This window comes from Xyrauchen texanus, chromosome 15, assembly GCF_025860055.1.
Source record: "Xyrauchen texanus isolate HMW12.3.18 chromosome 15, RBS_HiC_50CHRs, whole genome shotgun sequence".
In the NCBI taxonomy this organism is placed as follows: Eukaryota; Metazoa; Chordata; class Actinopteri; order Cypriniformes; family Catostomidae; genus Xyrauchen; species Xyrauchen texanus.
Window position 1 is genome coordinate 18,537,632 of NC_068290.1, and position 144,179 is coordinate 18,681,810.

Below are 144,179 nucleotides of genomic sequence, written 5' to 3' on the forward strand. Positions count from 1 at the left end.
AAGATATTTACAAAAAACACTGCATCCGCAAAGCAACCAGCATTGTGGACGACCCCACACACAAGCTCTTCACCCTCCAGCCATCTGGCAAGAGGTAATGTAGCATTCGGGCCCTCACGGCCAGACTGTGTAACAGCTTCTTCCCTCAAGCCATCAGACTCCTCAATACTCAGAGACTGGTTTGATACACACACACATATCCTGAGTTGCACTTTAATTACTGTCACTTTATAACTGTCCGCTACCTCAATAATTGCTATGTGCATAGAACACTATCTCATAGTATGTTATGTTTACATTTTGCATTTTTAGAAACTGTCATCTTTTTGCACTACTGTGTACTGGTCGGAGCTGCACTGTCTCTTACTGTGCCTATTGTCCTGTTCATTGTTAGTAATTTATTGTACTGTCCCGTACTTTTTGCACATGTTTGCGCGTGCACTTTATATAGGTATATTATTTAGTCTGTGTAGTCTCATGTGGTTCTGGGTTTGTCCTATGTTGTTTTATGTAGCACCATGGTCCTGGAGGAAAGTTGTCTTGTTTCGTTGTGTACTGTACTAACTGTATATGGTTGAAACGACAATAAAAACCACTTGACTACACTTATAATAGAATACATAGACTACCAATTAATTGCCAACAAAACCCTTCATCAGCCAACTAACAAGGACAATTGAATTGAACTTCTGCAGTTAATCCAGGATGGACTTCAAAGAAATTAGTCATTAATTTTACAGTTCATACAAAATCTTTGTTTAAACACTGACACTTAATAATTTTAAACCATGACTTGCACTATACATAAGTCATATTTGCATTATATTCATGATGTTAGCCAGAGGGGAACTGGCCCCCACAGTGAGCCTGGTTTCTCACAAGGTTATTTTTCTCCATTAACCTGGAGTTTTGTGTTCCTTGCAACAGTCGCCTTCGGCATGCTCACTGAGGTTACAAATACAATTATTATATAATTACTTATTTTCAAAACCAATTAACAATCGTATTTTATCAGACTACATAATGATGACTCTAAGACATATATAGATATTACAGTTTTATCTTTTATATTTATCTCTGTTAATGCCTGATGTTCCGAAAAGCTGCTTTGAAACAATGTGTGTTGAGAAAGGCGCTGTACAATTAAAAATGACTTGACCAATCCAGACTCTGGCAAAGCATGCTGGCAGCTGGAAATTCCAATACATTGATGGAACAAATATTATTCACATAAGTCCTAAACCAATTGGATTAAGTGAACATTGATGGATTGTACACAATGAAATCAAAATGAGACCAGATGCTAAAGTATTGTGTTAGCTCAATTAAAATAAGTTAATTGAGCATGCTGTAAACATTACGTTGCGTGAACATCATCCCTTAGAAGTCTGAATCCATTTGAACATTTCATGGCAATGCGATAATCATTTTTTGATTACATTTGAATATTACTCCACAATATAATTATATTCTCATGTCAAACATAAATGTATTATGTTAATCTCAATTGTTGGTTCAGTATTTTGAATAGAGCTGCATTCCCTTTTGTCAGTGTGTAATGTGTATATCATGTTTGGAACCAATGTCAAACATCACTTAACCATGCACACCTACTTACACAAGTTTACTTGGCTAAATGGAGACACACCACAGACCTCTTGTAACAACACTCAGGCTGGTTGGGATCCATAAGCGGTTTTATTGAAGAATGCAGACTCAGATTAATACAGGCTAGGTTCAATGGCCAAGAAAACAGGGATATCACAGGTAGGCAGTATCGTGGTCAGACAGGCAGAAGATCAGGGCAGGCAGCAAACAGTAAAGAGACAGGCGTTAAAACAAGAAGGGAAGGCAGCAAACAGTAAAGAGACAGGCGTTAAAACAAGAAGGGAAGGCGGCAAACAGACGTAAACGAAGGTACCAGGCAAGGTCAATACACGGTAGGTCAGAAATCATAGAGGTAGGCCTACGCGCTCATTAATGTAGCCAGGGCAAACAAGACTTCACAATGAATGAACAAGCAGACGTGGTTTAAATAGAGTGATAGTGATCTGAAACAGCTGTGGTGTAATCGGGCCAGGTATGCGGGCTCATGGTAAATGTAGTCTAAAAGTCAATACTCGGGTAAGTCAGATCTCCGGTGGCCGATTGAGAAGGCGCCTTCACCGGCGTTGGTGACACCTCTATAATATTTATATAGAGCTGATTATAATAACTTAATATTAACCCTAATCCGCACCCTAACCCTAAAAGATCACTTTTTGCATTTTTAGAATTTCAGAAACATTAATAAAAGGTAGGCCTACAATTCATTTTTTTCTTATAAAAAGTCTTAGCCTACTGCTAAAGAAATTAATAGCAATTTTGAAACATATGTGTAAAACCATAACTGCTCATACAGTAAGATGAAGACAAGTCATATCAGTAACCCTAAGAGCTGTTTTACGGAAAGGGTCGCTTCATGGGGTCTGCCATGTTAGGATGACCAGCTGAATACTACTTGTGTACTCTCAGTAACTGCACTGTTATTGGACACTTTCCTTCATAAATTAAATGGGTAATGGCTAAATGTGAAGTGTGACATATATACTAGTATGTTTCTTAAATATCAAAATACTTATATGAGTTTCCTGGCCTTTGTGTGACCCAGGAGAGAGCATATGAGGTTACTAAAAGTGTTGATGCTGCAGAGGCCACAAAGAGCACCCAGCTGTAACAAAATAATGAGACTAAGGACCTTGAAGATAGACTAAAGCCAAGTTTCTACCAGTAAAAAGATATCAAAAGGCTCTGTGAGATAATGGTGGCAAATAGTATCCATTGGTTACAAAAATAACAAAGGGGCACAGAAATGAGGTAATGCCAGATAACAAACTGTATAGAAGAGGAGGTTTTGGACTAAGACAGTCAGAACGGACAGCTGGCCGGTCTCATGTTTGTTGGTGTTCAATAAACTACAACTTTGGCATCTGGAACTCAAGACTCCGAGAGTTTTCTTACAACTTAGAGAGATTCATCGCGATATTCCACGACATATCTTTGGCGCTCAACTCGTGGGGCTGGCATTGAGGTCAAGGGGCAGAGGTCGCTGGTGGGACGGCTTGCACGAATCGCACAGAAACACCGGCGCCAGAAACTGAGGTAAGCATCTTTGCTTAAGGTGTTTTTGTGTGATCTGTGGTAGCGAGTCCCGGTAAGTGGCTTCCCTAAGACTTTTGCCAGTCCGGACATAGAATAATTTGAACTAATTGGCTAAAATAGAGGCGAGTTCCAGATTTCAAAAATAGGGGGTGGGATTGTTTAAAGAGAGTTTAAGAAAGTTTATTTGAAGAAGGTAGAAAAAGCCTGGGGGTGAGTCGAGAAGCGTACGCGTGAAAATTCCCGGTTAGGTGCATTTATTCAAGGTTTTGCCAGAAGAGTGGCTGAAAATCCTGTACAGGTGAAAATCCTAACACGGGTGGAGAAGTGAAATTCGCGTAAAATTCCTCCAGGTGTTAGATTAAGTTATTTATTTAAGTGTTTGACGGAACCCGGACTGTGTAGAAAACGGGGAAATGTTGAACTATGTGCATGTTTGAGATAATGAATAATGTGCATGACTAACTATGTTGTTGGTGCATGTGAGCTTACGGTACTAAATGTGCTGTTTTTGTGTTTATTCAAATGCATGATTACAGTGTTGATGATGTATTGTGTGCAGAGGCAGAATAATACAGAGAATCAGGTGCACTAAGCAGGAAATGCTAAATGAGAGCAAAAGTGGAAAACTAATTGAAACAGTGAATTGAATAAAACAATTGTTGAAAAAAGTATAAAGACGCTAAAATGGCACCGGCTTCTCTGATATCTCCCTGCCTTGCTCTCACTCACTGGTCAGCTGAACGGACAGCTCTGTGAGTGAGGGAAGGGAGATTCAGAAGAGAAAAAATAGAATAATTGGGAAAAAGATAAAGAAAAGGCAAAAAGTTTTCCATTACAGTGAACAAGACTAGAGAAAAATGCAGAGACAAGCGAGTTTTGTAAAGTTGGAGATCAATGCAGATCTGAAGAGTGGGAGAGAGAATTGGAAAGAGCGCTGATAGAGTTAAAGGGAATCAGCGATCATTTTTGGAAAGAATCAGAGTACATAGATTACGCAGGGCAGAAGAGAAAATTAACTGCAAAAAAGAAGGAGTTAATGAGAACCTTAACTGAAGTGGTGAATTTAGGAGAAATAGAACAGGAGAGGCCATTTGTTAACTGGTTGGATGTTGCGGTTAGGAACATAGATCCTAAATTATTTGTGGATCACATAACTACACTCTGTAAAACAGGCCATAGAGATGAGATAGATATATACAAGGGACATTTGAAAGTGTCAGTCAAGGAGGCGAATATTCCTTACTTGAAATCTGAAGTGGCACATTATTGGGAAACGTTGTTTTAAGAGGGCAGACTTGGATAGGGAAACATAGATATGCATGACATAAAGCAGAATGCAAAACGTAAGTGTGTATTGCTAATATAGACATAGATAATGATGCATTACTTATGTGAAAGCAATGTATTGCTCATGTTGAAATAAATATGTAATCAAAAATGAAAGTAGCCTATAATGCATGATAAAGCAAATAATTAGAAAAATGAATGCATTAGTTTAAACACTTGTGACCATGCTGTATGTATAAGAAATAAGTAATGTATAATCATGTTATCCAGTTTAGACTTTGTACCCAAGATGTATGTATAAGTAGTATGTGAGGTATAACCATGTTTTCAGAAAAGTTTTGTAAATCACAAAATAAGATTATATTAACAAACATAAAGCATGAATAAACAAATAGTTGGTTTTGAGAAGAAATAAAGTGAAACCATATAAGCAATAAAAGAAGGAACATAAGCAAATAATAAAATAAAAGAATAAGAGAATATATAAGTTAAGAAAATAAAGAGGATAACAAAAAGAGTAAAAAGAAAGAAATAAAAGATAATAAATAAATATAAGGGGAAGAGATAAGAAATAAAAATAAGTATAATAAATATATAAATAAGTATTAGTAGTAATAAATATTTAGTTTATTTAGTTGGATGTTATCCAGAAGTATAGTTGATAAGACTCGGATAAATGAGCACAGTTGTTGATTTTTTCATTCTCTCTCTCTTACAGTATGCTGGAGACTGAGTGCTGGGAAAGAGAGAAGGGAGGGGCTGCTAGAGTGAGAATAGGGAGCTGTAAAGGGAGGGCTTTGAGCACGCACAGAGAAACAGAACAATACTTTTTTTTCCTTGTCTCAGTTTTCCTCCTGAAGCAGAAATAATAATGTGGAAATAAGATGTTACTGAATTTGAGAGGAGACTAACTGAGAGGAGAAAAGAAATCGAATTAAAAAGATTAATAATAGAAACACAGGGAATTAGTGATCATTTCTGGAGTTATGAACAAATTAAATACAGTCAAAAATGTTAAGGTGATTTTTAATAGGGAGAGTAAAGGAGAATTAGCACCAATGTAGAAATTGTCTTGAACAGAGACCCAAAATGGATGTGACCTCTGTGGGTGGAAGTACATGAGTTTTAATATAAAAAGAAGTAACAGATATAGCAATCAACCACTGTAAATAATGAGTGTTTTTTATGGAAATAAAGGAGAGGGATAAAAGAGGAGAGCAAAAGGAGGGGCAGAAGTAATAGGTTTGTTTTAGTATAATATTTTTTGAGAGCTCTGTGTTTATAAAGGCCTTGTGTTTGTAAAAAGTGTGAAAGGTTCTGTGTCTGTGAGAGAATCTGTGTTTTAAAGTATGGGAAGTATGACTGAAGTGTGATTGCGTAAGGAAGTGTATGTTATATGAGCCCTATAAATATCCATCCAGATAGAGAGGTTGATCCTTTGCTGCGTAACTAATGAGGAGTATGTATGCAATTTACATAAAAGAAAATCTATTTAGACTATTTTCATCAATATAAGAGGCAGAAGAGATCTGATGATTAAAAACAAAGAGGGCACTTAATAAATATTATGATTGTAGAATTAAAACCAATGATAAAAATTATATTTGTATGTCTGTGTAAATGTGTGTATGTATATGTATATGTATGTATGTATGTATAAGGATAAATATAATACAGTATAAACAAACAAATAGCTTTAAAACAAAAATGTGCATGAAATCAAAAAGTTAACTCTTAGCGGACTGGACAATGTTTATTATTGGGCTGTTCTTTTCATGCCATGAATGAAGCCTGATATAAGATTAACTAAACTGAGAGCTGTTGAATGGACATGTGTCAGATCATAACTCCTTTTATATCAAAGTGATGAGTAAGAATATTTAGATTATAAAAAAGTGATAACTTTAAAGTGATTGAATTGCATTTGGGAAATCACATTATCTGGACAAACAATAAAGCTTTGAGTCGAGTGTATTGCGCTAAACTAAAGTAAAATAAGTAATTGTATTTTAAACCAAGGTTGTATTTAAGATAAGTGTTGTTATATTAAAGCAAATGGCAAAAGAGGACCAAAGATATGATAAAATAAGAAAATTATATTTTGTATCTTATGCAGTTAAACCTTAAATGTGAAAACTTCACATTCATGTGTCCATTTTATGTTCTGTCTGGTCCAGTTTATGAGAGAATACTATTTTAACATTATTAAATTAAACACAAGAAAGTTGTTTTTGAATTTTCTATGATTTTAAAAATGTCTGGAGAACAATTTAAATGTGAGTGCAGCGTTATCGGTGTAAACTTGATCAACCAACAAAAGATAGGCAGAGATTTTTTATTTTTGTTAGGAACTGTCTGATGAAGGCATTGAGGATGACTTTGAGGGGAAACAGGCCTCTCTTGATGTCTTCAGACAGAAAGGGGCCCCGACTTTAGAAAAAGATAGAAAGCAGATAGATAGCTATTTTATTTTTATTTTATTTATTTTTTGTTTGGTATACACAGAATAGGTCTTGGTTGATCGTGGATACACTGAGAAGCTGCATTTGAGACTAAAATTAAAGGAAAATAAATTTAAGAATGATTTGGATCATTTCAAAATTAGTCTTTGGGGCAGGTGAAGCCCATGGAGAAAGGTTAAGATTAAACTGAACATCATAACTTCCTCATATATGAACGTTAATAAGTTCATATTCATGTGTCTATTCTGTGTTTCTTTTGTCATCATTATGTGTATGTTGTTTCACTAACTCATTCTGGAACTAGTTTCTCACCATTGCAGACGGCTGAGAAAGATGATTTTATAGAAGTTACTAATGCTGCAGGAGGAAATCCGGACACAAAGAAGACTGAAAATGATGTGATTGTTCTGATTGATCTTCCTGCGCTCATTACTGCTGGTAATCATTATTGATTTGCCATTTATAATGTGGATTAAAATTTCTCTGGAAAAGTTGATTTCAGTCTTATACGATCACTTTATGATTTTCCAGAATGCCATCAATGGGTTCAATGCCCGTGTCTAAATTGTTCTGAGGGTCTAAATTTAAATCCAGCAGCTAACCACTGATTTATTGATTTGAAGAGTAAATATTACAAACATATGGCAAAGTTATAGAGTTACCTATTGGATTGGTTACTCCCCCAAATTTTCCAGAGAGTACCCTCATAATAAAGAAGAAAAAAAAAAAAGGAGGTTAGTGTGTGCTATAAAGTGCTGATTGAGTGTCTATTTCTATTACTACTATTTTAGTTTGCCATAGTTAATACATGAAAGTGTAATTTTAGAGGTATAATAGTGATAACTGTTAAAAGATGATGAAACATTTGGATAAAAAAATAAATAAATAAATAAATAATGTAATGAGTCATGAGAAATTAAAAGTAAGTAGTGTATCTTACTGAGCAATTATTTCAAAACACAAGAAAAGAGATATGTTTTTAGATATGTTTGTCTTTAAGACTTTATTATGTTTAATCTTTTACTTTTCTGTTAGTTTAAAAACTTGATTTATATTATTTTATTAGATAGAATGGAAGTTCCTTCACCTGAGAAAGTGTAAGAAATGGAGAAAGTAGTAATAATAAATTATTACTTAATAATAAAAAAGGGATTATAATATATTAATAATAAGATAGGTGTTGTAAATGTAAAGCTCTGCATGAACAGAAGGCTAAACATAAGTTGTATTGATTATATAGAGAATGTCGAAAAAGACATTGTGTTCTGTTTTATTAAAGATTAGAAAGGTTATTTGTATGTTGTTTGAATGGACAGAAGAAAGTAAGATGAGAGTAGTTTTTGATGAGAGTAGTTTTTGTTTTTAAATGGTGTGAGATGAGAAAGTTTGAAAGCAGTTAATATAATCAGTTATTATAAATATCACTATTTTTACTGTTGAAGAATAAATTAAATGTATTATTGTGAAACAGTGTAATGCCCCACTCCTCACTCTCAGTCTAAAATTGATAAGTGTCTGCTTGAAACAGAAACACAAGAGCAGAATTTGAAGAAATATTCATAAGTGTTTTATTTCATTTTATTTTGGTTTGATTTTATTTTTATATGTAAAATGATGTGCCTTGACACTAATGTTAGATAGAGTGATATGAAGGAGTTCAAACAGCTCTCCTCATCAATGATTAAAGATTTTATATATTAAGAGGGCAATCTAAAGTTAAGGGTTTATACTAAAGAAAACAGATTAAGTTGAAAATTCATCTGAAAGAATAAATGTAGGTTCAAAAACTATCTAGAGACTATTATTGAATTGAGGTGATGTTTTTAATTAAGCTTCCTAGAAGCTTGAGAGGCTTTGTTCTGATGTTAGTCCCCACATAGTTTTGTGTAACATTTGCTAAAGTAGCAGAAATAAAACCTGAATGGAAATGAATGATCTTTAAATGAGTTCAATTTTAGCATATTTTACTTTTACTTTGGACAATTTTAATAGATTGATGAATTTTTAATAATGCTTTTTGAATTTAACCATGTTTTCAATTGTCTCCATATTTAAGCATTTGTAGATGTTCCATTGGCTGTGTCGGTTCTCTGGTGATACTCCCTGAAAAAGAAAATATCTGTTTACTGATACCAAATTATTACGGATTGAGGACTGAGCAGTATCAAGACCAGGGGCAAGAGGTGACGACCCAATGACGGTTAAGACTTGACAATGGCGTCACCGCCCAAGAAGGTTTGAAAGGGTTTTAAGGGGTGGATAAATGCTGCATTTTAATAACCGCTTTACTAAAATAACTTATCACAGTGTTAAATACCAAGCATTCTGTCACTGTGTTGTCAGGGGATCATACCCTGTGTAGAGGATTATTTATAGATTGGTTTTTGGGGTAAAGTTTTGAGAACCGTTGCAGACAAAGGAGTGCTTGACTTTATATAGAAGTATTAAACAAACATGGGAATGTTTGTATGATAATGAATTTAGACTGGAAGATGATTTATTACTTTTACTTATGCTTTAATTGAACTCATGTACATTGTAAAAGTAATGAAGAATGGAAAAGATACATGGTGGTGACTAAAGATTAAGATTGCTTGTCTTGTTTGTTTGTAACAATATAAATGGAATTAATTAAGAAATAGGGTGCAGGGTTGGCTACAATTGGTATAATAATTGAAACAACAATTCTTGAGAGGGGAATAATATTATATTGTGTGTTACCACTGATTAAATAATTATGTAAAAAAACAGATGAAGTACTGATCAGTGTAAATGGCCCAATGCAACAGAAAGACCAAACTGGGAGGAAATTGATTCCTCCAATAATATGTTATATATTTGATCATTCTTTTATTGATTTAATATTCTGAATTACTCTGATATAGTCTGAAACTATGAAAAACAGCTTAGCTTGCAGGGAAAATTAATTAATGTGATACAGACATTGAGAGTCCTTGGGAAACAGGAGGAAATGAAATGTATGTGATAAGTGAATGAGTAGGGAGTTTTAAGATAAGGAACACCTGTGGTAGTTTACCTCCTCTGTGGAAAATTATAGCCTTTTTGTGAATTACCCTTTCTGTGAATGACCATGAAAAATGTTGTGTATAGATACTAAAGGGATGATCTAATGTTTTTAATTGGAACAAAGTCAGGCTATGCCCGGCTCCTGCCTGGAGGAGGCAGAGGACCCATGTGTTATTTAGTGCTAGAAATGAGATGCAACAAATGTGTGTGTAGCAAATGACTCTAATAAGGGAAATCATTTAATGTATTAATCAAATGAATGCAGAAAGTAATGATTGTTAGTTAATATAAAACATGTAACCATATGAGGTGATTACAGTGTTCTTTATGCATATAAAATGAAATAGTCATGCTGTTGCCATCATTGAAGCAAGTTAGGACAGGATGACCAGCTGAAGGAGAGAAGGTGGAAAACAATTGCGGCCTACAATACCAATGAATAAGAAAGACATATTAATATGGATGTTATTACTGACATACTTGGGACAAGTGTTGCCCCCAATGATGGGGCCTACCAGAGAAACGTCCCAAGAAGGACCAGGATCACCAGATGAACAATTCTAAGAAAGCATACTGCAGAGTGGGTTCCCTACAATCAGCCTTGGGGATCTTGGATGGCCTTTCCAATGAAGCTGACCTAAAACAAAATACTCCAGAATGTGAATTAAGAAAGTACAGAGCACTTGACGGACTGTATTGAAGAAACTATGAATATGGACTTCCCAACGATGAATACTGAGGCAAGATTCAGACAAAGAAGAGCAGCAAGCACAAAACTAAGAACCCGAGGAAGAAGAAGATCAGCAGGAACCGGCTACAGAATCTGAGGAAAGAGAAGAGGAAGTAGAAGGACAAGCGAAAGTAGGGGAAGAGCACGCTGCGGCAGAAAAAGGGATTGAAGTGCCGCAGTAGAGCAGGAAAGCATAGAAAGTGAGACGGAAGTACATGTCACAGAAGAACAGGACCAAGAAGGTGAAGAAGGAGAAAGACAAGAAGAAAGTGATCGTCCTGCTGAAACAGATTCAGAAGCAACTGAAGGAAATGAAACAGGCCAATAAGCGCAGTTGTTCGAGGAAGAGTTGTGGCACATGGAGAAAGAATGGAAGCTCAAGGAGGTATTAGTGTTGATGATGCTGTTACTAACATATTTGGGACAGGTATTGCCTCCTATACAGGGCCTACCGGACAGGCGATCAATTAAGGCCCAGACTCTCCAGGTGAGGGACCATCACAACGACTATGGTATGATGAATTTCCTACAATTGACATCTCAGACCTTCAATATTATTCCCCCGAATGAGCAGAGTCTAGATAACATAGCACGAGAAATTAGAAAGAAGCGAACGCCTGGATCACTAAACAAAGGTGAACCCGAAAAGCAAAGAATCTGGATAAGCAATTTGGCTAAGCAGAACAAACCGAAGAATCGGCCTCAAAAGACACCTGTCAAAATAATCACCCAAAGACTGAAAAAGCAAATAAATTTAGAAAATGATATGGAACCCATAGAGTCAGCAGGAACAGAGGAACTATTACAATATGCAAATCAAAATGACTGGTATAAATGGGCCAGATATACAGCTAAGCAAGCAAAAATGACAAACTGTGTAATGTGCTCAGCCCACTCCATTGAAAAAATTTGTAGTAGTCCCAAATCAGTATGATTATAAGCATTGCGCTGAGTATTATGCCAAAAAATTGTGGTAAAACAGGGAGAACAGTGTACTGCCCAGCAGAATGTTTGGCATTCTTGGGTCATCCGAATATGATAAATATTATAAGATGATAGGGTGGGGAGATGAAGGCAGAAAATTAGACAAATACGTGTGGATAATGAGAAAAAGAAAGCACATTATCATATAAAATAAATTGTCAACTGGAGTATGAATGCTTTAACAAAACTAAAGGAAAAACGAATGTAGGACAATTTAAGGGCAATTGTGCAGTAATATGGCATTTAGATGATGAAATGTTTTTTAATAATAATGTGATTAGGTTTAGATTTAGATTGCTGTATATACATACATACCAAATAATACATCCCCAGAAGGAACTTTTACCCAGGCGATGAGGAAACTGCATGACCTGAGAAAGGAAGTTAAATCTAATGTAGGGAGAGATCAGCGGTTTGGGCAATGGTTTGATGATCTTTTTGGTTCATGGAAGTTGGGGCTAATGAAAATAGGTATAATAGTAGTTATGGGACTGACCCTATTTGCATTATTGTTATGTTGTATTATACCCATTCTGAGATCAATTATGACTAGAACGGAGGCTAAGCAAATGGTAGCCGTATCAATGATGACAATGCAAACATGTGTAGCAACCAGACAATATACCATTGGGCCAGGATTGGATGAACTTGATGAGATTTACTGAGAAGCAATCAAGAAAATAACAATGTAAGGGGAATTTTATTTTTGAACACTTTTCTCATGTTTTTGATAGTAAGGGAGACAGCAAGACTATTGTACTTTCATTTTACATAACAAAATAGATAGCATCTCAAGAAAGGAGTTAGAGGGTGTTTTGTTTGTTATTTTTGACATATTATCAATGTAACCAATTACTTATTACTTATTGGTGAAGTATATCTTTAGTACACTGTATCTAACCAAATAGAAGTAGCATTTTTGATAATTATGGTTCCATATAATGTATATGTGAAGTTATTGCCAAGAGAAGACATATAAGAGCTATATTTGAAGACAGGAGCGACGAGCACCTCAGTGTTTGGCTGCAAGAGCAAATAGACTCAACTGGTGGTTTAAAAACCCGCTGTCTGCTCCAACACACCACCAGATAGCGCTCAGGCTACCGGAATTGTCTGTGAGTTCCTCTGGCAACAAAGGATAAATATTACTATGTTACTTTTAATAGTGTTTTGTTAAAGCATATATATATATATATATATATATCTTCTACTCAATGGATAATCAATTGTACTCTACATCACGCAAGGCTTTACAGTTGCATGCACATGCTTATTACAAATGAGTTGATTTTTGTCACCCATCCCCAGGCACAGCGCTAGCTAGAGGACTGGGATCTTTTACTCCTTCCTAGTTAAGTGTGGATGGAGAGGTTTGGTCCCAAGTTCTGCAGAGTGCAGCCCCATAAAAATGGCATTGGATAGTGGACTGAGTGGCCTACTTTGGCTACATGATGAAATGGGACAGGCTAGCTTGTGTGACTGCACTCTGGTTTGAGGGAAATAGAGTGTGAGACTTTTTAAGTCTCAGAGGTGGGAATATATAGTATATTTTTCAATATTCTAGTATGTTTCTTATATATCAAAATACTTATATGAGTTTCCTGGCCTTTGTGTGACCCAGGAGAGAGCATATGAGGTTACTAAAAGTGTTGATGCTGCAGAGGCCACAAAGAGCACCCAGCTGTAACAAAATAATGAGACTAAGGACCTTGAAGATAGACTAAAGCCAAGTTTCTACCAGTAAAAAGATATCAAAAGGCTCTGTGAGATAATGGTGGCAAATAGTATCCATTGGTTACAAAAATAACAAAGGGGCACAGAAATGAGGTAATGCCAGATAACAAACTGTATAGAAGAGGAGGTTTTGGACTAAGACAGTCAGAACGGACAGCTGGCCGGTCTCATGTTTGTTGGTGTTCAATAAACTACAACTTTGGCATCTGGAACTCAAGACTCCGAGAGTTTTCTTACAACTTAGAGAGATTCATCGCGATATTCCACGACACTTTCTACAATGGCATTGGGTATCTGAAAACTATTGCGCTAAAATGATGCTGCATCTCTGCAGTTAGGTCATATTGACCAGCACAACAAAAAATGACCAATTGCACCTTTAAAATATATATATATTTTAAATGGACATCCCAAATGTCCGAAATTATAAACATTTTTTCTGATATAGCTAACTTCAAAGTCTAGTATGTACTGTAGGCTGAGAGTTCTAAGGCCAGTTATTATTATTATTTGTTTGGTTGTTTTGTTTTCGTTTTTGGATTACACAAAAAGTGTTAAAATCATTCCTATTCTTCTCACATATAGCCTATTCTGTAAAGGCTAGGGCAACACACAGAAAATGTGTATCTAGTGGGGTCTACATATGAATTGTATCACAGTAAAATTTGATGATGGATTTAGATTTTAAATGCATCAATGCGTTGCACATCCATGATTGAACTCCTATAATATAAAGAGAATCTGTAATTAAATATGTGATTGTCAAGCTGTGCGATTGCTGTGAGCGCATATCTGCTCTCCCCTTCCACTCTCTTTCAGAAGGTGTGACGTGAGGCAATTGCCCCATAGATTCTCATAGAGATCTGAGAGACAGGCGGAGCCCGCATATCACAGACGCACTTGTGCAAAACGAGACAATTTGAGAAGAGAGTTTTCTGAGTGTGGAGACGCTTCACTCGTCGTCACTCTATTAAACATTGCCATCACTCAGCAACATGTATTTATTCCTATTGGCGGCTGTTTTTTCAGTGAGTTTAGCCGAAAAATCACCACGACTGAAATTCAACGTAATGGGTAAGACTTTTTTTATGTTATATTTTGAACCAACATTCGGATTCTTTGTACTGTTCTGGAAATCTCTCCTTTCAGGCCTGCTTAAAACGACCCGTTTTCCAGATGCTGAATTTACCCTTAAAGAAACAGAAATAGCTCTTCTTGTTTTCTACATGAAATGCGTGTTAATGTTGCATTGTCTATATGCTGTTATATCAGGGGAAAATATCAAATCACATCGCAATGCAACTAAATATCAGAAAGCCTATTAATTCATTAATAGGACCTATTGTTGTTTTGAGAAACAATTGAGGATCATTTTAACGTCATGACTTTGCATCATGACGTGTATGTGATATTAATCATGAAAAAAATTACATTCGTTGTTGCCATGGTTACTAATTGATTAATCCCTAGATATCACCACAGCAAATATAAAGCGTTAATTGCTGACGTGTTCTGACTTAACAATCCGTATAAACAACATTGTTTAAGAGTGCTGCGTAGGCTTTAGTACTGGCATGTCCAACCAATACATATTTAATACCAACCAAAGTTTCAAAAAAGGATGCTGGGATGATTTTAGACCGTGTAGGCATAGTAACATCTCTTTTAACACATGTTAAGGGCCGTTCAGACCGAGAGCGTTCTTGCGCTAAAATAACTGATACGCAGCGCAACGATTAGCCTAGCAGAATGCAGATATAACGAGATGCGTTTTTAAAAGTTCCCGTCTGAACGCGACGGTCCTTCGTGAGACGCTAACAACAGCGCGACGCGACGCAACGGTCATAGACGTCCGTTTAGAGCATGCTTACATAGAAAATCATTTGAAAACAGCGCAGGCGGACAAAAAATGGTTTGGTGTTAACGGACCTTAGTGGTGTGAGGATGGGTAAAGTGTGATTAGTAGCTAGCCTACTTGAATTGCAATGTTGCAGCAAACAAGCCCCTGGATTTACAGCTCGCTTGTATTACAGCTGTAGGCTATACTGGATAACTATTCCTCTTTTTAAAATGTGCAAACTCGCACATTGAATGCAATTGATATAGGCCTATATATATATATATATATATAAAATAAGCATTTTCGTGTAGAATACGCGCAGCACGTGGTTTGTAGGCTACTAAGGAAAACAGATCGCAGTCTATAGAGCTGCAATGCAGGTGCACGAGATAACGCAAAAGTCACTGCAGGAACTGAAGCATTTCCAAAACACAAAGCAGAACATGGTTCCGGAAAACGCACACTCTTGCAAAGACATGGAAAATTCCACGAAACATTATTATTCATTACAAACGTGTCCACGGGTTTCACAGTCTTCTATTTGAAAACGTCAACATACTTAACGGTTACACCATTAGTGCTACGTGTTATAACAACCCCTTACCGCAACAGATATAAGAAAACTACGTTTGACTAAGTGAGAGCTTCATTTATTGTTTGGCTTAATTCTCCCTGACCCCAAAGAGCCTGCTCGTCATAACTGCCCACTTCAGCACCATGGATAACGACGTTTCCCGAATCGCTCATTCAGCTCACGTCTTTCCTGAAATCACGAATGATGCGACGGGTGAGACAAATAACATGATGAGCTAAAGACCGCTGTTTTATGAAAAACGAATACCTCGTGTTCTAATAGATCAGAAAAACTGGTCTGAACGCTTTTCCAGCTCGACATCGTCGAAGCCCTTCCTCCGAATTTACGAGTTACTGATGAAATCCCTACGAGAACAGATCGACATAAACACCTGTTGCACCTTTTCATTTTAAGGAATATATCCAAGCCTCAGTTTATAGTCTACAGTTTGGTGTAAATCATTTCTAATTTTACATACACCGTTACCTTTGACTTCAACATTTGTCAATTTTGGTCAGGAAATAAAGAATGAGCACAAAAGTGGCTTAGGGCAGAGACTATTTAGCCGGAGACAGAGCACTAGTTTTAAAATGAATGGGAGAAATTGGAACGCCCAAAATGGCGGATATTGAAAAGGAAGTCCGTCCTACCAGGTTAAAGAATCACGTTTTAGATACAGACATTGACTGTCAGTCAACTCAAGAGCTGAACCAGCCAGAAAAAGCATTATTTGAGATAAAGAAGCACAATTTATAATACAGTAGGCTACTATTGTTGTCAGATTTAACTGCTGATTAGAAATATGTTCTTTGACCATAATCTTGACCAACTGTTTTGGAGTCTTTCCCCATTAAAGAAAAGAGGAGCTCATGTATATCTTCAAAAAGTCTGTTTTAGATCTTTTCATCTGAAAAGCATCACAATCTTAATAACATCTGCTAAACATCAGATTTACAAACATTCTAAATCATAAACTTCTTTAAGACATCTGCTGAATGTCTTATTGATATCCAAGACATATTATTTACATACAAATTGCAGATGAGCAAACAACATTAAATGTATGTCTTTCAGATGTAAACACATACATAAAATAGATGTCTGGGTGATGTGTGTGCGCTATCATCGTTATATCCTTAGAAAATAGCTGCCTGGGAGCGTTCCAAAGATGGCCGCGGAGTGGACTTACTTGCCTTGAAAGCGACTTTGCTAAGGGGCCAGTCACACTGAATACATTTTTGCACTGTTGTTCAGTTGTTTTTATGTAAACATGCGTGAGATGGACATCTTTGAACATTGCACTGCATCTTATTGTTTTCTGTGTCTCGTGCAGGAGCCTCCCCTTTTTTAGACACCATGTCAAGGTGCTGTAAATTATTTTTCATGGAAAGGTATGCAAAAATGTTTCCTACTCCCTGAAAGATATTAATGAAATAAGTACCATGAGATATCCCACCAGTGTCTGTGACAGCACTAGACTCTTTAAACATGCAGCAAACAAAAATGTGTCCACGGGGCGCGGTTTCTGATGCTTTCTGCCTGTCAATCATTTTCTCATACTTTTGTATTTGCAGCAAATTATTGAGGCTTAATGCCATTTTCACGCTATGTTGTTCATCACAGTTGACTATTTCGCTGTTGTTGTTTTTAACAACCACTTCTGCTCTGTGTTCGTCTCAATAAAACTCATTTGGTATCATTGGAGTGCTGGGTTTTGGAAAGATGGGGCATGGCTAATCTGATGGCTCAGTTTATTGAAATTCCAGAATAGCTAAAATCACTTACAGCACCATTAAAAAGAACTTCAACTAAAAGTCTGTGGTGCTGTCTATCTTTTTTTAGCACAAGGACATGCTTGTTGTGAACGACGCCTTAGGGATTTTCACCATTTAGCAGAAGCACATTATCCAGTTTCACATAATGTGAACTTGTACATATGATGTATGTCAATAAACATTGTTTATACACTGCATTTCTATGGATTTTGCTTTTAGAATCGCCTCGGTTTCGCTTCATGAAACCAGAAAACTACATGTCAGTTTACCATCAACAGGGAACAGATGTCCTGTATGTGGGGGGCCAGGCGGTCATCTATAAGCTCACCTTCAGTGATAAAGGAGTACATGAAACTCAGGTAAGAGTGCTGACACCATAACCCAGAACCAAGCTAGTACACTACCACTGCTCTATATCCTGACCTAGATAGCTGGTATTCACCATGTAACACAAAACTGTACTATTATTTATAGAACAGAACAATAATTTAAAATGGGAACTCTGTGAAATGATTATTTATGGTTGCATACAAGCCCAATTTCATGCCAAGAAGAGATCATTTCAATATAGTCAATGTTAATTTTACTAGCCATGACATTTAATGTCCTGCTTTCTTTATGAAATTATATATTAGATAGAATTTAGCTCTAATAATAGGAGAACATTTCATACATCCACTGATGAACATTTACTAATAGAGGATTCTAATAATGGAGTATTACTGTGCAATGCTACATGACTAGTAATGATGATGTGCTCACAGATCCCTGTGGTGATGGATGAGATTGGAAAACAGACATGTGTCTCTAAATCAGCAGCACGAAAGGTAAGTGAGACAATCACTGTCAGTCCAGACCTCAAGACAACTGCTAACTTTAAAACGGGCCGGTTGCAAAAATTTTATTATCTTAAGACTACATCAGTCTGCACTAATAGTACATCAACCTAATACACATACATCACCCTGACGTCTATTTGATGTGTGTGTTTACATCTGGAAGACATATTTTTAACACTGTTTGCTCCTCTGCAATACGTCTGAGACGAATGCCAAATTTCTTGGATGTCAATAAGACATTCAGCAGATGTCTTAAAGGGGTCATATAATGGTACATGCACTTTTTCAAGTTGATTGTACTGAAATGTGTGTTGGCTGTGCCTGTACACAACCATCCTATTATGATAAAAATCCATCCAGTGTTTTTGTTTTAATCTCCTTATATATTTTCCCCTGCCTCAAATCGAGCCGTTCGACCATGTGACGTCACACGGTCGGATGCCCCTCCCAGGATAGTTGATTGACAGCAGTGTTTCAACACAGACCCGCCCTCGCTCGTGAGCGAGCTGTCAATCATAGTCCGTCATCATTGTTGATACACTGGAGCAGAATGGCGCCTAAGCGATTGTGGTGTTCTGTTCTTCGGTGTAATAACGAACACAGCAGTCATTTTGATGTTCCTAAATCTGAACCGCTGAAGACGCAGTGGCTGAGTTTTGTTTACAATGGGAATATTCCCCACGAGCAACGTCAATGCGTTCATGTTTGCGCGAATCATTTTTCACCAGACTGCTTTATAAACGAGGGTCAGTATCAAGCTGGTTTTGCTAAGAAGCTGCTGCTGAAAAAAGATTCGGTACCAACTATTTATATTCCCTCTGCACCTCCAGAAGAAGTAAGTGTAACGTTTTATTAACCTTTATATTAATCTTTGCAAATCGCTTGCACGCTTCACAATGAATGTGGCTAATGTTTACACTCAGGGTACATTACGGCATGTTTTCCATAACGTTACGACGTTCTCAATATAATTCATAATCCCACGTTTATAATGAACAACGCGTTATGGTTATTGTGTTATTAAAAACTGTGTACGGAGGGGCGGGGTGACCAAAGCTCATTATCATTTAAAGTCATATGCACTGAAACGGCGTGCTGAAAACAGAGCTGTTTCTGAGCAGGTAAAATTAGTGTTTTCTTAAAATACTAATGAGAATTTTTAATAAAAGTATATTACAAAGTTTTCATTTAGACCCTAAAGATTCATATTAACTTGTACAAAAATGGCATTATATGACCCCTTTAAAGATGTTTATGATTTAGAATGTTTGTAAATCTGAACTTTTTAAAAGGTTAACAGATGTTGATTAGATCATGATGCTTTCAAGATGAACGGATCTAAAACAGACATCTCAGAGATGTACGTGTGCTATCTGGTTGACTAACTAATGACACCAGAGAGAGCCTGTTGCATAAAACAAGCTCACAGCTCTGTTTGATAAGGCAGTCTAAATTCACATTGCATTTTGGGAAATGTATATGTCATTGAACAACTTTTAACAAAATCGCTGACAGTGGACACTCAACCTAATTTTCCTTCACTAAAAATATTTACATATTAGAAAAATACAATGCATCAAAATCAATCCTAATTAACAAATGTAGTGATTAACGCAAATAATAATAAAACACAAGGTTATCATCATAGAAGTTAAAGTCTCTATAAAGTGTCAACTTAAGCCCATTTTAGCCCTCCACTTAAGCCCTACTAGTTCACCCGACAGTTATTTTCCATGGCAACATAGAATCTAAACAAAAGTTGACCAAGGGGTATGCAGTCTTAGATTTTGGTCTTAAATTAGACAGATACAGGCACTGTTTAGCAGAGATGGGCCACTTCTATTAAAATGAATGGGAGAAATTGGAATGCCAAATGCTCAGTGTAGAAAGGAAGTCCTGCCTTACAGGTAAAAGAGACAATGCCCTTTTAGACACAGACATCGCCATTCAATCAACTCAAAAAGTTGCATGTGTATTATTAGCTATACACGCCAGGAAATGTATTTATTTATTTATTTTTGTGTAATCTGAGGTAAAGAAACACCATTTATGATTCCAGTGTTGTCAGATTTTTCTGATGATTTGAAATATGTTCTTTGATCATAATCTTGAACAACCTCTAGGATTAGGACATTTTGTCCTTTCAAGTAGATAGGAGCTGCTCTTGTATGTCACTATTTTACATGAAAAATAGCTACCCGAGAGCATTTCAAAGATGGCCGGCAGTGAACTGATTTGCTAGAAAGACTCTAGCCATGTAGTGTATGAACTCTCAAAGTGTTGTATCATCCCAAATGGAATCACGTTTTTCTACTACATTGACGCATTCGGCACTTAACAGCTGACAGAATTGACGTTTCAAGCACATGTGATATGTTGCCACTAGCTTTAGCACACTAGCCAATCTCAGTTCAACATTAGTATCTTCATCAATGTTCATATTCACACAGATTGGGGTGATGGTAAATTATTCACAACTGTTTTCTCAGATCAGCAGCGCAGCCAGGTAACTCTGCCCCTTCCGCTATGTACGGCAAGCCACGTGCTCTGAGTATCAAGAAATGTATTATTTAGACTTAAATTGTGTAACTCAATGTACTATCATATCTGACTGTGTAAATTATATTACAGTCAAAATGTGTCTGTGTTTGTAAACCCTCTGTATAAATTACTTTCATCAGGTTTAGTTGGATAATATTAAACATTGTCTGAAATTTGAATGTTTATGAACATTGCTTCAAGACTCTACTCATTAGGGAAGCTGGAGCCTATCTGGATTCACTGGCCTGGTTCAAATTCTACAGAAATAGTCATCCATGATGAGCGGGTCATCACTCAGACTTGACTGAATAAGGCTATTTTTAAGGGTAATGGCACAGACAGAAGCCAACTGATGAGTGATGGGTCCCTTTAAATGAGCAAATAAAAAAGGTGGCTTTTGCAAAGTGAAGTTGTTTATGTACACAAAAACCATTCGATATAGAAAAAGAAAGACCCTCTCTGTTCCCACAAAAGGATTATATGCTATGCCTCAAGTGATTGTATTTTCTATTATTTATTATACATCATTTATGTGTTAGATATGTTGTATATCAAGGTATACTTAAGCTTCCCATCAATTCTTATTGTGTTATTTCATCTTTCTATAGCATGAATGTGATAATTTCATCACTGTAATTGAGAGAGTTGGCGACTCCTTCGTGGTGTGTGGGACAAGAGCAGGTGCTCCTAAATGTTGGCTCCTGGTAAGATGCCTTATCGCCGATCTATATGCAAAAATTATAACTGTTTTCAAATAGGTTTTGCAAACACTACCCCCTTCTTATTTTGGTCGGACAAGCAGACAGTCCAGCCCCAAACTCATACCATGGGTTGATCGAGCTGGTCGGGATGCTCAAACAGAGAGAGCATGTACGAATGGCTAACTTAAGGTTGTCTCTGCATATAAAGCTAGGGTAGGAGAAAGTATTTCAACAAATTTAACAAATGACAAACATCAGCTTAAAAAAAAAACAGAATTGTGAGGTGTGGACACCCCACATTTGGTATACTGCTGCATAAAAGCAGACATTTCATGTTCCTTTAAAATCACAAAAAAGATTGTCAGTATCACACTTTGACAAGTTGTAATCTATTTTAGGCACTTAAGCTGAGAGGTAAGCTTTTCTTTTTCTATCGATTGTGAGAGAAAGGGAAAGACAATGAGAACTCAGAGCTCAGCATTGACCAGTTACTGCATTATTTTACAAATTTGTATAACCTTCTGTGATGTCATAACAACAACCCCCCCCCACCCCCCCCCTGCACAATTTCCTGCACCACTCTGCTGGGACTAGAACCAGACAGAACTGAAAGCAATAGAATAAAAGGAGCTTTTGACACAATTAACTAATTAATTATAATATGGAAATATTTATTTAATATTATATTTATACTGTTTATATTAAACAGTTTCAGCACCTTCTTCTCATTTCCGCTCCTTGCTAGAAAGTGATCTGATTTTCAAGGCGCTATGTCTGTTGTTTTCTTATAAAAAGCCTGAGTACTGACTAATCACAACATCTCTCTTATTTAGGTGAATGAGAGTGTACTAATGGACATGCAGCAGGAAACATCAGCATCTGAGATCTTGGCACCTTTCCCCTCTCAGCGCTCTATCAGTCTGTCAGCAGGTAGAGAGAGAGGAGAGGAATAGTGGAAGGACAACGTAGTGGGATAATGCAACAACAGAGGGATATGGGATTTTCTTTTCACATTTTTAATTATTTTATTTGATTTTTACATTGTAACTGGCATTTGCTTCTGAAGTGTAGTAGATGGAAATATAGCATAACTCACCTGGCTTAAGTGACCTCTCTCAGACAAGCGAGATATATGAGCTCTTTAAATATGTAAATACAATGTGTTAAATGTTAAGCATGACAGTGACTTACAAGGTCTAAATGAATGATGAGGTGTGTATCAGAGGAAATTGAAGTACATCAAAAAGAGAGATCTCACCCTCCTTTTTAGTCCACTAAATGTCAGATACAAAGTTAAGTATTTTGTATGCCATGTGTGCTTAGAAGAGCTAAAAGGTCAACACTGATCCTGAAAGAAACAATCTCTCCATATGTCAGTGAGAGTGAAGTGGAAGGAGCATTAGCATGAACAGAGTGTCAGTGCTGTCTGAAAAGAATGACAGGGTTTTAATGGTCTAATAACATGTCATTGCTTTGTGTGTGTACTGAACTCTTTTTAGAGTGTATCACAATGTCATGCGAACACTTTAATCAAAGTTTGAAATAAACTTCAAGGGATTATTAGATTAGACAGGAATTTAAAAGGACAAGTTACACAGGTTTGGCTTATGGATACTCTTTTCACTCTTTGCCCCCCTCTTTTAGGTGGAAATCTTTACTCTGCTCTGTCAGCAGTTACAGGGCAGACTGGCTCTATCCGTCGTACATATGGCTCCAAAAAGCTGCTAAAGTCCGAGAGTAAATGGTTGCAGAGTGAGTAGGCAGAGTTGTTCTCCATACTGCACTAGTATTTTAGGATCTCTTGCAGGATTTGCAGGAGCTAAAGTCCCGAAGCCTGTTCTGTCAGTTCACTCTATTTTAGTTCACTACCTAATATGTTTATTTTTGAAAATAATATGAAACTGGCTTGAAGTAAAAACGTTTATAAACGATTTGTCAAATAAATAAAATTTAAAGCTGCTGTTTGTAATTTCTGTGCCACTACAGTAGTTGCACCAAATGAAATAATGACTTTTTCCAAATACTGTCCATCTTTCATTGTTCAGGCAAACATGTAGTTCCTCCAGAAACTCATGCCGTTGGTTGAGTCAATGTTGCTGTATTGGGCCACTCACACAAAACAGGGGAATATGGAAAGTGGCACAGAGCCAAAGTGTTTACATTCTTCTGGGAAATCAATCTACAAATAGCTTACATACAGTTGTTCTGTGCACATAAAGCTGGGAAAGGAATATTTTAACATTGAAAAATGTACACACATAAGCTTTAAGGTTCAAAGAAAGATGCTTTTAAAATCCAGCACAAATCAAAGTTTTCGTCTATGAAATCCAAAAATATGCTCTCACCCTCTCTCTCTCACTCTTTCTCTCTCAGATCCCCAGTTTGCAGGAGCTGCTGTGATTCCACACCACGACAAACTCAAAGATGAGATCTATTTCTTCTTTAGTGAAGTCAACAATTCAGCAAGTTTTGATGAAGAGCCATATAGAGCTCGGATAGGACGAGTCTGCATGGTAACAAACTGCTGCTTTTAACCATTGCAGATTCATACAAACAGCCATGAGGACTCAATGTCTGTAATAACCTTGTGTGTGTCTGTGGCTCAGGTTGATGAGGGAGGGCTTCCGAATTTGTTACCAAACTCCTGGACTACATTTCTGAAGGCACGTGTAATGTGTGGGAAAGATGGAACTCCCGTTCAGTACAACAATATCAAGCAGACGTTTGTTCTGACTTCTGATCATCTCCGCACTGGAGTGATGTATGGCCTCTTCTCCAATGCCTGGTAAGTGGAATTGAAGTAAGAGACAGAGTCTGCAAGTATTACACATCAGACTGTTGGATAATATCTCTATTTGGAACTGGTAAACTAGACACATATGGGGCTTACTTGACACAACTCGACTCTGCTTGCTTTTTTGGGGTTTTTCACTGTGGATAGTACCTGGTACCTGATACTTTTTTTTTAGTACCACCTTGGTCGAGGTTCCAAGCGTGCGGAGCCAATACTAAATGTGAGGTCAAAATCCTGCAGATCACTAATTGGTCAGGGAGAATCGTCACTACCAGCGTCACTGGATTTACGGCACGCAACATCAACCCGCTAGTTTTAAAGTTAGCAACAGCGATAACAGTATAATTTGTTCACGCGACTTTCGAATTGTGAAAAATAAATGGCCGTGCGCAAAACCACAACATGGTCAATAAACGAGGTGCAGATGGTCCACTGGTTAGCGTTGAGTGAAACGATGTTGTCTCTCAGGAAGTGTATCAGCTATTGGCCGTACACGGCTACCACCAGACCTACCTACAGTGTAGGGAAAAGTAAACAAAACGTAAAAGTGACTACAGAACCATCAAGAAAAAGTGGAAGTGATTTGACCAAATGAACGCTATCTAAACCGGCGAGCAATGGGAGGGAGAGTGCCCTGGACTGAGCCACGATGGAGGATGGTATGTTTTGTTATGTTAACTTTATACTCTGCTTGAAAGCTTCACTTTATTTAGTTGACCAGCTACTGGAAGCTTGCTTCTAAAACAACCAGGCCAATTTAACTGTTACACTTGTTTAAAATCACCATGCAACAACTGTTTTATGCAGCACAATGAGCTAGTAGCTAACAGCTAGCGGTCGTGATACAGCTAGCGGTCATGTAACAGCTAGCGGTCGTGTTTTTGTCAGTTTATGTCATGTTTAAGATGATGTCACGGCAGTAGAGGCGGTGCAACTATGACGATCAGCCTATAATCCCACCCACGTTGAGGAGGCACTAAACTGCAATGGAAATGCAAGCTCAGAAATGTAAAGTGAGTAGAGTTGAGGCGAGTCGAACTGTAATGTGCAGTGGAAAAGTGCCTATAGTACACCAAAAAATCCATCCTTGCAGACTTCTACCTCAAACTTTGATGTCAGCATTGTCAGTTGTCCTCAACAAAAGGATAATTTCAAGCAAATTGTGCTGTGTGTAGTTTATGTGAATTTTTTTACCCCAATGTTTATGCTTTGTTTTTTTACAGGAATACCACTGTAGTGTGTGCATACTCTATTGAGGACATTGACAACTCATTTTCTACATCTAAACTGAGGGGCTACAACTCACCTTTGGCTTCGCCACGTCCTGGAATGGTAGAATACACAAACACTCTAAAACAGAGGTTTTCAAACTGGTCCAGGGACACCCACGGAGCCGCAAGGGGATGCTAAGTGGTCTGCAGAAAATTTCAGAGAAAAATAGTGCAAAGGAATTAAGTTGACATTTATCGAATTTGACATTTTTCATGTCTAATTTTGACACATTTCATTCTCCTTTTTAACAATATGTCATGTAACAACAAACATGTAGTTTGTTGTTGCCTTTAGCTTTATAAATGGGGGTTGTCAGGCAGTGAGTGGGTAAAAATATAGATTTTCGGATGTATCGCAATCTTAATTTGAACGATGAAAGATTGATCTTTTACTCTATGCACAGCCATCTACAACAGGGTAGATTCCGTGTAATGTTCCAATGAACATAGATTCCAATGTTTAAGCCAAATCAACGCCCTTGCTCTATAATGAGAGGAAATCACTCGCATTTGCAACCAAATTAAAAAAACTTAAATGTATATATTTGGCAACTGACTGGTAAACGTTTACATTTCATTCACCAGTGATTGTGTAGTATATTGGAGTATTCAGCAGAGAGATCCTTTCACTGTGTGTTGAGTGTAAAAGTTGTTCCGTTTAATGTTTGTCCAAAGACGAGATCTACGCGACCCATTTACCATTGAATTATGTCTCTTTTAATACCGCTTTCTGTTCTCTACAGTCAATTGTTGGTCAAAATAAATAAATAAACATTTCATTCTAATCATGCATAGTATGGATGAGATAAAGCCATTTTAGTCTCTCAAATTAACAGGCATTCATCTACAGACACTCTTTACAGAAATGCCAGTTTTGATAAAGTGGCAGTACCGGTTTTATCACATGTTCAACAAATCAATGTAAAAACTTGTAAATAGTACAAATTATGCAATTACATGTAACAAAAAATTATATATGAAATATAATATTTATTGATGGATTGAATACATGGATTTGTTCCCTTTAAAAAGCAAAAATGTGACCAAAATTATGAAAAGCAAATACAATATATTTGGTAAAATGTATATTTCCCCGTCTGTCGCTCACTTCGAAGTTGTGTCGAAGAAGCGACACTAGGGGTCTCTCTTGAGAGCCTTGTGCATCTCTGAACTTGAGAAAAGGCCAATGAGAAATTGGCAGACAGAATTTGCATGTCCCTCCCCTGGACATACGGGAATAAAGGGAGGAAATCATGCATCTGTACATTCAGATTTTTTCTCCGGAGCCGAGCGGTTATGTGATCAGCGAGCTGCATTCACTTACTGTTCCACAGAGCGTATGCTGTTGGATCTACGGTGCAAATCAGCGGCTTTCTCCTTCTCTGCACGGCAGTGCAGCTTTGCCCCTGGGTGCTTCGACAGCGCTTCTAAAAGAGAAATAATTTCTCTAAAAGAGTAATACACAGCAGCGTTGAACGTCCTTTTCAGGACGCGTCTTTATAAAGATGCCATTCCGCCCCTGTGTAGTTCCTGGATGCGGTCGATTTCTCTCCGCTCCTGACAGTCACAGACGCTGCCTCGTGTCTGGGCAGTGATCACAATGACGCAGCATTTGTGGATGGTTCGTGTTCTCACTGCGAGAACCTCACCAATGCAACGTTGCGGTTGCGGCTTTCTTTTGTAAAGAGGAACGCCACTTCAGCTGCCCCCCATGTCGCTCCTTCTTCCAACGTGATTGAGGACAACCCGGCTGACGATGGCAGCAGGCTCGCAAAGACACATTCTAACTTGCGTCCGGCATCAAGATTGGTTCGCAGCAGTAGACCTGAAGGACGTGTACTTCCACGTCTCTATCTTACCTCGACACCGACCCTTCCTACAGTTTGCGTTCGACGGCCAAGTGTATCAGTACTAATTCCTCCCCTTCTGCATGTCCCTGTCCGCTCACGTCTTCACGAAGGTCACAGAGGCAGCACTTGCCCCGCTAAGTATCTGCTGGGTATCTGCTTACTCAATTACCTCGACGACTAGCTTATCCCAGCCCACTCTCGAGAATTACTGTGCGCCCACAGGGACCAGGTGCTCAGGCACCTCAGCAGTCTAGGGCTTCAGGTCAACTGGGAAAAGAGCAAGCTCGCCCCGGTTCAGAGCATCTCTTTTCTCGTCATGGAGTTAGACTCAGTCTCAATGACAGCACGCCTCACCAATGAGCGCACACAGTCAGTGATGAAATGCCTCACCTTGTTCAAGCCAGGCACAGCGGTTCCTCTAAAACAATTGCAGAGGCTCCTGGGGCATATGGCATCCTCCTCGGTGGTCGTGCCACTGGAGTTGATGCATATGAAATCACTTCAGCATTGGCTCAGTCCAGAGATGGACATGGCACCACGGCATGCACCGTGACCTCTGTTTTCTGTGGACAGGACTGGTCACCACAGACAGGGTTGGTTGAGCCGCGTGCAATGGGAACGCAGCCACTGGCACCTGGAGAGGGCCCCCGTTGCTTTGGCACATCAACTGCCTAGAATTGCTGGCTGTATTCCTTACCCTGCGGAGGTTTCTCCTGCTTATTCGGGGCAAGCACATCTTGATCCGTTCAGACAGCACTGCGACGGTAGTATACATAAATCGGCATGGCGCTATGCGCTCTCGTCATATGTCACAACTCTGCGCACCAACAGTGCATGGCATGATTGAATAGGGACCCCTAGTTTTGCTTCTTCGACACAGCGTCTAAGTGACCAACAGAAGGGGAGCGTGTTGTAACATCCGTTCCCTGATGGAGCCAACGAGACGTTGTGTCCTCCCGGCCACGACGCTGAACCGAGCCACTGTTATAGCCTAACCTCATTCTCAGCTCCTCAGTGCAAAACCTGAATGGATAGACGCATGATTTCTTCCCTTTATATCCGTATGTCCAGGGGAGGGACATACAAATTCTGTCTTTTCTCAAGTTCAGAGATGTGCAAGGCTCTCAATAGAGACCCCTAGTGTAGCTTCTTCGACACAACGTCTTGTTCCCTCCATCAGGGAAAGGAGGTTACAACAGTAACCTAGATATTTCGTAATGTACCTTGGAAATGTATAATTAACAGCATTAGCTGAGAAATAATTAATTTTATATGTAAACAAAAGTGACATTATAACTGAAATATACCACTATTAATCAATATCTAATCAAGAGCTTGATAATCGGAATCAAATTGGCAAATCTGTATCATACACAGCCCTATCAGGCAGCATGTTCTGTAATACTTATTAAGAATTGAATATTTTCCAGATAATATTTTAATATCTTGTTTTGGCTTTAGTACTTTATGACATATATATATATATATATATATATATATATATATATATATATATATATATATATATATATATATATATATCAGTCATTATTTTGTAAACAACATGTTCTTAATAATAATATATGTATATACTTAAACACTTACTACTTTTCTCACACAGAATAAATGGGCCTTTATACATTAAAATATATAGTATAGCTGTATTTATATTTTAGGAAGAGGGTTCCTTGCAAGGGGATCTTCATAATTGAGGATCCTTGTCATCACAAAGTTTGAAAACCCCTGCTCTAAAATAATAAACAGCCCTAGGCAAAATCAGCTTCCAGTATAAAAATAAACCAACAACCATGCTGTTATTCACATTACGAATGTTAAACATTTGTTATGTTCATTTTTAAGTTATATTAATTTAACCTTGTTATATTCATTTTTTTAACATTTTAGTGCAGTCCTCAGCAAACACTGATACTGTGTATGAAATAGATAAATCTGTTCTATCCTTACTACAATTTCATAAAACTAAGCCTGATTCTTTGTTTGTGTGGTCCACTTTTACCCAGTGTGCTTTCAAAAATAACACAGCGGCTCATAACCAGAAGATTCTGACTGTGATCAGGGATCACCCTGAGATTGAGGATATGATCAGGCCGGTTGGAAAGGATCCTCTTGACTTGCCAGTCCAAGACCATTTCACCCACATTGTGGGTGACAAAGTCCTTGCTGTCAATGATGAGCACTACAGCATCATTTATCTGGGCACAGGTATAGAGAATTGCGGAAAAACAATCAAAAGGTTAAGAGTGTTGAATTATTTTACAATACAAATATAATTCTTTTGCAATGCTATTTTCCTGTGTCCCCTGTACAGAGAAGGGTAAAGTCCTGAAGGTGCTCCATACCATAGAAGGAGCCTTTATCATTGCACAGTATTCCTTATTCCATGACGATAGTCCTGTCATCAACATGGCTATTGACTCCAAAAAGGTAGAGGCACACTTTAAAGAAGTTAACTTACACAAAAACAGGCCATTCTCTCCTGCAGCAGTAGTTAGTTGGACACATTTTTTCCAGTCCCATTCATTACATTTATCTTTGAGTCAGTACTTTTATGCTACAGTGAGAGAAAAACTGATCACACAGATATATCAAATTATGTTTGATAGTAGCCATATGGCACCTTACATCCCCATATTCTGCTTTATGCTAGGGTCATCTCTATGTTGGCACAGAAATAGAAGTTCAGCGCCTCCCTCTGGCTGACTGTGGTCGCTATGGGGTCAGCTGCCAGGAATGCATCCTTTCTCGAGATCCATATTGTGTGTGGGATGTGACCAAGCAAAAGTGTACTGCTATCCCAGCGGACTACAAATTAAGCACTGGGTACATATGCACTCACAATTATCCCAATACAATAATACAGAACACTCTTTCAATGAGGGCATTGTCAATATAAGTAACCTGATTTTCATATTGTCCTTCTTTTCCTATTTGAAATCAGGACCCTTATTCAGAACCTTGACCACTCCAATGCCTCAGTCTGTGGAGATGTTATAGGTAGGTTGTACAAAAAGACTGATGCCTTTTTTGCATGGAAGCTTTTCTTATCTAATTAAGAGGTTTTCAAACTGATGTCCAGAGAGCCTACGAGGCCACCATGAAGTGCTAGAGGGTGTACAAAAAAATTAAATCAGATCCAAAAAATCTAAGTTAAGTAAACTTTTACCAAATTTGACATTTGAAATCATGAGATTCATCCCTGCCGTAGTTTTTAACAAAAACATTAAATAGTAAATTATACAGTTATTTGCATATAGTTTAATATATTATGAAAAAACTTAAGTGACACTGTGGCAGGGCGGAGGGCAGGGCCGGGTAGTGATCATACACACCCGGTCCCGTATTGGGGTAATCAAGCCGCTGAGGTTTAAAGGTCGACTGCATCGTGTGAGAGAGAGAGAGAGATCGTTAGCGGACATGTCCGTCATGTGTGTGTTTATGTTGTCTTTTAAGTTTCTCATTAAAATATTATTTATATTGAAAAGCCGGTTCTCGCCTCCTCTTTACCGGGTTTCGGCACCAGTGTAACACAGTTAAAGGATGGGCAAGGAGGAGGCGAGAACCGGCTTGACGATATAAATAATATTTTAATATTATTCTTTATACTTTTAGTGTATATATTACTGTAATATTTTAGAAAGGGGGTCCCTCATCATATTTGTGGGGTCCTTTGAATCAAAATGTTTGAAGACCCCCAATCTAATTAATGAAAGCACTGAAGAGGTTAAAAGATTTCCAAATAATTTTAAATTAATCTTCTTTCCTCACTGAAACTCGCATTCCTTCTAAATCTAACATTTGTTACATTTCTAAATATAGATTTTTTATTTCATTTATAAAATATATTTGTTTTATTCAATGACATAACATTATTTTCATCATTGTTCATGCTTTAGAAAATAGCTTCTTTTGTAGCTTGCTTTACAAGCTAAATCCTATAGCAACAGAATAGGAGAATAAGCCTATTTAAAGGGTCAAATTAGAAAAAAAAACATTCATTGTAACTTGAATTATCATGTCTACAACTTTTTAGTGATGTATTTTTGCTAAAAGTATTTGACACTAATATGTTTCTGACACCCTGGTGTACAGCTACAAAGGCACGTAGCACCATACCCAAAGAGGTGTTAGTGGATAAAGATGGACCAGTGCTGCTACCATGCCCTGTGCGTTCCTACCATGCCACATACCTCTGGGAGAAAGACAACTGCATCAAGCTATATCCTTGCACCATCTCGGGCTCTTCCTGCGTGCTTGCACCCACACCTGACCTGCCTCTGAAGGAGGGCGTATTTCGCTGCATGGCAGAGGAGAGTGGTCTGAAACAGGAGGTGGTGTCCTACAAGCTGGTGTTCAATGGTGGGCCCCTCTCCCCCTCGGTAGCCTCCACTCTGGGGTCAGCTCTGCTGCTGGCTGCTGCGGTGCTCTGGCTCCTGTAGATCATCAACTGAATGATGAGGGGTCAGAAGGAAACAAGATGAATGGAAGTTATGCTAAGGTCAGCAGAGCATGAATACTTAGGCCTGTCCAACTTAACTGCAGGGGATCAGCTTATTTCTGTATAATCTGTTTCTTGTTTCATATTTGGAGTAATTCCACATTAATTCTTTTCTTTTAGGGGCTGTGAAAATGCCTGAAATTGTCTCATTTTGCAAAATGCTATCATACCAATCATACCAACTGCAGTGTTATGTATACATGAACTTATGTAAGCTAAATATTTCATGCCATGCGCCTGAAAGCAAACATTAAGCCTTTATCTATATATTCAAATATCTAATACATGGGATCTGTACTGCATAATACATGCTTGCAGATTGTCAGGTACATCCTCCATACTGAGCAACCCTCAGACTTGAAATCTAGATCAGGTCTTTTCATAACTTGGTTAGTTTTCTTCAATATAATATAATTCTATCTACAATAGAATTGCTGAGTTACAGATTTGTTTAAAATTGCCGTATTGTTTAAAAATGAATTTGTATTTTATATCCTTGGATTTTCCATTGTGTGCTATTGAGACAGTTCAAACACCTTAAAACAGGGATGAGTCCCTTTAAGCCGTAAGGGCCCCATCCTAACCACAACTTGCAAACAGAGCATTACATGCAGAATCTGCTGTCCCCCCCATGCCAAATTGGGGAGAAAAGGGGAGAATAATAATAATACTAAAATAAATACATAAATTAGACATCACGGAAAGCATAAAATTGATAGAGAACCAGATACAACCACTTATGTTCAGTGGGTGAACAGGATAAACAAAGGAATTAGAAAGTTTATTTGGTATGCCACTGTGTTTTTAAAGAAAATGATATGGACACTCTTGCATCCTTAATGCCTGTAATTTTCATGCTCATGAACCTTTCGGATTTTCCAAACTTTTACATTGCATTCATATGAATTATTGGGCAAATAAACTTAAATAGATGTGATGTAGACTTGCATTTTGTAATTGTAGTGAAGAGGCTTGTGATCTGTCTTAATTATAATGCTCTGCATATGTTGTTCTTCACCATTGCTGCCTATTGGAGAGTATTCCAGATGGATTTTAATAGTCGCCTGCACTACAGTGTAAATTTGTCATGATATTTTATTTAATTTGATCATCACTTCAACATCAATCACCAATAAAACCTTATGTTGGCTAAAGGGACAAAAAAAGGAGACAATTTCTAACTAGCTCAGTTCTAATTAAAATCTACACCCATAACTCAGCCACACACCACCATTTCTGTTATTTTGTCTCTCAAAGCAACTGACCCCAAATGCCAATTCCACCTTTAACTTGTTTTTAACCATATTCTTCGATGCATGAGCAGGAGTGAGATGTTTTTTTTTTTTTTTTACAATGTAATGAAATGATCACTAATGAACCGAAAGTGCATTAGTTATCACACAATGATGGTTTCAGAAACTTTTATTATTTGGACTTGCTTATGTTTTTTGTACTTCTGTTTCTCTCTCTCTCTCTCGCTATTGCTCTTTATTTTAGACATAGACTGACTACACACAATCTTGAGCAGGAATATTAAAAAGAAACTGTCTGTGCTTATTCTACTGTTAATTTTTTTGTACCTTTTTTTAGATCTCTGGGTTCAAGTGTGTCATAAAAGAAAGCCATGTATATATTCCAGGAACTGACTGCATCATTGCTTTACACATCAATGCATTAGCTACTTATGCTAGCTTGTGCTAACCTTCTGTTTGCATGCTGAATGGCTCAGCTCTCAGTCCTTGTACTGGTCTCTTGGCCTAATGTACTGTGGCTACTGCACTAATTGCAGAAAAGTTGTAGTGCCAAACTGGTGTTGTCTCATTTTTGCCAAACGTTTACCTTTCAGACACACATATAGCAGAATCTTGATACACAGACACATGCAGACACTCAAAATCACTTTATTTGGTCTAAATGACAAAGGGTTCTTCGATATAACATTATGCTGTGTAGATCACACAAAATGCCAACTATCAAACAACTTTTTTTTTTAACTATTGTATTGCTGGGATAACTGTGTCACTGTTAATCGTCTGTCATTTGCTATGCAGTGTGTTTTTTGCCCAAGACTTGTGGCATGCAAAGATGCTTGTGACGGTTTACTGCTCAAAGGATCTTGCAGTTGTGTAGGCTTGCACTTTCATATAACTGGTTGCCAAAAGTCATAAACTTTTTTTAGAGGGACCAAAAACCTTTTAAAATACAGAAACAGAATTATACATTACTGTGCATTCAAATAAATATTAAAAATACTCTCCTGTATTTTGTTTATTTCCTCCAGTGTAAAATCAGTACTTTATTATGTATTAATATTTCTGAGAAGTGAAGCAGCTTACCATAACTTTTGTGATGATGAGTTATGCAGAGAATTCTGACTATCTCCACAACTCAAATATATTACATATGGGCTGTAGAACTGTCATTTTTATCACATTGGTAAGACTACAGAGCTCTGAGAAACAGAACCGTCAGGCACAAGAACAGTTTTTTCCCTCAGGCTATCCATCTCATGAACATCTCAAAACTACAATATAATTACCTGCAATACACAGCCTAGTCAATTATATTATTTAACATATAAATAATATATACAGGTGCTGGTCATATAATTAGAATATCATCAAAAAGTTGATTTATTTCAGTAATTCCATTCAAAAAGTGAAACTTGGATAATGTATACATTCATTCCACACAGACTGATATATTTCAAGTGTTCATTCCTTTTAATTGATGATTATAACTGACAACTAATGAAAAACCCCAAAATCAGTATCTCAGAAAATTAGAATATTGTGAAAAGGTTCAATATTGAAGACACCGGGTGCCACACTCTAATCAGCTAATTAACTCAAAACACCTACAAAGGCCTTTAAATGGTCTCTCAGTCTAGTTCTGTAGGCTACACAATCATGGGGAAGACTGCTGACTTGATAGCTGTCCAAAAGACGACCATTGACACCTTGCACAAGGAGGGCAAGACACAAAAGGTCATTGCTAAAGAGGCTGGCTGTTCACAGAGCTCTTTGTCCAAGCACATTAATAGAGAGGCTAAGGGAAGGAAAAGAAGTGGTAGAAAAAAAGTGTACAAGCAATAGGGATAACTGCACCCTGGAGAGGATTGTGAAACAAAACCCATTCAAAAATGTGGGTGTAGGAGATTTTATCAGGTATAATCAATGTAAACATTGTTGATTTGTACCACAGTTATATCTGACAGGCAAACATGCAGTTTACTGAGTGTGCATGAAGGCCTTAGGTCATATTGGAATGTGTGTTCCATATATGTGTGACATTTGAAGGTGTGTGCAGAATAAGCATTACGTAGGGGGCTCTCATGACTGCTGGGAGAATTTATCTCTTCCAAAGGTGGTTCTGTTACTTCCTAATATGGTCAGACCAGAGTCTGAGGATGATAGATAATGCATGTTTAAAAAAAGGATAAGCCCAACCTTGTTTGAGGAGACGTATTTAAGTGAACGGAACCCAGAGTTAGTTAGTTGCTCTGCAGACTGACTCGACTTTATTGGGTGTAATAATAAAGTCCAATTTTCTGGAATCAAAACCTAAGAATTTGAGAGTGATTCTTCACAGATTAAGGCAAAAACCTTCAACAGGGGGAGATTCACAAAGAGTGGACTGGAGCTGGAGTCAGTGCTGTAACGTTTCCACAGTCAGTGATGGTTTGGGTTGCCATGTCATCTGCTGGTGTTGGTCCACTGTGTTTTCTGAGGTCCAAGGTCAACGCAGCCGTCTACCAGGAAGTTTTAGAGCACTTCATGCTTCCTGCTGCTGACCAACTTTATGGAGATGCAGATTTCATTTTCCAACAGGACTTGGCACCTGCACACAGTGCCAAAGCTACCAGTACCTGGTTTAAGGACCATGGTATCCCTGTTCTTAATTGGCCAGCAAACTCGCCTGACCTTAACCCTATAGAAAATCTATGGGGTATTGTGAAGAGGAAGATGCGATACGCCAGACCCAACAATGCAGAAGAGCTGAAGGCCACTATCAGAGCAACCTCGGCTCTCATAACACCCGAGCAGTGCCACAGACTGATCGACTCCATGCCACACCGCATTGCTGCAGTAATTCAGGCAAAAGGAGCCCCAACTAAGTATTGAGTGCTGTACATGCTCATACTTTTCATGTTCATACTTTTCAGTTGGCCAACATTTCTAAAAATCCTTTTTTTGTATTGGTCTTAAGTAATATTCTAATTTTCGGAGATACTGAATTTGGGATTTTCATTAGTTGTCAGTTTTAATCATCACAATTAAATGAAATAAACATTTGAAATATATCAGTCTGTGTGTAATGAATGAATATAATATCCAAGTTTCACTTTTTGAATGGAATTACTGAAATAAATAAACTTTTTGATGATATTCTAATTATATGACCAGCACCTGTGTGTGTGTGTGTGTGTGTGTGTATATATATATATATATACACACACACACACACACATTTATATATAAAATAATTTTATTAATATATACGTATTATATACTTTTAATATTTGTAATATTTTAAAGATTCAACATTGCAAATTAATTGCAAAATTTTGCCAAATAAGCTGCAAAAATAAAGGGCATCTTGTGGAGCACTTGCTTCTTTTTCACACATGACAATAAATGACTGAGCACAAGCTGGTCCTGAATAAATTATTTAATCAGTTACAATAATGAACATTTTTAAGATGTAAATGTATCCAAGTGACTAAAAAAAGGCATGTCTACAAATCTATTCACGTCAGTAAAATGTTCTAAGAACACAGCAGATCTATTTTTTCCTATAGTTTGTTGACTGCACACCATAGAGGTAAACAAACAGGAGCTGATATTAAAAATAACTTCACATGTATAACACACTACAATTGCTCAAATTGGCAAAAAAAAAAAAACTATTACCTCATAAACATAATGTAAAAATCATAACTTAATTAAGACTGATATAGACTCAACTTACAATGTGTACTTAAAAGAAGGTTTGTCCTTTGTTTTTTTTCTGCAGTAAATTTCAAGTAATGCTGACAATCAAGAACAAAATGCCGATAAATAAATCTCGTTTGTGTGTTCATTATCTCTAGATTAGTAATTTAGATAAACATCATCATGATAAAAAACATGGATAAATGAGCATTGTTGAAAGAAAAGAAATTAATGGAGCCACGTTGTTCAGACTCTCTGACTAATGACCTATTACGTAAGGGTTGTTTTGGCTAATGAAACTCACCTGCGATTGGCTGGATGGTTACTTAATCAGCCTAAAGTATAAAAACGCAAAGAATACTTTATAAAATTCCACCATTTGGACTCGATATGCGTTTAGCTTGAAAAATTGCAGGAGACAAAATCACCTTTTTAAAGGGTGCGGGGGACGTGTCCCCTACTGTACATCCCCTGTGGCTGCTATGTCCTTTTGTCTATACCGTCTCAGTTACTGTCATAACCTCCGTTCCCTGATGGAGGGAACAAGATGTTGTGTTGATGTAGTGACACTAGGGGTCACTCTTGGGAGCCCCAATACACCTCAGATCTTTGAGAAAAGGTCATTGAAAATTAGCGCTTGGAATTTGCATGCCACTCTCCCTGACATACGGGTATGAAAGGAGAAGGAATGCACACTCTCATTCAGGTTTTGTGCTGAGGAGCCGAGACAAGGTCCATTTCAGTGGCTAGAACAGCGTTGTGGCAAGAGAGACACAATGTCTCGTTCCCTGCATCAGGGAACAGAGGTTACGACAGTAACCGAGACGTTCCCCTTCTGTCACTCACTCAACGTTGTGTTGATGTAGTGACACTAGGGGTCCCTACAGAAAAACGACATGTGTTACGTGAACTGCCAATGTAGGTGCAAGCAAGCTGCTATGTGCGTAATAGCAGGTTCATCAGCCTGCACGTAACCTCCCCCAAAAGAAGACGTAACTAAAAGATGCCCTAAACGCCCCAAAAGATGACATAACTAGCATGGGAGAAGGCATCCCCCAGCCGCTTCCTTTTCCAGGATCCCCAGTCTGAAGCCAGACTCGAGTCTGAAACCAGTGCTGAAGCGGTCTCATATATAGCGTGACGGCCGACGAGGATGCCATATGCCCCAGGACCCTCTGAAAGTGTTTCAGGGGAACTCCTGTCCTCCGCCTGAGTGAGTTCAGGCAGTTCAGCACTGACTGCGCGTGCTCACTTGTGAGGCACGTAATCATCGACAGCAAGTCTAACTCCATGCCGTGAGGTGCGTGAGCACCAGGTCTCTGTGTACGCACAACAACTCTCAAGAGTGTGCTAGAATCAGCCAGTCGTCAAGGTAGTTGTTTCTATGTCTGCATCTTCACCTTCAAGTCCTCAATGGTTTCGCCGAATGGGCTGATCTGGGAGATGGGCGAGTTGAGAAAGCGAACTCTGTCGGCGTCCCTCATCTCGACCAGATTCGGCCACAGGTGGCGCCCTGAACCCAGGAACCAATCATCTAGACGCGAGGGGTCAGGGGAGGACGGAGAGTTCCACTCCAACCCGATACTCACAGCAGCCTGGCAAGCATAGCGGTTAGCCCTTCGTCGGCCTCAGACTGTGCGGGCAGACCCGAAGGTGGCAGCCCAGTTGAGTCCTCGGCCTCTGACATCGCCGGTGCGCTCTCAGATGCAGCGATCGAGAACACATCCTGCTCGCAAGCCCCAAAAGAGACATTAAGCTGGCCATGAGGTGAGCTGGTCTAATCTCGGAACTCAACGGGGCAAACAAGCGTGCTGGGGAACGGGAGGTCCGGGGGGGGTTTACCCGGGAGACCACGCCCATTGAATTCCCCAAATTGCCTCCAGCACTAGCTGGGCTGACCTCATACCCGTAGGTAGAAGGCGTAGAACGGGGGGGGGCGGCTGGAGTGGATTTCCCCCGGAAGGAAAGATGCGACTGCGACTGCAACATTGCCATGGTCATATTCTCGCAATGATATGACGCCTGTGGCTGTCGGAGGCGGAGAGATAATGAATGCATCCAGGAAGCACACAAAGACAGAAAGGCATCTGTATAAAAACTCATCTTTAAAAAGACGTTCATGTCAATGTGTTTGCTCTTAATCTGCACTACACTCCTTCTCAGCCTCCATGCTTTCTGCACTTTAAGCCAGCTAAATCCAAGCATTGCTGTACAATAACAGCTGATGGGCATGCAGCAGACTGTAAAAGCATGTAGCTAGGCCAGGTGCCTGTAACAAAACTTCCTGCCTCTGTGGTAGAACTTGACCTCTCTTTCAATACCATACAGGTCATCCGCAGACATGATTATTTTAAATCTTACTCACCTCCGAGACCTCAAGCTTAATTTCAACAACATCTCTTTGGTAGTGGATGAGGCCTTTCAAAATATGAGACAGACAGGGGCCGATGATGCCACTGTCCTCATTAGACAAAACCCAACCTGACAAGGTGACAGAACCGTGACATCACCATAGATCACACGGCAGTAACTCACGTACGGCGGTTACTAACAACTGGACCCGTGCGCTCACACAAAGAACGTACCTGAAACACAAGACAGACAGGGGATGCTAATTCCACAGTCCCGCCAGACAAAAACACGATAACACAATCTGACAAGGTGGCAGGACTGTGACAAGTATGCGATCACACTAAAATAATTTTAACACACACATGTTGCAAACATCTTTTGGCTATACTTACTAAACAATACGTATTTTAACATTTACAGATTGGCCCCATTCACTTCCATTGTAGGCGTCTCAGTGTAACCCACATTTTTGCTTTTTTTAAAGAACAGGAGGGACGAGTCAAATTGTATTTTTGTGGTAATCAATATTATGCCACAAATGCTGTTGACTGGTCTGTTGACTGGTCTACAAGGGTTTTAGACACTTTTTAAGCAGGTTAGGTTTGGAGGCCAAGTTAAATCAGTGTTAGGCTATGCTATCCTGGTTTAACTGAAGACACTATCTTGTCCGATGTTCCAGCACATTATTTAAAGGTGCACTCATTAACTTTTGGCTGTGTGTTATCTTGAATTTACACTAAATTATGCTGGCTTGGTGCAGCATAATTTAAAATCAATAGATTTCAGTTTCAGATGCCACTGTAGAAATGTAGTAATCATAGTCAGCCATGAATACTTTCATCAATGAGTGAAAGTGTCAAATAACAGGACACTTACTGAGATTTATGGCTCCTACACACTACACGACTTTCAAATACGTCGGATCGTGGTACCGTTCATATTACACATCTGTCAGTCTTGTCACCGAATTCGTAGCGTTTTCAAATTACACGACGAATCCGCGACTGGGGTGAACACTTACAAGACATTTTGACGAATCCCCGACAGCTCTGCCTGGACTCCAAATTAAGTTTTACAACAGAGTACACGCGAGAAGTGATACGAGATACGAAAACAAATGCATGATCTTATGTTATGCATTTAAGAATATGATGTGCATGTTTTAAATCGCATCAAGGCATCATATATTTTATTGGTTAAAATATTAAAAAGTACCTCCTACTAAAAAATCTAATTATTTGCTTAAATGACTGTCCAAGAGAATTGGCAATTTCTCTCCAACTCTTCTCTTTCTCCATCTGGTTGTGGTACAGTTCAGATGAACCATCAAATCTGGTGTCCGGTTCAGGTTTTCAGTTGCAGGTACATCTGGACTCCTCCCACTTAAATTTCCTGTACCCCGTTTCTTGCTCTCTCATTGGCTGTAGGTCAACGCTGCAGTTGTTTTCAGTCAAAACATATTTCACATTGCACGATTTGGAATCGCAGAAAGGTTCAGATATTTAACATCCTAGATATCTCGCTGACATTGCAACACGTCGGTGTTTCACTCAAATCGCGTCTTTGATAGTTCATACGGAGCGAGCTCCGATTTGCTCCGATTTCAGGCTTTTGTCGGCGATCTCCACAAAACTGTCAAGCGAAAATCGGCCTTAAAATCCTGTAGTGTAAACTCGGCATAAGCGGGTAGTATTCAGCTGATTGTGATTCTAACGTGGCAGCCCCCATGTGTGGACCCTCTCCATGTACCTCCATCAAGGTTAGCCTACTGATATGACTAGAGTCTTCATTTTAATACGAGTGGTCATGATTTCCTACATATATCACAAAATTACAATGAATTTTCTTTGGAAGTTAAACTTTTATAATGAGTTAAAATGACGGATGGCACCTTTAACGTGAAGATTTTCGATAGCATGAATGTAGGCCTACATGGAGAGGCGGGATATGGGAGGCGGCTAACTAATTCTTCTGCACAGGTGAATTGATGCTATTTAATGAGATGCTTTTGGACACTTGTGACTGTTCAGGCGTTAGAGTGGGCTACTGCTTCCTTTTACTCGGTAAGTTGATAAACGTTACGGTTTGATTGTGTGTTTTTTAATTACTATTACAACAGCAGTCTGAAAATAGAAGATTAATAAATCACGTTATACATGTTTCATTGAATAAATATGCAAAAGAGTACGGTACTTTTAAGAAAAGCCTTGTGAACTTATGTCAGATATCCCAGCCTGTATGAATTTTGAATATCGGTTTGCATTAGGATGTTTGCCAACTAATGACTCCAGGTTACAAGCATAAGTTTATTATAATTTTTTTTTACTATGAAATACTGGGATATTATGGCAAATATGGCTAAACTTTATGACAAAGGTAGGTTGGTATAGGCTTACGTTTAGTGTTCCATTATGGCGTTGATATGAAGTTCAATTGAACTGCGGTTAGTTTATCTAGATGTTCTAAAGTTAATTTCTTACGTGTCTTTATTTTTGACCGTTTCTATGAGATTTAGCCTAAGCTTCAATAATGATTTTTCAAGTCCATTTAATGTAAGCAAATACAAAATATTGGCCAATATGCCTTAAATGCTGAATGGTCAGTCCCAGTGCTTTTGGTTCGCACAAAAGGCTGATTGAATAATTTATGTATATCTGTCTTCCCTCTTGCTGCTGATCATCATCAACCTGCCAGTGCCAAAAGGCCTTTTGCCTCAGAGATATTAGATCCCTCAGTGGCTGTGTAACCCCATTCTTTGGGGTCAGCAGGTGTCCATGCAAGAGGCAAAAAGAATATACATTCTTTCAAAAGCAACATTTAAATGCTGGAGATTGCTCTCTGCTTCCTAAAGAAATTGCATCAAGCCCACCAGAACCTCTGGTGTTGTGGCATATTTGTTTAAATTATTCTTCATGCCTTTTTTTATTTTTTTTTTTAAAGAAAATCACTCTAAATGCTTTTTTTAACTTCTGCTTTCTATGCAGGGTATCTTTTTATACATAAAGAAAAGCAACATGGTTTCACAACTGGAAAATGCAATGGAAGGCCTCATTAAAGTCTTCCATACATACTCTTCCAAAGAAGGAGACAAGTACAAACTAAGCAAAGCTGAGTTAAAGAGCTTACTTCAGGGAGAACTTGGTGACTTTTTAGCAGTAAGTTTTTTTTTTTTTTTTTTTTTTATTTAAAAAATGTTTCACCCTTTTCAATCATGCATATAATTTGAGGAACATTGTGAATCACTGTGTTCTGTTGTAGGCGAGTAAAGACCCCATGGTTGTGGAGAAGATAATGTCTGATTTGGATGAGAACCGGGATGGAGAGGTGGACTTCCAGGAGTTTGTTGTTCTGGTGGCTGCTCTCACAGTGGCATGTAATGAATTCTTTGTAGAGAGCATGAAGAATTAAATGAAGTGTCTGTCTTCCATGTCTCCCCTCAGTTGCATGTTAATTTGCAAGAGACCATTTTGTAAATGTTATTTATCAGAAATAATGGTTCTGGATGTGACATTAATATACTATAAGTGGAATGTACATAAAGGCAAACTGGCATAAACAAGATTCTATTGATTCCATTCAGTGTTTGGCTTGGAAAAGTAGACCTGATATCTTCTTAAGGCTGCCATCTAGAGGTGCAAATGGTGTATTTTATAATCCAATATATTTCTTATGCTTGCAGTCACAGATTCCATGTCTCAGTAAAACCTTCAGTTATAGAAGTGAAAGACAATAGCTAAAGGCAACCATGGTCCTGGCCTGCAGTGGGCCAGTGTAATCTAAACCTTTTATTAGGAGCCTTTAGTCTAAGCATGTATAAAAACAATTTCTCTGAAGCTAAAAAAAAAAATTAACAAATTCAGTTTGGTACCTCTGAAAAAGCAAAACTGTTGGACTGAAACTTTGCTGTGGGTTAATAAATTTAATATTATTCATAATAAAATCATCTATTTTAAGATATTGCAAACTGCCAAAAGAATGGAAGGTATACCTTCCCTGTCCACTGCAAGTCAGCCAAAAACGAATTTAAATAATGTAACACTTTGAAATAAAACATGACACAGGATGAAAGCATAACCCTCAGAAATTGATTTGGAAAATATGTCCCAATTCAAACTTCGGACCCTTAATTTCAACTCCCAAAAATGACATTTTGGTGTACCAATAAATTAAGGGCTATTAAAGAATTTTTAAAGCACTCTGTGCTGTTTTGGGCTTTACTGCCACCAGTACCAGGTTCCGTGGGGAAAAAGCAGCATCAAAGAGTGGAATGAGCTTGCTCTGAAAACCTGAAAATAAAAACACTGCAAATATGATTTATTTCTGCATATATTAATATAGTCTTAATATTAATACAAAACACCAGATATCATTAACAAACTAAATATGAATTACAATCCCGTATGACATTTTTAATTACTGTACATAACCAAACAAATGCATTACTCCATTTGAGTAATTGAGAAAAGCAGTTCAGTTTTCATCTCATTAAACCAGATGATTGACTGGCTCTACTTACCTCGCTCCTGCAGGAAAATCATTCTGTCCAGTAACACTAGAGTCTCCACCACAGGTGCAAGCAGCAGAACCAGGCTGAAATACACCACCACTCTGCCCTGTTGTGCTAGCATTGCATCCACACTGGCAGGATCAAAGGGGAGATCAACAGGAAGGCCAACCCGTGGCAAAGCCAATCGGACATATCTGTGAAAACAAGAAGAGGCTGATATAGTGGAGAAAGAGCCTCTACCTTAAAGGGATAGTTCACCCAAAAATGTAAATTCTCATAATTTACTCACATTCAAGCCATCCTCGATGTGTATGTCTTGCTTTCTTTCTTTTGCAGAACACAAGCAAAGATTTTTAGAGGAATAATTCAGCTCTATTGGTCATTACAAAAGGCAAGCAAATGGTGACCTGACCTTTGAAGCTCCAAAAAAAAAAAGAAAAAAAATAATCACATAAAGGCCACATACAAGTAATTCATAAGACTCCATTGTCTTCAGAAGCGATAGAAGTATAGGTGAGAAATAGTTCAATATATATATATTTTAACAATAGATCTCCGCTTTCACATTCTTTCACATTTTGAAAGTGAAGATTTCTGGCAAAAAAAAAAAAATCCTTAAATATTGATTTGTTTCTGACCCACACCAATCTTACCACTTCTGAAGACAATGGATTCTTATGAATTACTTGTATGTGGCCTTTATGTGACATGGATTTAACCACTGGAGTCTTGTCAAATTAATTTTATGCAGCCTTTATGTGATTTTTGGAACCTCTAGTATCTTGTCTCCATTCTCTTGCATTACAAGGACCAACAGAGCTGAAATACTCTTCTAAAATCTTTGTTTGTGTTCTGCAAAATAAATAAAGTCATACACATCTGGGATGGCATGAAGGTGAGTAAATTATGGGAGAATTTAAATTTTTGGGTGAAGTAACCCTTTAAAATGAGGGATTGACTAGCCCATAAGTTTAATATGAGACCATTTAATATGAATTAAGATGTATTGAAATACAATTCTCAGGCCAATATCTAGTCCTGGACTACAAATAAGTATCACTACAGACAATTTAGGCAAATATAAAGATTTTTCACTTGAAGAAATCATCTCTACATGCAACATCTCTGTTAGCTGCTATTTAGCATTTTATTTTTAGGTAAAGCAGCTTGCAATGAAACAAATGTAGAGACAATCCTTTTAAAATGAGCCAGTGTTAAGTGGTTAATAGAAGTGGTGACAGAGCAAGAATGGGATATCAGAAACGCTCCAATACTTGGAACTGAAGCTCAGTAGCGAGTAACATACTTTTCAATCCATAAAAACTTGTAATATTTTCAAATGTCACAATAAATGTATGATACTAACTCAGCAAATGACAGTTTGTGGGTTTTCTTGACAGTCTGAACTCCTGGTCTACGCAGATCAGGCCTCTCCACTCTGATTATGCTTTCTAAGACAGCTCTGTAGCAGTGTGTCTGCAGTAGCCCACTCTCCTCTCTCAGCCTGTTGAGATAGTCCTCAATTGCATGGCAAGCCCCCTCTCTTGCCTTGTAGGACAACTGGTGCCCTGGTAATCCATGTACCCAGTCACTCATTGGATAGCCATTTTCTGAACGGGACTCAGTTGTTATGTCTGAGAAAGGGGGTTGTATTACCCCTGGGGGGTTTGGGTTCTCCTGGGTTGAGATTTTCATGTAGCAGCAAGCGACGGAGGTGATGACCTGAACATGTGGGCAGTTGGCAAAATGGCGAAGAAGTGTAGAACTAAGGTCTCCACATGCATGAAGCCCTGTGAGGACAAAATCAGAAATACTGGGACCTTTGGTACAACGTCCAACATCAAGGATTGTGGATGAAGTCACTCCAGACTCAAAGCTTTTAGTGCTAATAGGTAATTTGTGTGCATTGGCGCCATTAGTTTCAGGTTCCAGTACTGAGGGAAGAGTCACAGTGTTTATATGGGCTATAGAGTCACAAACATTTATGTCAGTCCTCTGAGTCTGAAGTGTAGCTTGTGACTCCTCAGCATTAGTTTGGCAGGATTTCTGTTCCAGTTTCAGCTCTAGCTCTGATGGCACCGAGACCCGCCGTTTCTTTTCATTTGGCCCAGTGGTGGGGCCATTACTGTCACATTCACTTGCAGGCATGCCAAGCTGCTGAATGAAGAAATCCCATGAAGCCTTTGGGTTGACCCAGCCCACCACATGGAGAGGTGGCGGACCAGGTGCAGAATACAGACCCTGAGGTTTTCCTGACTACATCAGAAATGCAGATGAGAATTATCACTGCACACTCAAAAACAACTGTGGGTCACAAAAGTCAAATTAATACTTCATGAATTTTAGAATAATGCAAGCAGGGACTAAAAACCGTTCAAGGAAGAAAACGAAAAATGAAAACAAACCATTTTTTTTTTTTTTTGCAGAACGTAACTGAAAACATTAACAAAGACTCTGCATCAACAATTTGTCCGACTAATACTATTATTTAAAAATTATCCTACAGGATAATTAAAGAAACAACAGATAGCAAATTTTATGGGTTTAACATGTAGGGCATGTTATGAACACACTAGGGCGCTGTTAACATGTAAACAAGCGTGAATGACAAGGAAAGCATGCGCTGTGGGAACATTTTGTCCTTGAAGACGACGTGTTCCAATGCAAATTGTAAAATAAGAATTGAATGTGTAGTAGTAGCATGAGTACAATGTGGTACCATCTAAAAAAAATGTAAAAACATCTGCAAGCCTACATCTAAGAGCATATGTTTACACAGCCCCACATTTATGGGAGAGGACGATGCGTTGAGCAGTGGGAAGTCAGTGACATCGGAGAGGGTTCCTGGGCTTGCCGTCATCTGGCTGGGTACATTAATGACCCCTGCCCATGTAAATGTTTTGGTTTTTCTAAACAAAAATTATAAGGATTACCCAGAAGCACAATGTGTGGGTAGGCTTTGTTTTTATTCTTCCATTGTTTAACTGCCAAAAGTTACTGCCTCCTAAGTTAATTTGTTGCGCAAGCAATCAATTAAAAGATTTTGTTACAAATTATAAGAAGGCAATATACGGTTGTTCATTCAAAGGTTAATGCAATAATTACTGTTAAATATGCACATATGTCATGTTTTGTTTCAGACAGTACAGACATTTGTCATGCCTGTTTGGTCACTTGTTTGATTCATGGCTTATTGGTTAACAGATTAATGCTTGTGGTTACTCGGTTAAATTATAATAATGATCAATTATAATAAAACATTCATGATTAATCCAGATGCAAGGAAAAATATTGATGTAAAAAGTACATTTATCGGTTGTTTCCAAGCCTTTACTGATTTATTATTGTTTGGTATTGTGAATTATAACAGATTTGATGCTACCGGATTCTGGGTGAGACATGTCCCTTATTTTAAGCTTGTTTTTCCAGAGTGGGTCGCTTGTCTCTATTGTGAGATCTGGCAACACTGCAACAGGTATATTACCCACCCTTTAGCACAGAGTGCTGTCGTTTAAAAAAAGAAAGCTATCATCAATTGGAAAGGGGGCTGCATAATTCTGGAACGAATACAATACAGTTTCTACTCAGAACGAACTGAAAAACGAACACATTTTGTTTTTAGTCCCTGAAAGCAAATGTCCTCAAAGTTTACACTCGGTTATGCCAATTGACAAATATGATTCTATTTGTTGCAGGTTTTACAGGGAATACTGCAAAATATATCTTACAAAAGATGATAATAAGAATTGCAAATCAGGATCATACTCTTTGACTTTCTTTGTCCAGTGTCAACAGTAGCTGTCTATCAAATTTGGTAGCCATGGAAACCAGGTTACCGTCAGCCTCAATTCCAGTGACATTCAGACCAAGTCCAAAAGACAAAAAACGTGTCAAATGGCCCTGCAGCGGTCAAATTAAAATAGGTTAGAGCAATGAATAAGTAACAGCTAAATGTTTGGCATATTTATAATAAAGATAAAGCATATTAGCACAACATAACTATACCTGTCCAGACCCAACATCGACGACACAGTTACATTTAGCCTGATCACAAAGCTTTTTAACCAGCTAGGAGAAAGAATTTATAAGGGCCATGTGTGAGTTTAATGTTTTGTGTAGTAAATAAACATATTTGAATAATCTTAAGAATAATCATGGGAAACTGCAAAATTTACACACTGACAGAATGTATAATAAGTTATCCATACCGTGCCTAGTCTGCAGATTTCGTGCTGCTTCTTGGGTTTGACGTGTTTACGGAAAATGTGTCCTAACAAAGAGCTCTGACACTGGTTAGACTGAAACTCCTCTGGCATACCTGCACCTGCATTCTGAGTGTGTCCATCTGACACTTTACGTGGAAATGACAGTGCATGAGCTGCTGTTCGCAGTGCCAGTAAGGAGAGAGGCCACACAGATGGGTATCTAAAAGACAATAAAGGAACAGAAACTTTTAAACCCTTAAATGCATACCTCAGGTCTTTAGTTACCCTGAAACTTATTTCACCCCCTGTACCTCATCCATTTTTTTGAGTTTTGCCCACTTTAGTATTCCTCGATCGCTTTCATAAAAATAGTGTAAAAAACAGAATGGTACCAAAAGTATATAGTGTCATGAAAGACCCCACATATTTAAGAGTGTCTTTTTTTTTGCACTTCCAAAATGTATATTTGAAAGATTATTTCATATCTATATAAGTTTACTAGCACATGTTATCTATTATTTTTTTATTACAAGAGAGATTATATACATAAATACTATACACGTTGATAATCTGTGCAATAATGAATTGTAAAAAATTGTGAATTATAAGCATTTATATGCATGTACACATACTGTAAATATTATACTTGCCATCTGTTACTCAAGGTGGTGCTGCTATTTCAGTGATTGACTTGATTTACATTTGATAATGCTTTATGATGAAGAAACAACATGGAAGTAAACTATAGCAAGTACAACACATGAACAGTATATGAATATTGTAATTTGGGTGTCCTATTGGAATGATGGAAGTTGTAAACCTATTTAGACTCAATAAGTGCCTTCAAAAATACATATACAGCTTATGTGTAGCTTATGTGTTGTGTAGCTCAATATGTTTGACAGCCAGTTGCGTCATGAAATTTCAGCGTGAAAGTACTGAATCCTGTTTTAAGTTTTGTCATTTTGTAGATCCATTTGTGATAGATATGAAAGAGTGTTAGGTGAAAATCCCTTGCATTTAAGGGTTAATACTTTCACATTTTCATGCTTACTCTTTGTTTTTTCAGCTGCGCATCGTCATCTTCGTGTAAATGACTGATTTTAACATCTTCTTACCTCCTGTCCTTTGTTTCTCTATCAAGCAGCAAGTCAGCGATCTGTGGGGGTGTAAGATCACTGAGGGCTTCCTGCCAACTCACAGGAAGAGTATCCCACAAACTCTCACTAAAGAACTCCTGCGTGTAAGGAGAAACAGTGAAACACTTTAAAATGTACACGAGTGTTGCGAGATGTTCTCGCAACAACCATGATTCTCAGCTGACAAAATCTTTGGTTGTAAATTTAGCAGATTGTGCGTTTACTATTACACTTAGAGGCCGTTAAGACCAAGTGCATCCTTGTGCTAAATAATAATAATAATAATAATAATAATAATAATAATACAAATCTAGACGTAGCGCTATGAAAAGAACATAAAGCATAAAAAAGTTTTGAAACTGGAGTTATTTTTAACATGACACGGCGTCTAGCCGTGACGCTAATGCACGAGATGCTGGAGAAACAACGATACGTGATTCAACGGTCAAAGACGTCCGTCTATGGACAACTAAACGTTTCGGTGTGAACGTCCCCTTACACTTCCGACATAAACACTCTTACAAAGACAAATCACAAAAACGGAGATAGAACAAGAACTTAATTACAATTATGTAGGAGTCCGATATGTGCCTGTAGGTTGACAGGAGGGATGTCAGCTGCCTGGCCAGTTCTCTCTGCTCTTGCACCGAAAAATTCGCCTCAAACATTTTCTACTACACAAAAAGACTACAACGATATTATAAACTGGAGGCGCTGTGCCCATCGCACACTCAGAGGACGTTTATATTTACTGCTTCCCGTTCATTTCGCGTGTTCGCATGTGCGCCGCTTCCTGAGATACCTTCCGACCCGGAAGTACACTAAGCGCATTCACGCTTCTAGTGTGCGGACCCCTGTTTAGAAGAGAAACATATCAGATATCAGACAATAATGGTATGTATCCGACATTTTTCATTGTTTTTATGGCAATACTTTATGGAATAAATGCACCGTTTATTTGGCTATACAGCTCGATGTACTCTGTAATCGCTAGTTAACGTACCCTCGATGATAGTAGTGTTATCACATTGAATTTAACGTAAACGAATACACACATGGCAGAAACGAATCGTTACAGTCCATTAGTTAAGGTCCATAGTTTTTAATCACATTTTACAAGACTCGAGAACTGTAACTTGGTTTACTTAAAGGGATAGTTCACCCAAAATGAAAATTCTCTCATAATTTCATGCCATCCCAGATATGTCTATAGAAGTATATCTCAGCTCTGTAGGATCACAAAGCAAGCATGTTAAGGTAATATAAAAGTAATCTTTCAGGCTCCAGTGATTTAATCCATGTCCTTTGAAGCAAAACGATTAGTGTGGGTACAGATCAATATTTAAGTGTCTTGTTTTACTATAAATCTGCACTTTCACATTCTTTTTTTATTCGTTTTTGGTGTTTCACATTCTTTGTGCATATCGTAGAATTTATAGTGTAAAAAAAGGACATGCATTTTTACCCTTTTCTCACCCATACCTATCGGATTGCTTCAAAAGACATGGATTAAACCATTCGTGGGGATTACTTTTATGCTGCCTTTCTGTGCTTTTTGGACCTCCAAAGATCTGGCCACCATTCACTTGCATTTAAAGGACCTAGAGAGCTGAGATATTATTCTAAACTCTTCGTTTTTGTTCAGCAAGAGAGAAAGTCAAACACATGTGGGATGCATGAGCAAATGGTGAGAAAATTTTGAGTGAATTATAACTTTTAATACATTTCTGAATAGGAGAAAACAGCTTTTCAGTCAACCTGTCATTTTCAGTCTTTTATTGTGTATTGTTTACCCCACATGATGTGAAGGAGCTGTTTACTTGGATAGCTTTTATACATAAAGTTTAGGCCAATAATAAGTCTTCACAAGACAAACCATTTAGTCACCTTACAATTTTGATGTTCAGCTTTTAAGTTTAACATTTGTTGTTTTCCCTTTTTCCTTTTCAAGAGTGAAAGAACATCAAGGAGTCACCTGTTGTAAAGCCTCATCCTCAAGGTTTCAGATGCAATATAACTACAACCGATACTGAAACTAAGATTTATTTTTAAATCAAAATTTGTCGGTGTACAAATATGTCAGGGCTTATGTTAAACATAATTTGTGATCCCAGTCAAGGAGGCAAATCAGATAAATCTAAAGGAAAACACAAACGTTTCCTTGGAAAGAGACGTTTTCTGGAACGGAAAGGTTATTTAAAAGATAAACTAAACAACAAGCAAAATGAAAAGAACAATAAGAGAAAGAGAAAAAATCAGTGGCACGCACAGAGCAATGGAGAGTATCAATCAAAACCAGGTGCTATTTTTCCTCAGTTTACCACCACTCTGCCTGATAAGACAAATGAGCCTTCCTGTTCCTCACAAACTCTTTGTCAGAAACCCACATCTTCCGTTTCATCCACTGGCTGCACATCTCAGGGTAAACAAACTCACAGGGTGGTGCCTGGCACTGTTGGACCTTTAAAATACTTAGCAATTGACTGTGAGATGGTGGGAACAGGACCAAAGGGGAGCATCAGTGAGCTCGCCCGCTGTAGTATCGTCTCCTACAACGGTGACGTTATTTATGATAAATTCATCAAACCTATGAACTTTGTAACAGATTTCCGTACACGCTGGAGTGGTATCAGGAAGCAGGACCTACGCAATGCCACACCCTTCTATCAGGCACAGAAAGAGGTATGAGAGATGGCATCTGTATGCAAATTATTTTTATTAATAAGCCAGAAGGTTTTATCCAAGGTGTATTTACAGTGCATGCAAGGTAGACTATACATGCTTTCAGTATTAGTATTAAATTGACAAAAATGTAAATTCTGTCATAATTTACTAAGTGTTATGTTGTTCTAAACCTGCTCGACTTATGTGTAACACAAAATGTTAGCCTCAGTCACCATTGACTTGTATGGACAAAAAGTGAACGGTGGTAATCAAGTTGGCCACGTCCACACCCACTCTAATCCATTACTATATTACCAGTTTTTTCCAAACTGGAATGGCATTTTCCTTCACCGAAATCATATTTAAAAAATGCTTTCCATAACCGCATAATTCAGAAAACGTATGATAGGAATCTAAAAACAGAGTTATCATACTTCGATTAGTGTGGATGTGACCTGAGTTTGTCAGTCCCGAACATCTCTTTTTGTGTTCCACAGAAGAAAGAAAGAAAGAAAAGAAAGAAGTCATCATTACTCTTGAGTAAGGAATATTCCGGTGTAACATAGTTGCATGGAAAGTAGGCGGCGAGAACCGGCTTGACAATATAAATTAGATTTGAATTATAAACTTAAACAAAAGACAACAACACACACATGACAGACATGTCTGTAAATGATCTCTCTCTCCTGCACAATCCTCCGCAGTCGGCCTTAATTAGCCTGATAAGGGACCAGGTGTGTAGAATCACGACCCGGCTCCGCCCTGCCACATCCGGGATCAATACAAGTTAAGCTTAATCGGCAGCATTTGTGACATAATATTGATTACCAAAAAATGAATTGGCTTGCCCCTAATAAAAAACAATCTGTGTTACAGTGAGGCACTTACAATGGAAGTGAATTGTGGCCAGTTTTTGAAAGTTAAAATACATTTTCAAAAGTAGTGTCACAAAACAAACAGTGTGTCTGCAAACATGATTTTAGTGTGATATTCGCTTACTAACCTTTTGGTGTAAAGTTATAGCCAATTTTACAACATTGTTACCTTGACGATTTAATGCCAACAAACCCTAAAACATGTTACAGTCAGATAATGGAAGGGGGACCCAAAAAGGTGAGTAACCATATTAGTCTGTTTATTGACAAAGGGCAAGGTAGGAGCAAGAGATCAATAATGCTTAAACAGCAGGAAGGATGGCTGATTGGAACACCTGATGGAGGCTGCTGAGGGGTGAAGCGGTGATATCCAGGTGGAGAAACTGGAAGGATATTTGTAGGCCGCAGAGAGAACAGGCCCGGAATCCTGACAGTAAGACCTTAATTACGATGATTTAAATAATTTTACATTTAAAATAATACAGAAGTTTAACAGAAGAAAGAATGTAAGTGCTTTTATAAAATGTTAAGCTTTACATTTCTGCCTTAAAACCCTCCAAAAATTGGACCCATTCACTGCCATCCTAAGTGCCTCACTGTAACCTCGATTTGTTTTTGTTTTTTTGTTTTTATTAAAGATTGTGGTAATCAACATTATGCCACAAATGCTGTCGATTGAGCTTAACTTGTACTGAACTTGGAATATTCATTTAAGCCCACTCATGACTTTCTCACTTCAGCTGAACTAAAATCCTAGATTTAATAATCACATAATCTAATGAATAAACATAACTGTAAAAACCATAGTTAAGTTGATTTAGAGAAATGTAGTCTTACATTTTGTACAATGTACAGTATATTTTAGTACAATAATATACTGCATATCAGTGTCTTTCTGCATTCAGTTGTTAAACTGGTCACTCTGTCGCTCTTTTATCCAATGTGTACAAAGTAAATGGTTTTGTTTATGTTTTAGTACAAATCAGTAATGGCCTTGTGAATTTTGTTATTGTAACTACAAGGGATGGGCATTTTATTTGTTTTGTCTATTTGAATACTCGGTGATTACTTGAGTACTCAGAGGTTTGGAGGCACATTGACATGTACATATACAGTATGTACTTTCTATGTACATGTACAGTTGAAGTCAGAAGTTTACATACACTTAGGATGAAGTCAATGTTTTTTAACCACTCCACAGATTTCGTAGTAGCAAACTATAGATTTGGCAAGTCGTTTAGGACATCAACTTTGTGCATGACAAGATATTTCCAACAATTGTTTACAGACCAATTGTTTCACGTTTAATTGACTATTCCAGTGGGTCAGAAGTTTACATATAATAAGTTAACCATTCCTTTAAGCAGCTTGGAAAATTCCAGAAAATTATGTCAAGCCTTTAGGCAATTAGCTTCTGATAAGCTAATTGGAGGTGTACCTGTGAATGTATTTTAAGGCCTACCTTCAAACACAGTGCCTCTTTTCTTGACATTGTGGGGAAATCAAAAGAAATCAGCCAAGACCTCAGAAAAAAATTGTGGACCTCTACAAGTCTGGTTCATCCTTGGGAGCAATTTCCAAACTGCTGATCTATACAAACAATAGTACACAAGTACAAACCCATGGGACCATGTAGCTATCATACCACACAGGAAGGAGATGCATTCTGTCTCCTAGAGATGAATGTAGTTTTGTGCGAAAAGTGCAAATCAATACCAGAACAACAGCAAAGGACCTTGTGAAGATGCTGGAGGAAATAGGTAGACAAGTACATATCCACAGTAAAACAATCCTATATCGAAATAACCTGAATGGCTACTCTGCAAGGAAGAAGCCACTGCTCCAAAACCACCATTAAAAAGCCAGACTACAGTTTGTAAGTGCACATGGGGACAAAGATCTTACCTTTTGGAGAAATGTCCTCTGGTCTGATGAAACAAATATTTAAATGTTTGGGCATAATGACCATTGAGTGTGGATTTATTGAAGCAACATCTCAAGACATGAGCCAGGAAGTTAAAGCTCGGTCACAAATGGGTCTTCCAAATGGACAATTGGTCTTCCCAAGCATACAAGTTGTGGCAAAATGGCTTAAGGTCAACAAAGTCAAGGTATTGGAGTGGCCATCACAAAGCCCTGACCTCAATTCGATGTTGTGGGCAGAATTGAAAAAGCATGTGCGAGCAAGGAGGCCTATAAACCTGACTCGGTTACACCAGTTCTGTCTGGAGGAATGGGACACAATTCCAGCAAATTATTGTGAGAAGCTTGTGGAAGGCTACCCAAAACTTTGACCCAAGTTAACCAATATAAAGGCAATGCTACCAAAAACTCACAAAGTGCATGTAAACTTTTGGCCCACTGGGAATGTGATGAAAGAAATAAAAGCTGAAATAAATAAAGCTCTCTACTATTATTCTGACATTTCACATTCTTAAAATTAAGTAGTGTTCCTAACTGACCTAAGACAGGGAAAGATTTCTATGATTAAATGTCAGGAATTGTGAAAAACTGAGTTTAAATATATTTGGCCAAGGTGTATGTAAACTTCTGACTTCAACTGTATGTCAGACAGATGCCTTCGGCTGCTGCATTATGTCTCATTGTTGCTCCAGTTTCTTGGATATTCATTATTATAGGCTGTTATAACACATTCTGTTACAAAAAGTACAAAAAATGGCATAATCAAAATATAATGCATCAAATTTTGTCATTATGTGAAGACTCGCTGACCAACTTAAAGGGTCATGAAACTCCCAAACACATTTTTTGAGAAGTTTACAGATATGCACAGGTTGCACATCATTATAAACAATGATAGCGCTCATTATGTTCATTGTTAAGGTGAAAGTGATTACTTTTTTTCCTGTGTTTGACACCGCAAAGTACGCTAGTTTTGGAAGTTCTCCCATCCTCCCTCCTTCCCAGACCCATAACCGCCCACATTTTTACATTTGTTCTTGCCTATTTTGTGAGTCTTTCAGTCTGAGGTGTGAATGATTGGTGTTGAACTAGGGGGTTTCATGACACTTTAATGAAAGAATGTTCAAAAAATGCATCTCTCCAGGTTACCGTTGTCACTGAATTTCGGATTTAGTGAAAAGTCACGTCACGCATGATCATTTTTGATTATTGCTTTCATGATTGATCATTGCTGTCTCTTCCGAGTACACCAGCAGGTATGCTTCTATGCTTTGCACACAGATTGTGAAGATAATGACAGGGAAAGTGGTTGTGGGCCATGCCATCCATAATGACTTCAAGGCCTTAAAATATTTCCACCCTGCCTGCCAAACACGAGATACCTCACGGATTCCACTGCTAAATCAGAAAGCTGGACTGCCTCAGTATGAAACTGCATCTCTAAAGAGGCTCACCAAGGCTTTCTTCAACAAGGACATACAAGTGGGTTTTACGCAGATAGACATTCCATGTTTTGATATGGCTGAGTGGTTGTCACACATTTGCTGTGTTGGAGACATCAGAATATTTAGTGGAGTTCAGTTCTTAAACATTCAGTAGTCAGGGTAAATCAGGAGTTCGTTCAAAAACGCTGTGATTCTAGTATTGAGATTTTAAAGGAATAGTTTTCCAAAAATGTGAATTATTTATTTAATTACTCTACCATGCTGGCTCTTGTATCTTGAAGCTTGTTCATTGGACACCCAATAATCAGTGAAGTGCTGTGTACATGATTTCATTAATAATTTGATTGTAGAATGAAATTGAAATGAAATAATAAAATTTTAGTCTGTTAATCATACTAAATTATCTTATGCCTTCAGTAGACTTGGAATATGATGCACAAGTCACATTAACTACTTTTATCACACTTTTGGTTGCTTTTTCATGCATTGAAGTGAGTCACTATCTGCTGGTATTGTATGTAAATCAAAGCAAAATGTTTACAATATATCATTATGACATGAGTTTAAAAGGATGTGATTTACATTTTTGTGTGAAGTATTCCTTTAAGAAAGAGGGGACAACTTTCAGAGCCTATGATAAAGGCTATTTTTAAAACAGTAAAAATAACATCATGGCTTTAAAAAAATGTTCCACTAAAAACTCTCTTCTTATATTTTCAGACAGGGAAGGGAGGCCACTCATCCGTGGAAGATGCCAAAGCCACTATGGAACTCTACAAATTAGTGGAGGAAGAATGGGAACAAACACTGGTTTTTAATCCTGTATGCTAGAAATGAGCAATGGATGTTGCTCTGAATCAGAAAAAAACCCCTGTATGAAACAGGAATCTTTTCATATCCATGCCAATCCTGTTATTTTTCTATCTTTTAATATTTTAAAAACAAGACTTTTTACATTCAAACCTCTCAGCTGCAGTGGTTGGGTTTGAAATCCACTAGGGGGCTCTTCAGTTTCTGTACAACACAATATTTTAACTAATTTTAAACTTATTTTCCACTTTTAAACAATAGTTAACTATCTAAAAATTCCATACACTTAGGTTGAAGTCAATAAAACTCATTGGACAATGTTCTGGATCTTTTTTTGAGTCCCCGTTTAGAAACTCAAGTAAAACTGAGTTTAGAGTGTTTCCAGTAAGTGCCAAGGGGTGGGGGAAATACTCTCCTCTGTCTTTATTTCTCATGTCTGATGAAGAAGACGAGTCAGCATTTCTCTACTACAGTGAATTCAACACCACCACATGAATTACGGTTCCTCCTGTATTTAACTCCAAATGAACAGGGCCTTAACTGCTATCCCTGAGATTAGTCAAAACTCTTTTTAATCCAAACCCACTCAATCATCAGTCAGTCTGTGTTTAGGAACCTAGTTGCACAACTTTGGTGATGTTTGAGAAGCAGGCAAATCTTCCTTGCCCACCATTTTCCCTGGAGTTGCACAAGCTTGTTTTAGACTAAGCTTAATCAGTGTGTAGCCAGAAAGGTTCAATCTGAATGAAGTGGAACACCAACCTGTTCTTCCATTAAATTGAATAACCTAACCTCTGAGCATCTTTTTCCATATGAATGTAAGTCATAATGCATCAGAAGATGTGAATTCATAATGTTTGGTATCCACAGGGATCTGCAGACTTTGTCGTTTTTTATTTTTCTTACGATCACTATGCCATATCAATATTCCATCAAGGATCATGTGATTTCTTTAGATCAACAACTAGCCAATCTCTTACACTTCAGATTTACCCATTTCTAAAATAATAACAATAATAAAAAAAAAAAATACATAGCTCTTTTTTTATTCTTATTGCTGCTGTGCATGATTAACTGTGATAAATGTGTTCCTAGGGGTTGCTGCCCTAGTAGTGTCACTGCTGATGCAGCAGGACTATGCCAAAACAGAAAGGATTAGCCTTAAAGGAATAGTTTTCCCAAAAATGAAACTTCTCTCATCATTTACTCACCCTCATTCCATCGCGGATGTGTATGACTTTCTATCTACAGCAGAACACAAATAACATTTTTTAGTTCTTTTGGTCCATACAATGCAAGTGATTGGGTGCCAAAATTTTGAAGCTCCAAAAATCACATAGGTCAGCAATAAAGGAATTCATAAAACTTAAGTGGTTAAATCCATGTCTTCAGAAGCAGTTTGATAGGTGTGGGTAAGAAACAGATCACTATTTTAGTCATTTTTTACTATAAATTATTTCCCCTTCTCAGTCAACCTCCACTTTACCTTTCACATTCTTCTTGTGTTTTTGGTGATTCACATACTTCATGCTTCCCACTTCCCCTAGTGGGCAGGGAGAGGAAATTCTAGCAAACATTTAATTAAATATCTGTTACTCACACACACCTATCATTTCTGAAGATATATATTTATCCACTGGAGTCATATGGATTATTTTTATTGTGCCTTTATGTGCTTTTGAGTAACTTTTGTTGAAATGTTGACACCCATTCACTTGCAATGTATGGATCTACAGAGCTGAAATATTCTTCTAAAAATCGTAATTTTTAGAAGAAGAAAGAAAGTCATACACATATGAGGATTACATGAAGGTGAGTAAATAATGAGAGAATTTTCATTTTTGGGTGTACAATTATTTCAGCTTGTCTTTTAATGAAATCCAACACATTTTGTCTGGAAAAGTTTGGGATGAATTCAGGGTTAATGGAGAGTGCTTTAGAGAGACAACAGTCAGTGTGACTTCATACTTTCCCAGTTGTGGCTTGGATATGAATAGTAGAAATGTCTGTAAAAGGGATCAAGTTTTCAAATCCTTAATGGTTGGCAGGCAGAGGTAATATTGTGGTAAAGCAAGAGGTACCCTTTCTCATTACTAAAAGATTATCTTAATGAAAGTACCAGTAAATAATGTACTGTAATTGTATATAACTTTAGTTTGGTCTTTACACGTGTAATAAGATAGAGCTCTAGATGTTATCTGTGGAATTTAATTAAGGTGCACATGTTGATGACCAAATGTTTGTGAACACCCTAGATTTTGGCCTTTTTTTAGATGATATGATAAGTCCTTTTACTTACCAAGTAGTGAACTTCTGTGTGCTATTCAATACAGTTACAGGTCTACATATATGTTATTCATGCTAGTAAGGTGTCAGTTAAAGCAGATTGATAAATCCTAATCTTTAAACAATTTCAGGATTCTCTATAAAGGATTTTATTCTGTCAAAATGTGTTGGGTTGCATCAGAACCCTATCTAAATTAACTTGGACGAGGTCTGTTTCTGCTTAGACTCAAAGATTAAAGGCTGTCTTCACCTACAGCATAGTTATAGGATTTGTGAGGCATAGTCCCTTAAATTCTGTGTTGATTTGTTCAACTTTTCTAGTACCTGATAGTGTCAGAGTATGTGATTTACAAAGCCATATTCATCCTCCTCTCTCCATGTCACCTATATGAAACAGTAATACAACCATCCGTCTCCATGATGGATTGCTACTCTTTTACCAGGAGGCTAGATTCTGGTCTGTTATGCCAACCTGTGGTCAATTTCACAGACATGACTCACAAATGGTCCAGATTCAAATTTACATATGTGAATCAGCAATGACTCATATCAAAGCCATTGCGAACTTGTAATTTCTCTGAGCAGTTGTCTCATCATTACTGTGATATCTGGTTATAAGAGGTCATCAACATTTACACAAATTTTATCAGCATGGCTGTACTTCCAATTATGAAAAGGTATATAGGCCTAAAACCTGTAGAGGTAATAAGGTTCAACAATCCAAAAAGAAGAAAAAAAGAAAATACTTTTTGATGCTTATTCAATTTACTTAATTAAAATGAACTAACTTAAGCAACCTAATTCTGCACTGTAAACTATGAAGTTGTCATTACTGGAAAAATAAAGTTGTCTTAATTAAAATTACTTGAAGGTATTGGGATCATATTTCAGTTCATTGAACTTATTTATCTTATAAATTAAGATTTTATGTGTTTATAACTCAAACTTTTGAGTAAAAAAATCGAGGCTATGGGAAATACCTGTTATGCTTTATGCTTGAATTATTTAATTATGTTTCCATGATCAAGGGGGTGTCATGGGGACATTTATATAGTTGTAATTAAGAACTTATAGAGGTTTTAGCACCTTTGTAGTATTATTTATGTTGTTTTGTTGCAAATAGTCATTTTGTGTGATGTCACCATTAGGGTGATCTGTGTCCTCTTTGGTCAAGTTGGACATCTCTCTATGGATGTACAGTTACCATGCAGGTATATATACATTTCTTTGATTAATTACATTTATTTAATGAGTGACCAAGAATTAGTTATGAACTTTATTTGAGCTGTTCTATTGTTTCGTCTACAATTGAATCACTTCAATTAAGATTATTAACAACGGAAACAACAATATTTACATGGCAAATCTGAGTTAAGTCTACCTGCAACTGAACTTAAATAGTTAAGTTCATTAATGGCAACTTAAGTGAACTTAATTACATACGTTTTGGAGATGCTGTTTCTCAATTAAATTGAGGGAACACATTTTTAATGTCAACTTATTAGGGTTTTCAGTGTAGAAGATTTTGGCACAACTTGAATTTGTGAAACTGAACTTTACTTAATCTATTTGAGTTGGGACTACATGAATACTTTTGTGGTGTTAGTGTTGCATTGATAAAACTGGAAATTTGTTAAGTTTAATGTTTTTTGGGGTTACCATTGTGGTGAAGAGTGGTGCTTGTGATTAGGCTTTGAAGTGATTTTTATTTTAAGTTCATTATTATTCTCAATAAAACTGATTGTGCAGTAGTTTTACTGTCCCGGCATATGATCAGGGACTAAAAATGAAATGTTTTACATTTTGGATTGTTTTCAGTATAATTATTTTTGAGTTCTAGTTCAGAAGTTCTGTAGCTTCCTTTCCAAAAGGTTAAGAGTTTAAACTAAATAAAAGAACGGTTAATAACCTTCTTTCTAAATGACAGTACTCTGTGCTAATTCGTGGGTAAAATACCAATGGCAGTGTTGCCAGATCTCCCAAGAGAAACAAGCAACATGGTCTGCAAAAACAAACCCCAAATAAGCCTTGCCTCACAAAAATAAACGAAAAGACAGTAAGCAATTATTATTTTTCCTGTGTGGTGGATTTATTGGCATAGAAAATATAACAAGCAGTAAATTAACAGTTAAGTATAATTTTATTTACAGATCTGCTTCTGAGTCAAATCCCGGCAGCATCAAATCTGTATTAATGCATCATATCTAACAATAATTCTGTGAAGACTTGGAAACAACTGAGAAATGTACTTTTTACCTCTTAACAAAGTTTTCCTTGTATCTGGATTAGCCGTGCATGTATATGTAGAATGTGTACATAGTTATTAAAAAGGTCTTCCTTCAGAGAATATGACATCCACAACGAGCAATTAGAACATGTGTGATGCAGCAGTTTCCTTCAGGATCAAAGCACATGTTTCATTTTTTTCGGACAACAGTTGTGTAGTTCCAAAGATTTACTGGGATAAACCCACTGGCCTTTGGTTTCATGAAAAACTTATCGGAACAAAATTAACCGGTTACCAGCATTTAAAAATAAGGGGTTCACTCTGGAACAATTCATGAATTCAAAATCACTTTGTTCTGGTTTTCTGTTATAGGCCTATTCTGCTAAAAAGTTTGTCCGTTTTCAGTTTTGGTTCCTTGAACCATTTGTAGTCCCTGCTAAATGATTACTAAAATAAGTTAAGTTGGGCCAACAGAAGAACGTTAAAGTAAATTGAGGATCATAATGAAGTTACGACTACTAAAGTACATTGATTTGTCCTAATCCAATAGTTTAGTATGCTAAGGGTAAAGACATTTTTTGAATGAACAGACTCCGATTCATCAATGTGTAACGTCTATAGCCTTGAGAGTGTTAATTATATAACATAAGATGCTTTCAGAACTGAATGTTTACATAATAGACTAATTCTAATTTCTCATATAGTGTGTTAGCAAAGCATTTGAATGAACCGAAGCATTCATTGTTGCATTCACCTTCGGACTCTTGCGTAATACAAAGTTTAACCAGGAGATTTAGCGAGAAATAGCCTATATTTCCTCAAGATATTTTTGCAAACGATTCCCCAACATTTCACTGGAGGAGCTGAGTTTTACCTTTTCATATTTTAAGAACTTAAAGCATATAGGCTACTGTATTTATATTTTAGGTATTTTTTTTTTTTAGGCATAAAAAACAAAATTAGCATATCTTGCATTTTCTCTAGGCAAAAGCACAAAGGAACTCGAGTGATCGTAACACATGAATGCTCGGTCATTGGTCATTTTGAAAGGCTCTACAGCACGCGACGCCGCGGCCAAACAGGATTAGGGGCCGTTCACACAGAACGCATCCTTGCTCAAAAACCAAAAACAACGCCGTGGGTGTTTTTAAAGTCTAAAAAGCGCTCCACTCGCTGAAAACAAAAAGCGAGACGTGGTACAACTTCCGTCTAGCGCACGTTTAGAATACAAAAACTACACCCCTGAAATGACACCAGTGTTTTTTTTAAAATTTATTTATTGGAAAATACAATTTCAGGTGTGAATGCCATTTCCATCTGCGTGACTGCATCGCTCTGTATTCTAATTTTTCATCCGTTACGTCCCGTCCTAATTTGTTCATCGCGCTAAGGGTCAAATTGGAAAATGAACCCTGTTGGTTAAAGAGAGTGGGTTGATCAAAGATCCTTCTCGCTCGTTTATTTCTCCACCCTCTCTCTCTTTCTTCTCCTTCACTGAACGGAGCACACATCATCCATCATCCTCAAACTAAGACACGATCGCACTTTTAAACAGAAATCTCTCCTGAATATTCGGAATGGGGTATGTGGCTTTAAATTAAAACAACAATTCGCATATAATAATTTAATTTGTATTTATTTTTATTTTATTTTAAATTTGAATTTTTTTGCTTTAGAGATTTACTAAATGAGTTGTGACTTTGACTTTTGAAACATTCATGTCGGATTATAGATTTATTCTTGAACATTTTATGCCGTCTACGTTTTCGTTAAGTTTGAGTACGGTGCAGCACACGTTTATGCAATGAAGGACATTATTGTGCCGAATATTCATGTTGCATCTTCTCTGTCGATTGGCCTTTAGTCTGTTACAGCCGACGCCGAATGTTCAATGTCATGCTAATTTGTAGCCTACATTTGTATGCCAAGATTATACGGAACGTGATACATTAATAATTTTGTTATAATATGATTGAATAATTGTTCGTTGATGAAGGACGTCTTATCATAGCCTATAGGATATGTTTAGTTATTTTATAACTATAATTTTTGAATTCGTTTATGTGTTTGAAAGCTTGTCAGTGTTGGACAGCACTTAAGTAAACTAGTCTACATAGACTGAGCCTTCTGTCAAAGAGAAGTCACCTGTTCCTGACATTAAGTGTCTTGTATTATAAAGCTAGTTTTACTCACTGAAATACTGACTGCAATTCGGATAAATGGATTTGCGGCAGCTAGCAAACAGTAAACCTGCAATAATTTATTATTATCTCTATATTTTGTTTTTGCCATGATCTAAACGTGCAAAATGATTTTTGTGCATAGAAATGTTACTGTAGAAAAATGATCGATTTCACATGTAAGTTATTTCAATCTGCAGATAATCATTTACACATTGTGTTGGAAATGGCAGCTTTTTAATTTTTTTAATATCAAATTAATCAAGTGGGTTTAGTCCTTAAGGGTTCCCCCGTTAATGCTACACTATAACTAACATACTATTTAAATGGGCTCTGAGTAGTTGGCTTTGTGTTTTCCAGCTTAGGAATGAAACCAGTGTTTTAGTTGTCCAAAATGTTAATGAGAGAGTCTGCTGTTTAAAAGGCCATTTTGAAAGCATGCCGAGTTTAGCCCCAGAATACAGAGTGACTTTGTACATTTTCATACTGTACCCAAGACTAAAGGCTTTGTAGGCACAGAAAATAGAGATGTTATGCAAGTGGGGAGGGGGTGTCTGCAACACACCTGCTGGATGATTATGCTTTGTGGAACAAACTAAGCAGAAATCCAGGTGCCAAATCTAGCATAAGAGAAAGAGACATGATTCATGAGTACCTGTCTGGTCTACATCTGCAGTTATTCCAGTGCTTATACGAGTCTATTTTATTGAGACATTGAATGTTAGTGTATACACTGTGGTTTCAGCTAGAATTCCAACACTTTATTGGCTGTAAAATTCCACTGAGTACAATGGCCACTACAGAAATCATTCATCACGGTGGCACAGTTCGTTTCCGAGTCCATTGCTCAAATAGGTTTAACAGAGCTGAAGTACCTCTTTTAGCACTTTGAGATTTAGTTGAAATGTAAAGTGCATTATAAATAAAATGTATTATTATTATTATAAGTAAGTCTGTGTGTGTGAGTGTTTTTCACTCAGTTATATGATAAAGAAATGATGATCCTTCATACCATCTGACAGATTAAGTTAAACTATTTGCCTCCTGCTGTGAGGAATCCATGATTATCCTTATCTCCTGCTGTTATTCTTTAAAACCCAGACTAAGATGTTGTCAACAAATACACACGTTTATGCTTTTTTTCCCTCACTTGAATTCATCAATATGAAAATTTCATAAAATAAACTTTTTAATAAATTAACTAGGTGTCCTTGTGTGAAAAAAAACTTTAGTCTATACCTAAATCTCTTCCATAAAGCCCTTCAGGACAGATCTGACCTAATTGTACTGTGCAGCAGTCAATGCAAGTTCTAACCACTCTGATGTGAAGAGGAAATGGGCATATAAGGGACATGATGGTCTCTGCATGTCTCATGTTTTGTCTCCTACATTTATTAGATGTGATTAAGGTAATGTCTGTGTAGATTGTGCATATATGCAAACTGCAGAGTTGTCTCTATGTAAAGATTCAGCCACTGAACACCCCTCACTGATTGACCACTCTAAATTTTGAGGGGGATGTATCTGTGGTAGTTACGGCCCTGCATCTGACCAAATACAAAGTAAAGATCACACCTTTCACAGCTTGGAGAATAGTAATACAGTAAACTGAAAACAGGTCCATATTGTTAAAGGTGCACTCAATCATTGTTTCCTCATTAAAAAAGCTGTACTCCTTAAGAAATTGTAATTTTGAAACATTTAAGGGCATTGATTTGGCATAGATTTGCTTGTTTTGATTATTAATTACCTCCTCCCGATAGCCCCGGAATCTACGCCCCTTCATATGTATAAAATCATGACCACTCACATGAGATGAAGACTCCAGTCATATCAGTAACCTAATGAAAAACTTTTATTCTACATGGAGAGGGTCTGCCCATGGGGGCTGCCATGTTATAATCTGCATGACCAGCCGAATACTACTCTTTTAATCTCAGTAATGCCCTGTTATTGGACACTTTCACTCATAGATTAAATTAATAATGGCTAACTGTGAATTTTTACTACGGCATCTGTAAATGAAAACTATTGCGTTTGTATGATGCTGCATCCAGGCAACTAGGTGTCAGTGTAAGTCTAAGACGACGCAAACAAAAACGTACGGAGTGCACATTTAAATTTATTCTCATAATTGTTTAAAACAATGTATTTTATGTTTTTTATTTTATTTTATGCTGGTTCAATTCACTCAGTGAGGCTCAGTCCACTATTCAGATCTATTTCCTGCAGTTTCAAAGCTCAGAGAGAATGGCTGCATGTTTGGCAAGTCAGTCTATACCACAAATGAGCCAGATCTACCACAGCCTACTTGGCTAATAACACCTCAGACATCTGCAGCCTGGGAACAACTGAATTGCGCTCTCTCTCTCTCTCTCTCTCTCTCTCTCTCTCTCTCACATGAGTTCCGGTTGATCTTTGTTTCTGTGGGTAAAACTGGTTGCCCCTGGTAATGGACAAAGTCACACCGAGGCTGCATCAGAAATTTAAGGAAGCTGCCTTGATATCGCACTGACCAGTCAGTCAGTAACATAACTGGCAGGGACTGGCAGTGATCTAAAACAATTTCTAGTGATCTTTAGACACACCCCAGAAAATATTTAGAAACTACTGTACAATGCTTATTTCTTGCTAGATATTGAGTAATTATTTGAAGAAGAAAAAAAGGGAGATTTCTAAACGAATTGCTGTTGTCATGTACTCCATGTTTATTCTTTCAACCAACCAGCAAACCACATTCACAGGATTTTGGTATATCATAGGCAGCGAAGCCTGGATTTATGCTGCCTTCAAAAACAGATCAGATCAAGGAATCTCAGTAGACAGGATGTGACACAAATATTGGATTCAGACATACCTTCCAGTCTTTGTTCACAGCCTAATGAGGCAGCAATTTTCAACTTTCAGAGTCATACAAGGTTAGGAGGGGTGGAGTTTCAGTGTGGCAGTGGCATTGAGAGAACAATTCTAGTGTCTATGGCAAGGTGACATACTGTAACAATACACAAAAAAAGATGGCAAAGGGAAAATGCTACACAGAGCTATATTACACTGAGAGCGAGAAAGAGAGAGGGAAAAGTGAATCTGCTTTCTTGTCTGACAGTGCAGGAAAAATGTCTATCCTGACCCATATCTGTATGATTTTTATACATTGAACTGCTGCCACATGATAGGCTGATTAGATAATTGCATGAATAAGTATGTGTACAGGTGTTCCTAATAAAGTGGTCATTGAGTGTATAACAACTTGTGATAAGACATTAACAGGAAATCATTAACTTTCAATGAGAGTTAGCAATTTCCAACAACAAAAGCTTGACAAAAGCCATTGTCGATGCAACAGATTTGAGCAGAGTTGAGCTTTATTTGTAAAGGTGAAGTCATTCTCTATTCCAGACAGCAGGCGTCCTTAGAGATGCCTTCTAAGCACTCCTGAGGTTGCTGTGCCCTATATGCCATGTTTGCCCTCAATCTGGCTTCCTTTACACTTGGTTTATGGAAATGTGGTGGAGGGGTTTGGTAATACACTAAGGAGCAGCAGGATACAGCAGAGATACAGATCAAGGCTGTCTACGCACATGCTTGCAGTCGCTGTTAAACAGTGATGCAGCTAGAAGTGTATAGTACAGATTTGGATAAATAAATTAGAATGAAAATGACAGCTTAATTGATAGTTCAACTGTGCAACCATCCCAGTTCTTAGTGTTTCCTTTCTGGAAGACATTTGGAAAACTGCCACTAAAAATTACGAGCTTTTCTCCTAACCAAAACTGGAGATTAAAGTCTAAAAGCACTCTTAGAAGATGTATCTGAATGTGCGCACACACCTCTTCTACACTTCAGTAGTCTTTAACAGCCATTATTGTATCCAACTACAGTTCAACCAGTTCATGCCAGTTTCCATCCATCTATCCCTCCCTCTCTTTCCTTCCCTCCTAGCTGTGCACTGTTTCTATGTACCCATTTTCTGCATCTCTGAAAATGCACCACAGCGTCACAACTTCCTGACCTCATCTGTCTGAGGCTTTTGTGTCATGAATTCAGCTTTTTCTGAGCTTTGTAGTTCCTGTCTTGTACTTACATTCAACCACTTCTGTTAGATCTCTTTCTGGATCAGAGAGCTCAAAGGGCAATATCTTTGATTGACTTCTTTTTCTTTCTTTCTTTCTTTCTTTCTTTCTTTCTTTCTTTCTATATACTGCATATAGCTACTACGGAGCCCCCGAAGTGACCTGTGCAAAAAAAAAATCAAAGAGACTTTCGCGTGCGCATGATAAACCGTTCTCGACACTAATCAAGCGCCAAGCGAACGCAGATAGTCCTAGATAATACAATCTTTTTTTGTAATATATAATAGTGCTAGACTATACATATATATATATATATATATAATGGGATAGATGTAATAATTTCCAAAAAATTGTATCTAACGAAATATTCTGCCTCAATCTGTTTGTTGACGTTTAGACTTTCAAAACCATTTTCACTGTGGTGAAAATACTTGCTGGACACAAAGCGAGGCATGCACCTTTCGGGGCAGTCTAGCAGCTAATATATATGTATAGTCTAGGACTATTATATATTACAAAAACAGATCATATTATGTAGGACTATCTGCATTAGCTTGGTGCTCCATTTGATCCATATTATTCTATTTTATTCAAATTGAGGATTTTGTTCGAGGATTTTTAAATTATTTAGGGTGATGACGTCATAAAATATGATGACAGACATTAGAAGCTTCATTCTAAAACCTCAATAGAAGTTTCGAATATAAATATGACATGAAAAAAAATGACATTTGGTACAGTCTAGTATGAACGGTCAGAATGACCGCTATGGCCATTCTAGTAGTTATAGAATTCCGGTATGTGGCAGGGCAGAGGGCGGGGCCGGGTCGTGATCCTACACACCCTGTCCCGTATTAGGCTTAACGATCTCTCTCTCCCGCACGATCCCCTGCAGTCGACCTTTATCCCGGAGGCATAAGTAGCCTAATACGGGACTGGGTGTGTAGGATAACGACCCGGCCCCGCCCTCCGCCCTGCCACACGGTAGTTCTAGTGTTAAATGCAAGTACAAGTCTATTGCCTGATTAGTGTCCTTTGGAAGATCAAAGCGTGTCTCAGCCATGACAGTATTACAAATGTCATAGACAGTAATGTCTTTGTATTGAAGGCCAAGTTTAAAATATATCTCTATAAATTCATGCGCATCCATGCTCTCAGTATCTTTGAGTAAATGAATGATGGCAATGACGCAATCGGAAAAGAGCTATACACACACTGGAAACTGTAACGCGTGCGCACGCAAAACTTTCTCGTGCGCACGCGAAAGGCTCTGTGATTATATATATACAGGTGCATCTAAAAAAATTAACTTTAGAATAAAGACTTTATAATACAGAAATGTCGACATTCTGAAAAGTATGTAAATTTCTGCACTCAATACTTGGTCGGGGCTCCTGTTGCACGAATTACTACAAATAATAATTTGCTCAGTGGTCCAAAGTCCTCTTTTCATATGAAAGTAAATTTTGCATTTCATTTGGAAATCAAGGTCCCAGGGTCTTTAAGAAGAGTGGAGAGGCACAGAATCTAAGTTGCTTGAAGTCCAGTGTGAAGTTTCCAATCAGTGATGATTTGGGGTGTCATGTCATCTGCTGGTGTTGGTCCACTGTGTTTTCTCAAGTCGAGATGTCAATTCAGCCATCTACCAGGAGATTTTAGAGCACTTCATGCTTCCATCTACTGACAAGCTTTATGGAGATTCTAATTTCCTTTTCCAGCAGGACTTGGCACCTGCACACAGTGCCAAAGCTATTAGTAACTGGTTTGCTGACCATGGTATTACTGTGCTTGATTGGCCAGCCAACTCGCCTGACCTGAACCTTGTCAAGAGGAAAATGAGAGACACCAGACCCAACAATACAGACGAGATGAATGCCAATATCAAAGCAACCTGGGCTTCCATAACACCTCAGAAGTGCCACGGGCTGATTGCCTACATGCCATGCCGCATTGCCTGGGAGGAGGCCACAGGACAGGGACTGGGTCTGGGGGCCTGGGAGGAGGCCACAGGCCGGGAACAGGGTCAGGAGGCCTGGGAAGAGGCCACAGGACGGGAACAGGGTCAGGAGGCCTGGGAGGAGGCCACAGGACAGGGACTGGGTCAGGAGGCCTGGGAGGAGGCCACAGGACAGGGACTGGGTCAGGAGGCCTGGGAGGAGGCCACAGGACAGGGACTGGGTCAGGAGGCCTGGGAGGAGGCCACAGGACAGGGACTGGGTCAGGAGGCCTGGGAAGAGGCCACAGGACGGGAACAGGGTCAGGAGGCCTGGGAGGAGGCCACAGGACAGGGACTGGGTCAGGGAGCCTTGGAAGAGGCCACAGGACAGGGACTGGGTCAGGGGGCCTGGGAGGAGGCCACAGGACAGGCACTGGGTCAGGAGGCCTGGGAGGAGGCCACAGGACAGGGACCGGGTCAGGAGGCCTGGGGGAAGGCCACAGGACGGGAACAGGGTCAGGAGGCCTGGGAGGAGGCCACAAAGGCGTTGACCTGGAAGGCTCTGGCGGTGAAGCCGTAGGAGCCTCGGGAGGCGGAGCCGCAGGAGGCTTGGGAGGCGGAGCCGCAGGAGGCTCGGGAGGCGGAGCCGCAGGAGGCTCGGGAGGCGGAGCCGCAGGAGGCTCGGCTGAGGGAGGCTCTGGAGGCGGAGCTGAGGGAGGCTCAGAGGCCTCAGGGGCGGAGCCGTGGGAGGCTCAGGAGGCAGAGCCGAGGAAGGAGGAACCATGGAAAGCTTGGGAGGCTCAGGGGGCGGAGCCGCAGGAGGCTTGGGAGGCTCAGCTGAGGGAGGCTCTGGAGGCGGAGCTGAGGGAGGCTCTGGAGGCTCAGAGGCCTCAGGGGGCGGAGCCGTGGGAGGCTCAGGAGGCAGAGCCGAGGGAGGAGGAACCATGGAAAGCTCGGGAGGCTCAGGGGGCAGAGCAGAGGGAGGCTCGAGAGGCGGAGCCCTGGGAATCTCGGGAGGAGGAGCCCTGGCAGACTTGAGAGACTTGAGAGATGGAGCCCTGGGAGGCGGCGCCCTAGGAGGCTTGAGAGGTGGAGCCCTGGGAGGCTCAAGAGACTTGAGGGGTGGAGCCCTGGGAGGCTCAAGAGACTTGAGGGGTGGAGCCCTGGGAGGCTCGAGAGGCTTGAGAGGCGGAGCACTGGGAGGTTCGAGAGGAGCCCTGGGAGGCTCGGGAGACTTGAGAGGCGGAGCCCTGGTAGGCTCGGGAGACTTGAGAGGCAGAGCCCTGGGAGGCTCAAGAGGAGCCCTGGAAGACTCGAGAGGTGGAGCCCTGGGAGGCTCGAGAGAGGCTCGGAGAGGCTGAGAGCCCTGGGAGGCTCGAGAGGCGGAGCCCTGGGAGGCTCGAGAGGCGGAGCCCTGGGAGGCTCGAGAGGCGGAGCCCTGGAAAGATCGGGAGGCGGAGCTCTGGAAAGCTCAGAAACGGTCGAGGCTACAGGCGCTGGCTCAGGGACGGTCGAGGCTACAGCCGCTGGCTCAGGGACGGTCGAGGCGACAGGCACTGGCTCAGGGACCTCTGAGGTGACAGGCACTGGCTCAGGGACCTCTGAGGTGACAGGCACTGGCTCACTGACCTCTGAGGCGACAGGTACTGGCTCACTGACCTCTGAGGCGACAGGTACTGGCTCACTGACCTCTGAGGCGACAGGTACTGGCTCACTGACCTCTGAGGCGACAGGCACTGGCTGGGTGACTGTGGTATGCGCTGGCTTGGGTTCGCTGACCGTGGCTGACGAGGGCTCTGGCTCCCAGACCGGGGCAGGTTAGGGCTCTGGCTCGCTGACCGTAGCTGACGAGGGCTCTGGCTCGCAGATCGGGGCAGGCGTGGGCTCTGGCTCGCTGACCGTGGCAGGCGGAGACTGGGGAGCAGAAGCCTTTCCTCTTCTCCTCCTCCGCCGGCGGACGAAGCTGGCAACGCTGGCTCGTTGGCCGTGGTAGGCGTGAAGGGACGAACCACGGGCGAAGGGAGAGTTACCACTGTGGGAGGAGTGGCAGGGTTCTCCTCGATGACGCCCACAGTAAACGGTGAACCGCAGGCCAGCAGAGTCTCCTCCTGTGGCAACCGCTCCTTGAGCGCACTGTTCAGGCTCGCCCGGAAAAACCCCACCAGGTCGGAGTCAGGGAATTCGGTGGCACTCGCAATCGCGAGGAAATCGCGGATGTGGTCCTCCACCGGACGATTTCCCTGACTAAGGCTGAGCAGCTGACAGCTCGCTTTTCGAACCGCTGGATCCATGTTTGGTCGTTCGCTTTGTTACGAATGGAGGCAGCGAAGCAGACAAGGAGATGCGGATCCAATCGCAGTTCAACTTTATTAAGTAAGCAAACAGGCAAAACACAAAACATGGGAACAAAGGAAAAACCCTCAATGGGGACATAAAACTAGAAACCTAGAAACCTAGAAAACTAGAAAACTAGAAAACTAGAAAACTAGAAAACTAGAAAACTAGAAAACTAGAAAACTAGAAAACTAGAAAACACAGGCAGGGAACACATACCAGGCTAACAACAACATTCAACGAAGCGACAAGGAGTGAACAAAAAGCAGGGCTTAAATACACAGTGAGTGATGACTGAATAAGACACAGGTGAGAACAATGAACAAAATGGCATCGATGATGGCAGGTGGATTCTGGGAAGTGTAGTTCTTTAACAATGACAAGTGAACACGAAGGCTAACAAAGAGACTAAGGGGCTACACAAGGGACAAAAGTGAAAACTAAGGAATGCAAAGGTGACAAAAATGGCAGACAGAGGGCAACAGTGAAACAAGACAAGGAATTCCTAACAGTAATGAATAATGAAAAAAACATTTCCACGGTATTCACATTTTTTGAGATGCACCTTATATATATATATATATATAGGTGCATCTCAAAATATATATATATATTTATATATATATGCAGGGTTGGGATGGTTACTTTTAAAATGTATTCCTCTATAGATTACAGAATACATGCTATAAAATTTAATTTGTAACGTATTCCATTTGATTACTCAAGGTCAGCAACATAATCTAAATACTTTGGATTACTTCATCAGCACTGGTAAACTTTTTCACTTGTATTGACAATAAAAAAATCTGTCAGCACATAAGACAAAATGTACATGTAAAAAAAATACATTATCTGAAAAAAGCCTAAATATGTTATGAAGTGTTGTTTCTTAAACAAAATAAAGCAATTTATTTTATATTTTTACAGAAAAACAATACAATATTTTTGTCCTATTATCAAAGGTCTTACTACAGAAAAAAAATATGATCTAATATGGATTTTCAGGGAGTTGAGAGAAAGGCTTGATCTGGGTAAATTTAACCATGGTTTATGGTCTATTCATTAATATTGTAGAAACCATGTTTTTAGCTGGAAGTTATAGTTTTAATGTGGTTAGCCATGGTGTTACTACAGTATTATGATGTTAATATAGTAACTATTTTTAATTTTGTGGTTACTATGATTTTACTACAAAATACCATTGTGATATTATGGTTATTGTAGTAAAACCATGGTTCCCCTTCTGTCACTCACTCGAAGTTGTGTTGATGTAGTGACACTAGGGGTCGCTCTTGTGAGCCCCAAACACCTCTAATCTTTGAGAAAAGGCCTATGAGAACTGGCGAGTGGAATTTGCATGCCACTCCCGCGGATATACGGGTATAAAAGGAGCTGGAATGTGGCCACTCATTCAGATTTTGAAGCCCTCTGCTGTTCCATTCACCTCAGAAAGAAACGTATGTTGTTGGATATACGGCACATGGAGGTGATTTGGGGAGTTCAATGGGCACAGTCTCACTGGCTAATTGCCTGCGGACCTCCCGTTATTCAGCAGACAAAAATGCCGGTTCCATTGCATGTCTCTTGGTTGATTAAAACTCACACTGAATTAATACAATTCCATTCCATCAGCCTGAGCTCTATTAGATAACATTACATAAGGTCTTTCCCAAAAGTCTTTAATTTCACATCTGGATGGTTGTAAAAGATTTCATATTTAGCTGCTTAAATTTCCGCTTATTAGATAGACATCTTTGTAAACATCCTGTTGTTAAAATAATTTAAACTCATGACATGTTCATGTTCATGATTCAATGATCATGTTAAATTGATGTAATCAACTCAATACCTTCCACTTAATTTAAATGGTGACTGTAGTCCAATGTGGAAATTGTGTAACAAAATTACTGCTGAAACTTACTAAATTGTTGTTGGGTTTTCTATATGTCTCAGGGATATTTAACATTTGTCAAAGCTACAGCAAATGTCTACAGTGTTATGTCTAGTTTGCCTTTTCTAGCCCATTCTTGGAGGAATGACTGCAATTCATTCAGTCTATACAAACAGTTTTTGAGTGGATCTAGCAGGTGGTCCTTTATGTATTTATTTCAGCCTGTCTCACTTAGAAACTATCTACCCATTAAAAGCATTCCCTTTTTTCACCAAAGCGTTTTGCTTAATATAGCCTATATTGTGCTCTCTGTGTGGTTTAAGGCCTGCATAGAGACAAGTGCATAAAGATGACATTAGTGGAGATGGATTTACTGGTAAAGAGATGATCATGTCTGGGAAAAGGGAAAGCTAGTCTGTTTGGTGAATCGTCAGAATTCTGAGCACATACAAGAGCTCCCAAAGTCTCCAAATATCTGAATCATGCCAGCTGGACATAGCACAGGTTTGCCAAATCCTCTGTTCAGCAAGCCTTCAAATAACATCTGAAATAAAAAGCCTTTTGCAAATGTAAAGCCACATATAAACTTCAATGCTAAATAAAACAAATAAAACTGTTATTCAGCACAAATTATAAGTTTGCAGTGTTTGCTAGTATAAAGAATAATCACACCCTCTAAAAATCTGTGCTGTGGGTCTGCTGTGAAAATGTGTTGAATATGCTGTTTAACTGTTTTGTTAGATGGAATATTTTAAAAATGGCAGGCAAGCCTTTCTGTTTTGTATTGTTCAGTCTCATGCCTATAAACAAAGATTTAGCTTTTCCTTATTTGAACCGACTACAAAACACAAAAAATACATTTAGAATTCATAGTTTAATAGGATCTTATGTCAAATTTCCAATGAGTATAAGAATTCCAGCAGTCTGGCAACAGCCAAGGCACAAAGAACTTTCTCATTTTCTCACAAGGCAGAGTGTCATTTCCTCCATGAATATCCATGAACTCGCATTGGAACAGAATGCAGTTAAGTTATATAAATGACTGTACCGAGAACAAAAAATATGTTCGCTTCTTTCATTTCTGATCACATTAACAACATCTTTTCTAGTCTCATTGATGTCAAGTACTTTTTTATTCCTTTGTAAAATTACATTACACTTTTCACAGTTCCCATTTGACTTTAGTATGCCTCACTCCTGCCTTTCTCTGTTCTGGTCTCAGATCGGCGATGATCCTGCATCTACTGCTGTGTGCCATCTGTCTCTTTGTCCTGTCATCTTCTACCGTCCTCAGTCCTGCCGCAGGTGTGTTTCACCTCTACAATGCACAGAACATGATGAATGATAAATAACACTTAAGGTCACCTTAACTCTAGAGACCATTTTACGTGGCCTCGTAGGCTGCATTGGATGGCAGGTCAGAGCGAATAACAATCATTTTAGCCACTGAGTATCAGCCAAAATTTGCACTTTTATTGTTTTCCAGCAATACAAAGACAGTATTTTAAATGCACACTAGATTTTATTTGAAAACTCCCACTTATTAATGTCTTTTCTTCAGATGAGACCACACTACAAGTGACCATTCCTAATACCTCTCCTGTGTCTGCCATTCTGGGGGGCTCCCTGACCTTGCCCTGCCTGGTGTCTCTGTCCCAGCCTCCCTCTCTGGGACGGCATGTGGTACTTACCCAACCACGAGTCAAATGGAGCTTTTTTTCATTAAACAGAGAAACAGAGATCCTAGTGGCCCGTGGGGAGCGGGTAAAGGTGAGTGAGTTGTATAAAGGCAGAGCGTCACTTCTGAACTATGCTGCCTCCTCAGCTGATCTAACCCTCAGACTGGATGACCTGATACACAACGATACAGGCTTCTACCGCTGTGAGGTCCAGCACGGCTTGGAGGACGCTCATGACCAGGCCCAGGTCAAAGTAAAAGGTGATTTTATTTTACAGCCACATTCTGTGACAAAACTTTAGATCTTGCCATATGTAGTCAAGATAATAATAGACTGTAGTCAGGGGAGGTGCCATATAAAACATTCTATTGATTGAAAATGAGGCTGTGAGTGATAAAAATACATCATTATGTAGATTTGAGGTTGTTGTATAATCGAAATGTTCTAGATCATCCGAATATCTATACTTCCTTTCTATAAAGTATCCTAAAATCTGTATTGAGTAGTATGTCCAATAGAATAGTATGTCAGAATTCTCAGTATTCATAAAGCAGTAAGTGAGAACTACCCAGATAACTAACATTTCTGGAGAGATTCTGAAGTGCGGATAGACTGGACACTTTACTATCACATGATGCCTCCAGAGCTGAGGAGACTTTACATTCAAAGAATGTAAAAAACGTTGGAGAACCGTGAGTTGGAACAACAGTAAGAGCTATATATACCAAGAAAATTGTTTCTTGTGCTTAAATGGTGCTTGTTTAACAAAAACAGTGTAGATTATTTTAACGCTTTTTGTTTTTACATCATATAATTGGGTCACGGGACAATGCTCATGTTCCCAGATTAAGTATTCCCCCAATCTATTCATGCTTCCCCTATGCATAGCTAAAGAAAGTACTGTTTTACTGTCAAAGAAGTGCTTCTTTCAACAAAAGCATTCTCTCATAGTATGTGATTTGGATGCAGCTAATGTCTACAGTATCACTATAATCTAATTAGTTGACCTTACATACATTTTTCAAGGCAATCAGTTTGCATGATTTTTCTAAGTCAACTGAACTTCATTTTGTTAAGTAACACTTACTAGTTAGCTCATCAGTTATTAAAGTATCATTGTTTTGATTTAATTATTTAAAGAGACATCACATCTTATAGAGTATTAGGGAGATTATGACTGAAATCTTAGTTAGCCAAAAGGCACATTGGATTCTCCTCAGTACTTCTATGTGTACATAAATCGGCACTTTTGTAAAGTATAATTGAGTAAAGAAAAATGGCCTGAATCTAACAGGCTCCAATTTTACAAGAGGCAACACTAAACACCATCAAGATGACTTCACACAAATCACAATTATCAACTAGCTACAAAAAATACAAACAATAGTCATAAGAATTAAAACTATATAAATTTTTAAGTAACAATTACTATTTTTTTCCATAAGTTCCCTTGTTTTGACCAAACATACATCAATTATTCATGCGCAAGTACTTATGGGTATTCCAAACATCATCAATTTTGTACTTTAGAATTTTGAATTAGTAGTACTCGAAGCCAAAGTTTAAAGAACTTGAGTTATATATGTAAGTATAATGGTCACTTAATTAAAACTATAGTAAATAGTAAAAACTTAAGCATAAGTCGAGTAAACAATTTTCTTATAATTTTTGATAACTGTTAGTATGTATCCATGTTTTACAGAGTTTTTTTTTTGTTTTTTTTTGTCTCCTGTCATTTATTTGGCATGACGTATTTTTTTTTATTTCATTAGCTGAATGATTGACATCAAAGTATTAAACAATAAAATCAATTGAACCATATCCCTAACAGCCTTGGTTTCATTAGCAAAAAATGTAATATGGCTCCTGTCCTGACTAAGATATATTAACATGGTTTAGAAGCTATAGCTTAAGTTCCCAAAGTTTTTCATTAGCTGAACCCCTATGACATAAAATATTTACTTGAAATACCCCCTGAGATTTCAAGTATTGTCTATCAAAAAACTATAAAAACTCTATTTTTATGGTCACTTGTGAAAAAATTAATATAATATCTTAAACATGGTAAATGTTAAAATATGGTAAATTATGATGTACAGAATTCTCTCATCATTTACTCACCCTCATGTTATCCCATATGTGGATGACATTCTTCTGCATTCTTTTTTTATATATACTGATCATCAAAATACAAGTGAATGGGAACATCTAGGTTATGTATCCTCCTTTCCCTGATGGAGGAAACGAGACGTTGTGTCGAAGAAGTGACACTAGGGGTCTCTCTTGAGTGCCGAATATGTCTCTGATCTATGAAAAAAGGCCAATGAGAATTAGGCAGACAGTATTTGCATACCCCGCCCCCGGACATACGGGTATAAAAGCGGGGAAATACGTCGAGTTCATTCAAGATTTTTCTGAGGAGCCGGAAATGGTCCGGCCACCACAGTGGCTTGGCTCAGCAACGTGGCCGGGAGGACACAACGTCTCGTTCCCTCCATCAGGGAACGGAGGTTTCATACGTAACCTAGACGTTCCCCGTCTGTCGCTCACTTCGATGTTGTGTCGAAGAAGCGACACTATGGGTGTAAAAAGTGCTCCCCTTTGGCACATGGACTCTCCTTATTATCACCGAGGCACGGTTGTACCTCAGATCGTGCGCATGCGCTCATAGTTGTTTACATCTCGGTTCGACCGCACATGCATCAGTAGCCATGCTCGCGTGCACAGCTCGTGCACAGTGTTAGCGCAAACACATCCATCCCCACCTTTTCAAGTATATCATCATCATAGAGATTGTATTGTGTTATATTTCACTGCTATTCGTCAGTATTTTACCAAAGAAGCTGTATTGATGTTGTTTATGGTTTATATATGTTTATATCTGTATTTTGTATTAACAGAACCACACATCTATGCATCTTTAATAAACCAACGATTTGGAACATAACCTGAGTGAGACATCGTTGTTCTAACCGTACAAACTGCAGCCTTCAGCCAACCTGAACTAGCAATTAGAGTGAATAGTTGAAAGATTTTTCAATGGGTCCAATTTAAATCATGTACGTGAGCCATGTACGTGTACTGCTGAAACAAGAGCGAGCATAATGCCCCCATAAAAGTCGTCGGAATCCTTCTGGTTACCCTAAACAGGGGAACAAGGCGACGCATGCCAACCTGGGAACGGGCCGAGCCTAGCGGGGCCTCTTGTCTCTCTATGTTTCTCGCATAAAGCCAAACGGCTGGGCCCCTTACACGCATCGTGGGAAGGGGGTCTTACCCAGTTTCCTATTCGATGCGAAATACATCACATGGGCCACTAAGGTCACATGTGGAAAAATGGCGCGGTTTTATATCCAGCCTCAAGGAGGGGGGAGTTGCTACAGCACAGCGACCGGAGGGCAGCTGGAACTGCCTAAGGGAGACGCGGGTCCACTCGTAAGGGGACCATACCGTGGAAAATACACACAGGAGGAGTCCACGCAGGAGTCCTGACCTGTTGAGCACCTATTCCAGTACAGGGTACCCGCAGTGGATTGGGTCGGCGAATTCCTCCGCTGAATTGTCCAACTCCGCTGAATTGTGAACAGATCTACCTGGGCCTTGCCGAATCGTTCCCAAATAAGCTGGACCGCCTGTGAAGGTGAAGGTGAAGCCTCCACTCTCCACTGGGCCAGCGTTGTCATGACACTACCACATTGAGGTCGCCGGGGTTGTGAGTGGCGCACAGGGACTTGAGTCTCCTTTGGAGACTTGCTGGCTCCAAAGGAGGAGACGACGGGCGAGTCGCGACATGTGGCGGGAGCGTACGCCGCCATGGCGATTTATGTTCGCTACCGCGGTGGTGCTGTCTGACCTGACGAGGACATGTTTGTCTCAAACTAATGGGAGAAACTTCCGTAGGGCAAAGAAAACAGTCAACAACTCTAGGCAAATGATGTGCCAGAGTAGCGGGGCCCCTTTCCAACGGCCCGTGGCTGCGTGCCCGTTGCACACAGCGCCCCAACCCAATCTGGAGGCGTCGGTCATGACCAGGACGCGTCGGGACACCTGCTGCAAGGGTACTCCTGCCCGCAGAAAGCAGAGGTCTGTCCAGGGTTTGAATGTTTGGCGGCAGGCGTCACACAGTGCTGATCTCTGTGAGCGCATAGGAAGACGCGAGGGGACAGAGACATGCCGAAAGGGAGGACTTTGCACTGATATGCCTGGCCATCGAACGCAAACTGTAGGAAGGGTCGTGTTGAGGCAGAATTGAGACATGGAAGTACGCGTCCTTCAGGTCTACCACTGCGAACCAATCTAGATGCCGGACACAAGTTAAGATGTGTATTTGCGTGAGCGTTTTGAACGGGAGTTTGTGCAAAGCCCGGTTCATTTTTGGGTGAACAATTACTTTAAAAGCAAGATTCATTATTTCATGATTTATAATTTCATTATGTAGATTTAAGGTCATTTTAGTCACGTTTGAGTTGGATAGATATTCACCAGAAATGAAAACGGTAAATAACACTTACTAACAGTTTAAAAGCACTGATATGCTGTATGAGAGCACTGATACACTGTGTGTTCTTAGGTGTTGTTTTCCTCTACCGCTATACCTCCAGTCGCTATGCCTTCACTTTTGATGAAGCCAAAGATGCGTGTGAGGACATTGGAGCTCAGATTGCTTCTCCAGAGCAGCTGCTGGCTGCCTACCACAGTGGCTATGAGCAGTGTGATGCTGGCTGGCTTTCAGATCGCTCTGTGAGGTGAGTGTACTGACACATCAAATTACACAGCTAAGCCATTCTGCGAGAAGTAATACTTGCATATCATTTTGATCATAACAGATAAAGTCATAATGGAATCTGACAGATAAGCCCTGGTAGTTTTGACTAATGACAAAAAAAAAAAATCATATATCTTTATGATTATTTTCAGTAGTTTCTACATAATGCCTTCTCAGATACCCAATCCAGATGCCTCGTCAAGGCTGTTTTGGAGACATGGATGGATTACCAGGGGTTAGAAACTATGGCGTGATGGATACTGATGAGCTGTATGACGTGTATTGCTATGTGGAAAACATTCATGGTAAACTGCTTATTTAGTTAAAACATGACTGGTAATATCACAACACATTTGCAATCAGTCAAATGATATGCTTGTGCATTGTATGCCCCACATTTCTAACTTTTGATTTTGGCAAAGTATTTCAAATTCAATACATTTTGTTACAAATATGCATTTTTTGTTTTTCCTTCAATGATTCAGATTTCGTGACCTCAGTTTTATAAGGTTATACCTAGCATTTTGGTTTAAAAAAAGTTAAACACATACACAAGTCAGTGAAGGACATTTCATGGTCTTCTGCGGCCATTTTTGTCATTTTTCAAAATGATTTGTATATGAGTCTAAACTAAAGTCAAAACTTTAAATTTTTGTATATTAATGTTCTGCAGAGAGAACCATATATTGAGGTCAAAATGTCAGTATTTCAAAAGTACTCAATTAGTTGTCAATTCATTAAAGGTATAGTTCACCCAAAGATTCTCTCATCCTTTACTCACCCTCATGCCATCCCAGATGTGTATGACTTTTTTTCTTCTGCAGAACAGAAATTAAGATTTTTAGAAGAATATTTCAGCTCTGTAGGTCTATACAATGCATATGAATTGGTGGCAGCATAAAAGTGATCTATAAGACTCCAGTGATGTAATCCATATCTTCAGAAGTGATATGGCAGATTTGGGTGAGAAACATAAATATTTAAGTTAATTTTTGCTAGAAATTCTTCTCCCTGCCCAGTAGGGGCGTATGTATGAAGAATGTGAATCACCAAAAACACAAGAAGAATGTGAAAGCGAAAGCTAACTTCCATCCCAATCTAGACGCTATCCACCCTAAACAGTACCCGAGATGAGAATTAGTGTTTCCCAAATCATAGTATGTGTAAAAGAGTGTCTCAAAGTTTCCTGGATGGTCTACCATTTCTGCAAAATGTTTGAAGTGCGGATCCATGAACACACTTTCTTTAATATTGCCCACAATCTCTTGCTCACAACTGAAATATTTAAAAGATTGCTTCACTTTCATGTTTATTTAAATGAAAGACAATACAAACAACATCTCTTTTAAAGAGAATTTAATAAGAGTTTTACACTTATGCTCGTCATCAAAGGACTTGAGAGACTTCAGAAGACACAACAAAGTTTCCGGTAAGAGAACATAGTGAGCAACGATGCTCACTAGTTTTAATGGTGCATTGTGGGATTTTTTAGGGAGTGAAAGTTTCAGTGCACTGGAATGGTTTTGCGAATGAGAAAGCCCTAAAAATGGCCGACTCACTGATCAATGCCCTGACTACTGAACTAGGGAACTGATTGAGATGCACCCACAGCCTTAGAGCATTCGCTTCAGAACTAAAATCATCATAATTGAAAAACGACATACTAATTAAAACAATAAAAGGAACAATAAATAAAGTGACCCAGCACAGTGTCATTCAAGTTATCTGGTTTTCAAACTTGGTATAACATTCAAGTTAATAGATATTCCAAGATTTTTAAGAAGTTGATAATAAAAACATAAGATCACCTCATTAACTTTAAATATAACTGTTATCAGTGTTATATTTCAACTGCAACACATTGTAAACATCACACACAGAAAAGAGATAACAATAGGTAAGAGGCGAGTTTGATGTGCATTAATTACACTTTACGTGCATCATTATATCAGAACATCAGTGGCTCTCCACACGAAACACCTCACGACAGATCTTCAACGATGTGCTGTTTCTTCTCCAATAAAGTAGACGGTATTGCAAATGAAATGCAATTAAGAATAATGAATGAATGATAGTAAAAATTAAATGAGGAACCTGCATGTCAAGATAACTGTAACAGGACGATTGACAGGTCGTACCTGGTACAGTAGCAGGATATATTTAAATGCGACAGAATAGTCTTTTGTTTCAAGGCACGATTTAATGACATCATAGTATGTCCCAATATTTGCAAACGTTTCCATTGCAAAAACAGTGCACAATTTAAGGGCATAGTATAAGTAGGCGATTTGTGATGCACCATCAAAGTGGAGATTGACTGATCAGAGAGAAGAATTTATAGTAAATAATGACTAAAATATTGATCTGTTTCTCACCCACACCTATCAAATCAATTCTAAAGACACTGATTTAACCACTGGAGTCATATGGATTACATTTATGCAGACCTATGTGATTTTTGAAGCTTCTACATTTTGGCACCCATTCACTTGCCAAAAGACCAAATGAGATATTGTTCTAAAAATCTTAATTTGTACGGAGCCCCCGAAGTGACCTGTGCAAAAACAAAATCAAAGAGACTTTCGCGTGCGCACGCAAAAGTCTCTTTGATTTATTTTTTTGCACAGGTCACTTCGGGGCTCTGTAAATTTGTGTTCTGCTGAAGAAATTAAATTCATACACATCTGGGATGGCATAGAGCAGAGTAAATAATGAGAGAATTTTCTTTTCTGGGTGAACTATTCCTTTAACTATTTTAGGGGAGGTTTTCCATGGGTCGACCCCACAGCACTTCAGCCTGTCAGAAGCTAAAGAATATTGTGAGCAGCAGGGAGCTCAGCTAGCCACCACAGGCCAGCTATACGCTGCATGGAATGATGGTCTGAATCATTGCAGTCCAGGCTGGCTAGCTGATGGAAGTGTTCGCTACCCCATTGTGACCCCTCGTGAGCGTTGTGGAGGCTCTGAACCTGGTGTCAAGACAATCTATCGTTTCAGCAATCAGACAGGCTTCCCTGAGCCACACACTTTCCATGATGCATACTGCTTCAGAGGTATTTAGAGATGTGTTTTCAACATTAAATGAGTTTTTGATTGCCCGGACAACTTACTCTGTTTTCTCTGAAAACAATCATAGTTGAGCCAGACTCATTCGATGTAATATATATATATATATATATATATATATATATATATATATATATATATATATATATATATTAGATTGTATAAGAGTTCGGATTTCAGTTATAACTCAGTTTTGACTAAATATACTGTGTTTTGCCTTTGCATTGTAGTATAATTTTCTACTATTCTGTTGTAATGGAGTTCCAATACAACTAACCTGTGTGTGCAAACTTCATCAGTCACATGCAATAGTAACACTTGGATAAACATGTCTTCTCTGCAGCTAACAGCAATTTTCAAACAGTCACACCTATAGATTATATGGCAACAGAGCCAGAAGACATCGAGCAGCATATTGTAACTTTAGCCAAACCCCAGGAGGAGTACAGTGTGGATCAGGTCACTTGGCAGTCAGAAAATGAAGCTCAGGGTGCTGTTGAGACCTTTTCCATTTACAGCAAACAGACTACTTCAAAACCAGAAGAACACAATCAGACCTCAAACCCTCAAGATGATGTCTCTGTTAGTACCAATAGTGACCTCACCACCCCAGCCAGCACAAACAGAGAACTTGAATCTACTCAGGTGACCTGGCCAAAAAAGTTGAGCTATAACATCAGCACTGAGTTTGTTTCAGAGATTTACATGGAGCCAAATCACAACCATTCCATGTCAGAGGGAGAACCAGAAGTATTGCAAGCTTCAACAAGTAATAATGTGATGAGCAGCAATCATAGGCACTACCAACCCATGCCAGGCACCAACTTGGAGCCAGAAGAGCCTATTGACTACATCTCACCTACTGAGGCTCACCCTGAAGCAACAGCGGAACCATCTTCTGAATTAGAGGAGATAGATGGGTCCAAACATTTCCAGTCCATGCCTGGGACCAACATGGAGGATGAAGATGAAGATTATTTGTATAGTGAGATCTCCATGACCACTGAGGGTACTACATTAGAGTATGATCCAAGCAATGAGACTCAGGAAACTCCAGTCCAGCCAGGTCCCTCAACATACCTTCCTGAGGGTAATAGTATTGCAGGGAATATTACAGAATCTCCAGACCCAGATGATGACCGGGATCTATATCACACAACTCAGTCCACCTTGGTTAGCACATCCAGTGCTACATCGTTAGAGGGTTCAGGTGAAGATCTGACACTTTCGTTTACAATAGAGACGGAACGTCTGGTTACCATGGATAAATCAGAGACATATGGAACATCTACATCTGAGATTACCACAGAAACCTTCTCATTAACAGATCTGAACAAGACTACTCTGAGTAAGTAGCCTGGGTGTGGTTTCTAGTGAAAGTCAATATGCTGAACTGTCACGTTAGAAATTAATTTGTCATAATACATTTGTTAAAGGAATACTTCACCCCAAAATTTAAATACTGTCATAGTTTGTTCCAAACCGAGCCTGATCTCATGAAAAAAACATGACTGTCAATGTTTTTGCAAAATTATATTAAGCAGCTCCTTAGACATATCCTTGCTGTTCCTTGGTGAAATGTCCACTATGTGGCACTAAAAGTTAGTTAAATTATCTCCAAAACAGATTATGTTTTTAAGGTTAAAAAGGCAAGAAGTGTTTAAGAACTGATAATCTGTCATTTTACTCGTGATTTGTGTGAATGGAAATAAAATCATTGTTGTTTTAGCACCACTATTTAACCAGGAAAGTGCCACGATACTTACAACGAGCCAATATTATCGTTAACTAAAATAAAAAGGAAGACGAAGATTTAAACAAATTTAGTAAACTGAAAAACAAAACAAAAAACATAATTGGAAAAACTGAAACTAAACCAAAATACATTTTCATTGCTCTGAAACTCACTAAACTAAAATAAAAATAATCTTGAATAGTAGCATTTAGTTTTCATTTGTTGCAGTATGTATTTAAATCTTTAAACCCCTCCATTACCATAAGATGAAAATGCCCCTAGATGGCGATAATAGACGGCCTTGTGACCTCACAAAGAGGGAATCACTACTATCATGGTGAGAAGCAAAGCAGGTAAAAAGTAGTGTCTGGGACCAACCTACATGGACTTGGATGATTTTGATTCTGAGTACTCTGACAACAATGCTGACGAGGAGGAGGGTAAGGATAATATTATATAAACATTTTCTCTGATTAGTCTAAAATTGTTGAGAATAACTGTTGTAAAAATTATTTATTTAGACTGTATTAATGTATAATGTTTTAATTCTAAGTTATTTAAGTTACTAAGCAAAAAAGTATAGCTCAAAATATGCTAAGGCCATATACTGTATTGTGTATATTGCACTTTTATAGTATTGGGTGTATATTAGGGATTAAATACAATTTCAGCTCTGTGAACAGCATGTGTGATTGATATAATTCCTGTCCATTAAGTTTGATCTATGTAAACTTTAGTACTTAACTACTTTAGTTGCATGAGTGTCATACTCTCAGTGTCATGTAATGAAGAATTAAATGAAGATTTGTATTATTGTTATTATTTACAAATTGGACATTGGGGAGTCCAGCTATAAGACCCACATTACAGTACAGTACCTGTTTTAACCATTCTCCATTTATCCCTTAATTTAATTACTTAAACTAAAATAAAAACAAAATGTCCTGAAAAACTAATACTAAACGTAGACTAGAAAAAATGAAAACTAAACTAAATTGGAGTGACAAGTTAAAAATGAAATAGAAATAAAAACTAAATAAAAAAAATTAAACTTTTATAAACTTGCATCGAGCCACGTAAACATAAGTTTGCAAAAATGAAGGTATAGTAACGTGTTTCTATGAGACTACGTAATTCAAACTTGTATGACTTCCTTTCTTCTGCAAAATACAAAAGGAAATCCATTGGGATATTCATTAAATTTTCTCCTTTTTTGTTGTGCATAAGAGAGAAAGTTGTGTAGGTTTGGAACGACAGAATTTTCAATTTGGGGTAAATAATAATATGTTTTCCTCCTAATAATGGTGTAACTTTTGAATTATCCCTCTGTGAAAAATGTTTGATTTGTTGGCTGACAGGTTTTGAATCCAGATTTGAAGACTTTAGTGTTCAGAACACCTCTGAAGGCCATCATGATGCAGTACCGACCTCAGCTGAGACTGTTCCTGTATCTCTAGATGCAGTTGACCATGTCAGTGATCACATGAGGACAACGCTTGGCAGCATGAAGGAAACAGAATCATCTGAAGGCTCCGGTGATCATGATGTTGTCCTGCCCATAACACTGCTGACCACCCCTATCCCTCACCTGTTGGGCACACCATCCACACGTCAGCCTCTAAAGGTAGAAATGATTTCTCCACAACAGATAGAAAGATTCTTCCCTGAAAGTAGCACCCCAACTGGCCTTGACATTGTAGAGGAAGTCCTGGAGAAGGTGGAGCAGGAAAGGCTTGGAGAAGAGCCTAATCACCTTTACACCTCATCCACCAAGCTTAATAATTCCACTGTAAATATTGGCTTGGATGGCAGTCATAAGGATGGGTCCTCAGGAGAAGGAGAGCTGTCAAGAAACTGGTCTTCAGTTACTAAGCACCCATACGCAAATATGGCCACCATCACACCCTCCAGCTTGACAGATATGCAAGATAATGATCATGATAATTATCAAGCCAGTACAGTGGAGCCTCCTACAGGCCTGGAGGTTACATTGTTGCCTGATGTGACTAAGACACCTAGCTGGCAGACTATGGCTTCTCCTACAAAGCTGGTGGAGTTCCGGGCTGATGTGGAATTCAGTGGGGACACTCCACTTACTACAGATAACATCAAAACCTTTGGTGAATCTGATTCTACTAATATCCCCACCACTGAGCAGCCAGACCAAGCTCAAAATAAATCCACCACATCAGCCGACAATGAGAAGGATGAAGATTATGACCACCATATTATTAAAGAAGACAGAGACAATATGGAAGATCATTTTGAAGCAGAAACCCCATCTGAGCCTGTTACTATACATCCCAGATCAACACAGAGAGTGTTGGTTAGGACAGGCAACATTATAGGTAAACTAATCTTTGTATGTGAGTCAACTATATCATTGTTTATCTTAAATGAGTAACTCACTCAAAAATAAAAATTCTGTAATATTTTCTTAACCCCATGTTGTTCCAAACCCATATGACTTCCGTATGTAGAACACAAAAGATGTTGTAATCATTATCACAGCCCGTCTTTTCAATACAATGGTAGTGAATATCTCTCACTTTAAAGCTTAAAAATTTACCTAAAATTATCATAAAAGTAATCTATGTGATTTGTGCAATATATTCCAAGTCTTCTTAAGACATCCAATAAGTTTTGTCGAGAAACAACCTGAAATTTAAGGCACTTTAAGTAAAAATCTTGACGTCTGTTGCGCATTCTTGAGTGCATGAGAGAAGCTTGTTCACAGTGGCACATTTGTTCACACAAATGTGAAAGTCTCTACGAACAAGCTTCTCTTATGCATCCGCAATATTCATCCAAACATTTCCTTTTGTATTCCACAAAAGAAAGAAAACCGTATGGGATTGTAACGACATTAGTCATATATAATAGGACAGAACTTTCATTTTTGACTGAACTATTCCTTGAACTTTCAGAATGCAAGGCCCCAATTTTGTTTAATCTTATACTGGAGACCCAGAAGGCTTGCTTTATGCTCACTGCATACTGCATACTTGTTTTCTTGAACCATATTATTATTCTTGAATGCCATATATACTTTTAGATTATTATTTTTGGCAGTTTTGCTTCTTTTAAGCATAATCTCCATGTCTACCAGGCAAGAAGATAGCACCATCTATTGGGTATTTAATTTACTTACCATACCATACTTAACATACCTTATGTTCCCAGAGGGGGGCACTGTCTCATTCCACATGCCATACGACACATATCTTAATAATAATTGAAAACTTGATGACTGACATGTAGCGGTGGGCTGAAACGGGGGCCCCACAACAAATTAAACTACATTTTTTTTAACAGAAAAGGGGCCCAGAGCAATATGTAGCCAGGTGATTCAAAAGACCTTGCTATGGCCCTGCTGACATGCTCTAATCTGTAGCAACTGATTAGCACTTCTTTCAAAGACAGCGTTGCAGACAGATAGAGATAGAAAGAAATGTTATCAAAAGTGTGCAACCCCCATCTCAACAAATAGTTTCAGTCATGCATGCAGTAGGAGTTGGTTTAGTTGGGGCCATGATGACTAGAAACTGATAACAGAACAATCAGAGGACTGACATGTTACCTGTGTTGCTACAGCATGACCTTTTAGCCATAGGCATTCAAAGAACCAAACAGAGCCCTAGTTTTTAAAGCTAGCTTGTTTTTTGAACTGTGGTTAAAAGTTGTGGGGTCTTTAAATGGCTTTGTTTTGCATAGTAGCAGCGTCTTGTGTTTTGTATGATCATGCTCAATTTAGTATCCTTTACGTAACAGCACTGAATGAGACAAAATACACTATATTTCAAGTCATCCATAACATCCTGTGGTTGGCCTTTTAGATGCATGTATGCAGAACCCTTGTGGAAATGGAGGCACCTGTGTGGACAGTGGGACTGGTCCTAAGTGTCTCTGTCTACCTACCTATGGTGGAGACTTCTGCCAGACCGGTGAGTTGTCTGTCCAACTCACTTTACTTGTAGCGCAGAGGTGGGTAGTAACTTGTTACATTTACTCTGTTACATTTACTTGAGTAACATTTTGGGGAAAATTTTATTTTTAGTGTAGGTTTAGAAGTGGGTACTTTTTACTCTCTCTCTAGTAAATTTCTAATGATTTATTTTTATTTTTACTTCTTTACAATGTGTGGCATTACTGTCATTACATTACTGGGTTTAATTTTAATTAATGGGACTTTTACGAGAGCGGAAGTTCACAGCTGCGTGCAATGAGACGCTCCCGTGATGAGAATGTCACTCAATTCATCAGTTCAGCAGCATCAAACTCTCCAAAGTGAAACACTTTCTGCGCTCCACACAGTGAAAAAAGAATAGCTTCGTTTAACACCAAGACAAGCTAATATTTCAAGATTAAAGTCACAGCTCCAACTTAAGGCAGCACGCTGAGGTTTTGGCTCTAATTCTAACACAGGCTTTTCTGTGTTATGAGATGGTAATTTACAGAGTGATTCTGTAACTGGGCTCTTATGACATCAGTTTTTAAGTGAACATTTTTAAATCAGTGCAGCAATATATCAGTGTGCTTTGTCCCGCATGTCATAAGCAGTATTTATGCATACTGGAAACTATCGCAGCTACTTCAGGCAGATTAACTGTACAAATCCACGTAAACATCTAAGTTATTCACTGCCATTCGGGTGATTGACAACTGGAGCGTGAACAGACATTTCTGCGCGTGCACGCAAGGTGCACGGGGCGCGCGTGTGATGTGCACAAGGCAATCATCGCGACGAGAGTGGCTGTGTCCGCAATCGTTCACTACATCTCAGCAGTAAGTGAATGAAATGAGTGAATTCGGACGAGAGTTTTGGAGCTCTGGGGCTGGTGCAGAAATGTCACATGTGAAATTTTAAAATACTTGGGCCTTATTTGTTATTCTTATTAAATAATATATTAATACAATAAATCTTCATTTTGTTTGTCATTTTTAATATATACTGTGTGTTAATATAAAGAGTAAACACATTTGATTAAATAAAGAGTACATTTTAAAATGTATCTGTATGTTTTGCCTCTATATGTTATTATGTCATTTTAATCCAGTAATGATTTGTCAAAAAGTAATTTACTACATTCAGCTTGAAATAAAACATTGCAGGAGTGAAGGAAGCAGTAAACTCCTAGCTCGTACATCTTCACCATGGTGGATTGTGGGAAATGAACCACCATCGAGTGTATTTGAAATGTTCACTTGAAATTAGAGTGCATTTTAGGTAAGAATTAGTGAACAAAAGTAGGGAACGAGTGGCTCACTCAGAATTCAGACACTCCTACAAAATAGCGAAAACTCGAAATAATGCACTATATAGTGGATAGGGGGTGGTTTCAGACACAGTAAGTGTTCCACAACCAGAGTTGGTCCCCTACGTAGGCTGCATTCTCTGCATTTAGAGAGCTGCAGTACTGATGTACAGAACTAACGATCTAAATACTTCTGACACTGAAAACTGTAACTACACTGAAATAAGAATCCACACAGGACTTTAAAAGCTATGAAATAAGAAAAGAAGGCATTATATTTCAGCATTATATATAATGTCCTAGTGGGACATTTTCATGTTTTCACTGTAATAATTGCTAGAAATGTTTCCAAACCTCTCTTCTTATTGACAAATTCATCCAGATCTGACAAGAACCCTTAAAGGTATAGTTCACCAAAATATTATAATTCTCATTATTTACTCATCCTCATGCAACCCCAGATGTGTATGACTTTCTTTCTTCTGCTGAACTTAAGAATTTTAGAAGAATTTTTCAGCTCTGTAGGTCCAAACAATGCAAATGAATGGGTGGCAACCAGAGTATGTGACCGGAGTGGGAGCAGAGCGAGGAGTGTTGCGGCATGATTTTGCCTGGAGCGAGGAGCGGGTTTTTAAAAAATTGGAGCGTCATTGTTTTCTCTTGCTCCAAGAGTGCTCCACTAATGCTCCATCAAGGGCAAAACACCTGTTAACGGATGGCAATAATTCACCACGTGTTAAGAACTGTTAAACACTATTGGAATGAAGGAAAGATGGAATTTCTGATATAACCAGAAAGAATGTGATAAAAAAAAAATAAAAAAGAAAGACATTTTAAATCTAGCAGCACTTGGTAATATTCGACCTCCAGCGGAAAGGTTACTTTTCGCTTTCTGTTTTCACGCTCCCTGTTATTGAGTTAAGCTTGCGGTAAAGCTTGACTTAACTACATGCGTGTGTCTTGTCTCTTTATTCCTGCATCAACTGCCATTTATTTAAAATTAATGACTGGATGGCGAAGGAGAACACGAGTGGGAAGGTGACTGCCACGATCAAAGGTTTGATGTGAAATCCTAAAAGACATGTCCTGAAACATGATGATAATCCATTCACATGTGTAGAGAAAATCTAAATGTCATCAATACATATATCCCCTATAAAATATTTTGAATAATCATATCATCATTCTAATCTAATGCATCACAATCTTAACTGTAGGCTATTATGTCCCACATTAAAAAACAGAATTATAGGGCAAGGTTAATTAAAAGAAGTTCAATAATAGAAAATAATAGGCAATAATTAGGCAATAATACATAGACCTAATAATTTTTTTGGTAATTTGGTAAATTTTTTTTTTTTGTTTGGTAATTTATATATATATATATATTTTTTTTATTTAAAAAAATATTTTTTTTATATCTAGCAATTTATTTAATTGATCAAACCCAGAGAATGCTGCTGATATGTTTAAAAAGTAAGCTATACAAATTATTTAATTTAGACTTGGGCTAACGTAAGTGTTCTAATAAAGCACATTGTATCTTTTCTTCTAGTGTTGTGTATTTATTTTTCATTTAATACACCTTCTGCATGGAATGTTGTGATATTAAAAAGCATACTGAAATAACTTTACAGTGGAGAGGTAGTCAGGTGCTAATTTTACCATGGAGCGAACATGGAGCGGGGTTTCTCTAATCCAGGGTTGCAGAGTGAGCGAGGAGCGGGAAATGGACAACCCAGAGTGGAGCTGAAGCGGAGTGATTAAAGAATACTTTTAAGTACTGAGGGGAAATTGTTGCTGCTCCATTCCTCTCACATACTCTGGTGGCAACATTTTAAAGATAAACAAACAAACACAAATCAGCATAAAAATAATCCATAAAACTCTAGTGATTAAATCAGTATCTTAAGAAGTGATGTAATAGGTGTGGATGAGAAACAGATCACTTTCACATTCTTCTTGTGTTTTTGGTGATTCACATTCTTTTCTGCATATCGCAACTGCTGTCTAGCAAAAAATCAATTTTGAAGACATGGGGTCTTATGAATTACTTTTATACTGGCTTTATGTGCTTTTTGGAGCATCAAAATGTTGGCCTACTGAGCTAAAATATTCTTCTAAAATTCTTAATATGTGTTCTGTAGAAGAAAGAAATTCAAACACATCTGGTATGGCATGAGGGTGAGTAAATGATAAGAGAATTTTCATTTTTGGGTGAAATATCTCTTTAAAGTGATAGCTTAGCCATAATTTAATATTCTGTCATCATTTATCTACCCTCATATTGTTCCAAATCAGTGTGAGGCTTTATATTATGTGGAACACAAAATATGTTAGACAGAATGTTAGGGACCGACAGTCTCAGTCACCATTCACTTTTTAAAATATATATATATATATATAAAAAACATTCACTGAAAGTACATAGTGACTCAGGCAATGTCTAATGTCTCCTTATTGTGTTGTATGGAACAAAGAAAGTCATATGGGATTGGAAGAACATGATGGTGAATGATGACAGAATTTCCATTAATATTAATAATAATAAAAAACACAATTCAATGTGTATTATGTAATGGAATATAGGGGAGTAAACATCTATTATGTCATTTGTGAAAGTAACGAGTTACTCACTACTTGAGTACACTTTTAATTGGATACTTTATTACTCAAGTAATTATTTATGTTAGTACTTTTACTTCTACTTGAGTAATTATGTTTTTGAAGTAATTGTCCTTTTACTTGAGTACAATTTTTGACTACTCTACCCACCCCTGTTGTAGAGTAATTATCAAACTAACTAAATGGGTGTCTGTTTTCACGATTTAAAGACAAATTGTTTAGTTTAACATGTTGCTGTTTAAGTTTTCCTCTGTTCATGGTTCTTGTCTCTCCATACAAAGATCTGGAGCACTGTGAACCAGGCTGGCAAAAGTTCCAAGGCTTCTGTTACAAACATTTCACCAAACGGCAGAAATGGGAGGTGGCAGAGCAGCACTGTCGCATGTGTGGTGGGCATTTGATCTCTGTTATGTCACCCGAAGAACAGGAGTTCATCAATGGTACGTGTGAACAGCTGTACTCAGTGGTGGCCCTTTCCTGCTGACCGATCAGACTTGTTATCGTATGATGTTAAAGATTTCAACTTAGTTTTCACCAGGTGCCACTATCCAGTTGTTAAGTGATCAGTTGAACAATTGTAGGAATGTGCTATGAAAACAATGAATGAATACAGCATTGTATAAAAGTAGTGAAAAATATATCACTGTTAATTGGAAATTATGCTAGTTGTTCACAGCTTGGCTAATTGATTTATATGTCTTTAAAATTTCTTAGTCCAGTACACACAAAAAGAAGAGTCAAAAAGTGGTGTATCAAACTGCTGCAGCGTATTTAACTTACAATACATAAAGGAACTCGGTAAAGGGAGAGGTTTGTTGACATAACATTGAGGGGCCCTGCATTCTGTTCTGCATCTATGTAGAAACACCAGATTGTTGAAGTGCTTTGAACATGTCACCTCCATTATCCATGTGAGTGAATGAGGGTTCATTGTATAAGTTGCCTGTACATATCTGTTGTATAAGCTACATCCGGGTGTTACGCTGGAATTAGAATCTATGTTGTGTTTGCTGTCAGTGTATGCTGGTTATTTGGCATTTCTGTGTTTTTCTTTTTCCATAGATAAATACAGGGAATATCAATGGACTGGTCTCAATGACAAGACCATTGAGGGAGATTTCTGTTGGTCAGATGGGAGCCCACTGGTGAGTATACTTGTGTCATCTGGTTTTCTTTAAAATTTAAATTTTAAAAAATTTAAAATATTTTAAATTTTAATTTAAAAAATTGAATGTGAGATTAGAAATTGGGTGTCCCAAATCAAAGAATTTTAAACTGGTAATCTACAAATCTAACTTTTCTCTTTGTTTACGCATCATTCTCTCTCTCTCTCTCTCTTATCGGTTTGCTGTCTCCGTCTGTCTCTCTCTATCAGCTATATGAGAACTGGTATCGTGGACAACCAGACAGCTACTTCCTGTCAGGGGAGGATTGTGTTGTCATGGTGTGGTATGATGATGGCCATTGGAGTGATATCCCTTGTAACTACCAGCTCTCCTATACCTGCAAGAAGGGCATTGGTGAGTACATCACCTTCTACAGGAGAACTGTAGCCCATTGGGAAAAAAAGTTAATTGTTGATTGTTTTTCATTTAGCAGCATTCTGTGGCCAGCCCCCTCGTGTGCTCCACGCTAAGATGTTTGGACCGCGGCAACTGAAGTATAGGGAGAATTCTCAGGTGCGCTACTACTGTGAATCAGGGTTTATCCAGAGACAGAACCCTGTCATCACGTGTCAGAGCAACGGACAGTGGGAGGAGCCTCAGATCACCTGTACACCAGGTGAGAAAACAAATCACTGTAAAATTAATTGTGTCTTGGTGGATAGCTTTTCGAGCATCTCCCTGTACTATACTTTCGTCCCCACCTCACTTACTAGAAGCCAAACATGGTTGGGTACAGCACATTTTAATTAGTCAAGTCGGTAATATTGCAAAATAAATACAGTCTAATCTGCCTCTGATACATAGTTTAATGAGATCATTTAATGAATCACCTTGGATTTAAACTCGAGTCTCTGTGAGTTCATAGCAATGCACTTATCTTTTGACTGCCTAAACATTTAAATTGCAATGTGAAAAATTTCAGACAAATCTAAGTGCAGTGTACATCAATGTACACTATACTGTTTATATAGTACAACAGGCATTCATTTTTAATATATGCATTAGTGGTCGACCGATAGTGGATTTTGCCAATACCGATAACTAAGGTGGTGGATAGGGCCGATAACCAATTAATTGGCCAATAGTCTTTAAAAATAAATTTATAGAATGTAAAAATATTATTTTTATTTATATTTTATATTCTTAGTCTTTCCTTACTATGAAAGGCACAGACATAGAGGTAACAAGAGTCCAAAATTAATACAATCCTAGAGGCAGAAAACAAACCCCCAAAATAATTTAAATTGGGTGCATAACGCAGGACTTTTAAGCCTGACCGTATGTTCACACCAGAGGTGGCGAGAGCGTCAAATCGACTGGAAGTCATTCATTTTCAATGACAGCCAGCGTCTCTCGGCGGCGAGAAGCGGCGCGGCGTGTCTTCGGCGGCGTGGGCGTCAGATGGAATTTCAAGTGCAGTCAACATTATGGTAATGAGCTGTGACGCGGTTCGGTGGCAACCTATTGGAATATAGAAGTGCTCCGCTCTAGCGAAGTCGAGAACACAACCGTTTAAACTTTGGTTCCCACCAAACATTCGTTCCGAAGATAAAATGGAGAAACGAATTATTGCCGTGACGGGTTTCTCTGTAATATATGACCAAGACCACAGTTATTATTACAAATGTATTTTATTTTGATAACAAACAACTATAATTTTAATTACTTTCTGCCATCGATCGATTTCTTATTTTCACATTTTAAAGAGTTCATGAGGATATACACTACTTGTGTTCGGTCGGCAAAAAGTAAATGGTCGACATGTCTGGATGTTTAAATTGCGGCCCCTTTAAATATAGTTCACAAAACAAAGCATTCTGAACAAAAGTTGCCGCCTATTTCAATTACATCAGAGCGTCCACGAGCGTCCTTGAGCCTTGAAGGCAGGGCAGCCAGAGCGAATTTTGACGCTCTCGCCGCTTCTGGTGTGAACGTACAGTTAGACAAACCGGGGACTCTTATTTTGAAATGGCGAAGACCTGGTTTTGTCATTAAGTTTTTATAGCTATATATATTCCCACCACAGAGTAACATGGAGGAATAATAATTAAAACTATCGGCAACTATCAGCATAGATTTATTCTGATAACCAATATTTCCAAAAAGTAACTATCGGCACTGATATATCCCATATATTGGTCTACCTCTAATATGCATATATGATACATATAGTGGGGGATTATTTAAAATGTGTGTCTATTTGCACCCCAGTAAATAGCATCTGCCACACAAGCCAGCACCTCAATAGTCTGGTGGAACCACTGTAATATGTGACAAACTAATTAGTAGATGTCGCTGCAGTGGCGTAGGCTGTAGAGTGCTGTCCAAGCAACCGCGGATCGTGTCCAACGTTTGTCCCACTCTCCTTCCCATTCTAGTTCCTGTTTCCATTCTTAATATTTCCTTTAATACTACTTAAAATATTAGATAAAAATGTATAGGCGTAGTGGCTAAAGCACAGGGCTGTTAATCAGAAGGTCCTTGGTTCGAACCCCACGGCCACCACCATTGTGTCCTTGAGCAAGGCTCCGGGGGGATTGTCCCTGTAATAAGTGCACTGTAAGTCTCTTTGGATAAAAGCATCTGCCAAATGCATAAATGTAAATGTAAATCACAGTGATTTCGTCATGGTGACTGTTAAGGAGTGCATTGAAGGGTTTGATCCTTTGACATGGGGTTTGTCGTTTGCATCCGTTTCCGCGGCTCAGCATCGCTTGTGTTTACATTGCTGTATTACTAATATCGTAGTAACCATGTTCTTTGACATAAAACATAGTTTTAATACAATTAACAGTGGTGTTGTTTGTACATTATTATGGTGATAATATAAAAACCATGGTTAATTTTGTGGTTACTGTAAATTTACAAAAAATACCTTGGTGAAACCATGGTTACAGTAGTAAAACCAAGGTTATTGTTTTCTAAGGTAAGGTTAAGGTTAGGTTTAGGTGGTTAGAGGTTAACGTAGTGTTCTTTGAGACTAAATAAACACAATAGACACACAGCAGTGATGCCCATACTGTATGTTAATATTTAAATATGGGTGCAAATAGTATTTGACACTATTTTCACCTTTGTGCAAATAGTATCTACCATTATTTGCACCAGGATTGGGGTGCAAATAATATCTGGTACTCTTTGCACTTTAAATAGCATATGCCATTATTTGCACCAAGGTGCAAATAGCATCTGCCTTATTAATAATTGGTGGTTATTTTATTTATTATTTATTAGTTCCAGCCCATCCTAATGTAATGTAAAATAATTATTAGAAAATTCAGTACGGTACTTTATTATTATACTACACATGTGCCTAAACTCATTGAATCCAAATGGCTTATTTTTCCATCTTTGTTTCATGTATTTTGCTCACTGTGGGACCAGCGTACACAAATGGAGACCTGGTAACATGGCACACTGGTCAAAACAAGGAAATAGTCATAGAAGATACTACAACAGAAAAAACAACAGCTGAATATTTGGATATAAAATGGAACTTTTAAAACAAGTAGCACTTGGCATAGTAGTATTTCATTGTTATTGTTTTTTTTAATTTCCTCTTTATCATGTCATCCCTTCATTTATCCTCCTTAGAGACTTTAATTTGTCAGCCCCCCCCCCCCCAAACTTTGTTTGATATAACAACAAAGTTATATAAGGAAATCTGTACCACTTACCACACTCTTTTTTGTACTTATTTTCAGTCTGTGTACACCATGACACTGAATTACATGTTTTGTAATTCTAAGATAAAAGCACAATTAACTGTAACCTTCCATATAAAAACTGTCATTTTGCACACAATAAGCACACTTGATGAAAAAGCAACATCCAAACAAAGCTTGTAACTGTTGGACCAAGAACCCACAATGTTTCGTTTTATCCATTTTTCTTTCTCACTCAATTTGTTTTACAAATGTTTTTATTATTGTTATTATATAAACGTTTGAAATATGAAACAAATCCTCTCTAACCTCAGCTGGTCTGAACCATATTCATTGTTTTACATTATTGCCCTGTAGTGCCTAAATGTGTCAATCATCACCAGTCATTCACTATGTCTTGTGTTGTACTTATAATTGTTTGCCAATCAAGACTCAATAACTTTAGGAGTTCATAACGGTGACCCAAAATGTTTTTATTTAATATGTGGATGTTATTGTCCTTCATGAACAAAAATATATGTATACATGCTCTTGGTTTTAGAATATTGGAATGACATGTCAAAAATAATTAGTTTGATTTAAGAGGTGCATTTCCAAATTTTTCCTATTGCCACAAGCACAGGCGTTGTCAGGAATTTCATTTTGGGTGGGCCTCAACAAACATGGATGAGCCAAGTTTTTGCCCAAAATAATTTCTTAACTAATTTTCCTTAACAACAAAGAAGTGATGAATTCAAACAATTCTTTCACACTTTCAGAAATCAGAATTTATACATTTTCTAAACTATTTTATAAATATATATTTGAAGACAAAGAATATTGAATAATATTCTGGGTCTAATTTGGGTGGGGCCAGACCCACCCTTGCCCACCCTTGACTACACCACTGGCCACAAATACACAGCCATTGTAAACCCTAACAGTCAAGTCAGGTAAGACACAGCAACCCATCCCTTTTATTTCTTGATGTATGTCAAAATGTTGGGTCAGCTTTATGAAGGTGAGAAGATACTGTTTGCAATGCACAAATGTTTGTGAGATCTACACCCATGTTGAATCTAAATTGAATCTTTTTAAGAGAAGATGGTGCTCTGTTTTTCAGGTCTATGGGACGCTCTGGGGAAATGGCCATTTTAGACAGACTACTTCTATTGGTTTTAGAGATAGATATTATTTTTTAGAAACATATTTTTGTTTCTGATGGCCTGAAACAGGAATGTATTTCATTACTGTAGAAATATCAAATTCATTATATTCCAAGCAATCAGAGCAAACACAATAAGAAAGCTTAATGCTTAGGAATTGTCTTGCAGTCACATGTAATTTATCTAAATTTAGAAAACTGATTTGGCTGAATCAAAAATAAAATAAAAACATTTGAATATTTGTGTATTCTTGATTATAAAGAATTAGATTAACACATCTGCGGTTAACATTCTAACTAACATCACTAGTGATGTAATTTAGATTTGTGAAGCACTTTATTTTTAAAACAGTACTTTATGGGAATTGTTTATTTTACTTGATTGCTTTTTGTCGTACAGTAATTTAGAAACACTGCATGTGTATGTAATTTATAAATTATACAAAGTACTGTAAAACAGAAACTAAATGTATTTAAATCCACATTGGGTATTGTCATTGGTTTATTTAGGCTATTCTAATTTCTTTCAAATTTACAAAAAACATTTCACAATGCTAAAATAAACAAATAAAAAATACTAACAAAATACTAACAAAATTAATCCCTCTCTTAAAAAAAAAAAAAAAAAAACCCACACACAAGTCTTTTATTTGCTTATTGTGGAATCTACAAAGTGACTTAAAGTATCAACTGAAAATCTTGTTTATTATGTACACAATGCTGTAGGCTTTGTACAGAATGTGTGTGTAATTTCTTGCAATAGTCCAGAGATTTTAAACTAACAGAAATATAGCAGAAACTAGCAGAAATATCCTATGAATTTTGTTATAAATACAATGACTGAATAATTGTTAGACTTGGTGTATACTGTTATTGCTGCTAGTATCTTATATGCTGTAAAACGTAATCTCAGACAATATAGACACATTTTACTAGAACACCACAGCCACTTAAGTGCGATAAACACTGCCACTAAATAGTTAGCACTAGTGGCTTTTGTTCTTGTGAATAAAACTGCAATAATGCATATGTCAATAATACATTGAAGATGAGTTAGCATTTTGAAGTGAAAATAGAACTAGCAGTTATTTTAGCAGGAGTTTAAGTGGAGTTTCTGTCATTTCTGTCAACTTGAAAATAAAATTTTCCAAGAAGAATATATTTTCTTGAATACTTCAGTGTTGATCTTAAATTAGCTGTTGTTATACAGTATTACCCAGACAATGATTAATGCTAACTGTATTCTAAAATGCTAACTGTACACCTCTTAAGTTCCCTTACCTGCAGTAAAGAGAGGCTGTAGTGGTGGCTATACTGTTTTGCACACATGAATGGTACCTGTAAGAGTATGCCCTACAGAACCACCTCTTAAAGTACAGTAGTTCACCTGTAAGAGGTAAAGTGCTACCCTTTAATATGGTCATATAAGAGCAGATTAACAGTTACCTGAAGCAATAAGCCCTATATATATACACAAACTTTTGATGGGGTAGCCAAAGGCATGAAACCCTGGTTCTGTAGCCCCTCCACAACGTTCCCCCAGGTTGATGATGGGAAATCGAACACTGCCATTCTGTAGCCAGCCTCTCTCACAGTGGTCCAGCCCCAGAAACTTCCAGGAGGAGTAGACCTGACCGACTCTCACTACATCAGCAATCTCATGTCTGCAGGCAGGTTCTGCCTCAGCAAAATGGAATGTAGAAAATGGAGCCAGCCTGGGAATGCAAAAAAGAGAGGGGGCTGCTTACAATGGAGGTATTTTTTAAACATTTATACATTTTCAAAATTAGCAAAGAAATAAATAACTATGTTTAATATGTATAATTATTACCCTTAATTATAGTCCATGGAAGAACTGTGATCTGCACAACAAATGGAACTTCTGTAGTCTCTTTCATTGACATTCAACTCTCCAGTGCAATATATACAACAGCCTGTCTCATAGGCGGGAGCCAGGGCATAGTGGGAGCTCAAATATCACTCCACAGAGTAACAAACTCTTCTGTTTTTTGTTAACATAAAAACAACAAAGCTGTTTTGGTGTGTCTCTCCTAAGCTATTTTGGAAACAAACATCAACTCTGTGTTTTTAATGGCCCTTTGTTTTAAACAGCAACAGGAAAGATCTCACCTATAAAATTCAGAGTCTCCTTGCACTAGAGTTTCAATTTACCTGTCAAACAACAGTTGTTCTTGTAAAGGACTGCCATGGATCTAGTCTTCTTCCAAGTACATACATCTATAGATTTATAGAATCTATAAAATGCAATTATCACACGATTTTGGTGTTTGTCTAAAAAAAGAGCATGTAATTCAGCTAGAAACCTTCTTGTGGACAACAATTACAATCACTGACTAACCCCTGTAAATGCTAGAATTACCTCACTTCCCCATGTGAAACAATTACCTTCCGGAAATGCTTGTATTTCAGATGCCATCATTCATTTTATTTACTAGTTGGTGCTAGCTATAGGCAGAGAAGTCATAGGGCCTTTGCATTAGGTGTGGCCCCCAGATATTTGTCATCCCACCAGCAACCAATTTATTCATTCCAGTGGTGCAAGTCTTTTGAATCCGCTCACCTCACCATAGTCATTCAGATTTGTTCACTAATTCACTCAGTGACCATTTCTGCACATTAGGCCATGTCCACACTTGAAAAAGCATCTTATTCTCAATGTTTTAGCCTTCTGTCCACACTCAGACAGCGTTTTTGACAGCAAAAACTGGGCTTTTCAAAACGCTCTTCCTTGAGGATGATTTTTTTTAAAACGCTGTCTTTTGTGGATAGGGGAAATGGAGATATCTGAAAATGATTACGTTTTTGTTGATACATGATGCATCCATGAGATCAACATGGCGGCCCATATCGTAGCACCATTGTTGTACCTGCTTTTTACTTTGATAGCTTTGTTAAAGATAACCTTCTCATTCCATTCCTTCAAACGCGATGGGAAGTTTACTCTGAATTGCTGTCTGGCGACAGAACACGAGGACAATTGCATTTCATAATGTACATGGAAAAATTATTTTTCACATGCGCAATAAGTATAATTTAAGAGTTTTCAAACGTTTAAGTGTGGACGACCAACTTTTGGAAATTGCTTAAACACAGCAGTGCGGACGGAGAGCATTCAGAAAATGAAAACACAGTTTTCAGATGTATCCGGATTAATGTGGACATAGCTTTAAACCCAAAGTATGCTTTGGTAAGATGTGAACGCTGAGCAGCCAATTACAGGACGTGTGTCGCAACTTTCGTGAACAGTAGAGTGCACAAGTACTGAACGCACGCAGACCGGTTTTTCAAACCTCGCGTCTTTGAATGCACAGAATGCACATGCGCCTGGAATTGTTGGCACTAATAAGTGTGTACACAAGTTTGCAACACTCACATTTGAGCCGCTGGAGTGAAAAAGAAGCATTAGAAGAAGATTTTCGCTGCTAAACAACAGGAGATGAATGTGGAGACAACAACCATGGATGTGAACGTCAAGAATGATGTGTGAGAAGGTTAGGAGATGCATTTTGCATTTTAGAAAATAAATACATCATTATGTATCTGTAAAGGGATCAATGGAAAGGAGGAGCCGAGAACCGGCTTGATGGTGTAAATAACATTTTAATAGTAAACTTAAACAGACACATAAACACACACATGACGGACATGTCCGTAAACGATCCCGCAAGATCCTCCCGCACGATCCTCTGCAGTCGACCTTTATCCCTCTCTGGAGACTTGATTAGCCTAATACAGGACCGGGTGTGTAGGATCACGACCCGGCCCCGCCCTCCGCCCTGCCACATTCCTCCCTCGTTCTCTCAGGCTGGGGAGCCCCCAGCATGACGTACCCCCCCCCCCCCCTTTCCCTGGGGGAGGGACGTGCCCTAAGCCCAGTCTGCCGGCAGGTCATCCCCGTCTACCTGGACGAGGGAGGGGACAAGGTGAGGGAAACAGAAATAATTCAACTGGGGGGGTACTTCCTGTAACAGTGTAGTACCCCCCCAAAAAAACACTGTATAATTTAAAAGGGAGGGAAAAGGCCAACGCAGAGCAGCATTGAGAGAGAGAGAGGGGAGAGAGATGAAAAAAAAAAACTCTTACTCGGCAGTTCTCCGATACGCCGCAGCTTGTTCCTCGGCCACTAACGCACGACAGCCGCACCTCTCCGGGCGGATCAGAGGCAGACCTCCAGCCCCTGGCGGACGGAACGCCCCGCCGCGTTCTCGGGGAACAGAAGGGGTTTCCCCGCCCCTGGCAGCGGTTCTCCCGCTCCAGGCGGTCGGCAGCGAGCCCCTCCCCGCTCGCGGTTAGTGGTCTCAATCTCCGCTGCGTTTCAGCGGCCGGTAGGTGACTCCTGCGTCCCTGGCAGCGGCCCTGACCGCTCCAGGGGGTCGGTTAGGATCCCCTTCTCCCCTCGCGGTCGGCGGCCATCGTCCTCTTCCAGGAGGCTGGGCTCCTCATCCCCCGGCAGATGGCCGCGGTTGCTCCGTTGGGGTGGACGGTAGTGGCGAGAACTCTACTATGGCGTATCCCTCCTCCTTCCCGGATTTCAGCACCAGTGTAAAGGGATCAATGGAAAGGAGGAGGTGAGAACCGGCTTGACGGTATAAATAATATTTTAATAGTAAACTTAAACAGACACACAAACCCACACATCTCTCTCTCCCGCGCAATCCTCTGCAGTCGACTTTTATCCCTCTCGGGAGGCTTGATTAGCCTAATACGGGATCACGGTTATGTAGGATCGCGACCCGGCCTGCCACAGTATCCAAACTTCATAAGAGAAATAGTCTAGTATCTCATGGCAGTACTAGCGTGCAACCCCCTGTGTATGCGCACAGTAAAATTAGGTATACTTTGACAGGCTTGCGTTTGACTGAGTGTTTGTGTCAAAATCGATTCATTAGCAAACAAAACACCAAGAGTGTTTTAGACTAAAGTGATTGAAGAAGAATGGACAAACGACAGTATGATGAATAGTACATACAATCCAAACACCCAACATTTAAAAATAAAATAATGACTTTTTCCACATGTCCTGAAATGTTGAAAACCCCTAGATTACAAGTGGCAGAGGGCGTTTAACTTTATCCACTCCTTGACTGAGGTATTCAGTCTTAGTCCACTTTATTCTGTAGTGTGGTGGTTTGAACCTCTTCACACAGGACAAAATAACTGTATGTCCATGACGAGCAGTGACCTCAGCATACACCATTGGTCCATATACATGTAGGTATTTAAGCTCTTTGTCCTTCTCTGCAATATATGTTATGAAAACATTGTGTAGTTAAACATTACTCTTTAGAAAGTGTTCAGAAACATTGTGGAAAAGTAGCTTAATGGCCTTCAAATAATGTTTATTTTTGATTACCAACTGTACTTTGGAGAAGATATTACCTTGATTATGGTGGTGGTACTTTGCAGAGGTCCAAGAAACACAACAGACTGTAACCACCAGAAGAGCTTTACAGTTCATTGTGGAATTCACTATTTCCCAAAAACAATATCATGATGATGGTAAGCGTTTCATTATTGCTGTCACAATTTGCTGATGCACTGCAAGTAAACAAAAAGCTGTGAAGAAAACGTAATCACACTTTAGTTTTCAGACCCTTTTCCTCAATCTAAAAATGGTAATACTCGTAAAAAGATGAGTTGCATTTAAACCATATCGATTCTTCCAAAGTTGTACCCACAACTGCTCAGGCTGCAGTTGACAGGCTCACCGATCAGAGTCATCTGACCAGAATTGGATGTGTTAGCAGGCTTTTCTCTCCTCTGCTCCAGATGTTAATTAGAATCACATAGACTCCCATTGTTCCTTGCAGCGACTGTCCTCTGAACAAGACGAATCAGGAACACCTGAAATCAGGAAAAATGCACTCACATGATGGAGACAACTTCATTTTCTGTGGTGGTCTTATTAACAAAAGTCATTTACTAGCCTTTGCATGGTGTTTTTCGTTAAGAATGCAGATTATTTAAAAGATACATGATTAAGTGTAATGTCTGACAGTAACCAGTCAATAGGTGTAAGGTCAACCCAGAGCTGGTGACTTGATCTGCACTGCGGCTTTAAAAGTCACACTGGAAAATCTCAAATAGATTGGAGTCATAATCATATTCATGACTGGCTTCAAACGCGACTTGACCAAAAGAGGTATTGGGGTTAGTGTGACAGGACTTTCCATCATCACTAAAAAGGCACATACAGTATATAACTAGCACTGTCCTTCAGGCAAACTTTTATTCAACCATTTTAGTTGATCAAATAGATCAAAATGTAATGGGTTTCTGAGCCCCCAAATTTTTTTTCTTACTTTACAATTCATGGACATTTTAAAGGAATATTCCACATTCAGTACATGTTAAGAAAATTTTACTGAAATTGTAGCATAATTTTTCTGACCACAAAATTAATTTAGACTTGTCTCTCCTTTTCTTTTGAGGTTACAGTGAGGCTCTTACCAGTATGTCCTCTCTCTTTTTTCTCTCTCTGTCTCTCTCACAATGACAGTTTTTGTAACTCCCCCAGCACTGACCCAAGGACAGCAGTGAGCATGCAAACACGAAAAAGAAACAAGCCATTGGTGGAGAAACTATATAATGGGATTCAAGCATTTCTCAGTGTACTTTGCATTGTACTGCTCCATCAATGGGCCTTTTTGTAATCTTCAACTGTTTTTGTTAGCAAAGTAATGTCTAGGTGACCTTTGTCTCACTTTCCCTTTCCATTTTCCCTTTCTCTCTTACACAATCCCTGTCTCTATACCAGTCCTAAATTTTAAACCCTCTTATATAGTATTGATTTGTATTCACCATACAAGTCACAATATACAGGTCACAGAAAATGGCATGGGCAGTGATGTAATAAATGCCAATGTACTGTACATCAGTTGATCAATGACCGTCATTACGAACCCCAACACATGCTTAGACATGTACCCGGTCTCACTCATTAACCTCATGTTAACCCAGCCCCATGAGAAAGTGGGGTTTGAGTCAAGGCTGTTTAGTTCTGATGATGCATGTGCTCTCAGATAAAAGAGACAGTGGATGACAAATGATAGGCTTGCCCCAGAGGATAACGGTCTTGTCTAAATCTGATGTCAAGTCTAAGCTTGCTGTTCCCTTGTGGCCCTACTACCACCCCCTTATATCGTTTTGCTATGGGTCCCATATCTTTTCAACAATCAAACAAGTTCTATCAGTATTGCATTACTTCATGGAAATGTGTTTTTTTTTTACTGTAAGTTAAAAGGACCCAGGCCTACTATGATCAAATCAGAACAAATAAAATTTAATGTTTTAGATAAATAAGTGTAACTAGAATTTGTACCTTGTGCTCAGAGGGCTGGGCTCTCTCTGTTTAGCGGTTTAACACCCTTATCAACACCCATCACTGATCAGATCGCTCTCTCTGTATGAACAGTAGCAGGTTAGTCAGGCTGTACCCAACATGTGACCATATGTACATGTGACACAGTGAATAGCAGGTTCCTTCTATTTGGCGTCAGTCTAAAGTTTAACACTACTGATTTAAGCAGGTGATAAAAAAAAGCTTTTCAAGTGAAGAGTTATTTTTGGACTTTCATCAATAGTGACAGTTAGAGAGAAGCCTGTAAACAATAAGGAGAAATGGGTAGCAGGATTAGAAAATGTCACAGGACAAGGTCAAACTTAAGTCACATCTGTGTAACATTGCACATAACCCACCAGGCCACATCTACTATGCTGTCTGTAAATTGTACAGTGTAATTAGGATTAACAATTTAAAGTGTAGTGTTACTGTAGCTCAACTGGTAGATAATGACACTACCAATTGCCAAGGTCATGGTTTCGATTGCCAGAGAATTTACAGATTAAACAATGTATACACTCAAAAAAGAAAATAGCTCTTTGGCTGAATTTGATTCAATCGTGGACAATGGTTTCACATGTTTAAAATTAGTTTTCTTTAACTAATGTAATTGCAACACAAACACTTTATGTAAAAATAACCTAGTTGAATTGATTAAACCCAACAGAATTAGACATGCCAATGTAACTCAAATAAATCTCTCTTATTTCTTTGTGTATTAACTAGTGAAAGTGAATGTTACCTTGCTAAAATACATGACAGTTGGAAGCACTACAGAGTGTATACCTGTATATGTGTAACCTATATAATGGTTAGCGATGCAATTGTTCAACAAAGTAGTAATGGGTCGTTCATGAACGATTCGTTCATTCTGAATTAATCTTTTATATGACTCAAAAGAATGAATAGTCTAAGAGGGTGATTTGTTCATAGACTCTGTACAAGAAACAGAAATATTAGTTCATTCTCCAAACCTTTCTTAAAAACCAGCAGTTTGTTTGATTGTATTCTGGTCTCAAATTTTAGCTTCTTTATTACTTGAAATGTATAACTTTGCGAATGTTTCTGTCATGATGGTTCTTTTACATAACATTGAATCTAGTAATAAAGTGTTAATTGAAGCTTTAAACTTTCTGAATGATGGGGAAAATAACATTTATAAAGTAAGATGCCATAAATTCAAGCACAATCCCAAACTTTACAACTTTTATATTTTCTTCATATAATATCATAGACCATAAAAGCTAATAGAAATCCCCATATTATTGACTTGACTACTGAATTGAGTTTAGCTCATGATCCACTCTTCACCATAATTGTAACTCCCAACAATCCAACATAACACAAACTCTTCTAAATCTCAACATAATACATTAAACACTAACAAGTATCCTAATTTATATTCATCTAGCACAAAAACACATAAAATAACATTTAATTACGTCTTACTTCGGAAGGAGCACTGAAGGGAGGGGTGTCACAAACTCCACCTTTAACACCACAAATATTATTGTAACCCAAACACACACACATATGACGAGACAGTCACAATGTAAGTCAAGATACTGTTTTAATAAGTAAAAAGCAGGCGAAGGTACAGTGGGGAAAATCCAGAGGGGAGAAAGGTCGAGGAATGCGAAGTCGAGAGCCGGGGAATCAGGATAAGACAAAAGGGCAAAACTTTAGAGTGGTCACGGAAAGCAAGGGGTCTAAGCCGGGGGATACGATATCGAAAGCAGTGAATATCTACGAATAGAATAAACAAGGGGGAGCTAGGGGAACACTAGTGCTGGCAAAGTGAAGGGGTAACTAGACAATAACCAACGGGTGTGAAACGAATGTGCTGTGATATAAATAGGGGAACAAACGAGCGGTGCAGGTGAAACGAATGAAGGGGTGATTGAGGCGAGTGCAGGTGTATTCAATACTCTGGCGATTGGGAGCGGATATATGAGCCCGGGGGGAGAGATTGCGTGCGAGCCGGAGATCTCGAGGCATGAGAACGAGCGTGAAAGCTCGCGGGCTCCGAACAAGCATGCACGTTAGCGGGCTCGGGGTGAACCGAAGGGGCAGGGTTCGATACAGTACTCCCCCCTCTGCTACGGACGGCTCCTGACGGCCGCGCTTGGTTGCGAGGAGCGCGACCTCTAGGAAGTGGTGCGGGGCGATCGGGATGCTGGCGGTGGTAGTCCAGTTTAAGAGCTGGGTCCAAGACATCTCTCGATCGCACCCACGACTGCTCCTCAGGTCCATAGCCCTCCCAGTCGACCAGGTACTGCAGCTCGCCTCCCGACGCCGGAGTCAAGTAGAGCCCGGACTGTATAGGGCGGGCTGACCACCGACATCGAGTGGTGGAGGGGGTGTTTGGGCTGCCGTGGGTGGGAACATGGGGCTGTAGTGCACTGGTTTGAGAAGGGACACATGAAACACAGGACAAATTTTGTAGCGGGGTGGTAAAAGTAACTTGTATGTGACAGGGTTAATACGTGACATAATTTTGAAGGGACCGATGTATTTGGGACTTAACTTCTTGCACGGGAGCCAGAGGCGGATGTCGCGGGTGGAGAGCCAAACCCTTTGGCCCGGATGGAACAGGGGGGCAGGACGGCGTCGTCGGTCTGCCTTGGCCTTCTGGGTTTGGACAGAGCGTTGTATCCGGTCATGGGTGGCTCTCCAGACCCGGGCACTTCTCTGGGCCCAGGCATCCACCACCGGAACGTCACTGGGGTTAGCTTCCCACGGGAATAGAGGTGGCTGGTAGCCCAGGACGCACTGGAAGGGGGTGAGGTGTGTGGATGAGCTGATCAGACTGTTCTGGGCGTACTCGGCCCAGGGGAGGTAGGTGTGCCAGCTGCCCTGGTTTTGGGCACAGTAGGCCCTCAGGTACCTGCCTACCTCTTGGTTGAGGCGCTCTGTTTGGCCATTGGTCTGAGGGTGGTATCCCGAGGAGAAGTTGAGTTGGATACCCAGCCTGTCGCTGAAAGCTCACCAGAAGCGTGATGTGAACTGGGTACCCCGATCAGAGGTGATCTCCTCGGGAATGCCGAAGTTACGGAAAATGTGGGTGATCACCAGGTCGGCCAGCTGTGTAGCGTTGGGCAACCCGGGCAGGGGGATGAGACGGCACATCTTGGAGAACCGGTCAATGACCACAAGGATCTCCGTCCGGCCGTCGGAAGGGGGCAAGTCCGTGATGAAGTCCATGGCTATGTGGGACCATGGACGGTCAGGCACTGGCAATGGCTGGAGGAGGCCTGCTGGAAGGTGACAGGGCGTTTTGGACTGGGCACAAACCGGACAAGAGAGGACAAAGTCAGAAATGTCGTCTTTAAGTGAGGGCCACCAATATCTCCTAGCGAGTAGCTGGGTGGACCGGGTAATCCCCGGGTGGCCAGAACAAAGTGAGGTGTGTACCCACTGCATGAGCTGGGGGCGAATGGCGGTAGGGACATATACTCTGTTGGGGGAGTCTGAGGAGGCGGGCTCCTCGCCTTGAGCTTGTAGGATGGCTTCCGTCAGCTCCCACTGGACGGGTGCTACGACGCATCGATGTGGGGAGGATGGTTTCTGACTCGGGGTCTGAGAGCCCCGGTCGAACAGGCGAGACAGGGCATCTGCCTTGAGGTTCTGGGAGCCTGGACGAAAGGTTACGGTGAAATTGAACCGTGTAAAGAACATTGCCCACCTGGCCTGTCGAGGGTTTAATCTCTTGGCTGCTCGGAGGTACTCGAGGTTCTTGTGATCAGTGAAGACGACAAAGGGGAACCTCGAGCCCTCCAGCCAATGGCGCCACTCCTCCAGGGCCAGCTTGATGGCCAGCAGCTCTCTATTCCCAACGTCGTAGTTCACTTCGGGGGGGACAGCTTGTGGGAATAGAACGCACATGGGTTAAACTTGGCAGGAGTCCCGTGGGGTTGGGAGAGTACAGCTCCCACCCCTACCTCGGAGGCATCTACCTCCACCATGAACGGGAGAGTGGGGTCGGGCTGTTGAAGGACCGGTGCGGTCGTGAAGGCCTCCTTGAGGGCCTGGAAGGCTTGCTGGGCGGGTGCGTTCCAGGTGAGAAACTTAGGGTTGCCCCGTGTGAGGGATGTGAGGGGTGCGGCGATTTTGCCGAAGTCCTTAATAAAACGCCGGTAGTAATTGGCGAAGCCCAAGAACCGCTGGAGTTACTTGAGTGTGGTCGGTTCGGGCCAGGACAAAACCGCAGCCACCTTGTCGGTCTCCATCTCCATGGTTCCTGCTGACAGAACATAGCCCAAGAATGAGACGGAGGGGCGGTGAAAGGCACACTTTTCAGCTTTTACAAACAGATCGTGCTCTCGTAGTCTCTGCAGCACCCTAGAGACATGGACGGTGTGCTCAGAGGGCGTGGCGGAGTAGATCAGCAGGTCGTCGATGTAGACAATGAGAAAGAGGTCTAGCATGTCTCGGAAGACGTCGTTCATGAACGACTGGAACACTGAAGGGGCGTTGGCGAGGCCGTACGGCATCACCATATACTCATAGTGTCCCCTAGTGGTGATGAACACCGTCTTCCACTCGTCCCCTTTGTGGATGCGCACGAGGTTGTACGCACTCCTGAGGTCAAGCTTCGTGAAGACCTTCGCCTTACTGACCTGCTCGAGGGACGGTTGGATGAGAGGTAGGGGGTAGGCGAACTTCAGGGTGGCCTTGTTTAGGGCCCGGTAATCGATGCAGGGGCGAAGTCCGCCATCCTTTTTTCCGACGAAGAAAAGACCGGACGCCACCGGGGAGGTGGACGGCCGGATGATGCCCAGCTTGAGTGCTTCGTCGATATAATCCTCCATGGCCTTGGTTTCTGGTAATGTTAGGGGGTAGGCGTGGCTTTTGGGGAGTGGGGCCCCTGGAAGGACCTCAATGGAGCAGTCCACACTACGGTGGGGGGGGGAAGACTAACCTGAGTCTTTGCAAACACGTCCGCAAACACAGAGTATTCAGGCGGGATGGTAACAGAGGATTCCACTTCGGGGCTCTCTACCGAGGTGGAGGACACAGGGAGGGAAATACAGTGGGATAAGCAGTGGTTAGTCCAGCGCAACAACTCCCCCGTGCGCCAGGAAATGTGGGGGTCATGGAGCGCTAACCAGGGGTGGCCCAAAACCACAGGGTCTCTAGGGGAGTGCACAATAAAAAACTGGATTACCTCCGTGTGGAAAAGGCCCACTTGGAGGGACAATGGCATGGTCCGGAGGGTGATGAGACCCGATCCGAGGGGTGCCCCATCCAGAAAGTTGACTCTGAGGGGTGGCACGACTGGACAGAGGGGGATGGACAGCTCCTGGACCAAGCCATCATCTAAAAAGTTTCCCGCTGCCCCGGAATCAACTAGGGCTGGGGTAGAAAAAGAGACATTGTTAAAACTCAATGTTACTGGGAGGCAGACTTGCTTCTGGGTAATGTTGAGGAAGACAGACGTTCTCACCTGGCTTCTAGAGAGAGCACGCCGTGGGCAGAGCTGGCAGGAATCAATGTGGTGCCCTGGGTTGCCGCAGTACAAGCAGAGGTTCAGCGTCATCCGTCTGGTTCGCTCCGCCTGGGTCAGAGGGGCGCGGCCAAGCTGCATGGGTTCGGCTGGGGAAGAGCGCTCTGGAGTTACGGGTCTAGGTGGGTTGCGAGCCGTTGACGGCTCGTGAACAACAGGGGGGCTCCGAAGAGCACGGTCCCGAAGCAGGTTGTCAATAGTAATGGAGAGCTGAATATAGTCCTCGAGTGACAGTGACTCTCCACGGCACGCTAATTCCATCTGGAGTCGGTCATTCAACCCCAGGCGGTATACAGTCAACAGAGCAGGGTCGCTCCACCCACTACCCGCGGCAAGGGTGCGAAAGTCAAGTGCGTAGGCGGCGGCTGTGCGCGACGCCTGCTTTAAAAACATGAGGCAGCTGCCGACATCTCGGCCAGTTGCCGGGTGATTAAAGACCACGGCAATTTGGTGACAAAATTGGCTGTACGATGATAAAAGAGGGCTTTCCGCGGCCCATAATGCGGTAGCCCATTGCCGTGCTTTGCCCGAGAGCAAGGAGATCATAAAGTGCACTTTCTCACAGTCAGTTTGTAACAGGGGGTGATATGTCATGTATACAGAGCATTGCATCAAAAACCCCTGACAAGCGTCCGATGAACTGTCAAACCGCTCGGGGGTTTGAAAGCTAGCGGCGCTGGGAAACACAGAGGGGACTTCAACGGACACAGGGACAGGTACAGGTGGAACAGGCAAAACTTGATCAGAAATCGCACGTACCATCTGCAGGATCTCCTGTATCTGCTGTCCTTGAGCCGTGAGTGCTTGGTCGTGGTGGCCGACCGTAGCTCCCTGGGCGGAAAGTGCCGTGTACATCCGCTCTAATGAGCTGTTGAAATCCTCTGCGTTTTCCATTGTGACTGCCTGCGGTGAGGTTGGTTATTCTGTAACCCAAACACACACACATATGACGAGACAGTCACAATGTAAGTCAAGATACTGTTTTAATAAGTAAAAAGCAGGCGAAGGTACAGTGGGGAAAATCCAGAGGGGAGAAAGGTCGAGGAACGCGAAGTCGAGAGCCGGGGAATCAGGATAAGACAAAAGGGCAAAACTTTAGAGTGGTCACGGAAAGCAAGGGGTCTAAGCCGGGGGATACGATATCGAAAGCAGTGAATATCTACGAATAGAATAAACAAGGGGGAGCTAGGGGAACACTAGTGCTGGCAAAGTGAAGGGGTAACTAGACAATAACCAACGGGTGTGAAACGAATGTGCTGTGATATAAATAGGGGAACAAATGGGCGGTGCAGGTGAAACGAATGAAGGGGTGATTGAGGCGAGTGCAGGTGTATTCAATACTCTGGCGATTGGGAGCGGATATATGAGCCCGGGGGGAGAGATTGCGTGCGAGCCGGAGATCTTGAGGCATGAGAACGAGCGTGAAAGCTCGCGGGCTCCGAACGAGCATGCACGTTAGCGGGCTCGGGGTGAACCGAAGGGGCAGGATTCGTTACAATTATTCATGTAGTACCAACTGAAATGGATTAAGTAAACTTACATTTTACTTTACACTGTTAGTCGCTTTTGTTAAATGCAGAAATGTAAGTGGATTTATAATATTAAGGTTTCTCTTTTCATGCCCACCCAAAGATCTCATTACAGTAAAACATTTTTAGTAACAGACAGAAATCAATGTGCAGTTTCAGCAAAATATGCTATATGTCTCCACAATAACTGTGGTGATTTCAGTTTTCAGTGTTATGTAATGCTGCCAACCTTTTTATTACTTACTAGTTGAAAGCTTTTATGTATGTATGTCTTAAGAGCAGGGGCGGATTTAGTGATTTGGGGGCCCTAGGCACAGGATTTGGGCCCTCTTTAATGACACATTTACTGCGATTTTCCTCTTAAATGTGCTGTAAACCTTTTTACTATTATTTTTTTTTTTTAATTTATGGAATGATATGGAGAAAATATTCCTACATCCTGAAAAAGATATCACTGAAATACAGTAAGTGTCCTGAGATACCTATTCAAAATGTGTCTGCAGTTGCATCTTTCCCTGTATCAAAATTATTAGACTAAAACTTGACATTGCATGTGTCCAGAAGGGTTTGATCAACTATTAAATTTCAAAACATAAAAAAGTTTGCAAGATTTAAATGGGTAAATAAGGCAAAAACATGTCTGGGTTTCCATCAAAATGTTTCACATTTTTTATGCGCATTTCTAAAAATTCGACTAAAGAAAATACGAATCATTGCACGTTTCCATCCACTACTATGGCATGCGCATTATCTTCAGGGAGCCTTGTCATAATGGAGCAGCTGAACGTAATGGGCATTTGTACAGTAATTAAATGCTGCCAGGATAGGCCGCAGAAAAAGTGTAATATCTGATATAATGAAGGCTGAAATGGTTGCGATGCCAATTCGCCGCCAGCCTCCACATACCTGAGCGCCCACGTTTAAAACTGTTCTAGCAAATAGTGAGGATCCACTTTAAAGCTAGGGATTAGATATAGGGGAATGTTTATGAGTGAAAGAGCTCTATTTACAGCATGTTTTGTTCCCTTTTATAGTGCATTTCTCTATTTGTTTTGTGTGCGTGTGGTTGTGTACACCACTTTGGTTGAAACTTGCTTGTGGAGCACTGGGGCAGATTGTTTGAATTACAGCACAAGACAACTGAAAATGTGCCATCCCTGCTGATGGGCTGACTGATAAAACAGGCTATCTCCACACATTCCTCTTTGAATAGCTATTCCTTTCTGTGTTTGGTCATATGTTCATTGCCTGCCAGTAGTGTGAGATTCTGTGAGTAGATTGTTGGAGACTACTGATCTGATAAAGTTCTGCAGAGTGAATGTGTCATTCACTATCATGCAAAGTCTGTTGTGTAAGGACACACCTGTTCAGGTTTTACCAGAACTAAACTGCATCCCTACAGGCCCCTGATTAATATTGCCCTTAACACACTTGATCATTCCTGGTTGTCATGCTGCAACTGATTTCACTAAAAGCTTGCAATATTTCTTTATTCCTTCTTATACCACCCTGGAGCATATAGTGTCCTCAGACAACTGTTTTCAGGGATTTGTTTATTATTGATTTGCCTAACAAATCACTTGCAATTCTTCTTAGTGCTGTGTGAATGGTTCCTTGCGTTATTTGCACTTCTGAATTCTGAATCTAAAATTGAATTATCTGTCTTGAAATGGGAATTGTCTAATTGTATTATTTTAATTAGTTTTTTCTTCTCCTGTTCCTCTCTGCCCACTGAGGACATTTTTTCAACCACTTTCAATAATATGGTGTTTTCAGGGAATATGTTATTATTTTTGTTGCCTTACAAATAAGTTCAAATTGTTCCTTGCATCACATACACTGATTCACTGTTCACTGAATTATAAGTTTTTTCATACATTATCTGCCTTGAAATGGGATTGTATTGTCTTATTTATTATTTATTTTTTATTTATTTTTTTATCTTTTCAGTTGCCTATTTATACTGTTTATAAACACTTTAAAAAGAAAAGTGTTTAACTGCAGGCGGCACAGTTGTGACCATGTTGGATTTGGAGGTTTCTCCACAGCAATAAAACACCTGCAGCGATTTGCCTCACGTGTATGTCTAATTATTCTGCCAAACAAATGAAAACAAGCCATAGTGTAATCTCATCATTTTTAATAATTGTGTAATTATCATGGTTATAATGGTTTAATTTGTCTTTTATCCTCTCTGTTCCACATGTGAATCCTCTGTCTGTAAAATTGCTGATGGCTGACATTTTTTTGACAAATTTTTTGTGGCGCGTGTGTTTCCATGTGACAGTCATGCAGTTAGATAGACATCTCTCTTTCTTTCGCTCACACACAAATTGAATCTCACAAACATTGCAATGCTCATCTATCTTTCTCCCTGAAGCAATGTCCATTCATCAGACCCACAGAATGCACATGACCAAGGCAGAATTGAGTAACTGTGAAAAAGAGAACAGAGGAAAATGTGATTTTTTTTAGTACAAGCAATCTTAAATATTGATGCTATAGAATTGGTACTGACTTGTCAGTCACAAGAACACACTCATGTTTATTTGTAATCTCGATATAAAGCCTTGTCACTATGACTTCCTGTTGTTATCTTATCTTTACAATATCAGGTGCAGTTAATGGTTTTGACAATGTATACTCTACTACTGTATGTATACTGTATATTCTCTGTCATTTTAAGTATTATGTACAGTACTTTCTCTGTTTCTGCTATATATCCTACACTGTAAAAATTTTTACAGAATTAAAACTTTAATTGATTAACGAGTATTAACTGTAAAATGTACAGTCACATTTTTTATATATATATTTTAAAAGACAATACAGTAGTTTTTTTTTTTTTTACAATAAAATGCTAATGTAAAAAGTATGATTTTCCTATATAATTAATGGCAAAAATTTACATTATGTTTAACAAGAGAGTATGTGTACTTTTTACAGTAAATTATTGTTAAAATTACAGTAAAAAACAGTAATCTGACATTTCCAGAATTTCCTGCGTGACCCATTACATTTCATTATATTTTATGAGAATAGTTATGTTCCTTCTTATTTTTAATATCAGTTACGCATATTGGGCTTTTCTGACTTATTTTAATTTCACGTGTTACCCTGATGGTGTTTAGTGTTTGTGTGAGTGACACTGAGCACCGTCTCTACATGATTTTTGCTCATTACTGCTGGAAGAGCCTCTATTGATGAACTTCATGTCATCATGTGCCCTTCTGTAGTTATTACATTGATTCGCATATACCTTATCAGTAAAAAAGCTGATTTTCACAGTTTCAGAAGGCAAATATAAATAACATGATTTTTTTTTTTAATTAACAGATTATTATTTATTTTTGTACAGTGCCATCGTGGTCATGCAAAATCAACAGGTTTAAATTGCAAAATGTACATGTTGTTCTGTAAAGTTTATTTTTTACATTATTATTCTGGCATCCACATCTGGCAGTTTTTTTTTTTTTTGTGTGTGTGTTATTTTTTGTAAAAACAACAGGATTTGTTTTACAGTGTACTCTCTGTTGGCTTGATTCCTGCTTTAAAGCTATGTATGTATTTGTCATTTAACTGCCAGGTCTTGGCATGTTCTTATTTTCTGTGATCTTTGCGGGCGTCTCCTATTGCTACTTCTGTTACCTGTGTTCCTAAGTTTACTCCCCCATGTCCCAGCTAATCATGTGATTGTGTTATCTCAGAAAGATGTTATGGAAATATTGAGTGAAACACACACACTTCACAGCAATCTTTTACATGCATGGCATGTTTGAGGGCAGGAATTTGTTCAGGAGATGGATGGGGGATGGGGAGGGGAGTAGTAGGACTTATTCAATGTTAGAATCTTCATTATATTACACATTCAGAAATCATATTTACTGTATTTATCTCCCATTCAGTTAACGTGTAGAAAACTTTACAGATATCTGAACTAATTTACTGAAATAAAGTCCAAAAGAGGATGTACTATAAAAAAATTTTGCACTTGAGTTTGGCTGTCATTTTGATTAGATCACTTGAGCGAGGTAAAGAGAGAGGAAACACTAGTGTTTAAAAGCGACATGGTCACCGGAATTGAATGTTTGCTAAAGATTCATAGAACTCATTATCATCGTGGATGTTTTATTTTCATTTTTTTAATGCTTTTCTGTGGTCTGGAATGACGGGGATGTTCAGTATCTTACTTGGACACACACTAAACTCCATTCAGATTAAATCAGGCTTGACGGTTAGAGTGAGGTTACACTCTCGCTTTTACACACCTTAGGCCTACAGCTTGTAAAACCAGAGACTATTTAGCCCAAAACGGATCACTTGAATTAAAATTATGGCAGAAATTGATTTTATCAATCATTTTGTCGGTTAAAGCAAATGGCATGTTTTTGTCCGGGTGTAAAAAAGGACGTTTTTTCAGATTTTACTGCTGATTTGAAATATGTTATTCGAACGTAATCTTGACCAACTCTTTTTTAAATTTAGGCCTTTCCCCATTCAAGTAGAAATTATTATATATTTTTTCATTTACAAATGGGAAACTCAGAATTCTATATTATATTTGAGTTGCCGAGTTGGGCGTGTCGACATGAAAGATAATGGAGTATTATTTCAATAATATTAATATGTTATATATGACAGTCAACTAACAACTCATCCTTTTTAAGAAAAAATAAATGTATAATTTGTTAGATACCATGCATTAATAAATCACAGTAGGTTGTCTAAAAGTGATGCAGGTGTGTTCAGTTTTGTTTATTCTCTGGTACAACTGAAAAAAGAGCTTTTGCCATGATTCATTGTGTATTTGTTTAAGTCTGGCGTCTTCCGTATTTTGTTTCCCATTTGAATGCATGGCATGTCATAAACTAAGCTCCCACTTAAAGGCAGCATTTTATGTCGCCTGTATAGAAAATAGCTGCCCTGGAGAGTTCTGAAGATGGCCCTCAAATGGATCGACTTACCTTGAAAGGGACAAAACTCAAAAAGCTTTAAACACACACAGCAAATATTGCTGTTAAGAATTTGTTAATATATCTTTTTGATGAGAACAAGTTAAATGGAACCAGACAAAATCTTAATGGTTAAAGGTTGGCAGTTTAACATATATTCACAAATACAACATATTGTTATAAGGATATTTAGATATTATACTCTAAAACATGACAAAGATACTTGGATTTTCTGTAGTGCACTCATTAAAAAAGGTTTAACTCCTAAAGACGTGAATTGTAATTTTGCAATATATGTAGGAAATCATGAGCACTCTTTGAACATATTAAAATGAAGACTCAAGTCACATCAGAACCCTTACAAAAGCTGTTTTATTCTACATGGAGAGGGTCCACTCATGGGGCTGCCATGTTAGAATCACATGATCAGCCGAATACATCCTGTTATTTGACGCATTGATTAAAGTAATAGTGGCTGACTGTGACTACTAGATTTGTACAATGGGATTTAAAACGGAAACTATTTATTTAAAATTATGATGCATCCAAGCCGCTAGGTGTCAATGTATGTCCAAGTTGACACAAAGACAGAAGTTACTGAGTGCACTTTTAACTGCTGTTCGAAAATTAGTAATTTTTGCTTAATTTGATGTCAAATAGTATTGTATGATCGTTTCTTACAATAATAAAATAAATAAATAAATAAATAAAAAACACCTCATAGTGGCATTCTTCCTTAATTCACAACAGTTTCCATGTACATTCAGTTATCGTCACTATCTTTCAAGTGTGCTGCTGGTGGCGCGAAGCACGCGCGCCCCTCCCCAGTCGATCCACACTATTCAGATACTCACGAGCCCCGTTTGTTGAGAGATTAACGTCTTCTTCCTGTCAATTCAGGTATGTAATGTGTAAAACCACCTAAATAGAATTAGTACCCTATTATAATCATGTGTAAATTACACTCGAACCGTGTATAATTGTATTTAACAGCAGAAGGTTTAGCATTTTTTAAGCAACTTGAAAAGTTGAAATTAAGTTGAACATCTCACTCATCCTACTAGCGTCAGGCTAATCAGTCAAAAGTTGTATATTAACAGAGACTGTTTGGTCCAGTTTTGCGTCTTGCACTGTTCTATGTGCTTGTTTATTTATTTCACATATATTTTTTAGGCTGGTTCCACAAGAATTGTAGTACATTGAAATCATTACACATTTATTGGCTTAACATAGGCTTTATGAATTAGGACTACTTTATGTTAAAATAATAATAAAAATAAAATCGCCCCTCTCAAAGAAAAAAGAAAACACATTAACCTCTTCTGCCACAGTACTGGAACAGTATTGTACATCAAATTATATTAACTGAAGAAAAACACAATAACAACTTGTGGAAGTTGGTATTTCCTGGAACCACAAAAATGGTAATTAAAGCACTAGATTGTATGTCAATTGAATCATTAAATATAGATGACCAGAAGTCTCAAAATATGGCAGGACCAGATCATATGAACAAAACTATGAGGACTCTGTAGATTTTGCAGTGGTCTTAATAATAATGTACATCGGAATAATGTTAGTGAGACTTAAATGTCAGATTATTTGAAAATACACATAGCAAAGGGAATGAACCCTTGTGCGACCTTGGGGCATTTTTGTTTTATCAATCATTTTGTCGGTTAAAGCAAATGGCATGTTTTGTCAAAGGTGTGTATTTTTGTGGGAATTTTGATATTTCAAACTCAGTTCCTATAATACATCTATAATACACTGTATACACAAAATAGTTACACACAGGACCTTCAAGACAAAAATGTCCCCACTGAAACTGCTATATTTGATCCCAGTGCCATTAAAGCATAACATTATGAATTTTATGATATTATGCTTTCATTCCGGAGCCTTAGCTTCAACATTTAAAAAAAATATCTATATATCTTCTATATCTTCTTTAATATCTATAAAATATCTTCTCCACCAGATGATGCCATTTTTCCATGTTTAGCCTATGGAGAAAATACATGCTTTTTTTCCAATGCTCTGTTTGCTGTATTATAGATCACTGCAGGCCAGTTGAATAAACAACGCAGCTACAATTGTGTAAGTGTGTTGGTATGGATGCCAGAGTGTGTTTTGTATGTGTGTATTGAGAAATTTGTAAAAACAACAGTGGCATTATGTAAACAAATGCATTTAAGGAGTTAAAATCCTGACAATTAATAAATATTTGGTAGTTATAATCAGTGCTGATGTTGGTTAACAATATTAACTCACTGAAAATTGAAAATAAAATTAACATATAATATTATTACGGCAGTTTTTTGATGTGGACATTTTTGTCCTCGGAGGATCTCTGAGTAATGTTTTTTTTATTGATGCACAAGAGTTAAAGGGGTCATTACATACTCATTTGTTATAATTGTACTATCTTCCCTTAGTCCACTGAAAATGTTATTTAAGGGTTTTTTTCTTCTCCAAAACAGTCATAATTTAGTAATATATGATAATTTTCCACCCTGTCTCTGGCCCTCTGTCTGAAACGCTTGGTATTGGCCTAAGCGACCTTCTTTAAACTTAAACGCCCACTGTTATGATTAGCTAACATTGTGCAGCCCCTCGAATACAGCCAATTTTGTAACTCAATCGGAAGAAAGAGCAATCTCCACAACACTAAAACTACATTTCAGGGTTTACACTAGGGCTAAGTGATATAAAATTATTTTTGCGATAATTGCTTTAAAAAATATCACGATATCCAATTATATCGTCAACCCCCCCTGCTGATTGTCGGTGAATTTTTTTGCTTTATTGATTGTGCTTTAAAAAATGTATTTACTGAAACATAAAAAACAACCAAAATACATTTCTAAATTGAAATCGCACTTTAAATTTTAAATTAAATGAAAAAAGCAATAAAAATAACGAACTGATTAAAAAATCGTATTTTACCATCTCCCCAAATCCAAACATTTATTGTCTCCAACGCCTCAATTTGCATTAGGAATCTGTCAACAACAACAGATGGAAAATTACTAATAGTCTACAGATTAAGAACTAAAGACAATTATAAATGTAAAGATAATAAGAATAATTATAGTAAATAAGCCTAATAAATTCCCTTGTGTTCCCAGTATAATGCTGCCAAATGTGTGTTCTTATCGAATTTGTGTTTGTATTGCGATTTGGTAATACAGTTAATGCTGCCTAAAGAAAAGAAAAGAAAAACAAATTTTAGGGTCAAGGTGAACTTGTCTTGTATTACTTTATGATTTAATCACTTTCGTCTTTGTTTCTTTACTTTGTGCTAATGATCGTCTGATCTTGTTGAGATAACCACAATTATTGTGACAGAGCCCTGTGTCACACCTGAGATGATAGAATGAAGAAACACAGAATCTCAAAAGTCTTTCTTCATGTAAAAAAAGAGCTTGTGGGTTTAATCGGAGAGCCTTAAAACAACGTGTGAAAGTGACGATTTTGGAAGACAAACTTCAGACGAAAGGTCTATACACAGTGTATGTAAAAAATAAAAAATTAAAAACAATTTAACCCCTGTACAGTAGGCGGCGCTGTTGCAGTGCTGATGTTATACCAGTCTCCTGCCCGCACATTCAGTTGTTAGAGATTAATATATTGAACGCTGTTAAAGCATTTATTTACCTAATTTGGCATAACTGTTTAATTATGTTCTTTCCACGGTGTTGATGCATTCTGAGAAGTAAATAATCTGTGTTTATATGCAAGTGAGATGATTAAAGAGCACTGTTGCATAAATATACATCCTATTTATATTTACACATGCATTTTGCTATGACTATCTTCCAAACGGACTCCTGAAGCCAACTACTCTTTTTATAATGTCTGAATTAATGCCTGGATAATATAACATAAGGTACTGTGATACAAATACATGTGGATTGGTGAACATTAAGAATGACATGTATATGACAGTATAAAACATAATATAAAAAAATACATGTAAGAAAACACTGGCTCACAGTCTTTTCTTTATTGAAATTATTGCAATACTGTTATATTATCCTTAAGAACAATAACAATATTAATGCTAATAGGTCTAATAATGGAATCTGCAATTAGGGAAATTACAGGAAGTAGATCCTGTTTGGAGATGAGCAGGAACAGTTCACTCGCACTCCAGATTGTTCATTAAAGTTTTTTTGTTGTTGTTCAATGGACAAAGTTGTATAATAATGAATAATAATAATAAAAAACAGGCTACTAATACTAAAAAAAGAATTAATAAAAACAGAATATTCAAGCCATAACTCTTTTAACAATAATAATAACAATACTAATAATAGCAGCAGCACAAATACTTTGTCATAACACTGAGGGTGGTGGCCTTTGGCTTTGTATTGTTGACAGAATTTGGCCCTTGGTGAAATCTAATTGGGGAACCCTGGCATATACCATAGATAAACAACCTCTGAGCTCAAGGTAGGTCTGTCTTCAAAAGTTTATAAATTATAGGTGAAAATCAATTAATCTATTGGATAAATGAATGGGATTTTTACTTCTGGATCCAGACTGTTGCACTCTATTGAAGGCTGAGTTAAATATGACCCTGTGTCATGATGAGGCTCTGAGGAATTTTAAATTGTTCAGCCTTTTCTTTTCTTATGACTTCTGTCATGACCTGGTAACAATTTTGCCCCTACCTTCAGGCTGCTCTCTTACACAGCAAGAGGACATTTATGGATCTTGTTTGTTTACTGTCAATCTTAGATATTTGTTGATAATTTAAAACACTTTTGCGAGGTCACTCCCAGTTTTTTACGCAGAGCAATTGGGTCAGAAAGGACTTTTTTTAAACAGTACAGACTTGCTGTCTTTAGCTGAAGCAGCATTTTTTACAGATACACAAAAAGCAAACCACCAGATAAACTGTCCTTTCTTCGCATCCGTTACAAATCTGCAGTATTCGGTGTTTTGCATTTGTATATATCTATGCAACACAATAATTTATCATCCTTCCAGTAACTTTTCTTCTTACTGTAATTGTTGAGGTCTAAACGCAACGTTAATTACTGCAGTTCTTCGTCACTGGATTAGACTACATGTGCTTTCTCACAGTTTCCCCCTGTCAGGGAGAGAGAAATCTTTGCATTCCTTCATGCCAGTAAAATAAAAGTTTGATCATATGAAAGAGACATGCATCTTTTAAATGACAGTTAGAGGTTCACTGGTAGAGCAAGCAACTGTTTTCCCCAATATCAAAAGATGAATGGATGTGTGTGTCCGGGCCTGTAGCTACATGTAAAGGAATTCTGGAGTACGAGATCTAAAATCTTTCAACAGACCCCACTGGGCAGTAGCTTTGTTGATGACAAAAATAATCTCTTAAAATGTCACCTCAATCTCTAATACAAATTTAGCTACAGCCTTTTACCACCAAGTTCAGAGACACCTCTTTCCTTCTTGCATTGCTCTAATTTATACAAGCCCTTTGCATGCAAAAGTGACAGACATTTGGGCAAGTTTTGAGCTAAATGTTTCAGGTTTGACTTGATTTTTTTTCTGCACCATGAATTTCCATCTTCTGTACATTCTGTTGGTTCACATGGAAAGTGTTGTCTTGCTAAAACTGCTGTTTCTCTTTATTGGCTTTGTCATATTATTTTTCCTATTATTTTTCCTTCAGTACATCACATATGAAAGTTCACTTCTATTTACTGTATGTGGCAGAACTCTACAATGCGAGTAAATCACTTGCATATGCAACCCATTTTTATGCTTTGTGACAAAAAAATGTCAGTTATTAGCCACTGGCTAGTACCGTAAATGTTCAGATCTAACTCGAGTTGTGTAATTGCGAAACATTTTAGCTCGTGTTGTGTTGCATGATCTAGCCCTAAAAGAAATATACCTTATTTGATTGCAGTGTGGGTCCGGATTTATTGTGAATGTCAACATCCACAATTCAGCTTTAGATGAGCCATATATATTTAAATTGCCTTTAATGAGGTTATATCTGATTTTTCCACAGAGTGTTTTTCACAACATTCTCCGGCCTCTTACGGCTATATAGACCATACCCGTCTGTTGGATTTCAATACAAATGTGAGTAAAATTTTGGTGTGACTCATTCGGTGTGATGTGTGTCCAAAAATTAGATCCACGTAATCATTTGACATTGAATAATGTATTTTTTTAACATCCTTTTTGCAGACACAACAACAAAATAAAAACATAAATTCTGATCAAACATAGTACGGGTGTGGTAAAAAGCTGCATGACCGAAGCACTTGAGACGCTTGCTGAACTTCCTATTCTTAAATAGGTAGTATCGGTTTAGCACTTTTTATGCATATCAATGTTAACTGATATGTGTATATAAATGTGTAAATATGTAAATACTTACATTGTGAAATAATTACACTTCGACATGCTCTGTAAATATTGAAGAATTATTAAATTCGATTATTATTAAATAATCGTCTGGTCGTGGTTATTTTATATAAACTCAGTTATTTGATCTAACCACAATTATTGTGACACAAAAGAGCCCTGTGTCACACCCGAGATGATAGAATGAAGAAACAAAGACTCTCAAAGGTCTTTCTTCATGTGAAATAAGAGCATGTGGGTTTAATCAGAGAGCCTTAAAATAGCGTGTGAAAGTGAAGTATTTTGGACATAAATTGCATGCTTTAATATAGTGCAATATTATACAATACAGTATCACACAATATAATATATAATAGCTATTCAAAAGCTCTTAAATCTCCATCAGAGGGACAAGCCGGTGAGGGAGTATTCACTGGAATTTCTAGCATTGGCCTCGGGTTTCAACCAGGAGTGCCTCATTCATCTCTTTGTGGCAGGCCTGATTGAGCCCATAAAGTCTTGTATTGCTGTTGGGGGTAAAGAGGGGAGTCTTTCTGAGACATAAAATTGGCTATTGGATATTTTTTTTCTAAGCCTGTGTCTCAGAGGGCTCTATTTCTTCATCCCAGCCCGAGGACAGCGATGCCCCCTCACCGAAGGTTGATGCTGCAGACTCTCGTCACTTGTAGGAGGAGGTAGAGACGGAGCTCCACCCCTGAGTCCATGGCTGCCCACCAGGAGGCAGTGGCCGTTCCCGCTGCCGACCTCAAACTGCAGTGCTTCTGACTGTCCGGAGGAGGAGAATGAATACGAGTAAGGCGCCCGATCCACACTCGCTGCCAGTGTTCCCGGCCACGGAAGCCTTTCCCCAGTTGCTGCCAGCACTTTCGGCCACAGAGGCCGTTCCCCAATCACTGCCAGCATCCGGGGGAGGAGAAGGAAGCAGAGTAAGGCGCCCGAGCAGTGGTTGCGTTAGATCTCATCGTCCATCATTTTGACAGACAGGGTCGTAAAAATTCCGTCATAATTTATTATTACCAGTCATTTTAATGTTCATATTTTAATGATAATAAGACATTTAATAGCTTTTATTTTCATTATTTTCATGAATTTACAGGACGAACATATTACAAATAACAAGTATGATTAAAATATGAACAAAACAAAAAAAAGGAACTGAACAGAACTCAATCGACAACTCAAACCTTCAGCCTGTTCCGCATTTAAACTGGGTGCTCGTCTGTGCGTAATCAAACGCATCAAGGGAGACTGATGCTGAGGCAATTGTCATTAGATTTTGTGTCTTTGCCTCAGACAGACGAATTCTTGTGGTAGTTTTAATTTTGTTCTGGAGGCTGAACATAGCTCTGCTGCCACACTAGAGACTGGAATTACCAGAGCTACTTCAGCCAAAGATTTGAAGTCGGGATAGATTTCTACCAGGGAAGCGATCAAAAGATTGCAGGTCTCTCTGAATGTGGGATTTCCCGATCCTGCAAGCACTCGCTTCACCGGGAGGAAATCCCGCAGCATGCGCTCCTTCTGCACAAGTGGCGCAGCTGCACCCCTCTGTGACCCGTAGTGGACTGCATCGTCGTGCACCCTCAGACAAATCCATTACTCATGTTAGCTTTTATGCAGATGTCGCAGAACATTTTGCCACTTTCCGGACCTTTCGTCAATGACAGAAAATATTCGGTTAACTCGACCTCTGCACCCAAGCCCTAATCCCTACCAGTGCTCCCGGCAACGGAGGCCATTCCTCAGCTGCTGCCGGCGTTCACGGCCATGGAGGCCGTTCCCCAGACGCTACCTGCGTTCATTGCCATGGAGGCCATTCCCCAGTTGCTGCCAACTTTCCCGGCCACAGAGGCCATTCCCCAGACACTGCCAGTGCTCACGCTAACAGAGGTCGTTTCCCATTCGCTGCCAGCATTCACGGCTGTGGACGCCGTTCCCCAGACTCTACCAGCAGTGCTTCCAACCGTTTGGACGAGGAGAAGGAAGCAGAGTAAGGCTCCCGAGCCCTAATTACTGCCAGCACTCCCGGCCATTGAGGCCATTCCCCAGTCTCCGACCAGCAGTGCTTCCGACCATCCGGAGGTTGTTCCCCAGTCGCTGTCAGTGCTCACGCTAACAAAGGTCATTTCCCAGTTGCAGCCAGCATTCATGGCAATGGAGGCCGTTCCCCAGTCGCTGCCAGCACTCCCGACCACAGCGGCCATCGACGAGCCTGTCCGGTTCCCTGTGGTCATCAAATCTGTCCAGTTCCCTGAGGCCATTGATGAGCCTGTCCAGTTCCCTGTACTCATTGAGTCTCTCCAGTTCCCTGATGCCATTGACAAGCCTGTCCTGTTCCCTTTGGCCAACGACAAGCCTATCTGGTTCCCCAAGTCTGTCGACGAACCCATCCATTTTCCTGTGGCACTGTCACAACCTCGATCTGGCAGCCCTTTCCTTTCTGTTGTCTGTTAATGTGTTTGTGTTTGTCTTGTGTTTGAGTGCATGGCTCTGTTTTGTTTTCTGTCTGCCATGCACTCTCCTAACCCTGCCTGCTTGTTTCTTCCTGCCACGCTTCCTTGTTTAGTCCTTGCCATGTTGATTGTCTGTACCTGTTCCTCGTGTGTTTGGTTCTATATATTGTGCCCTATTTCCTCTTGTGTTTGTCGAATAGTTTTGAATCGTTTTGTGAGTTTGTCAGTTATGTTCTTCTGGTCCAGTTCCAGTACTGTTCCTGTTTCTGGTTGGTCCTAGTTTTTGTAAATTATTCTGGTTTGTGTTTTGTTTGTTTCCTCTCCTTCATGAGAGTTTTGTGTTGCCTGTTTGATTTTGTTGTTTAATAAAACTTTTATTTTCACTAATTTCTGCACCATTTTCCTGCTTATGTACCATTACTTTTTTTAAGAATTTAACAAATAAGCTCCTACACAGGGGTTTGGTAAAACCTAATTGTGCAGGTTTCATTGGGACAGCTTAGGGCCTGTTTACACTTAGCTACATCATGAATTTTCACTGATTGATAGCTATCAGATCATGAAAAGACCAGGTGTAAATGTCCTCCGAAACAAATTCGAGACAGATTGCAATCTGATCACTCAGATGACGTTAGGAGGTGGTCTTGAGACACATTCCAGATGAAACTGGTCAAGTTTCATATTCTGCCTTATGAAACAAGCAGAATATGGGATGGCATGTCGTTACAGCAAATTACTAAAACCAGCCCCAAAACAACTTAACATGGTGCAGGGATGTTGAAATAATCCTCACAGAGTGACATGATTTTGGCTCTCACTCTAACAGACACGCTATGTATGCACGCACACTTTTCCTTAAGGCTTGAGTCCCTGCCTGAAGGAAAGAAGCTGCAGGCAGTCAGAGATTCTCAGCCACAAGCAAATAAAACTGAACAAATGATGAAATATTGGCAGTATTTCCATTATTGGCACGATAATAATATTTAGATTTTACTTTTAATCGACCAATAATATATCTGCCTTCCATATGGTGCATCCCTAGCTTTCTGCTTTAATTTTTAGGTTCCAATATTATTAATATTTTGTGTTAAATATGTGTACATGAAATTAAATTTCAAACAGTGACAACTGTTGTGTGCGTCGTGGTAGTGTGAAGAGCAGATCCAGTGCAGAGAGGGAACCGATGAGGAATACTCAGGTGAAGCGTGAAGGCAAGCGATGCGACCAACAGAATGGTAACCACAATTCAGGCACTACGGCAAAGACTGGCAACCAATATAGAAAACGCAACAGTCTAGCAATGAACACGAAACAGAGTGGGGTAAACATCCGTTTGAATGTGAATGCTGGAAAAAAGAAAGCTGTGTGCATTTGCAACAGTTTGGTTTATACTGTTATAACTGTATAAAACATACACCAACATCTCTGAAGATAATCAAGACATGCCTAGTCTTAGAGACCTTTAGCTTTCTGCACTCTATTTACAGCCCACATCGACAACATTAATGGAAAAGTGACCATTAGCAGTCTTAAAGGAATTTACTTTTAAAACAGTGAGTATTTTAACGTTTACAGATTGTCCCCATTTACTTCCATTGTAATTGCATCCCTGGAACCCATATTTTTTATTTTATATTGTTTTTATAGAAAAAAAAGGGCAAGTCAAAATACATTTTTGTGGAAGTCAGTATTATGCAGCAAATACTGTAGATTGAGCTTTATTTGTATTGAACCCAGAATATTCCTTTAAACAACTGGATCCATTTGCACTTAAGTCAATTCATGCCTCTCATCCAGCAACAATTTATCCATATTCCATTTATACTTAGACACAAAAATGTGTACAACAAATTGCACTTGTTTTTATCCACTGCCTTTTAAATAAGTCCCTATGTTCCAATAATATTGTTAATTTTGACATTAATATTCTCATTTGTAGATAAAGCAATCTAATCAGCTCAAGTGGCTGAGTGTAAAATCTCTTTACTTACCTTTAGGTGAGGGAGGAGCTAAGAGCTGCTGCAAATCAGCAGACTTCAGAGAGCAGGTGGGTGTTTACAAACTCATCAAGTGGTCAAACTAACAATAAAAAGACTTGTGTCAGCTGATGTTTTTTGCACTCTGTCTCCAGACCCATTTGAACCTGTACCCTGCTCCAGTGAGGGTGAAGGAGATACAGAGTGAGCAAAGGATACTGTAAAAAGGAAGCATCATGAGTGGCTCTTCAACTAGCATGAGGCTGCGGCTGCCACTGATATGCATTATCTTAGAGGTCATCCTCATCATCCTCTTTGGAACGCTGGTGGAGTATAACGATGACACCGATGCCAAGCACTGGAATGAAAATGGAAAACATAACGAATCTCAACACGAAAATGAGTTCTACTATCGTTATCCCAGTAAGTGAGTGGTTTTGAGATAAAAAAGATTGAAATGTGTGTGCAATGGGGAGGGAGAAATAAATTAATGATGGGAAGTTTTGTGTAGTAGAATAAGCCAAATAAGCCCTTTATTTTTTATTCAGCACAATTTAAATATGTCCTTCTCTTAGAACATGAATGGAATTCTGTGGATTTCAAAGAATGGGCTGTTTGTGTTTTGTTTGCAAAATTGCAAAATACAAATAATTGGTTTTACCTCTGTATAAATATATTAGTGGTGGGAATTAGCAGTGACCTGGTGATATCATATATGATAATATTGCAATTCTTTAATCTTTTTACCAATTTGTTTCATTTTCTTTTAATTTCAGTTTTGAACTTTCTGCTTTACATGACCATTGAGTCATAGAGATAATGTATTGCGTAGGCCAAGTAATTGTAAAAGGACAAATTCTTGAATTTGTTCAATAAATCTATTCAGTTTGCAAGTAGAAACACAGATGGCTGTGCCATTTAATTTGATAACAAAGGAATGTGTTTGATTGCATGAACAGTAGGTGAGTTGTAGATGAACATTGACCTGATCTGTGAGTAACTTTTTGTTAGTTTGAGTGGTCTGGCTGGTTCAAGTTCCATGAATAAGATTTTTTATACATCTAACCCTCCCCACCACAGTTGCAGAGTGAGCACCTTTTCAACAAATACCTGCATAAATCCCAACTGCATTTCTGAGAATTACTGAGCTCTAGCTCATTCCATACATCCAGAGTGAGTTAATGCATTTGTAGATTGAGACCTAGACAGATCCCTTAGGGGAAAAACAACCTGAGGTTTCTGAAAAAACATTTCCTGCTTCGTATTACTAAACCCATTTCTCAGTTTTTTAATCTCTGCAATTTGCACTCTTGTAGACTGCTTTTTAATACAAACAGAAGCCTGGCTCACAACAAGTGCCTAGTTCATTTAAACCTTGTGTACATTTCTTATATTGTGTAAGGTTATACACACCTTATTAAATTCATAGTCATAGCATATAGACTTTACTGATCATGTTTAACAGAATAGAGCATACATTGAAATCATAACATCAAGCCACCCTTCTTGATAGGAAAGAGATCAAGGAATATTCTGTACACTGACGGGGGTTTAATTTCAGTGAATTTGTTGTTGAAGATTTATGTCCTATGACATAATTCTTGTCTCTACAGAATTTATTTACTCATCTCATCTCTAAATTAAGGTATAGAGAGTCAGTTGAAAGAGATTGCAGGGGCTGCAGGAGTGGTTATATAATTTAATCTGTTGTTTTACTTGTCACTGTCAACTGCAGGGCACATAGCTACACAACAGGTGTTGCATGAGAAATGCCTTTAGTGGCATAGAATGATTGATGAATCCTACATTTTTAGAATGCTTCATATAGTATATATAATGTTTTCAAATACAATAAATTAGGTTTAACTGTTCCAGTGCTCCACCACATCTTATCTATGTGCACTCAAGTCTTTTTGATAATGCAAAGAAATTGTTTTTCATTGTTCTCAGATCACCTGTAGGTTTCATTGTAAGACTTCTCTTTCCTGCAGCAAACACTTCTAAATTACACATATAGTTCAAACGACAAAATACACTGTTTATGAGTTGCCAAAGAAGAGCGAGTCATTGAGAGGTATATGGGACCGCTTGCCCACAGGGGCTGTGCCAACCTCTTTGGTGCCCAGGTCAATGGCCAGTTGCCTGGCAACAGTTTAAGTGTGTCATAAGAAGTGAAATGGCAGAATGAATGGCCCTACACAATATATAAAGAAGTACACAGGAGTAATGTTAGGTTCTGTGTACCCATAATGTCAGACAGGCCCTAAATAACTCGACTAATTTACCTTGTCATGGGTAATAGCTTACTGTGTGTGTCTGCCAAATCACATCAATTATAGTCAATGAGATTAATATTGATAATGTAAAACTGTGAAAAAGAATGGAAAAACAAACCTGAAACTTTGTGTTGTAGGTTTCCAGGATGTACATGTGATGATCTTCATCGGTTTTGGGTTCTTGATGACGTTTCTTCAGCGTTATGGATTCAGTAGTGTCGGATTTAACTTCCTCGTCGCAGCCTTTTCCCTTCAGTGGGCCACACTTATGCAGGGCTTTGTACACGGCTTGCACCATGGCAAGATCCACGTTGGGGTTACAAGGTGAAAACTGAATCACTCTGAATCACTCAATTATAAAAGAAAAACTGAGAAGTTGTTTGTTATGTAAGGGGCATTTTAGGGGTTTGGTCACACTAATGTATGCAGCTAATAAAGTTTGTTGTATCATCAAAGAGGAGAGCTAAACAACAATGCACAGTCACTTCAACTCACTAAAGTGGTGATTCACAAAAAAGTACAGCTAAAACAATTTATTCCGTTGCTCTAATTGTACATTTGCAAGTTAAGTTCCAGTTTGCAAGAGTAAAGGCTCATCTCTCATTCTTCAAACTTTGGCTTCACATTTTTACAGCTGAACACAGCACCACCAAGTGGATGTGGTAATTGTGGAGGTTTACTAGTTTGTGCAACCCCATGATTTAAAGACACATACATGACTATTTATGATTACTCACATTGAATGTTTTTTTCTGCAGTATGATAAATGCAGACTTCTGCACTGGTTCTGTGCTGATTTCTTTTGGTGCCGTTTTGGGGAAGACAAGTCCCGTGCAACTGCTTGTTATGGCCATTTTCGAGGTGACATTGTTCGCTATCAATGAGCACATCCTGATTGCTATCCTTGGGGTGAGTGTGGATGCTACAGTCTGTCGGATTTATGAAAGCATTCAAAAATCTTTTTCACGTGTGCACAGAAAATGAACATAGAATTGTAAAAAACAATTTTTTAAATAACACATTAATTTAAAAAATGACATGCAAAATAAAGACGGATTCATATTACTACTCTCATAATCCAATCCACGATCGGTAGTAAGGAGTTTGATAAATCACTATATCGGTGCATTGATAGAAGATTATGTTTAAATTGTTTTTGGTCAGCCCTCTGTAAATTAAGACAAGAGGTTGTCTGTTTTTCTTATGCACTCAGTCAGGCCAAGTTTCTGTTGCAGTTATGAATAATAGTGTAGATCTCTTTAGATCTTTTTCTTAATCCTGTGTCTTGCATTGTCTGGTCTTGCTATATGAACATGTGCATATAATATGTGGTAAATACTCCACCTAAAAATCAAAACAAGTTCTACTAGATTTTTCCATTTGAATAACTACAGAGAGATAAATTTTATATGCTGTAATTTTTATTAGGAATAACTATATACATGTCAGCTAATATAGTGTTATTATAATGTAAATTTAATGCAAATTTAAATTCCTTGGCTTGGCTTTTCTAGGCTAATGACGCTGGTGGGTCCATGACCATCCATACATTTGGTGCATACTTTGGCCTGGTGGTGACCCGTGTACTGTATAGGCCCAACCTGGATAAGAGCAAACACAGGAACTCATCAGTCTACCACTCTGACCTCTTTGCCATGATTGGTAAGACACTTAAATGCACATTTGTCAACTAATTTACGCACCTGTACAGGTAAAAATTGCTGACCTGTTCTCAACCAAGCTTTAGAGTCTGATGCTTACATTTGTGAAACATTGAGCACTCACATTGCACTAAAGCTTCTCAGTTGTGTTGCATTCTGTTTAGGTACCATTTACCTGTGGATGTTCTGGCCCAGCTTCAACTCAGCCATTACTAATTATGGGGACCCACAGCACAGAACTGCCATGAACACTTACTACTCTCTGGCTTCATGCACACTTGCTACATTTGCCTTCTCTGCCCTAGTCAACCCAGAGGGCAAATTGGACATGGTTAGCACCCTCATGTGGTCATTGTTTGGTATTAAATTACTGCAATGTATGGTTTGGAGAGCAGCTCTTTTCCACTTTGTGCTCTCAGGGGATATAAAACACTTGAGAAATAGATGGCTCTGTCTTTCTCAGGTGCACATCCAGAATGCTGCTCTGGCAGGTGGTGTTGCTGTAGGAACAGCTGGAGAGATGATGCTGACTGCATTTGGCTCCATGATCGTGGGATTCCTGGCTGGAACTATCTCAGTACTAGGATACAAATACCTCACGGTTAGTAGCTCACACTTACATTTATAGAATGGAAACTCAGACACACAATTTTAAATGCTCTCATAATTGTATGTTGTAGTCTCAGTCTTACATTTGTGTGCTGTTCTATACTCTGCCAGCCGGTTTTGGAGGAGAAACTGAAGATTCAGGACACGTGTGGCGTTCACAACCTTCATGGAATGCCGGGGGTTCTTGGAGCTGTGGTTGGTGCCGTCACTGCTGCTGTTGCATCCAAGGATGTGTATGGAGATGGGTGAGTCAGTAGTTAGTATTTAAATTAATATAATTATTAATTATTTGAACTATACATTAAAGATAGGCTTACGTGTGACAGATGTATACGCTCACCAAACGATAATCAAAATGAATTCAGTTTAAATCCATTAAGTCATAATTGTCGATTATTTCCCTTGATATTGTTATTGCGATTCATTTCGATGAAAATACTTATTTTGTCTAGGGCATCTGCATGCAGTATTCTTTATGTATGCTGCACAATCAAGTTGTGAACACACACAAGACAATTACTTTATTGTTATTTTATACATCAGTAAATCAAGGCAGTGGCTAAACAGCCAAGTTCACATAGGCCCTCTTATAGGGGTGTAACGATTCGCTCTGACAGCGATTCGATTCAATTACAATTCTTTATCTAATTGATCATTTGAAAATTTGAAATTTCTCTCAGGCCGGGGGCTCCCAGACCTCCGCTCTGTCACAATGACATGTAATGCTAAGATATTGCACCAATAATTAAAGATAAAATGTAATGTGCAGGCAGGTAAGATCCATGTTTAAAACTAGCAGGGTCATCAATTAAAACTTCAAGTCTTTTAGTAGCAATTAAAGGCAGTTACACAGGATGTGGTTAACCATAAGTTCCCTCTAAATGGGGGGCTAAATGGGGTAAATGTCAAAATCATTTACCAGAATTCAACTGTATTTTCATGCAGGACTGTTTGCACACAATGCAAAGGATAAATTTTTTTTTTTATAAATTTAGTGGCTGCTGCATGTTATTCACCAATCACAGTTGACTGTAATCAACTGGTTAATTCCCTTCAGAACCATCTGAAATCACTCCCTATTCCCTCTAGCATTCACCATAAAGAGAATGAATGAATGAGTGCGTGTTTTCATTCACAGCCACATGTCTGCAAATCAATCACATTTACGAAAGCAATATTAACATAATATATAGGAATCAGGAAGAGGCAACAACAATTAACCTACTTTGGTCAAATAGACGCAAATAATTTTGAATAGTGACACAGAAAGCCGAACTCAGCAGCATCCATCTATGCATTTTATCTTATGTAGGTTCATAGGGTGAACTCAGCAGCATAAGTGTTTTTTATTTCAAAGTATACTTTCTTTCCCTTCAATCTCACATGCTTCACTTTGTGTCTGTTGCGAGAAGGTTTGTGTAATATAAGACTGTCACGTTGGGTATAAATGTTATGATAATTGATTCTTAAATTCCATAATCGATGCATCTACATTTCTGTGAATGAGCGATGCACCATGATGCATCAATACATTTTTACTCCCCTAACCCTCTTAGCAGCGTGAAAAACAAAACTGTTACTCAAATTTTGAACAGAATTTAGAAAATAATACACAGAACTCTAGCAACAAACATTCCTGTGATTGGTTAATTCACTGCTGCAAAAAAAACAGGTTGTACATAGATTTGTTTTGTGCAACAGGGGTTGACCTATATGTAATGCTGTAATTGACACTTTTCACAATTAAGTAATTGTAGCAGCCATAATTGGCTTGATTATTTATTTGATTAATTATTGTGCTGCCCTATTCCTTTGTGTTGCGTGTCAGGGGCAGAAGTACTGAGAAAACTGCATTTTCTTTATTCCTCTGTATCCTGCTTACACAGATTGAATAGAGTGTTCGGCGCAAGTGAATCTAATGACTGGACTCCAGCTTTCCATGGTGGGAGGCAGGCTATATCTCTGGCTGTCACACTAGGAATGGCTCTCATTGGTGGGCTAATAACAGGTGGGCATTACCATTTCATTGAGCTCATAGAGAGGTGCATGTGCAGATGAAGTCATAAGTTATTAGCCAAAATATATAGCCAAATATATTCAAACTCAGTTTTTCACAATCCCTGACATTTAATCATAGAAAACATTAGCTGTCAGGTCAGTTAGGATCACTACTTTATTTTAATGTGAAATGTCAGAATAATGGTAGAGAATGATTTTTTTTTTCAGCTTTATTTTCTGTCATCATATTCCCAGTGGGTCAGAAGTTTACATACACTTTGTTAGTAGTTGGTAGCATTGCCTTTAAATTGTTTAACTTGGGTCAAACATTTTGGGTAGCCTTCCACAAGCTTCTCACAATAAGTTGCTGGAAATTTGGCCCATTCCTCCAGACAGAACTGGTGTAACTAAATCAGGTTTGTAGGCCTCCTTGCTCACACATGCTTTTTCAGAGTTCAAACGCTGATGGTTATTATGGCCAGAGGACATTTCTACAAAATGTTTGTCCCCATGTGCAATTGCAAACTGTCTGGCTTTTTTTGAGGAGTTGCTTCTTCCTTGCAGAGCAACCTTTAAGGTTATGTTGATATATGAAATGTTTTACTGTGGAAATAGATACTTGTCTACTCATTTCCTCCAGCATCTTCACAAGGTCCTTTGCTGTTGTTCTGGGATTGATTTGCACTTTTTGCATCAAACTACCTGACAGAATACATCTCCTTCCTGAGCGGTATGATGGCTGCGTGGCCCCATGGTGTTTATACTTGCATACAATTGTTGTACAGATGACTGTGGTACCTTCGGAAATTGCTCCCAAGGATGAACCACATTTAAGGAGGTCCATACATTTTCCCATGATGTCAAGCCAAGAGGCTCTGAGTTTGTAGATAGGCCTTAACATACATCCACAGGTACACCTCCAATTGACTCCAATTAGCCTATCAGAAGCTAATTGACTAATTGCTCAAAGGCTTAACACCATTATCTGGAATTTTCCAAGCTGCTTAAAGGCACAGTTACCTTAAGTGTATGCAAACTTCTTACCCACTGGAATTGTGATATAGTCAAATAAAAGTGAAACAATCTGTATGTAAACAATTGTTGGAAAAATTACTCATGCCATGCACAAAGTAGATTTCCTAAACATCTTGCCAAAGCTATAGTTTGCTGATATGAAATCAGTGGAGTGGTTAAAAGATGAGTTTTACCTTTCAACCTATGTATGTAAAGTGCTGACTTCAACTGTATGTTTGCATGTGTTTACGTGCATGTACACATATGGGTATATCAATGTGTGTGGAATTTATTCTGATTTGTTGAGCTCAGAGTAAACCGTATATGTAACAATATATATTTGCACTCCTTAGGATTCATTTTGAAGCTACCGATCTATGGTGCACCTCCAGATACACACTGCTTTGAGGATGCAGTCTACTGGGAGGTGAAGACTCCAAGATAATTTTATATTATTTTTATATTTTGAACCATTTTGTATTTTAATTTCAAGTCTCTGTTTTCAAACAAAGGTGCCTTAACAGTCACATTGTAATTATAATACATCATTAATATTGTGTGGTTAAAAGTGTAATTATTGGGACATACAATTATAAGGTGTATGAATGCACCTTATAATTGTAAAAAAGTGTAATTATTGGGACATACAATTATAAGGTGTATGAATGCACAATGTGCAGTGGCATTTTGAGTATTTTAATCAACATTAAGTCTTGTATGTTTTGTAATGAAATGTGTTTGTTGCAGGTACCGGGGGAGGAGGAAAGTCACAATGAGCTCACTGAAGTGAGCACACCAAACGAAATGGAAAAACTCAACAGCTAAATTACTTGCTCTTTGATACCGGTTTGTGTGTTTGCTTATGTTCATGTCATGTTCACATGTTCACATCAAATCACAAAGTACCATCACTGGTGGTGTTCTCTGTGGGTTATTTTACTTATGTTCTTAAAATGAAACCGCAAACTCTGTTTCAATGTTATTATTATTTTCATTATATGTTTTTATATTAAAAATTTCATTATTAGCCAAGTTGAATGTTGAATAAACGTTGAGAATGTGCTACGCTAAACTCATGCAGTGTTACATGTCACTCTCACAGTCAACTTTCTCTAAGAAATTGTGATTCTTAATAAAACCACTAGATGGTGATGCAGAGCTGACTACATCTCTGTGCTTTGAATGAGAAAGACAGAGCAGCTGATGATTAGCTTATGAAATATATTTGCAATTTAACAAAGCCAAATTTTTATTTCTCTCTCTTTCACTCTCTCTCTCCTATTTTGCAGTGAAAGGGATATGTTATGAAATCAATTGGAATACGTTTGCTATTTAATTTTATATTTCCCAAAAGTATATTTGAAGTCTACTGTAAGAAACATCCTAAACAGCTGGAATATTTTCTTTCCTTTTACAACATAAAAATGGTATGTGAATTATCAAATTATTTCTGCGTTCTTTAGGAGTAGTCTTCTTGTTGGTCTCAAATAGATCTGCTGTTTTCTGAATTATTTGCTTTGCAGACATGACAATATTCAGAGATCATGCATATGTGATACTGATTAGCATGTTTTTTTAATAAAAACATTTACAAAAATTGGTGAAGATAAGTGGCAAATTGTTAAATGTATGAAGTTTCTTGTTTCTGTTTTAAATTAGACACTCAATACTTTGTTTTAGTTTTTATGTTTTTCAAGTATTTTTTCTACTAAATATATAGGCAGCTATGTAACATGTTCAGTATACAATGGCATTTGAACATTCATATTTGTTCTATAACAACATTAATTCACAGGTGTTATTTAATTATTTCTGTGGTGGTGTGTGTATGTGTGGGAGAAATATATTCTGTATGTTAGAAGGACGTTTTTTGTCATTCATATGGGCAAAAATATTTACACGCGTGATTTCTGCATTCCGCTCGACGATAAACAATGACATGAAATCGCACTGATTTTAGGTGAAAGAGTCGTTTAATTCATGAATAATTAATGGCGTCTACAATCACAGCAAAAAGGGTTAACTAAGAATCCAGATGGTCTCCGTCGCGTAATTAGTAGTTTCACTTTCTAGGATCAAACGGAGAAGAGAAAGTGGGGGGTCATATTTTGATAGCACGTTATTAGGAGCGCTCGCGGGGTTGTTGGGAGCAGCTCTACGCCCCTTTTCATTCGTCCAGTGAGTGTTGCACAGAGACCGCGCCGCGGCGTGAACCAGCGCCAAGGTCTTTTCCCAGGCCTCAGACAGGTGGACAGCTGGTATGTGAATAGGCGCTAACGCTGAAGTGCTTAATTGCGCTTTATAGTCACCAAAAACGAAGAAAACTAACTGCATGTTGTCGGGCATTTACATGCTTGATTTGTTTGTGTTATATATAAATAAATAAAAATATTGCACGTTTAATGCAAATTTAGGAACAGATAAAAAAAAGCACCCAAAAATTAAAATTCTCATCATTTTCTCATGCTGTGCCAGCTATGTATGACTTTCTTCTGCTGAACACAAACGAAGAATATCTCAGCTCTGTAGGTCCATACAATGCAAGTGAATGGTGCCCAAAAAGCACATGAAGACAGCATTAAAGTATTTCAAAAGGTTCCAGTGGTTTATTTTATTTTTTTACTACCAAATCTCCTCCCTGCCCAGGGAAATCAAATGTGAATTGCCAAATACAAAGGAAGAATGTGAAAGTGGAGATTAAAAGTTAAAAAAGGACATACATTTTTTGATCTGCTTCTCACACTCGCATATATCATATCGCTTCTGAAGACATGTTTTCAAACACTGGAGTTATATGGATTAATGTTATGCTGCCTTTTTATGCTTTTTGGACCTTCCAAGTTCTGGCCATTCATTCACTTGCTTGGACATACAGAGCTGAGAAATTTTTCTAAAAATCTTTGTTTCGCAGAAGAAAGAAAGTAAGTTATACACATCTGGGATAGGGTGAGTAAAAGATGAGAGAATTTTAAATTTTGGGTGAACCATCTCTAGCAAAAAACAAAAAAAAAAGAATACACAGAGAATTTGTCTGATTATCCATTCTGAGGCAAAGGCAAAACTATTCTCACAGCTGAAAATACGCCAACACTGAAACAGAGACAATTGCTTCAAAGTTTGTAGTAACTGCAATTTTCACCGTTTTCAAACCTGTCGGTCACACACAATGTGCTGTAATAACTTGCGATTATTTGAAGGATTTATTTCTTCTTGATCTGACCCCTTAAAATTACTTTTGTTGGTGACAGGTAAATTTACTCAGATTAAAAGCATTTTTGAATTGAATAAACCCAGCTCATTTAGATCTTACCTCCTTTTTTACAGTGCAGGACAGATCATAGTCTAAAGCCATCTTTACACCACAAAGTTGACAATGAAGTTGCATCTGAAGGGGCATTAGGGTTTATTTACACAGACTACTTAATTCTACTTTAAAGCTGGCATAAATGCACTCACATAGCAATAATTGCATAAAGTTTATAAGATGAATGTTTTAAATCTTAAATACATTTAGAAATATTAAACTTCTACATATGAAACTAAATTATGAAATAAATGCTCTATCATGACCAAAATTAAAGTAAATTTCATTTACACAGAATTAAAGCTGCATCAGAACTGCATTTGGTAACAACGGAGGAGGTGGGTCAGAGCAGGCATAATTTATTATGTTTTTTTTTTGTTTGTTTTTTTTTGCACCATTGCCTTTTTACACAGAATTCTAAAATCTAGAGTAGTCAAGATGCCTTAAGAGACCCAATTTTGACTAAATGTAGTGTTTTGCCTGCCATGGCCACATTTCCCACTCTCAGTATGTCCTGTCGCTCAGGGGGTCAGTGGGAGTGTGTGTCGACCTGCGTGAGCTCTGAAAGCTTGTCAGTATGGGAAGAGTGCCTCTCTTAGGTTACATTAACAGGATTACAGGCAGGCTGTGGTCAGGGGCCACAGTTCCTTTCAACTGCAGGCCTCCCTCTGATCAGTGCTCACAAAAACAGCACCACAAGAGAAATAAAGTGAGAGATAGTGGATTACAAATATAATGACACAACATTACATTTATTTATTTGACATTTTGTCTTAGACAACATGATTTATATTAAAGGAAATCTTAATTTATCCAGTCATATACACTCATTAAGAACATTATTAGGAACACTATGGTCCTTATGAATTACCCAACGTGGTCTTCTGTTGTTGTAGCCCATCTGCCTCAATGTTTAGACGTGCATTCTGAGTTAACATATTCTTTCTGTCAGCTCGAACCAGTCAGGCCATTCTTGTTGACCTCTCTCATCAAGGTGTTTCCATCCACAGAGCTGCCGCTCACTGGAAGATTTTTTGTTTTGGCACCATTCTGAGTAAATTGAGACTGTTGTGCGTAAAAACCCCTGGAGATCTGCAGTTACAGAAATACTCAAACCAGCCCGTCAGGCACCAACAATCATGCCACAGTCTAAATCACTGAGATCGCATTTTTACACCATTCTGATGGTTGATGTGAACATTAACTTAAGCTCCTGACCTGTATATGCATGATGTTATGCATTGCACTGCTGCCACACGACTGGCTGATTAGATGATCACATAAATAAGCTGTACAAGTGTTCCTAATAAAGTCCTCAGTGAGTTTATTCTATTCTATTCCATTCTTTTATTATGCACAATTCTACAGTTTAGAGAACAATACAAACCCTAAAATGGCACACTATGAGGTTTAACAAGCAATAATGAAAGCTGTTCTGGCCAGGAAGTGTCCTGTCAGCAGAGACGGGTGCTTATGTGAGGCTCACATATACCCTTCTCTGGCTATAGAGAAGGTGTCTGGATTTGAATGAAACAGAACACAACAGAATCAGGCTAATGTGGATGTAGTGTCTAACACACACCTGCTTCCGCCAAGGGCACCAAAGTTCAAGAGGTTCATTAAGTTGAGAGCAGAGCAAGAACAAAAAGAACAAAAAACCAAGAGAAAAGAAAAACATTGCTCTGAATTTTCACCATCGACAAAATACTTGATCATCAACGACTTTATCTAGGCTGTTATCTTCAATTGTGCAAAACTGACTTTTAGCTCATCATATTCTTGTGGTGATTAAGGGATTTTCATTTCTAATGAAGCTCTCACAAGCCCTCCATCAGGACCCATTACATTCAAAGAAAATGACAAAAGCACTAACAGCATCCTTTAGGGAGAGAGGGTGGCTGGACCCAGAGGGGACAGCCACCCCATGCTCCCCCATGGTCAACTACATCCACACCTATGCTTGACATTGTGGGAGACTAGAACCTTGGGGTCAGAGGTCAGTCCAGGTCAAGTGGGGTGTGGCCTTATGGAGTCTGTGGAGGGGCTGTATTTGGCTCAGCTGGTCTGTCTTTATATATGTGTGTGTTTATTTGTCTTAGGCCACATATCGTCACCTTCCTAAAATAATGTCCTAAGTCATTTTTTCAGAAAACACAAAAACTGAACCAAATAGCATGAGGAGATGATCAAAAAATTACTTAGGACATTATTTTAGGAAGGTGACGATATAGACCATCAGCATGATCATGACATGAAATGGTTGGAAAACAATTAAGAATCCCTATGCACAGTCACACAAGACTTTGATTCGGTCTCATCATTTTATATATTCATGCACATTACATCTGTTTATCACAAATTTTGCAGTTAGATTTTCAATACTTTTCAATTCAGTGTGTGTGTGTGTGTGTGTGTGTGTGTGTGTGTGTGTACAGGTTTGTGTGGTTTACGAGGAATCTTTTTTAGGTTAAAAACTGGTAATTACAAGGGTATTCTGCTAAAAATGTGGTTTATGGAGGCATTTCTAGTGCCCCATAATTCACATCACTTAAAAAAAACATACCAAATTATGTTTTATTGAAAATTTTAAAAAGTTGAAAGTTTTCTCTGAGGGATAGATTTAGGGTTAGGGTTAGGGGATAGAATATATAGTTTGTACAGTATAAAAACCATTAAGTCTATGGAAAGTCCCCATAAAACATGGAAACACAACACGTGTGTTTTGTTGTTGTTGTTTTTTTTGGTCCTTTTAGGAGCTTGGCAGTATAAATCACCATCCATGTTCCTTTTATGGAAAAAACTGCTTGGACCTTCTGTCAAAACAAAGGGGAAGTGTATGATGACAAAACGTATTCCTTTAAAACTAAACTAAATAAAAGCTATTCCTTTAATACCCTTGTTCTTCTAAACATTCAACCAAAGGAAATATTCTTAAATCAAATTAATGAAACATTTATTCCTATTACCAAGTGTAGGTTTATTTCTTTCCATGTACACTGACCCTTTTCCTTCAGTTTTTTTCATACACTCAATCCACCTTTAAATATTCGTCTCTGTTGTATGAGTGTGTATGGTTTGTATTTTCTTCAAGTGCTTTTGTAGTGATTATGCTGACATTAATAAAGAGAGAAATTCAGAAGAAATTCAAGTTTAAGGAAGATTTTGGTTTACTTGTCAGGGGATGATTGAAATATTGAGCACACACACACACACACTATATATATATATATATATATATAGAGAGAGAGAGAGAGAGAGAGAGAGAGAGAGAGAGAGAGAGATTGCAGTAGTATTTAATTTCCTTTTATTTATTCCACTACACCCCTTCAGCAAATCCTGTGAATGCTGTTTTATCAGATGCCAATTTGCATGATGGCAACAAGCAACAACACTTGCAGCTTCACCAAACACACCACGGAAACATTAGCACACTCATGCACCCTGTGTTAATATCCTCCTCACCACCACCACCATAGAAACAAAACATTTGGTACTATAACAACAAATATACACATAAAATAAATGTTTAAACGTTGGGTACAAAATGTCCCTCAAGCATACAAAGAGTTACTTACACCAGAGATTATTTAGCCTGAGAGGGAGCGCTTGTTTTAAAATGAATGGAAGAAACATGAACACCCAATATGGTGGATGTAGAAATGGAAGCCCCACCTTACAGGTAAAACAGCCAATTACCTTTTAGATACAGACATCGCCTGTAAATCAACTTGGGAACACACATGAGCATTAGCTAGACCAGCCTGAAAAATTTAGTTTTTTAGCATGATCTGAGGTAAAGAAGCACAATTTATCATACCATTATTGCCAGATTTTACAGCTGATTTGAATTATGTTCTTTTAACGTAATATTTATCTCTCTCACTTTCTCTCTCTCACACACACACACACACCATGATTCACACCCCCATCCGCACTTTCTCATCATAATTAAAACAGGAGGTGTCTTCACAATGCTCTTTTGTCTTAGTGCAGTGCAGTGAGAGAAAAGAGTCTGTGGCTGCATGTCAATGAGACTTGCTGTCCGTGGATGGGCTGCATGAGCAGAGGCAAAAACACTGGCACTATTTTTCCCCTCCTTATAGAAGGATATAACAGATGCCAAAACACCTCCGGCCCACCACACAGGGCTGCCAGCAGTGGGGAAATGAGCACTATGCATTGAGAGAATGAGTAATAGGTATAACTGGGGTGCTATTGTGAGAGG

The 144,179-nt window shown here is 38.8% G+C and overlaps 6 protein-coding genes across 9 annotated transcripts; 5 read left to right on the forward strand and 1 right to left on the reverse strand.

Moving 5' to 3' along the window:
* Positions 1-14,233: 14,233 nt before the first annotated feature.
* LOC127655939 (semaphorin-7A-like) lies at positions 14,234-34,298 on the forward strand. 2 transcript variants are annotated; one of them, XR_007972119.1, is made up of 15 exons: positions 14,234-14,439; positions 17,774-17,913; positions 18,319-18,381; positions 21,543-21,638; positions 22,469-22,565; positions 23,280-23,387; positions 24,009-24,148; positions 24,242-24,420; positions 25,653-25,761; positions 29,572-29,773; positions 29,880-29,995; positions 30,219-30,391; positions 30,510-30,565; positions 31,661-32,066; positions 32,187-34,298. XR_007972119.1 is itself a non-coding variant. In XM_052144034.1 (14 exons), exons 1-14 carry the CDS (start codon positions 14,361-14,363, stop codon positions 32,005-32,007), a joined length of 1,905 nt encoding a protein of 634 aa, XP_051999994.1. In that variant the 5' UTR covers positions 14,234-14,360; the 3' UTR covers positions 32,008-34,298. The 2 variants fall into 2 exon arrangements, 1 of the variants encoding a protein (XP_051999994.1); XM_052144034.1 differs by having other exon boundaries at positions 31,661-34,298.
* Positions 34,299-40,651: 6,353 nt separating this feature from the next.
* Positions 40,652-42,776, forward strand: s100a1 (S100 calcium binding protein A1). 2 transcript variants are annotated; one of them, XM_052144049.1, is made up of 4 exons: positions 40,652-41,111; positions 41,332-41,415; positions 42,337-42,507; positions 42,611-42,776. In XM_052144049.1, exons 2-4 carry the CDS (start codon positions 41,350-41,352, stop codon positions 42,758-42,760), a joined length of 387 nt encoding a protein of 128 aa, XP_052000009.1. In that variant the 5' UTR covers positions 40,652-41,111; positions 41,332-41,349; the 3' UTR covers positions 42,761-42,776. The 2 variants fall into 2 exon arrangements, with proteins under 2 accessions (XP_052000009.1, XP_052000008.1); XM_052144048.1 differs by having other exon boundaries at positions 40,652-41,415.
* Positions 42,777-42,787: 11 nt separating this feature from the next.
* mettl25b (methyltransferase like 25B) lies at positions 42,788-49,924 on the reverse strand. Its single transcript, XM_052144035.1, has 8 exons — positions 49,770-49,924; positions 49,183-49,301; positions 48,068-48,284; positions 47,865-47,927; positions 47,625-47,759; positions 45,226-46,115; positions 43,869-44,053; positions 42,788-43,638 (listed from the first exon to the last, which is right to left on the reverse strand). Exons 1-8 carry the CDS (start codon positions 49,869-49,871, stop codon positions 43,529-43,531), a joined length of 1,821 nt encoding a protein of 606 aa, XP_051999995.1. The 5' UTR covers positions 49,872-49,924; the 3' UTR covers positions 42,788-43,528.
* Positions 49,925-50,005: 81 nt separating this feature from the next.
* On the forward strand, positions 50,006-57,307 carry LOC127655948 (interferon-stimulated 20 kDa exonuclease-like 2). The gene is made up of 4 exons (XM_052144046.1): positions 50,006-50,097; positions 51,155-51,885; positions 55,947-56,147; positions 56,831-57,307. Exons 2-4 carry the CDS (start codon positions 51,280-51,282, stop codon positions 56,939-56,941), a joined length of 918 nt encoding a protein of 305 aa, XP_052000006.1. The 5' UTR covers positions 50,006-50,097; positions 51,155-51,279; the 3' UTR covers positions 56,942-57,307.
* Positions 57,308-62,875: 5,568 nt separating this feature from the next.
* LOC127655938 (brevican core protein-like) lies at positions 62,876-98,674 on the forward strand. Of its 2 annotated transcripts, none has more exons than XM_052144032.1 (14): positions 62,876-63,015; positions 75,067-75,149; positions 75,406-75,783; positions 80,094-80,268; positions 80,466-80,593; positions 83,048-83,341; positions 83,698-84,702; positions 86,448-87,437; positions 88,926-89,033; positions 93,251-93,409; positions 94,032-94,114; positions 94,345-94,489; positions 94,566-94,751; positions 97,520-98,674. In XM_052144032.1, exons 1-14 carry the CDS (start codon positions 63,011-63,013, stop codon positions 97,636-97,638), a joined length of 3,858 nt encoding a protein of 1,285 aa, XP_051999992.1. In that variant the 5' UTR covers positions 62,876-63,010; the 3' UTR covers positions 97,639-98,674. The 2 variants fall into 2 exon arrangements, with proteins under 2 accessions (XP_051999992.1, XP_051999993.1); XM_052144033.1 differs by having other exon boundaries at positions 94,569-94,751.
* Positions 98,675-129,218: 30,544 nt separating this feature from the next.
* On the forward strand, positions 129,219-137,722 carry LOC127655943 (ammonium transporter Rh type B). Its single transcript, XM_052144039.1, has 10 exons — positions 129,219-129,515; positions 131,506-131,692; positions 132,127-132,277; positions 132,883-133,030; positions 133,194-133,360; positions 133,493-133,630; positions 133,750-133,883; positions 135,525-135,646; positions 137,004-137,077; positions 137,398-137,722. The coding sequence occupies exons 1-10, from the start codon at positions 129,329-129,331 to the stop codon at positions 137,473-137,475; spliced, it is 1,386 nt and encodes a 461-aa protein (XP_051999999.1). The 5' UTR covers positions 129,219-129,328; the 3' UTR covers positions 137,476-137,722.
* The last annotated feature ends 6,457 nt before the right edge of the window (positions 137,723-144,179 follow it).

Coding starts and splice junctions, on each gene's coding strand:
- s100a1 (XM_052144048.1), top strand. CDS start 41,350: ATGAGATGCTTTTGGACACTTGTGACTGTTCAGGCGTTAGAGTGGGCT. Junction 41,416..42,336: donor CTACTGCTTCCTTTTACTCG/GTAAGTTGATAA, acceptor CTTTCTATGCAG/GGTATCTTTTTATACATAAA. Junction 42,508..42,610: donor AACTTGGTGACTTTTTAGCA/GTAAGTTTTTTT, acceptor GTTCTGTTGTAG/GCGAGTAAAGACCCCATGGT.
- LOC127655938 (XM_052144032.1), top strand. Junction 75,150..75,405: donor CGTCCTCAGTCCTGCCGCAG/GTGTGTTTCACC, acceptor TCTTTTCTTCAG/ATGAGACCACACTACAAGTG. Junction 87,438..88,925: donor TAGGACAGGCAACATTATAG/GTAAACTAATCT, acceptor TTGGCCTTTTAG/ATGCATGTATGCAGAACCCT.
- LOC127655948 (XM_052144046.1), top strand. CDS start 51,280: ATGTCAGGGCTTATGTTAAACATAATTTGTGATCCCAGTCAAGGAGGC. Junction 51,886..55,946: donor TCTATCAGGCACAGAAAGAG/GTATGAGAGATG, acceptor CTTTGCACACAG/ATTGTGAAGATAATGACAGG. Junction 56,148..56,830: donor TCTTCAACAAGGACATACAA/GTGGGTTTTACG, acceptor TTATATTTTCAG/ACAGGGAAGGGAGGCCACTC.
- LOC127655943 (XM_052144039.1), top strand. CDS start 129,329: ATGAGTGGCTCTTCAACTAGCATGAGGCTGCGGCTGCCACTGATATGC. Junction 133,631..133,749: donor TAGGATACAAATACCTCACG/GTTAGTAGCTCA, acceptor ATACTCTGCCAG/CCGGTTTTGGAGGAGAAACT. Junction 133,884..135,524: donor AAGGATGTGTATGGAGATGG/GTGAGTCAGTAG, acceptor CTGCTTACACAG/ATTGAATAGAGTGTTCGGCG.
- mettl25b (XM_052144035.1), bottom strand. CDS start 49,871: ATGTTTGAGGCGAATTTTTCGGTGCAAGAGCAGAGAGAACTGGCCAGG. Junction 47,928..48,067: donor AAATCTGCAGACTAGGCACG/GTATGGATAACT, acceptor TCTTTCTCCTAG/CTGGTTAAAAAGCTTTGTGA. Junction 47,760..47,864: donor TCGATGTTGGGTCTGGACAG/GTATAGTTATGT, acceptor TGACCGCTGCAG/GGCCATTTGACACGTTTTTT.
- LOC127655939 (XM_052144034.1), top strand. CDS start 14,361: ATGTATTTATTCCTATTGGCGGCTGTTTTTTCAGTGAGTTTAGCCGAA. Junction 14,440..17,773: donor ACTGAAATTCAACGTAATGG/GTAAGACTTTTT, acceptor TTTTGCTTTTAG/AATCGCCTCGGTTTCGCTTC. Junction 30,392..30,509: donor GACTACAAATTAAGCACTGG/GTACATATGCAC, acceptor ATTTGAAATCAG/GACCCTTATTCAGAACCTTG.